The sequence below is a fragment of the Passer domesticus genome, chromosome 5, assembly GCF_036417665.1.
Source record: "Passer domesticus isolate bPasDom1 chromosome 5, bPasDom1.hap1, whole genome shotgun sequence".
Taxonomy (NCBI): Eukaryota; Metazoa; Chordata; class Aves; order Passeriformes; family Passeridae; genus Passer; species Passer domesticus.
The window spans coordinates 68,510,058-68,626,096 of record NC_087478.1 but is presented as its reverse complement, the minus strand read 5'-3'; the positions used below and the strand labels follow the sequence as shown (position 1 = coordinate 68,626,096).

At 44.3% G+C, this 116,039-nt stretch overlaps 4 protein-coding genes and 3 long non-coding RNA genes across 11 annotated transcripts; 3 read left to right on the top strand and 4 right to left on the bottom strand.

Annotated features, from left to right (window-relative positions):
* Window positions 1-2,423: 2,423 nt before the first annotated feature.
* On the bottom strand, window positions 2,424-30,831 carry LOC135300862 (uncharacterized). The gene is made up of 6 exons (XR_010362624.1): window positions 30,603-30,831; window positions 30,417-30,492; window positions 15,689-16,023; window positions 8,883-9,064; window positions 8,385-8,458; window positions 2,424-2,653 (listed from the first exon to the last, which is right to left on the bottom strand). It is a non-coding gene; the product is annotated as an uncharacterized LOC135300862 (long non-coding RNA).
* A 2,034-nt stretch (window positions 30,832-32,865) lies between these two features.
* CCND2 (cyclin D2) lies at window positions 32,866-60,510 on the top strand. Of its 4 annotated transcripts, XM_064420816.1 has the most exons (6): window positions 32,866-32,938; window positions 33,801-34,021; window positions 35,446-35,661; window positions 38,075-38,234; window positions 49,220-49,350; window positions 59,057-60,510. In XM_064420816.1, exons 2-6 carry the CDS (start codon window positions 33,827-33,829, stop codon window positions 59,210-59,212), a joined length of 858 nt encoding a protein of 285 aa, XP_064276886.1. In that variant the 5' UTR covers window positions 32,866-32,938; window positions 33,801-33,826; the 3' UTR covers window positions 59,213-60,510. The 4 variants fall into 4 exon arrangements, with proteins under 4 accessions (XP_064276886.1, XP_064276885.1, XP_064276887.1 ...); XM_064420815.1 differs by lacking the exon at window positions 32,866-32,938 and having other exon boundaries at window positions 33,760-34,021; XM_064420817.1 differs by lacking the exons at window positions 32,866-32,938; window positions 59,057-60,510 and adding an exon at window positions 54,063-54,483 and having other exon boundaries at window positions 33,760-34,021.
* Window positions 60,511-60,953: 443 nt separating this feature from the next.
* LOC135300861 (uncharacterized) lies at window positions 60,954-66,550 on the bottom strand. Its single transcript, XR_010362623.1, has 2 exons — window positions 62,963-66,550; window positions 60,954-62,099 (listed from the first exon to the last, which is right to left on the bottom strand). It is a non-coding gene; the product is annotated as an uncharacterized LOC135300861 (long non-coding RNA).
* A 3,446-nt stretch (window positions 66,551-69,996) lies between these two features.
* On the top strand, window positions 69,997-79,189 carry TIGAR (TP53 induced glycolysis regulatory phosphatase). 2 transcript variants are annotated; one of them, XM_064420814.1, is made up of 6 exons: window positions 69,997-70,193; window positions 71,507-71,544; window positions 73,396-73,517; window positions 76,170-76,247; window positions 77,202-77,312; window positions 77,741-79,189. In XM_064420814.1, exons 1-6 carry the CDS (start codon window positions 70,162-70,164, stop codon window positions 78,197-78,199), a joined length of 840 nt encoding a protein of 279 aa, XP_064276884.1. In that variant the 5' UTR covers window positions 69,997-70,161; the 3' UTR covers window positions 78,200-79,189. The 2 variants fall into 2 exon arrangements, with proteins under 2 accessions (XP_064276884.1, XP_064276883.1); XM_064420813.1 differs by lacking the exon at window positions 69,997-70,193 and adding an exon at window positions 70,839-71,207.
* A 6,504-nt stretch (window positions 79,190-85,693) lies between these two features.
* Window positions 85,694-89,343, bottom strand: FGF23 (fibroblast growth factor 23). Its single transcript, XM_064421581.1, has 3 exons — window positions 89,010-89,343; window positions 86,708-86,811; window positions 85,694-86,131 (listed from the first exon to the last, which is right to left on the bottom strand). The coding sequence occupies exons 1-3, from the start codon at window positions 89,236-89,238 to the stop codon at window positions 85,694-85,696; spliced, it is 771 nt and encodes a 256-aa protein (XP_064277651.1). The 5' UTR covers window positions 89,239-89,343.
* Window positions 89,344-92,689: 3,346 nt separating this feature from the next.
* On the top strand, window positions 92,690-112,308 carry LOC135300857 (uncharacterized). The gene is made up of 3 exons (XR_010362622.1): window positions 92,690-92,807; window positions 104,731-104,956; window positions 112,098-112,308. It is a non-coding gene; the product is annotated as an uncharacterized LOC135300857 (long non-coding RNA).
* On the bottom strand, window positions 101,861-105,916 carry FGF6 (fibroblast growth factor 6). The gene is made up of 3 exons (XM_064420812.1): window positions 105,175-105,916; window positions 104,166-104,269; window positions 101,861-102,214 (listed from the first exon to the last, which is right to left on the bottom strand). Exons 1-3 carry the CDS (start codon window positions 105,512-105,514, stop codon window positions 102,038-102,040), a joined length of 621 nt encoding a protein of 206 aa, XP_064276882.1. The 5' UTR covers window positions 105,515-105,916; the 3' UTR covers window positions 101,861-102,037.
* Window positions 112,309-116,039: the final 3,731 nt, after the last annotated feature.

Below are 116,039 nucleotides of genomic sequence, written 5' to 3'. Positions count from 1 at the left end.
TAAAAGGGACAGTTCCTGGGTCCTCGAGGTTTCCTGTGTCTGATAAAGTCATTCAGTGCTTCTGTGCTTCAGTTCTCAACAGTCAGGAGGGGGTGATCCACAGTGATTGATCTCACACTCAGCATCAGCTCAGGACTGTGCCAAGGGTGTATTTTGGAGGTTGGGTTTGAGATTTCAATTCTGCTTGGTCTCTATTCTTTGTAAACACCCATGTTCCTCATTCAACACCAAGGGGGGTCCTGGTGGGCACACAAGCCTCTGCCCTGTCACTGCCTCTCATACACTGTGCAGTTGTTCCTTTCCTGCACTTCCCTGGAGCACCAAATTCACCATTCATGTGCAGAACAAATTCATGGCAAAAGTACCATGGCTGTGCTTTCTGGTGCTGAGCCCCACATACCAAAGGAGATTCTCAATTCTGGAACAAGAGCACATGGGGGGAAAAAGTTCAAGAATTAGGGTACACATTGGGGTAAGGGGTGTTTCTTTAATCTTGTGTGTTTTTACATTAAATCATCACAGTAAAATACAGGAACAATTTAGGGAGGCGATGTGCCAAAAAAAACTTTGGATTTTGGTACCGTGTGATAGCCAAGCAGGCAGAAACTGAGGTCATACTAAGGAGACTTGACCTTTTAAATGTGATATTGACCTGGACCCTTCTTTGTAAAGTGCTTTCTATATAGGCTGCATATGATCGTTTTATAGCTCCTGCTTGCAACTCTTCCAGTGTTTCAGCTGAGCTTCCCAGCACACATTTCTGCTTCTGTCTCATTTAGGGCAGGGAGTAGGAATCATAGAAAGGCCTGGGTTGGAAGACACCTTACAAGGTCATTTCATTCCAACCCCCTGCCATGAGCAGGGACACCTGCCACTATCCTAGGTTGCTCCAAACACTGTCCAACCCAGCCTTGGACACTGCCAGGGATGGGGCAGCCACAGCTTCCCTCAGAAACCTGTGCCAGGGCCTCACCACTCTCACAGGGAATAATTTCTTCCCAATATCCAATCTAAACCTTCCTTCTGTCAGTTTAAATCCCTTCCCGCTTGTCCTGTCACTCCAGGCCCTTGTCAAGAGTCTCTCTCCATCTTTCCTTTGGGCTCTCTTCAGGCACTGGAAGGCCACAGTGAGGCCACCCTGGAGCCTTCTCTTCTTCAGGCTGAACACTCCCACTTCCCTCAGCCTTCCCTCCCAGCAGAGCTGCTCCATCCCTCTGATCCCTGCTCTGGCTTGGCCCCAGCAGCTCCCTGTCTTTCCTGTACTGATCTCCAGGAGAAGATGGATGCCATGGATCTGCAGAACAGTTACATCCGGGCACTGTGCCTGATGGGAGCAAACCCAACAGGAAGGATATGATCTTGCAGGATATGTTTGTCAAATTACTTAAAGTTCTTAAGATTACAAGGGGAAAGACGGCTGTTTCACTCAGACTCCAAGCCTGGGGACTTCCCACTGTCTCAGAAGAGCAGTGCAAGCACAAAAGGGTTTTGGAGCACTTAGAAAAGTGCCACTGATGAGAGATGCAATGAGTGAGCACAGAGCAAAGCTCTCTGAGTTCATTTAAATGTAAGGCTTAGAGCTTAAGAAAGGGGAGGTTTGAAGCAAACTTATGGAAAACTCCTGTGGAATTTAAGAGAAAAAAAATTTATTACAGATTGTGAAAGGTTATTGGGAATATATGTTCCCCTGAAAAGGTTCTGGGGTTTTTTCATTCATTTCCTTGAAATCTGTTCTCACATACTTCTGTGGATCCTCCTGGATTCATACCTATTACATTTCCCTAGACTTTTCCATGGAGACATGCAAACAGAAACCACAGAAAATATTTTCATGCACCCTCCATCCTCCAGAGCAAACCCACCACATTCTCCCTGATTCCAGCAAGGTGTGATGTGGCAGCGTCTTTAGAGGTGCCAGCCAGCTGCAGCAGGCAGAGAGGCAGCAGTGCCTGCATGGAGGGAAAGGAAGCCTGCTTTTTGGGGAAAATCCTATGTTCACTGCTTTTTCCATTCTTTCTTTTGCAACACAGCACAAAGTTGATAAATTCACAAACATGAGGAAGTCTATAAGCCACTCTTAGCAGGCACTGGTGACAATCCTAAATCTGAGGTGTCCACAAACTGGCAGATTCTGCTCTGGTGAAAGTAAATGCATCTCCTATTGGGACTAATTGGGAACTGCTCCCAGTTACATTAATGCTGAATATGGCCCCTTTGGTGACTTATTTTTAATTGTTGGATATTGTTTAAAAAAGAAAAAAAGAAACTGGAAAAATGTGCATTCTATCAAGTGTTGTGAAATTGTGTGGGTTGGAGAAGGCTCAGTTTTTAATAAAGGAAACATTCATTGCATCCCATTTCAAGGACTTCCATTAGATAGAAAGGAGACAGGAAGCTGAAGCTTTGCTCTTGGTAGCTCTCCCTTTGGACTACTTTAAATGAAAAAGTAAAGAAATAAAAGGAAACTCTGTAACACTAGAGGCCAGAGAGGTTTCCTTATATTTGCCGAGGTCAAAGCCGGGCATCACATAGAGTGTAAGTGTGTTGGGTGCTTCCTGGTGCTGTGGGGATCCTGACTGTGTCCCATTTACAAGAAAAGGTATCAGACTAACCTTTTCCAGCTGCTCTCAGGTTAATTTTTGAAAGGTTTCTCCTATGGAATGTAAAAAAAATAAGTATTTTAGAGGCAGATTTACACAAACCTGAAAACTCAGCATATGCTCAGGCATACCCATAGACTTCAGTCCTATTATAGTCCTATTATATTTCCAAAGGCATTTCCCACCAAGATAGTTAAGGCATCTTGAGTTTTAGGTGTCATTCATTCCTCCCAGCTTCCCTCCGCTCTGCTTCCTCCTTATTGTTTTCATCTGCCAGTCCATCCCGGCCTGACTTGTCATAATTTCATGTTGACATACTGGAGTAAGACAATTGCAGCTGCTCCCTCTGAAGAATGCAAACAGGGATCTGTCATCTCCTCTCCCCTCCTGACCTCCCCCTCCCAGAAGGGATGGATTTCACCAGGAATCAGGGACCATGGCCACCAAGAAGTGGCCATGGTGTGTCTGAGCAGAGGGCTGGCAGATGATCCCCTGTCCCTGAGATCTTCTGGATATACCAGTTTCTACTGAGGCTAAATGCTCCCCTATCCAAGTGTGTGTGTGTTTATGCAGCAAGCTCCGGGATGCAAACGGCATTCATCTTATCATACTGAGAGAGGATGTGAGCTCATTCATAAGGAATCCCAGCTCTGGGGTGCCCCACTCACTTAATCCAAGCATCCCTTGCATGCTCCTTCTTCTGAGAGGGTGGAAGAAAAGCAAAGCACAGTGCTATTGGCTTCTAATAAGTGGGATAATATATTTCAGAGAGGAGCTCAGACAGGAGAGGAAATGAACTTGGCTAGACAGTCACTTAAAATAAAAAAGGGGGGGGGGAATTTGCAAAACTCATTCCATTATTTCATGTAAATATACTTGGCTTGGTTAAGACAGGCTGATATAATCATAAGATGCTGAATAAGACAGATTAAGCAGTGCAGCACCATTTATTAGCCTGCTTGATAAAGAAACAAACAGATTCCAGGCCTGGCAGTTGCTGGCTGTCAAAATAAGGAAAAGTCTAAAATGTTGTGAGCCTCTGATGCTGGAAGAAGGCCCTGGGAGTGTTACAGCACACAGATGGGCTTCCTGGGGCTCCCCCTGAGTGGAGGACCTGCTGGTGTGGTGAGCTTTGCACATCTGGGCTCAACACATCAGCAGTGTCTGTCAGTGTCTGACAGGAGGATGTGTGGCTACTGCTTGGGCTCATTCCGAGGACATTAAAAAGATAGGAATGGTTCAGAAGGGAGCTGCCACCATCCTGAAAACCTGCTGTGAAACCAGAGGTGGCTGTCACCTTAGGCAAAGCAGGAAGATACCACCTGAGAGGGCTGACAGCTCAGGCTCAGACAAGAAGCCTGTGGAATGCAAAGCACACAAATCACCTCCTCAGTCTGGAATCAGAATCCAACCCATAACACACACATTTCAATTGGGATTTTTGTCAGAAAACCATGCCTGAAATCATAGAATCACAGAATATCCTGGGTTGGAAAGGACCTACAAGGATCATAAAATCCTCTAGGCCCTGCACAGGCACTCCAACAATCCCACCCTGTGCCTGGGAGATTTGTCCAAACACTTCTAGAGCTCTGGCAGCCTTGGAGCTGTGACCATTCCCTGGACAGCCTGTTCAGTATCCCAGCACCCTCTGGGGGAAGAACCTTTTCCTGATATCCACTGTAACCCTCCCCTGACACAGCTCCATGCCTTTCTCCATGTTCCCATCTTGCTCCTGCACAATGCTGCAATCACTATCAGCAGGAATGGAATCATCTCTGTACAGTACTGAGTTAAATTGTTAAAAACAGAGACAGGTACACATTGCAGTGAATTAACTTTGCCAATGCATGGGATTTATCGTGGCTCCATGATACTCTCCTGTTTAAATTTCTCTTGGAGAAATGTGGTGACGTAAGCAACTCACTCATGCTCTTTCAGTGAATCATCTATTCTTGCTGTTGATGAGAAAGCTTAGAAATGTAACAGGAGATGAATGAAAACTGAAAAATGTGAACAGAACTTGAACTACTTCCTAAATCACATTTTTCAGCCACTCCTGTAAATACTTGCAGCCTGAACTTTTGGTACTGGCAATGTTTCTTATGCATTAAAGTGCAGGGTGCAGACCACAGTTTGACAAAATGAATGGGAGATTACTATCACAAAAATGCAAAATTTAAGACTTGCAGTTTTGTAAGTGGTTTATAATGCAAAAAAAAAAAAAAATTAAAAATTATTTTTAAAACTCAAAAAAAATCTCACAATTCTATGGATCTCTTCCCATTTTTTACTAATGTTTATAGGCACATGACACCTGATGAAATTATTATTAAAGAATTTGAAGGGAAAACAAATTGAAAATTAGGTGGATTGCAGATATTTTTAATCTTTATTGATATTTCAATTCAGCTAGTAATTCTGCATACCATTTTCAAAACCTAATCTTGAATTAATTGGAAGGAGCCCCATTCAATTTCAGCTGTGAATATTCAGCACACAGTAAACCAAGTCCCTCTAAGGTATCACATTATGAACAGCTGGAAGAGAGGCACAGAAGTTGACCAGACACCTAAAAACTCTGGCCCATAATGAACTGTTGTTGTTATACTCTTTAAGTGTGGAGGGTTGAATATACTGATTCTATATTGCTTTTTCTACATACTTACATCCTTCCAATTCAAGCCAGGTTTAACTTTAAAAGGACACCACATATCTGGAGATACCTTTGTAACTTCAGCTCTGAGGCAGAAAATTCCTGTGGTGGTAGATGCCTTTTTCTGGAGGTATTTCCATCAATATTTGTGAAGTACTTAAGGGACAGGGATGGTGAATGTGACAGACAACCACAGGAAGGTGGCAATTGTCTCTTCTCACAGCAGGGTTCAGATGTGGATGGTGAGTTACAGGGCTGCACACTGATTCTGAGATTAAAACAAATCACAGGACCACTAGGGGTGGAAAAGACCTTCAAGATCAGCAGCTCCAACCTTGGCCTCTTTCACCACCTTGACACCTAGCCTGGAACAGAGTGCCACTTCCAGCCATTTCCTGAACACCTTCGGGGTGGGGACTCCACCACTGCATGAGAAAATCCTGCCTGTCTGCCTACCGAACCAGCATGCAGGGATGGAGATGGATTCTCCTGTCTGAGTTCTTGTTTCCAGTCACTTCCCAGCCCTCAGTGTGCCTGCACTCAGCCTCAATGGCATTGCTTTCCCCATAAAGCCTGTGGCTTATAGCTGGCTGGAAAGATCTACTTTGGCCTTTAAGAATAATACATAATGCTGACAAATTGAGCATTTCTCTTCTTCATTTAAAAAAGTAACCTTTAGTGTTCTCATTTTCATTAAAAAAATAAGGCTCACTCAAAGAAACACCCCCGTCACTTTGGAAGCAAAACCTCAAACTTTCTAGATACAAATGTTTCATGCAATCTTATACAGAATTAATAAGCCCTGTCAAATACATTTTAAAAAAATCCACTACTTCTTTGATAAGCACTTGTACACAAAATTGCATGTCTGTTTCTTTCCATTTCTATTCAGTTGACTTGTAAAGGGCTAAAAGGCTCACAGCCACTTCTGTGAATGAGGAGAAAGAGCAGTGCATCCATTTTAGAGATGTGCAGCAAGATTAATCAGATTTACTCAAGAACTCACGAGCAGTCTGTGCAACAGCTGGGAAGAAAACCCCAAGTCCTAGTCATATGTTCTAGCCACAGAATTATCCTTACTCTTGGAAAAGCAGAGGGGTGCTTTTATGGAAAACAATGAGTTGTAAAGCCTGAGGAAAATAAACTCTCCCAGGCTTTTTCTTAAGCAGAGCTGGAGAAAGATTTTGGCATGGAGGGGCTGCTTGTAGGGACCTTTAAATGCGAGTTTTGGTCCTATTTGCAGCCTGGTTTGCTTTAGTAAATAAATAGGTACATGTGTTTAGGTGGGTTTGGATAAACCTCCACCAGTGAAAGAGTCCTTCACAAAACCAGTGGAGCAGAGAAGAGCCCAGCTCCCCCCGCCCACTCGCATGCGACTCCTCGCCTGTGCCACCCCACGGATGTCAGAAATGCTAAATTCTTTCATCGTTGTTTGAAACAAGACCTCCATTATAAGCAATTTTGACTCCCTCTCTAGAGGAAAAATAATCAGACTGAACTTTCACAGGCATGATATTAACTCAGGGTAGAATGTCCTTTTAAGAAACTTGAGGCTGACTGAAGAAAATGTTCAAGAGACTTGAAGCAGGGAGTGGGGGGTGACAAGGAAATACACAAAATTGAGCTGTTTTTTAAATTTCCTAGTTTACTGTTTAGGATAAACAACCTTTTAGTCAGGAATACCCAGGGGGACTAGGCAAGTTTTCTTTTCCTCATGATATCATGAGATGGACACACTGACCAAGCAACCCCTGGAGCAGCAACACAGGGTGGAAAGTGGGTCTGGAGAAGCTGGAACAGCCTGAGTGGACTTTGAGACTTTTACACTGTTTTGACTGAACAATTCAGGTGGTGAAGCACCTCTGGGAGTCCATAGTCCAACCCCTTGCTCACAGCAGAGCTAATTTCAAAGCTAGATGAGATCCCACAAGGCTTTATTCAGTCAAGCTTCAACATTTTCCAAGCATGGGTATCCTTTATCTTCCCTAGGCTCCTGCTCTCCTGCTTCTGTGCTGTACCACTCAGCAGGTGGTGCAGCACAGGGAAGATTTTTTCCCAAAAAAAATCAGAATTTTTCTAGTTGCAACATGTGCAACTTGTCTCTGGTCCCTTCTCTATGCACCTCTGAGGAGAATCCAGTTCTGCCTTTTCTAAATTTCCCCTTTAGCCAGAAGTCTGCACCAACCCACCTGAGTCTTATCCAGGTAGAACAAACCCAGTGCCGTTAGCCTCCCTTCATACAGAAACACAGACTGGTTGAGGTTGGAAGAGACCACAGAGAGTCATTTGGTCCCACAATTCTTCTCAAGCAGGGCCATTCCAGAGCACATGGCACAGGATTGCTGGCCAGCAGCTCTGCTGAGAAGGACCTGGAGGTCCTGGTGGACAACAGGCTGTCCATGAGCCAGCAGTGCCCTGGGGGACAAGAAGGCAAATGGTGTCCTGGGGTGCACTGGGAAGAGCATTGCCAGCAGGTCAGGGAATGATCCTGCCCCTCTGCCCAGCCTTGCAAAGCACATCTGCAGTGCTGTGTCCAGTCCTGGGCTCCTAGCACAGGAGGGACAGGGAGCTCCTGGAGCAGGGCCAGTGGAGGATGCAGAGATGATTTAGGGCCTGGAGCATCTCTGGCAGGGAAAGGCTGAGGGAGCTGGGGCTGTCCAGCCTCCAGAGGAGCCCCAGCTGAGAGGGGCCCTCAGCCCTGGGTGTCCCTGTCTGCAGGGAGGGCTCTGAGCAGGGCCCAGGCTCTGCTCCAGGGGCCCAGTAATGGCACCAGAGGAACGGGCAGGGACTGATCCCAGCAGGTTCCACCTGGGCAGGAGGCACAACTTCTGTCCTGGGCAGTGACCGAGCACTGAACAGATTGTCCAGAGAGGGTGTGGAGTCTCCTCACTGAGAATATTCCAGAACCATCTGGACACAATCCTGTGCCCTGTGCTCTGGGACGGCCCTGATGGAGCAAGGAAGGTGGGACCAGATGACACTCTGTGGTCCTGTCTAACCTGACCCATCCTATGATCCCTGTTTCCTTTCCAGGCCTCTCCACAACCACCAGAGATTCCCAGCTCCAGAGGCAGGCACTGGAGTTTTGAGCATATGAGGTATCTGAAGTGCTCATTCCTTAATTTTACCAGGTAGTGGGCACAGTTTCCAGCTTGTACAATTCTGCCATGGTCCACTGAAGATCTCAGCTTTTCCTCAGCATCTGCAGAGAAAGTGCAGTGAACAGCCAGGAGAGCGCAGCTGAAGTGGGCATTTGCACAGCTCTGAGAACTGGCTGCTCCACACCAGAGGAGAGGACTGGGGGCTTGGGATGGTGAAGTTATGTCTGACAACAGCCCCGTGATACCACATTATCTACATGATCCAGCCTGGAGTGAGTTCTAGGGAATAAAGGTGGCCACGTTCATAGAATTATATAATCACAGAATATGTTGAGTTGGAAGGATTGTCAAACCCAACTCCTGGCCCTGCACAGACACCCCAACAATCCCACCCTGTGCCTGAGCGCACTGTCCAAACTCTCCTGGAGCCCTGGCCATCTTGGGGCCATGACCATTCCCTGGACAGCCTGTTCAGTACCCCAGCACCCTCTGGGGGAAGAACCTTTTCCTGATATCCAACCTTACCCTCCTCTGAACCAGCTTGTTCATGTTGTTCAGTTCCTCTTCACAGCAGCAGGGTGACAGGGAAGGGAGGCATGATCAAGATGTCCATGGATGACAGTCAAGCTTTCCTGACAGAATGACATTCTGAGGTCATTCATAGCTGGAATAATGACTGACTTCAGAGGAGCTGCCTGGTCCTGGATCTTAGAAGACAAAGAATTTAATGTCTTTTTTTGTGGTACTTTTTTCCCTCTATAATAGAGGCTCTAGGCTCTGACTGTAGGTGAGGACTCAGACTTTGATGTCTTCTATAATCCTCTCCTTTCTTAAATAATTCAAGCAAATGCTATTAACATGAGCTTTTGCAAGGAAATTGAAACCTAAGTATGTCTGGTATGTGGTAGAAATAATCAGAGAAATACTGGAAAAGCATATGACAAATTTTGTCTTCCATGCATCTTTGCCTGACTCTCCAGCATTCTGCTGTCTAATCTGTCCTCCACAGGACCTCTGCCAAATATCTGGGTGGCTTCATGGTGCCATCTTTGGAAAAAAACCCAAACCACAAACTTGTCAGGAGAATTTTTTTTTTTTTTTTAATAAGATACCTCCTCATCCTAAAAGGCACAACAGCCAAGTTCTAAGCCCAGTGACAAACTGAAGACCTGACATGCTGAGACAGATGATGAGAGAAGTCAGAGTTTGCTACTGTTGAAAACAGGAAATTTCCAGCCCACCAACAGAGCCTGTGTAATTTTCTGCCATCTCCAAAATATGCACTGACACCAGGCTTCTAAAAACATGATTTAATTCAGGTAGAAAATCTATTTTGCTTTTACTTTCTGACAGACAACACTGGTAGTATTTTTGTCATCCTGAGGTTTATCCAGTAATTATCCCTGGTAATTAAAGAAAATTGGCTTTCCAAGGAATAGGTCCTCTAAAATCTCTGCTCTTTCATAAGCTTTTTAAAAATTCATTTTGAGAACTTTCTTTAATAAACAGAAACCTTGCTGACATGACCTTAAAGACGCAGTAGCACTTGTACAGAGCAAATCCATACATCAGCTGCATGCCTTCAGCATCCATGAGTAATGAGGTATCTCCAGCCCCACAATAAGAGTTTGATGCCAGACACCACTGTCATGTATTTTCTCCCTCTCAAATATATGCATCTGTGTGTGAGAAAACCCCACCTTCAAATATGGTATGTCTTTTTAGAGACATTTTTACATGAGAGAAGGAGGCTGAGGTAATCTTATTATCACCAAAACATAGTAAAAAACAGCAGAGCATTGGAGAACTTTAATCCTTTTCTAAATTATGGACTGAGAACATTACAATCATGCTGGGCACAAAGGCAGAGCTGTAACTTGACAGGCTTGTATAATTTACAGCCTCCATAGTAAAAGAGGTGTTTTTATTAAATGACTGCCTGAATTTCTACAGCCACTTCAGACTGATGATAGTGGGGAGGCTTGCATTCTGTTGCCATCATTCAAATCCTTCCCTTTCACCACAAGAATATGGCTGAGATTCCAGTTCAAACCCCATATGCAGTTATTTATCTATTACTGCTCATCAATTCAGAGCTGAGGCTATTTTTGCTGGTACCTTGTTTCACACACCTTAAATAGCTCTTGTTTCTCATTTTAAAAAGCTTTCCTTTATCAAATAAGCATAAAACATTAACTAAACAATAGCCAAAATCCATTTATCACCAGGAAAATGCCCCTTGCATAGAAGGCCTATATTATATTGTCATGTATTCAAATTCCTGTTTAAATTAAACTCTGACAAAGAACAATTTTTTTTTCTGACTGCAGAAAAGTACCTAATATTATTTTCCCTCCTGTACTGTACAGAAAAGAAGGTCATTTGTACAGTGAAATACTTTTATCAGACTCCACTAAGGAATATTTTTGCACTGATAAAATAAGAGAAGGCAAATAGGGAAAGCTACTTCAATCTCAACATTACAGTGCAGACTTTAGAAGGATGTTTACACTGCTGGAATGAAAACAATTCATAACCAAGCTTTCAACTTAAAATAAGTAATATAAATATTTATCAGAGTAGTGTTTTAAGGCCTGTATTACTAAACTATTTCTGTATTATATTGGGAGTGACAGCTATTGTTAAAATCAAAATGCTTTCATAGCAGAAAATTAACTGAAATCCATTTAGCCAGCATGGAATTTTGCATTAGTATCCATTTACTGGGCTTAGAAAACTCAGGTCAGGATTTCAGACAGATAGACCTTATCCTGGGAATGTGTTTTGTCTTAGCTTGACCTCTTCTGTGAATCCCACTGATATTTAGTAGAGTGTCTACACCCTTCCCTCTTTTAAGGCAGGTCCTTGAGGATGAATTCTGGATATCATTCCACAGCACATAAGCAGCTGCTGAGCCTGGGAATGCCACCATGGATTCCAATGTAAGCAGATACACAATTAATTTGCCCTAAATGCTCTTTCCTGGGGGAGAGGCACAGCCCTCAAACCCTTGCAATGCCAAGGCTTCATGGTCACCCTTGGATAGCCATCCTCACTCTCAGTAAGCAGCACATGGCTTTTGTTAAGCACCTTTGAGTGATATCCCTCAACAGTTTTTAAAGTTGATTTTTCAATCTGTCTGCCAAGCACTCTGTTGAGGCAACCTGAGGTGGAGCAGAACAGCTCCAGCCCAAATCCACAAGTGAAAATACATCTTCAGGTCATCAATTCACATAGACACTCTCTCCTCCACTCCCACAGCTACCAACATGACACACCTCCCACACACTGCTGTGGGGACCTGAAAACCAGTGGTGCTCCATGACTTGCTTGGAAGCACCAATTAATTCCCTTCCCACCTTCCCAGCTCTCCCAAGACAGCCCCACATGCCTTGCCTAGAGCTACTGCTGCCATCTCCACATCCATAGCAGCTCCCACTGTGTCAGCTCCAAGGTGCAAAGAATCACAGAACCATTAAAGCTGGAAAAAATCAAAAAGGTCATCGAATCCAAATGTTAACCCAGAACCCACCATGTTCACTACTAAACCATACCTCCAAGTGCCACATCCACACATTTTTTAACACTTCCAGGGACAGTGATACCACCACTTCCCCAGGCAGCCTGTTCCAGTGCCTAACAACCCTTTCAGTAAAGAATTTTTTCTTAATATCCAATCTAAACCTCCCCTGGTTTATTTATTCTTCTGGGTTCATTTATTCTTGTCCTGTCACTGGTTGCCTGGGAGCAGAGCCTGACCCCTACCTGGCTGCACCCTCATGTCAGGTAGGCTTGGAAAGTGAGAAGATCCCCACTGAGCCTCCTTTTCTCTGGGCTGAGGCTCCCCACCCCCGACACCCGAGCTCCCTCTCATAAGATTTGTGCTCCAGGCCCTTCACCAGCTCTTTGACCAGCTGAGAAACATTCAAGCCACATTGGCCTTAATTCTGTCCCATTCTGCACAATAAATGTGCAACCTTTATTAGGTTGGTTTTCTTCCTCCAGCTCTGCTACATCTGCTACAGGAGTACATTGTACTCAGAAATGTTGTTTTGGAAACAGGTGATTGAGGAAGAGACATGTAAGAGAAAAAAAGGGAGGCTTGCCAGAAAAGGCACAGATCAGAATGAAGAACACACCTCCAAAGAGTTCCAGATCAATCCTTCTGTCTCCACAGGAAATCACTGCTGTGAAACCCAAGGTTCACCACTTAAAGATGGGTGCAGTTATGCCAGTCAGAAGATCTGTGTGCACTCAGCCCCATCAATAACAGGAGGGTTGTGTTGCTTAGTTATGCCATGGATAATGGCTGGAAGTGGAAGGAAATCCAATTTCTGTTTAAAATCAGCTGTTAAACCATAAAAACTCAGCATCCAGGATAATTACCTTTTTTAATTGATTATGTATTTCTACATAGATGTAGAGATGTAGTCCACCAAAAAAAAAACAAACCAAAAAAAAAAAAAACCACAAAAAAAAAAACCCCAAAAACCATACAGAGATGCATGCATGAATTTAAACCCAGGAGTTGAATTTCACATAGCATCTGATTTCAAAGATTTTCTGTAAGACCCTTAAGAGAAGAGAGAGAAAAACCTCAAAAAATCCAGACTGCAAAACAAATGTCAAAGGGCATTAAAACTAAGCTTATGTAAAATCTCACACCAATTGACCACCTAGAATAACCAAGGAATTTATGTTCCATTTTTATGACATCAGTATAGCTTCAGAGTAATTTCAAGGTGCTGCTTTCATGTACTTCACCAGAGCGAGCTGGATTTGCCACAGAAAGCCACATTCCTGATTGTTTTTCCAGGTGGCAACTCAGATATTGTGTCCAGCATTTAACTGTGTTCCAACTTCCAGCAGACTTTTAGGACTCTTTCTATATTTGAGAGCTCTGATGTTTAATAAAATGTGACAAGTTTGGTTCATTTACTGATATTGTCACACCTGAGCATTTCACGGTGGTTAGTGAAGTACAAAAAAAAAAAAAAAAAAGGAGAACTATAAAAATCAGGTTGGAAATTCTTTAAAACACATTTTCCAGACAAAGGACTAAGAGCCTTAGGGAAATCTGGACTCTGACAACCATTTAGAAGTCTAGTTAGGCATCTAGAGCTATTAATTAAAAAAAAATCCACTATGCATATGATTTTGGGAAGGGAAGAAATCAACTGATTTTGTTGCCTTGTGTCTCACCCATGAAAAAGAAGAATTAAAATCTTTGTAACTCAAATTTCATCTTTTTAGTCCTCTTAATATCTGTACTACTCAGAATGAGGATTTTTCTCTGTATCTCAACCAGCTATGAATCTAGTAGTAATTATTAATAATGAGGAGATTATTCTGTAATCACCATGCCCTCAGTAGGAAGAATGGGTGACAAATTAATCCAAACTTGAAACAAGACAGTTTTCAGTGCAAGGAAAGACAGTTATCAGTGCAAGGAAAGATGACAAAGCTGCAGTGAATGCTGTGGACCCATTTCCTGCTCTTTGATATCCCAACAGCTGGGGATTATGTGGAGATAAGTAATTTTTGAGTCAACCACAACAAACTCCACTGCATACCTTAGTTCTTTCTGGGTGAAATGTTTGGTTATTCAAAGTGGACTCAACAGCACAGAATATCCTGAGCTGGAAGGGGCCCATGAGGATCATCAAGTCCAACTCCTGACTTCACACAGGACAGCTTAAAAATTAACCTATGTATCAAAGAATGTTGTCCAAGTGCTCCTTGCACACTATCAGGCTTGGTGCCACTTCCCTGGGCAGCTTTCACTGCCAGATCCCCATCTCAGGGAAGAACATTTCCCTGACATCCAGCCTGAACCTCCCCTGATACAGCTTTAAGCCATTCCCTTGTGTCAGAGAGAAGAGATCAGCACATTGCTCTCCTCCCCTCCTCATGAAGAGGGGAAAGGATCAGGCTCATCTGAATTTGCAGCTGTTCAAAGACAGTTCAGATCTGTTATACAGAGAAAGATGTGTACTGCCAGTTTACATCTTAATACTGGATTTTACCAATTTTTCTGACTCAGACTTGTAGCTGCTGCCACACTGTTTTTTATCACATTTCTTGAGTTAGCCTATACAGAAACTGGGCAGGTTTGGGATTGCTGGTCGTGCAGGGAACCTGACAGTGGGAAAACCCATGTTTTAAAGAAAAAATTAAAGAAATGTTAGCTGGCCTACCCTGCCTTGTAAGATCTTTTACCATTCTTTCACTTCCTCCATCCCCACTATTTGGGTGGTAGAAGTAGAGGTTGGGATAAAGCATTCATAGGAAATATTTTCCAATCAGATTTGATATATCAGGCTGCCATGGACACATTTTATGACCAACATCTCTAACCAGACAAAGGAAATCCACATGTCCCTCCAAATCTTTCTGCTCCAGACAGGAGCAGAAGGAAAAGTTAAGTCCATCACACCAGGCCACTCTTGATGCCACTGCACCTCGGAGCTCCAGCCAAGGCAGGGTGTCAAATGTTGAGTTTTTAATGATACCTACTGCACACAAAGAGCCATGGAAACTGCCCTGGGCCATGCAGCACACACACAGACCGTGCTCAAGTGCCTGTTATCCCTGGGTGCTTGGAAAAGGCAGCAGGACACACCTCTGCTCACAGCTGTGGCGCAGTTTCAGTGCCACTCAGTCTGTCCCCATAGGCATTTTCCTGGGTGTAAAACATCAGCAGGGATGCATGGATTTATTTTTATTTTTAATGCAAGCAGTATGTTGCCTTCAGGAGCCAAAGTGCAATAGAAAATGAATCCAGGGTTAAGGAGCAAAGAGGAATGCAATGAACAAGAGGCTGTGAACAACAGCCCCAAAGGACACAAAAGGCAGGGGCAGTGCCGCCCCTGCCTGGGATGTGCAGGCCGCAATCTGCCCTTCCTCTCCTTTCAGCTCCAAGCTCAAGGCAAACACTCATCAGCCAAATGCTCTGGGGTTTTCCACAGATCACCATGGCTGTTCAAGGGTTAGCTGGGGTATTAAAGGCTGTAATTTCACAGCTGACATGCAGAGGTGCTTCATTAACCCTTCTCAGGAAGGCCCTCAGGACCAGCACAGCCTGGAGACAGGGAAAGGCCTTGGCCTACCCACCCGGGTCTGTGTGCCACAAGCTCTGGAGCTCAGCTGACCTCCCAGGGAACTAATCTGTGGGACAGAGGACACACATGACCTAAACTGCTGCCATAGTGCAGCTGCCACAGCTGAACAGCTTCCTGCCGGGTCAGGCCTTGGTGCTGGCTCCCTTCCTGACACAGGAATTTCACCACTGGCACCAGAGAAGACTGAAAGGGCATCTCATCAATACATACAAGTATCTCGAATAAGGGTTTTGAGATGGTGCCAGGCTCTTTTCAGTGGTCTCCAGGGACAGGATGAGGAGCAATGGACATAAACTAAACACAAGAAATTCACCTCAGTGTGAGGCAGCCTTTCTGTGCACTGAGGGTGGCAGAACCCTGGAACAGCTGCCCAGGGAGGGCCTGGAGTCTCCCTCTGTGGGGCCATTCCAATCCTACCTGGACATGCTCCTGTGTCACCTGCTGCAGATGTCTGTAGGCAGAGCATAATGTCAGGCAGAATCATAAAGTTTCAGATCAGTTGTTGTCTTGTTTTCTCTGAAATTCCTGCAGGTGCTGGTTGATCACTGAGAAGGAAAAAGAAAAGCAACAAAAGTTAAAATATCTTTGCCTAGTAATGGCAAAGAGCGGGGGAAAGTCATGCTGGAAATCCAGTGGTTTATCCTTGGAGACTCTGCTTTGCTAAAGCACCAAACTGCAGATGAAGAAGAAACCAGTTTTGACAACAGAGCATTGGATCTTCTGCAGCAAACAAAGCTCTTCCTTGGGCAGAGAACAAATGTTACCAATGGGTAAGGCTTTAAAAAGGGAAGGCTTTGTAACATGGCTCTGGCCTGTTACTTCGGCTAAGTAGAAGGGAACTATGAGTGGCTTGGTTGGAATAGAGGTAGAGAGACATGAGAGATGTGGGAGACGTGCTGCATGACTGCCACATGTCCACATCAGCTCCTCATCATAGTATATGGTGCTTGGTTGACTTGGGCTTATTGTGCCTTAGAACTATGTAAACTAATAACCAGTTAACTGCTTTAAAAGGCTGGGGTTTTGGCAATAAAGAGCACTCCTTTGCACCTGCCTGGGGTCCCTGTGTCACCCATTACAGCAACAAGCAAACACAAAGCCTAAGCCCAGTCTATTCCCATTCCCATTCCCTCCTGGAGAAACAACCAGGCAGCCTCAGGAAGACAAGCAAACCCAAGACTCTTCAAAAGAGTGAAATGGATTTAGCCAGGTGGAATTGGGTCACGGGGGGATTGTTTTAGTTCTGTATTTAATCCAATTGTGCTGCATAAACACCTCAATTTAGTTAAAAGTGTAGAGGAAGTGCAGTAAAAAAATCCACAAACGTATTTTCTACAGAAACCTGTGAGTGTCCATGAATTCCTAAGATTTTGAAGCATGTTTCCCCAAAATGAGATGGAGAAATATAGCTCTATTTATAGCCCTGCTGAAGTGACTTTTCCCAGAAAATATCTTGTATCTATTGGTTGAGCAGTGTAATCTCCCCATGAAAGACAAACTTAGGCTACAAGGTATTGATTGTGTATCAGCTTTCACCAAGCAGCCAACAGTGCATCTGTCCAGATGTGGGGTTTTAGGGGCTGGTAAGCAAAAAATACCAAGGCATGTTTCATTTTGAGCTGGTTCAGTACCCATCAGCCCTTTCAGTGGTGCCAGAATGCTGCTTCCTGGGAAGTGACAGTGGAGGAGTTCACAAGTTTCTTCATCACTACAGCCCACTTATCCCTGCTCTCCTGCCACCTTGCTTAAAGAGAAAACTCCATTGTATGGCTGGGATTCTGGGTCTGGGAGAAATTCCAGCCTCAGGACTGCAACCCTGCTTCCTAGGAGGCAATCATCCTCCACAGTTTCATGTGGAGTCTCTGCTGGTCAAAGCATCTGGACCCATCTCAAAATCATACTCACCTGAAACACAGCAGTGCTGGGAAGCCTGCTGAAAAGACTCAGAGAGTTTTGAAAATCTCAGCAATATTTCTCCACCCTCCCCCGAAATAAAAGAAATATTTTGTGGTCACTGAATTGCTCTCAAGTATGCAATGCAAGTAGCTCTGTTGGAGCACCCACACACATGGAGAAAACTCATGGTACAAAATGCCAGATGTATGATCATCCAGTTTTGGTTTTCATTGTTTTCTCTCCCAGATGGTTTTATATCACACCCCTGACCCTGATTTGAAAAGCAACAAAAACTTAGCTATTAAAAAAATTAATTTATTATTTTCAAACTCTCATTTTACCATTTGGTTTGTTCTTTGTTGTAGTAGCTCCTTGTTAAAATTCATTCTCTCCTTCCATATAATCTTTTTGTTCCTCAGCACTTGCAGCACTGTACATTCACCCTTTTGATTCAAACACAGGCATCTCCATTACAGGCTCACAAGGCTGTCCCTTCTCCCACTGCAGAGACACTTTTCCTAAAAAGCCCTTTTAAGTGAGGGATACCTCAGACCTGGTCACTCCAACATATCTACTTCCAAAGAATTATGGAATGACTTGGGTTGGAAGGGACCTTAAAGATCACCAAATTCTAAGCCCTGCCATGGGCAGGGACACCTTCCATTATCCCAGGTTGCTCAGGGCCCCATCCAGCCTGGCCTTGGACACTTCCAGGGATGGGGCAGGCACAGCTTCTCTGGGCAACCTGTGCTAGGGTCTCACCAGCCTCACAGGGAACAGTTTCTTCCCAATACCCAATCTAACCCTCCTCTCCATGAGTGTGAAAGTTCCTGTCACTGCTGTTCCTACTGAAGAGGTCCCTTCAGACACCAGAAGGTTTCTATGAGGTCTCCACACAACCATCTCATCTCCAGGCTGAACTTTCTCAGCCTGTTTCTATAGGGGAAAGTCCCTGATAAGTCAGCTTTGTGGCCTCCTCTGGCCTGGATCCAGCAGCTTCCTGTCCTTCCTTTGTTGGGCCCCAGAGCTGAACACAGCCCTGCATCAGGGTCTTATCAGAGTGGGGCAGAGTGGCAGAATGCCCTCCTCTCCTGCTGCACTGAAGCCTTGGATGAGATTTCCAGGGTTTTCCAAGGTATTTACAGGTGTAAGAGTTTAAACAGAACACTGTGAGCCTATCCAACACTGATGGCTGGTTCATTTCAGACCATTAGTGAGACACACAAATGTCCAAGAAATATGTGATTTTGTTTGCTCTCCTCTGACTGCTTAGGAGTTGGTGCCATTCTTTTCAAAGTGCCCTTTGGACCGTGGACTAAGGATGACACCATGTGAAAGCACTCCCAGTCATTGCTCATTTGGCAGGGAACTGTTTCATCTGGTTGTGCATCATGGAACACACCCTTCCCAGCAGCATTCCTTCTTCTGAGGACAGCCCAGCGTAACACAGGGTGCCCCCCCACGCCATGCCATAAGTCCAGTTTCTATCCAAAATACAGCATGGAAGCAATGATGGTGTGGCATGATAGGGTTGGTACATCTTTAGATATATCCAGGGTAAGTGCATCATGAGGAATAGGCAGCAAGAGGTTCAGAAAACTGGGCTTTACCAGATAAATTTGATTAATTTCTGGATGGATTACACAATTAGGGGGTAGAGGGAATATAAGAGGCTACAATGTGCTTGGATTTTAACAAAATATTTAATCCTGTGTCCTATGAAACCAACAGTGGAGAAATTTGTCCAAATTGGCTTGAGAAAAAAAACAAAGCAAAACAACTGGCATGTAGGCAGCAAACAGGCTGGAAGAAGAGAAACAAAGGGAAATGACAAAAACAAACAAACAAACAAACAAACAAACAAAAAACCCCACATATTGGAAAGGCTTTTTTAGTTCCATTCCTGAGGTGTGAAAATGATCAGTGTTAGTTCCTGTGTTATTAAATTGCATTCAAGAATGGATGAATGATTTGTGCATGAATGAAAGTTGCAGCTCATAATAAATTGGGAATAAATACAAATACAAATAGAATTTAAAAAAAATAAAAAGGCAGAGGTATTTGGGAGTTTCTGGCAGGACCTGGAAAATTTGGGAGAAGAATCAGGTGGGAATCTGGATTAGAGCAGAGAAACTGAAGAAGACAACGGTCTTGAAGTGGGGAGTTAAAAGCAGATCTCATCCCAGGGGTGCAATTCAGAAAAATCCCTGAGCAGGTGCTTAACTTCAGGCATGTAAATTGTTACTGAGTCACTGAGAATGAAACTAGCCCCTTACAAGCTGTGCTGAACTGAGACCAGATTGCTCAGCACCTTGACTGAGCCCATCTATTCCCCAAATCTGACCACAACTTTCCCCCACAATGCATCCTTGATCTACTTTGGACTCATGGATGCTCCAAGGGCTCTTAAGGAAACATCCAGGAGCTGTTTATGGATTCCACTCACACAAAAGTATAAAAGTATTTTGGAAGCCCAAATTCAGCTCAGCTTCAAGCAGAAAGGAGACAGAAAATTCTACACTTTTCCACAGAAAAAAAATTACATTAGCAAAGGTAAAGTTCTTCAGAACAGTCCTGAGCCTTTAGTTTCTGCTCAGATTTTCTTTGACAGATGGGTCACACAAACTGAATACAAACTCTCACTGAAAGAGTTTTTCAAAGACAAAAATGACACTATTTTATTTTTAAAATGATACTGGACCTTTTCCTGAGTTTTCCTATACAGGATTTCAGAGAAACTGAAACCAGCTTACAAAAGAACTCATCATTTTAAAGTAATGCTATTTTCCAATGAAAACTATCTGATCTGTCCTTCTCTCCTTGTATTCACCCTTTTATCTTTGTGATAACAAATACTGATATGATATTACTGATATGATTGTCTGCATGCCTGTTACAAGAAACTCTCATTTTTTATTCTTGCCAGCAATTCCTGTGCTACTCTGTGGGTCTTTGATGATCCTTGTGGGTCCTTTCTAGCTCAGAATATTCTGAGACTCAGTGAATACTATTCCTACTGCTGTCCAAGAAACTTGCAAACAGCCTTTCCCTTTACACCTCACTAGAAACTTCCCCTCCAGCTCTGCTTGGCAGTGAAAACTCTTTATTCACCACCTTTTTCTGAATATTTCTGCTGGGTCAATTGTTTGGGAGAAAAAATAAACCAACAAAACACCACAAAACAACAAACATAACAAAACAAAACAAACCAACAAACCAGAAAGTTGGGAAGTTGTTGATGAAGAACCACTTTTAAGGAATAACAATGAAGTAAAACCAACAGTTAGGTCAGCAGGATCTGACCATCTCAGCAAGGTCCTTGATCTATCCACTTGCCCATGACACAGTTCTCCTATGCCTTTTTGGGTAGGTTTTCATGAAGGGTTTTCTTATGGAGTGCTGAAAAATCAACTGAGCTCTGCTGGGTTGTTGGAAATAAATGGTGGATGAACCCCTTTGAGCTCACTACCTTTGCTCAGTAGTCTGTGATTTGCAAAGGACTTGCCTTGGGGATGAGGGTGATTCCTTCTAATCCCATGCTAGTTTTTAGAGCAAAATTTTGTTTCTATTGTGCACAAAATACATCCCCATTAATAAGTTTTTATAGATAGTAATAATTCCTCAGTGCAAAATATTAAGCCACTGTGTGAGCAATCCTTCCAAGAAACATTTATTTTCTTTAAGTCTTTAGCTAAAAGCCTTTATAGCAGTTGGATTGTCTCTGATACTGTGTTCCTTCACCTCAGCTCCTGGGTTTGCTCAGATTACTGCCAGATTTCTTAATTCCCCCTTGTGTCAGCAGAGATGGTGCAGTATCTCTGGGCCATTACCATGCTGCAGCCTGTCAAAATGTGATGGGAGATGGCCCTGAAGCCTCCCTGACTTAAACTGCAGCTGTCATTTTCCATCAGTCCCCACTGCTGGAGCTTAGCTCCTACTGGCACAGCACCCTAGGCACAGTTTAAGCTCTGCTTTTCCCTGCAGGTCTCCACTTTTCACACAACTGACACATTTTACTCTCTCCCCTTCTCCCCCTGCAAAATGCTTCCCCTTGTTCCTCTGACTTTTCTTCTCTGGCCCTGCTCCTTCTGTGCCTGAAGTCCCATATGCTTGCTTTCCCTCACTCACACCCCATCCATGCTTCCACCACGGTATTAAGACATAATTAGTAGGAATAGAAAACAAAAAGCTTCTAAGTAAGAAGTATTCTCCGTGTCAGATAAAGCATATTTGTAATAAGGGTAAGGTAAGCAACATGCCCCCAGCATGAGACCTCTCTCTTAGGATGACACTTCATCCGCACTGCCTGGAGAGCTCTGTCCCTGAGGGGCTGGAAAGCACAGCCCAGGCTCCCATTGTGTGCCTGGCCACACAGGTAGCAGGACAATGAGGGGCAGCAGGTGGGGCTGCAGTGGAGGGCAGGGAGCCCAGGGAAAAGATGAGCTGGGACATCCAGCATGCTGAGCAGCACTCACAGGACACCCGGGGCATCGCCGCTGCCAAGTCTCTGGAAGGCAGAGGGAGACAAGAGCAGCACGGAAAGGTTTGTGTGGCATGGTGAAGAGGCTCAGCACCTTCCTGTGCAAAGATCAGTACAGGGAAAAGTGCACATTTTTTGGGAAGTGCACAATTGTTGGAAGTGCCAAAAGTGGACCAGCTGTATCCCAAATACCACTTAACCCTTCACACTTTTTTTCCTCAACCCACTCAGTTACAGGTGCTGAACTCACTGATGAGATGAAGGCAGGAAATAACTTTTCCAGAGCAGAAGTTGGCACTCTGGCTTTGTTGCAGTTCATACGAGAGTTAACTCATCCAGACTACTGCATTTTTACCAGCTGACCACAGCATAAACCTTCCACAAGCCTGACTCTTCTCTACCAGGCCATAGTGCCCAGAGGCCTGCCCCAACAGAGCAGTGCATCTAGGCAGGCTGACATTTACCCAGGGCAGACTGTGCTGTCTAAAGCTGCTAAAAATCATGTCATGCTTTCACTCTGCCCTTCTACCACCTGTAGGAGGAGAATGCCATGGAAGCCTTCATATATTTCATCACAGGTGTGTAACACTGGGGCTGCCCTAAGAGAAGTGGAGATGAGCCTGGGTCTCCTTGCTGGCACATGGGCAGCGTTCCTCAGGTGTCTGACTATGCCCAAACACAAATCAATGGCCCAAACTTTAACCTTGCAATCTCCTTTAAGAGACAGATGAAGCAAAGTGGGAAAACAAATGGACACAGCTGAGCCAGTCCAGTCTAAGGATACACCTAACCCCGTATTTTGTCTCCAGCTATTCTCAAATTTCTTTATTGCTTTCTTTTCATATTCCAGTGTGAGGCCTGAGTTTGGTGCTTCCCCTCCCTCTCCCCATGTTCACCCCAGAGCCCACCCCTGGCACTGTCCCAAGCAGCTGTGATACAGGAAGGCTGAGCAGAGCTGGCCATAACCCTTCTATCCTCCCTTGTCCATCTGTCTGTATTTGCCTCCCCCATCCTGAGCCCACACTCCACACACAAATGTCCATGCTGGCAAAGCCCCTTGGCAGAGAGGGCAAAGGGTGGCCAGCTCTGTGCCAAAGCCATTATTTAACACCTCTGCCTCTCATTTCCCTCCTCAAAGCACCCTCCTGTACTTTGCTTGGGGTGAGCTGGCCAGAGAATTCCCTGTGGTGCCCCTTCCCATTGCACCAGGATCTATCTCTGTCCTTGTCCCATTGTGTGCAAAAGCAGACACGGGATGGTGGCAGCCAAATGGGTCAGTTGCTGCTGATTTGAAAACGTTTTTTTTTTTCATATAAGTGGAACAATTACTACAAGAATGGAAAAAGAAGCTAAGGACACAGGAAAAACAAACAAATAAAGCTGCTGTCCCCAGGGTTCTCAGGCAGATCCCAAAGGAAACATGAGAGAGCTGCAGGAATGGGGCAAATGTCCATCCAACTTCCCCACACACGCTCCTGTTCCCATCTCCTCGGGAGACAATGGCAGCCACTGTGCCTGGCTGCGCCCAGCAGCTGAACAGCTGGCAAAGTGCACAGAGTCCAGCCTCAGAGCTGGACTAAGCTGGACTGTCCATCTCAGGGCTGAGATGGACATCCATCCAGAGAAGTGTATCTGCTTCCCTTGGAGGCACAGGGAAGCTCTGGGACTTGCACATGCCCAGTCTGGAGCTCCCAGGAAAGGCCTGATCCTCCCTGAAGCTCTGAAAACAGGGGCTCCCCTCAGAGGGTCCAAGTCAAATGGAAATAGAAAGGCAAGCATTAGGCTGGGAGATAGCACTTCCCTTTCTGTCACATGAAAGATGAGTCCATTAGGAAACATCCTCTCTGGAGCCTGTAGGGAAAAGCTTGGAAGCTCCCAGATAAAACAGCTTGAGTTATGTCTTCCTTGGCTTTCAGTGAGGACAAGCACAAGGATTTCCATTGTCCACACCATTAGCAACATTGCATCATCCAAAAGACCTTGTTAATTTATCAGCTTCCTTTAAAATCTTTTGTTCACAAGCTTGCTTGTGTGTGAACACAGAAAAAAATCCAGCTCTATCTAGTATCAACCTGCAGCTGTTCACTGACAGAAGGACTCAAAAGCTACAGATATGAACATGGGAAAATCCACCCAAAGCAGAAGGAAGACACAGTAAGCAACAGCTGCATGACAAGAATATGCTGTTTCTGTAGGGGGGGGGGGGGGGGGGGGGAAGCTACAGTTACAGTAAGCATCAGAAAGTTGTCTGCAAACATTATAACTACTATTCAGCTCGGAAGATAAACCAAATTACCTCTACTTCTAACTTTCTCGGGGAATCTGATGCTTTTCTGGACATATGCTCTAATTTCCAGCAGTGCTTGGAAATTCCAAGCCAACTTTGAACCATCTTCTAAGTGCTGGAGTCAGCAGATTTCAATCTGTCCCTGACTTTCACAGGAAAAAAGAACAAAATTAAAAAAACCCACCCAAACCTCTGTCCCCAAAACCTGCTGAATCCTCTCAAACCCCTACATATAGCATTTTGATTATCCATAACAGGGTTGTGTGTGGGACATAACAGATGGTTTTTATGCTGCTTTAAACCAAACGGATCCCAGGAACAGGAGTTTTCTAAGTGTGTTCTCAGGACACAGCTCCTCCCTGAATCTTCCTTCCTGAGACCCCACAGCCAGAAACAGAGATTAGTACCGGCTTTCCCAGCTCTCCAGGAGTTCCAACTTATATTTCTGTTTGCATCCCACCCTTGCGGGCTCTCTACTTTATAACTTACCACCTCAGGGATAAATAACTATTAAAATACATAGCAAAGCGATTGTGTAATGTTTGTAAAAATAATCACGCTTTACTTGAGATGTGCAAGAAAATCCATAGAGCCAAAGAATGCAACAGCAGACCCTATCTGCACTTCCCTGCTTCTTGCTCTTTACTGTCCTTTGTCAGCCCTTTCCAAATCCTCTTAGGAGGACCCTTTTTTCACTCCTGGACAGGGTGTTGCAACATCAAATTTAAGCCTTTCTTCTGTATCTCCCCTTCACAGGTACTTGACTCATTAAAAAGGGTTCTCTTCTGCAGAGGTGTGTTTCCTTGATTTTATACCTTCCCAAGCTTTCTTTGCAAATGGCTTCTTAGCCCTTCTTCTAAGAGAATGTTTATCCCTCAGTTCCCAGAGAATCTGCATAACCTGACCTTCTCCAGGATGGAGCAATTCCTTTGTTATCTGAAGATAACAAGCCCATTCAGGTGCCAACAGTCTCTAATAGTCCATCTATTCATAGACAGAGAAACCAGTTCCCCTCCCTTCTTTCCAGTGCAACATTTGTGAGATAGGGGCACAAGAGAAGGTGGTGGTAGAACACCAATGTGGAAACGATCTGTAAAATGAACCTTCACCTTCCTCTCTGATGAGGGAGGTGTTTCTCTCCAGGAACCGCTGGGACCCTGGAAAGGCAGTGCCACTCCACGATGTGCCATGGAGCTCATATAAGAAGTTTCTCTACAGAACAGACCCTCAGATATTTGTGAAACAGAAACGGTACTTTCCTGACCTGTGGGAAGGTTCCCTTCTGAGGATCATGATTGGCACCAATGAGCCTTATTAACAAAAATTTGAAACCCAAAAAAGAAACAGTTCATGTCTGGGCATGAGAACCCACTCAGGCAAAAGGACTTCCAGCCCAGCCAGCAGACAGTACCTTGGGAAGAACTACAGGAAAGGATGAGGAGCTACCAACATCACTCCAGGAACCTGCTCCAAGAGGTTATTGTAATGTCAGGATGAGGTGAAAGGCCAGGGGAGAGTTTCAGCACACAGAGAAATGAGACAACAGCACAAGAGAGTTTTGCTTGGGTACAGATTTACACCACAAGGGAAGAAGAAGGACCAAGAACGGAGCCAAGGGAGGAGACAGTGCAGGAGATCTGGAGGTTTCAATGAAGGAGAGCAATGTGGGACAAGTGTTAGTGATTATTTTATTACCTCTTGCCTTTTACTAAGGCAGTTTAATTCCATTCAACAAAAGCCACATTACAGATCCTCTATGCTACACCATGAGCTATGTATATGCAATTATACCAGTGGCCAGCAAGCACCCACCACTGCTTCCTTCTGCTTCTCAGATAGTCAGGAGACTTCAAGAGGATGAACAAGAATTAGAGCCAGGCAAACTCTGATCAGGCACAAGGATTCTTAACAAAGAAACAGAAGTTAAATTCTTAAACTTTCTTAACAAAGTTTATTTACAAGGTTCTTCCACCTGATGCTGGTGTAGCAATGAGGCAGTACCCAGAGAGACTGGGATCTCCATCCTTGGTTGTTTTGGCTGCACAAGGCCCTGAGCAACCCAATCCAGCTTGAGAGGTGGCCCTGCTGTGAGCAGTGGACTGGACTAGATGAATTCCAACCTAGCTCTTTATAAGAGCAATGTTTCCCTCAGACCTGTGTCTATTTACAGGCAGTAAAACATCTGGAAGGCAGCATAAGGTCATGCACAGGAAGCTGTGTCTGCCTGTTAACTCCAGCTCCAGATTCAGGGAAAACAGCAGTGGAGCAAGAGGGTGTCTTAGCTGAGAGTAATAAGCCAAATGCTTCTGGGGTGAGGTAGAAGAACGGCAGAGAGGGGAGGACATTTCCTTGGACACCCCTGGGGAGATGCAGCCCTTGAGAAAGCGCTCATCATTGCCCGGTTGCTGCTGCTGAAGTGTTTTGCCCCTGTGGAGTGATGGAGGAGCTTTGGAAGCTCTCCAGGGCAGCAGCAGCAGTGGATTTCACAGACACCTGTGAGAATTTCTTTCCACTTCACCAGGAGGGCAGCTATCACTTCACCAGCCCTCCTGACTCTGCCCAAACAACCTTCTCATCCACATCAGGAGCTTTGCCCAGACCAAACAAGAACCTCCTCAGAGTTTGGATGGAACTTAGACAAAGCAGACATGACTTTGACCATTCTTAACAAGACACCTCAGTCAGCCAAAACCTGACTGTGTATAAATCCTGGGAGCTGAGATCTGAAATAGCTGAGGGCTGAGCTTGGAACAAAGATGTTTGTCACCCTCCTGCACACAGGGACAGTGCCTCAGCTCCCGTTTGTCCATCACTCACTGAAATGTCCAGCAAAGCCTCACCATGGGAAGCAGCACTGACCAGAAGATTTGGGGAAGCCAGGGACGCTGAGGAGCTCATAGGAGACAGGGTTTTCTCACTGCCTACACTGTCTGAATTCTCAATAAAGCCATTTACTCAAAAGCCATGTGGCACCTGGACAGTGACTGAGGTCTCTGGCTGTAACTGTAAATGCCACTTGAAAAGGAGCAACACCTTTCAAAATGCTTCAATGTGACCACTATAAAATGCATAGTTTTGGGGCATACTGGTGCTGGAACATTCCCTAAAGAGAAGCAGAGAAAAAAGACGCAAATGATAGCACTGTATTCAGGTGGTCATTAATATTATATGCAATGTAGCATTTTAGGCTATTAATATTTTAAAAGCAATTAATTTTCCCAGGTGTAGATGTAATCGACACAGAGTAGAGTAGTAAAATATCCTGACTGATGATTCATGGGAATAGCTTTTAATTCAGCAGTTTTGGAGGAGGAAATTACAAGTAAAATAGTTTACCTCAATAGAGAGAATTTATTTACAACATTTTATTTTGTGATACTAATGTTTTGAGGGTTTTATGTGTTTGTCTCTCTGTCAGGCAATAAAGTCTATTCTGTTTGTTTGTCTGATCCTGTTAAGAAGACAAAAATCAGCAGATCTATGGAGTATTTAATTGTCCCTGGAATGCAAAGGGGACATCCAATATACTGGCTGAGACCCTTATATTTCTTCATGGACAATTTTTGATACTTTCACAGAGACAACAAGACAAGCCGTTCTTCCTCTACAAAATACACCCTTTTTCAGAATTTGGATATGCACTACACATCTGCACACAATGAGAGGTCCACCTCATCCCCATCCCACACTCATTCACGTGGCTTCCAAACCAAAATCCCACCCTGATGAAGCTCTATATAAAATGTCTCATTCTTTGGCAGACAATATATGTCGCATATGTTTCAGCAAACTAGTCAATGTGGGAGTCTGTGTCAGGGTAATTTTGTCACTGCAGATTAACAGAATCATTGCACTTACCTTTCAAATACAGCTGCTCTCCTGGGAGCAAATACTGTGATTATTTAGCAGTCCACAGCACTGTTAAGACAACTAAAATATGCCCTTCCCTAATCCCCATAAAAGGAGCAATTTTCTCTTAACATCTTGCTTTCCTATTCCTTGTTTGTATAGAGCTGGGCATGCTACACATGTGTATGTAATGTACAATCTTTGCCTCAGTGTAGACAGAAAGCAAATAAAATGGAACTGAAGGAAGGAAAAAGGGAAGGAGGGAGGGAGGGAGGGAGGGAGGGAGGGAGGGAGGGAGGAAGGAAGGAAGGAAGGAAGGAAGGAAGGAAGGAAGGAAGGAAGGAAGGAAGGAAGGAAGGAAGGAAGGAAGGAAGGAAGGAAGGAAGGAAGGAAGGAAGGAAGGAAGGAAGGAAGGAAGGAAGGAAGGAAGGAAGGAAGGAAGGAAGGAAGGAAGGAAGGAAGGAAGGAAGGAAGGAAGGAAGGAAGGAAGGAAGGAAGGAAGGAAGGAAGGAAGGAAGGAAGGAAGGAAGGAAGGAAGGAAGGAAGGAAGGAAGGAAGGAAGGAAGGAAGGAAGGAAGGAAGGAAGGAAGGAAGGAAGGAAGGAAGGAAGGAAGGAAGGAAGGAAGGAAGGAAGGAAGGAAGGAAGGAAGGAAGGAAGGAAGGAAGGAAGGAAGGAAGGAAGGAAGGAAGGAAGGAAGGAAGGAAGGAAGGAAGGAAGGAAGGAAGGAAGGAAGGAAGGAAGGAAGGAAGGAAGGAAGGAAGGAAGGAAGGAAGGAAGGAAGGAAGGAAGGAAGGAAGGAAGGAAGGAAGGAATGTCACAGCAAGATGCTCTAAAAATCGGAGATCAGCTGCAGATTTGGGGACAGAAAGTCTTTTATTGATAAGTCTCAACAGTCTGAAAAAAATACTTGTGCATTTTATGTTGAAGCAATTCTTGAACTAAGGATTGATACAAACATGCCAGCAGTTAGGGAATGCAAGAGGTTAACGGCAAAGCCATTTTAAGAAGAAAAGTAAGCTGATTCATATGCAATGAGGAGAAGAGAAATAAAAAAAGGGGGGGGGGGATTGTCACCTTGAGATTCTGTCATATTATTAATGATGAAATAGATATCAGTGGTTCATACCTGTAATTTATCAGAACCGTGCTTGCTCTTTCAAGTATCTGCTTGAAAAGCAAAAAAAAAAAAAAAAGCAAAAAAAAAAAGCCCCAAAAAACCAAATAAAAAACCAAACCAAACCAACAAACAAAAAAACTCCAAAACCAAAACCCAAGAAAAGAATGACAGCGTTTCTGTACAGTTCTGCATGCCAGGGTAAAAAATGTCACTTTCCATTGACTGCCTGGCGCGTGGGAGGCACCTGTTCCCCGTTCCATGTCCGAGTAAACGAACGCAGCCTTATCACCCTGCCCCCCCAGGAGAGGAGCACGGCGGCTGCAAAGGACGCGGCACTCCTGCCAGATAAGGCTCTAATGTCAGCCTGGGAATTCTTTGGGCTAAATGTGATCAATTTATCGAGTCTTCCAGCATAAAACATCAATCCCAGGTACATGACCATCCTTGAAGCTTTTTTTGGACTCCTTTCCCATCTCACCTAATAAAGAAATCTGGCTGGAGTAATGCACTCTGCATAAAAACAGTTTCTAATTACTGCTCTGAAAAAGTTTGAACTGGGGAATGAGAAAGGTTGAAGAAGAAACTTTGCACAAAACAGAAAGGAGTAATTAATTAAAAATATATTAACCAATCACACAGAATCCATTAGTTAATGCTGTTAACTATTGAGCCTGCATAAAATCACCCTATAAAGTGAGAACAGTTTTATTACAGGGTATGTTTCACCTGCTCAATACTTACATTGTCTAATGTTAATCATAAAGTTGCCACCACACAGTTATTTAGAGTTGAAAACCACGCTGTATAATTTAAAAACTCCTTGAAAATACATGGATGATACCCAGAAGATCCTGTGCTATTCACATCCTTTCCCAGTCTTTCATCAAAAACTAGAGGAAATAAAATATAATTTTTATAATGTTTTTCCTATTGAATGTACAGCATGGAATTATGTGATTTACCTTTCAACAGCTGAAAATCAGATCATTTAACAAAAAAAAAAAAAAACAAAAAAAAAAAACAAAACAACCAAACAAACCCAAACTAGACTCCTTCCAGGGACTGACGCTGGAATAATTTTATTTCAAATCTATTGCGCATTTTATTATTCATGGTATTTATTTGTTTTCGGGGCTTTCCTCAATTTGGACAGTGGAAACACGTTCATCTGTTTCTTTTTTGGCTTCCAGTCGGTTTCACTTTCAGATTCTCATGTTTCACACTCCAGCCTTTAGGTTTCAAGCACTGCAAAGGAACACTTATTCCATTTAAACAAACAAAAACCCCGCGGCCGCCGGACGCACTTACACCTCGTCTATTGCTCTGCAAAGCTTGAGCCCATCCGGTCCCCTGCAGCATCTTCCTGATGGTTCTCTGAGATTTGCTGGGAAAATATAAATTAAATAAATAGGAATTATGACGAATTCAGGATTTATTAAAAAACCTCAAGAGCTCTGCAGCGCTCTCCAACAGAGGCCAATAAAATATCATTACATATTATCGATTACACGATAACTGCGCGTCAGGTTCGTGATGAGGAGCCGGACTTGGTGCCCCGCAGAAGTGTCCCAAGACGTAAATAATGCCGCCGGTGTTGCCACCCGGCGGCTGCGGTGGGGTTGGGAGCATCACAGCCCCCTTCTCTCGGGGCTGCAGGGATGGAAAGGAGGAGCGGCTGTCCCGGGAGCCCGGTTCCCCCGCGGCCGCGGCGGCAGCTCCGCGGGAGCGCCCGCCCGGGGCTGGGCGCACATCCCCGCGACGTTTGATTTAATAATTTATTATTTTAAATGGGTGAGGCAGATCAGTAACAGAAGGGGAGTGAGTGCGAAAAGGATGGCTTTTGCTGCTATAGTGTTGCATTATTTTTGGGGGGTATTTTTGCCCTTTTTTAGGGGGTGTTTTTTGGTGGTTTTGTTATTGTTTTGGGGTGGTTTTTTTTTTTTTTTTTTTTTTTTTTTTTTTTTGTTTTGTTTTGGTGTTTTTTGCGGAGGAAGGGTGGTATTTAACATATGGCACTCGGTAATCTCTACACGGAGGCTGTTAAAACATCTGCTGCCTCCAAACGCATGCGGCAGCGCCCGTGGGCACGGGGACAAGGCGAAGGGGCAGCTAGGGTACCCTGGCTTCCGAGGCCGCGGGTCCCTGGCTCCCTGCCTGCCGGCCGAGCTTCCCAGGGACGGTGTTTCCCCGCTGGAAACGGGCACCGAGCACATAAAAGCAGTCGCACCGGGAGAAAGTGTTTTGGTTGTTTTGGTAGGTGTGGGTTCTTTTTGGGTTTTTTGGGGTTTTTTTTGTCTTTTTTTGGTTTTTTTGGGGTTTTTTTTATTTTTTTTTTTGGTGGGGATATTTTTTTGGTTGGTTGGGTTTTTTTGGGTTGTTTTTTTTTTGTTGTTTTTTTGGGGTTTTTTTGCACGACTTTGTGCAGATCAGCCGCACCCCACCTCCGCTTGCAGAGCTGGCTCTCTTCCATTTATTATTGATTTAGGGAGGGAGGGTTTTTTTTTTTCCCTAACGGGACATCCCCACCAGCACCGTAGCCGGCTCGCGGTGCCCTCGGCTGCTCTCCCGGCTGCCGCCCTATCGCGGGGCACGGGGGACCCCGCATCCCTTCCCCGCCGTGCTCCAGACATCACCCCACTTCGGAAAGTCGCTGCTGGACAATCGGGACGCCCGTTGTCCTCCCCCCCGAAACCCACATAAATCACAATCGCTGCATTGTCGGGCTACAAAGCCAGACGGGAGCGCTTATGAATTTAAGTTTGGAGAAGGAAAACGTGCGCTGACACAACACGCTCCCTGTTCGCAGGAGCAGCCAGGAAGGGGAAATGAGGTGGAAGTTAAAGAGCCTTTCATTGCGGAGCGCGCCGCAGCGGGTCCCGCTCGCCGCCCTCGCCGTGCGCCGGGCTGTGCCCTCTCCTCGCCGCCCCTCAAACGCGAGCCTTGCCTGGCACAGCTCTGCCCGGGTCCCGGTAACCCGCGGCTCGGCCGCCGGGGCCACACACTGTGCCCGGCGGCTCCCCACGTCTCGGCTGCGCCCAGGGGCTGCGCGCTCCGCGGACGGGACGAGGGGTGCGCAGGGATGAGTTTGTGGGGAGATGCTGCTCTCGGCTGTCCCCCGCTACAGGGGGATGGGGGCGGGCGACACTCCCGCTGGCTTTTTGCTGCCCAAGGAACCCTTTGCTCCGACGGGCGGGTTTGCTGCGGGGGCCGTGTTCCAGGCAGCTTTTGCCAGTGCAGCCTTGCTGCTGGACTCCGGCGAGAGTCGGCACAGCTGTTCCCACCGCTCCCATCCGTTCTGATGCAAAGGGCGAGCGCTGGCGTGGGAGGGGGCGCCGGTGCCCACTCGCGGGCAACAACGGCCGCTCGCCCGCCTTGCCCCCGGTGCCGGCAGAGCCCGTGCGGCTGCCGGGTCCGGCGGTGCGCTCCGGTGAGAGGGCTCCCTCTCCCCCATCCCTCCCGGACTGCTCTCGATGCCCGGGCGTCATGCGCCCTTAAAATATAATCTGCCCGGTAACAATCAGCGCGCAGCGGCGAGAGCCCCAGAGCTATTGGCTATGCAAATAGCGGGAGGGGAAGCGGCGCCCCAAAGTCCCCGCTCGCACTTTTAAGGCGGTATTTCCGTGCCCGCCGCCCCCAGCCCACCCTCCGCGCTGGCCGCCGCCGGAGAGATGAGGGGCGGCCGCTGCGGGGACCCCGCTCCCCGCGGGGCTGCGGCCGCTGCGCGCCCGCCCCGGTAGCGCCTTCCCCTGCGGGAGCCTCTGCTCTGCCGCAGCCGGCAGACACTTGGGAAAGTTGTCGCGTTTTGCAGGCGGGGAGCGACTACCGGCGAAGTACGAGCCGAGTGGAAGTCACCCTGTGTGGGACATAACTCCTCTCACCACCCCCCTCCTCCCCAGCCAACCTTTCTCCCTCCTCCCTCCTTCGCTGCGTTTCCTAGAAAGTTGTATCAGTGTGGCCATGCAACGCTAAGACGGTTCGCCTTCTCGAACCACGAATGTGTACCGGAGGAAGTAGCGTGGTGGTTGTGAGATTTCACCCCGAGGACGCCGCGGAACGCCCACCCCTCAAGAGTTCTTGGGGGGTTTGCTGTTAGCGCGGAGCTCTGTCCCCGTCCGGCTGCACGTTTAAGGAGGTGCCGGAGCAGGGAGAGCGAGACATAGATCTGGAGCCCTGCTATGCCAGGGTATTTCATACGTCGCCCCCATCGTCTGGGTGGGTACCGAGGGGCGCCCAGTTCCTTGCAATAAGAGAAGGGAGAGGGAAATTGATCGGGACGTGCTCCTTCAGAAGGCAAGTGTGGAACGAGTTTAATTTGGTTGCTGGAAGGAAGCAAAAGAGAAGCTGTCATTTGTGTCTGTGTGTCCCTATACGAGGGCCTCCTGGTTCCTTGTTAGCTTATAGAGGGGAAAAAAAAAAAAAGCGTTTGATGTTACGTCTGACCAGCTGCTGTTCTCCATAATAACGAGAGAACTGCCTGCCCTGGCGAGTTGCGTCACTTCGCTTCAACTTTAGGCTAGAAATCAAGAGAGGGAGAGACAAGTTTCAAGGGAGGCAGGAGCGAGCTGGAAAGCCCTGCCGTCTTCCTCCCACCCACCTACCCCTCCTCCTTTACCCCTCTCCTATCCCCACCCCCTTCCCCCCCCCAAAAAAAAAAAAAAGCTAAAAAAAAGAGGAAAAAACCTTTCCCATCAGAGAAAGAGGGAGATCTCTTTGGAAACATGGAGCTGCTGTGCTGCGAGGTGGATCCCATGAGGAGAGCTCTGCCTGACCCGAACTTGCTCTACGATGACCGCGTTTTGCACAACTTACTAACCATAGAGGAAAGGTATCTGCCCCAATGCTCCTACTTCAAGTGCGTCCAGAAGGACATCCAGCCCTTCATGAGGAGGATGGTGGCCACTTGGATGCTGGAGGTTCGTACACCCCGGCCCCTCGGAGTGGGGGAGGGAGAGCGGCTGCGGGCAGCACCCCGGCCCCTCTCCCTCTGCAGCCCCATGCTCTTGTGATCACCGGGTGGCTTCTTATTGTCGATCCCCTCTCCTCCTTGTCCCCCTCCGGAGTTCAGCCGGTGCGGAAAGGGGCGCGGGGGACACCGACAGCCCGCGGGGGAAATCGCCCCTTCCGGGGGGCTCCGGGAGCGGGGTGCAGGAGGGGAGGAAGCGCGGCGTGGTGGTGGGGGGGGAGAGTTGGAAAAGTCATTTGCAATTAAAAGCAAAGAAAATCCGCCTCCGGGAGCGCTTGTGATTGAGGCATTCCTGGGAAAAAGAAGCAGCACGCGAGGCAGGGCGAGGGTCGGGGGGTGCCCCGTGTGCCCCGCGTTCTGCCCGGCGAGGGTTCCGTGCCCACGTATGCAGTGGGGAGGACGTGTCTTCTTCTCGCCATGTTGCGCTGTATGCGGACTCTGCTCGCAGGCGCCGAGCCCGGCTGCCCCCGCTGCTTTCCGGGGGGCTCGGGAGTGCCCCCCGCCCCCGCGGAACGGGACCCCCGGTATGTCGGGGCCGTGGCGCTGAACCCCCTGTTCGCCCCGAGCTTCAGGCGCAGCGGCAGCGGGCCCGGAGCCCCGCGGACTCGCCTGCCTTGCGCTGGCCCCACCAGCCATCCTTTGCCCCTTCGGATCTCCTTTGGGGGGGACCTTTCCCGAGCCAAACTCCGTGGGCTGGAAAGCCCAGACTCCCTGCTTGGTTTTCATGTGCGATTTGTGCTTTTTCTCCGCGGCTCTGATTTTTTGTAAATTTTTAAAAGAATTTTGCTGCTCACTGTCTGCTAAAGGGATCCAGGCGGCTCGGGATCTCTCCACCCTACCTCGCCCTCGCTATGTCTCCCGTCCTTCCCCCATAACGCGGGATTGGGGGCGCAGGGCTGGGGGACACCCGGCGGGGGAATTTTTACTATTGTCGGAAACGATAGGGGATCGTCCCATGATGCCATCAACCCCAAAATCGGGACCGCCGGGGAAGTTTTTATATTTTTTATCGATTTTTTGAAAATATGACGAAATAAAAAAGAAAAATTGGGTCGCAAAGGGAGAAAAAAAAGTCTGAGGCTGCTCGCTTGCTGCTGGATGGGGCTTTTCGGCTCTCCCACATAGTGTCTTGAATTCATTTCTTACTGAATGAACTAAAGGAATGTGAAAGCCGATTGACAGCCTTCCCAGATCTCCCCCTCCCCCAAAATTTAGCTCCCCGGGAAACAAAAATGGGAGCAAAAGCAAGGGAAGTAGTGGTCTGTTTGGTGGGTTCACTAATTTATTTATTTTTTCCTTGTCTTCTTCTCGCTTCCCACCCCTGTTTCCCCCCCGACCGCCCCATCGTTCCCTCCCCACGTTCCTCACTTGCAGGTCTGCGAAGAGCAGAAGTGCGAAGAAGAAGTTTTCCCTCTGGCCATGAATTACTTGGACAGATTCTTAGCTGTGGTGCCCACTCGGAAGTGCCATCTGCAGCTGCTGGGGGCGGTGTGCATGTTTTTGGCCTCCAAGCTGAAAGAGACAATCCCACTCACAGCCGAGAAGCTGTGCATATACACGGACAATTCCATCAAACCCCAAGAGCTGCTGGTAAGCAGCCCCGTTCCTCCCTCCTCTCCGGGACAGCACTTTTCTCTATCTGGCACAGCACTCAGCACTTTGCCACCCAGCTCCCGCCTTTTAGAAAAACCCACGCTTTTCCCGCCTTTCTGAATGGCCAGAAAGTGTCGGGGGCCAACGCTGAGGGTGGGGGACACCCGCGGGGACATCCCTGTCCTCCGAAGCCGCCTGGCAGTGCCATGCGGCGCTCGGGCCGCTGCCCTCCTCGGGCGCTGCCGGGGGCTCTGGGCTGGCGGGGCTGGGGAGGCTCCGTCCCCGCCGCGTCCCCGCGGGGGACCTCGCCGGGCGCACGTGCGCGGGCGGGCGGCGCGGCGGCGCCACCTGGCGGCAGACACGCGGCGGTGCGGGGCCGGGGCCGGGGCCGGGGCCGAGTGCTCGGCCGTGCCCAAGAGGCAGCGGCACCGACTGATGCCCAGGGAGTTCCACCTGAGCGCGAGGAACTTCTTCCTTGGGCAGTGACCGAATCCTGAACAGATTGTCCAGAGCGGGTGTGGAGTATCCCTCACTGGGGTATTCCAGAATGGACACAATCTTGTGCCTTGTGCCCTAGGATGGCCCTGCTGGAGTGGGAGGTGACACCAGGTCCCACTGTGGTGCCTTCCAGCCTGACCCGTCCTGTGTGATAAGACTGAGTTAAATTACCTCGTGTCTGCTGCTTCTCTCAGTTCAGATGCAGTGGAAGCAAAGCAAATTTATAATTACTGAAGGAAATAAATTATGTATACATCACAATGTGGAGCACTGGACGTGCACCAGGTCCCTTGGTGACATGGATGCTAGGTCAGAGAGAAGGCCATAGCCATCTGAGTTGTTGAAAAATTTTTCCTGTGAATCACTGGGAATTCCCCCTGGGGAGGGGCTGGGGTTGATAGCTCATGCTTCCACAGAGTTAAAGAGCCTTGCCCTCAAACCCTGCCCGGCTGTCAGGGCCACGCAGTGTCCCCTTGATGGCACAGATGGGCAGGGGAAGTGCCGTACAGGGTCCCCACGTGCAAATATGCAGAGCAGTGTCCCTACCTTCTTGTGCCATGTGGATTTAAGCATGTGTTTAAAGTGCTTCTTTGTATTTGGTCCTCTGGGTTGACTGTTGTCTCTCAAAACCTGTCACATCAGTAATGCTGGGAAGAGCAGGCCTTGAGTTCACATAATCGCCGTTATGTTCCAACATTTTACAGGATTTCTGGAGAAATTAAAAAATCCCATCTGGTTTCTGTGGCCTTTTGCATATATGTGAGATTTTTCAGACCATGGAGGGCTCTGTCATAATCCAGCAGGAATGTCTGTAGGAAAGTAACTTGCTGTTAAAGTGGGCATCTATTCAGGGAAACGACTGCAGAAATGGCATTGTGGGGTCCATGTTTATGGTTTCTCAGCAACGCTGGTTGATGTCTCCGCGGCTGCAAAATTAAAGGACTTTTTTTTTTTTTTCTGACTTGCCAGCTCTGTCAGCTCAACTGGGGCTCCCCATCATACTGAGCTCCATCAGGCATCATCAGGACTCTGGAATCAGTGCATGGAATTTATTTAATAGCTAATAATTGATGGATGATACAAATGTGAGCTGGAGGGTTGAGCTTTGCTCGCTCTGTGGGGCACTGTAAGGTGTTCAGAACTCGATTTAAATGTTGAAACATGCAGGTCATGCACCCCATGGCTGGATCTGGCCATTGGGCGCTGTTTGCGCATGGAATCCCATTTCAGGGAATGGCTGGTAGTTATGTACACGCCCAAGCTTTCCTTTGATTGCAGTGGGAGTTTTGGGCGTGCAAAGAATCTGGGAACGGCTCCTACATGATTTACTGGCAGATAATTTACACAGGTTACTTCTTGGCTGTGTTGTGTGTGTTTCCTTTCTGCAGAGCCTCTCTTGGAGTAGTTTAAGCACCATCAGATTTATTTGCAGGACCATTGGAGTACAGTTTTGGGAGGCAATGCCATCAAGCCAACTTCCCCAGTTTTGAAAAAATGGAATGTATATCTAAGTTATTTTTGTGCATGGCTGTCCATAGGGCTTTAAATGGCTATAAAGTAAGGACTATGGCCATTTAAAAGAAGTTACTAGGAAAGGACCACAGTGACCTTGGCAATATCTAATTGCAGTCTAAACTTTCTGGGTGGGCATTCAGCACTGGATTAAAAAAAAATAAAAATAGAACCTTGGCAGGAGCTGCCAGGTCTCATTATTTTCAGTAGAGCCTGATATTTCTGGTGTTCAAAAAAAAAATCAAGTCAACAACTTCAAGCAGTAGAGGCATATGGAAAAAAGGGTTTGAACAAAACAAATTTAGCAGTGATAAAGTTATAATAAGAAATAAACAGAGGTTTTGCATAGGCTTGCTTATGGCTTTTCTTCTCTTTTGCTCTCCCTGTCCACCCTCTGCAGGAATGGGAGCTGGTGGTGCTGGGGAAGTTGAAGTGGAACCTTGCAGCCATCACCCCACACGATTTCATTGAACACATCCTAAGGAAGGTGCCTCTCCCTAAAGACAAGTTGCTTTTGATCCGGAAGCATGCACAAACCTTCATCGCCCTTTGTGCCACAGGTAGGCTCAGCTGCTCTGACTGCTGCTGCTGCTCACAGTGTGGTTGGAAGGGCAGATTTGTTTCTGGTGGTGCTTCATCTCCTCCATCCTTACATAATGTGGGAAGGGGAGCTATATCCCATGGGTCTGTTTGCAAAGGGTGTTGTGAATCAGGCCAAAACTGTGCATTGGGCAGAATTCTTGTAGTAGTGATCCGTAGTGCAGCTGACATGTGTGGTGCTTTTGCAGTGAAGTCTTGTAAGACTGGATTAGAGAATCCTGGGTTTTATTTTTGCCCAGTCACTGTTTCTTTTAGAGGGCCACAGATAATTTGTAAGGACAGCTCCAAATACAGAAGCTGTTTTGGTACGTTAGCCCAAAATGTCTTGAGCTAATGCATTGCATAAATGTGTTCATAAACTTTTCATTAACTGGATTATTTTCATTATTTGGATCCAGATAAAAGGCAAAATTGTGTATTTTAGCATTTATGTGATACTACCACATCCCTGAAGCACTGGGAATGATAGTTTAAAAGGTAATTACTCTTTAAAAATAATTGGATTTTTTTCCTAGCTTTATCCCAAGAAAGCAGTGAAACTACCATGTTTCATAGGGAACCATTGCACTCCCTTTTTGTCACATGGCTGAATGCAGTTTCTGAAGATTTCTGTGAGAATAATTGCCTCTGTGGAAGAGAGGCTTTTTAATTTTGACCTGTCTGTAGAACTCTGGGTTTGGGTTTTTTTTGTGTGTTACTTTGTTCTTTGGATTTTTCTCCCTTCAGTTACTTGTACAAAATAGGTGTACTCTGAATTTTCATCCAAAGGGTTAATAGTAAGACTACTTTTTAGAAGCTAGACCTGGACTAAATAAACAGCTTGCAGTGTTTTCCAGTCATTATCAAGTAGTGAATGGCTCAGTGTTTGAATTCACTAGTTTGATGTACCTAGTCCTTTGTGATAGGAACTGTTCTGCCTGTGTGTTTGCAGAGGGGAAGGGAAGACATGGTGCAACTTCTGGGTTTGAAGGCCTGCTTCTTATATATAAGATGTAGTGACTGCTTTTACAGTGTTGGCCAATTTTTCCTACCTCAGTTGATCTGTTTTAGAGACTTGTATATGGGCTGTGTTAGGGTCATTCTCATTGTAATTCTCAATCAAAACTCATGACTTTTTGGTTGCCATGATGCTCAGACCTTCCCTTCTTTTCCCACTGCTGCGTGATCCTTTTCAGACCAAAGACCACAGGACTCAATAGAAATTTTGCTCAAATTCTGCAGATCACTCTTGGTGATTTCTTTGCCTTCTCCCCTTACTTAGGATGCATTCACTGTTCTGCCTTGTGTGATATGAAAAAAATGGTCTTTCCCATGGACATTTCCCTGCATCTTCACACCATCAGCCATCAAACTCAAATACAGCTTCGTGGTGCCTTCCAAACAAGACAATCTTCCCACTCTTTTGTTGTTTTCACTTCCTCCGATAGTGTTTTGGTTTCTTTTCTTTTTTATCCAGTACATCATTTTCTTGAGAGCCCTAGAATTTCATTATGATTTGGCGTCTCAAATTCTGGTCCATAATCCTTTGCCTTTGAAGTTTTCCATATAACCAAAACATTGCAAGATGGTGGTCCATGAGTTTCCAAAGTCCATGGTTTCTTTCCACTCCATGAATTCTTTGGTGGTTAGCTCCATGCTCTAGAAGTCCTTTTACTGAGATCCAGAGCAGTGCCCCCTTTGCAGCCTTCAGCCCAGTCATGCAGTTCCCTGGTGTGTGGCCTCCATGTGATCTGCTTCTCATGTTATATGTCTTCAATGCATGAAATGAGGTCCTTTGCGTAGAGTTTAAAGAGACAACAAATCAAGAATTTCTTCCCTTAAAATGAAAGCATAATTGCTGAGTACAGAGCTTTCCACAAATGGGGGCACTGTAGTGCTAGCTGGAGATTTCCTTCTCTTCTCATGCCATTGTCCACAGACCACTGTTTAGTTTTGAGGAGGACCCACAACACTTTTTCCTTTTAAAAGCAGAGATCTTACCCAGGCACTCAATACCACATTCCCACATTACCTGTGAACTGCTACCTCAATTTCCATTGTGGAAATGTTGTTCGTACTACAGAATTTCCCTTTCAGTGCTATTCTTTGAAGAAAAGCCCCTTCTCATCAGACTTCCTTCCAGATCCAGTTGTCGTTTCCTTTTCTTGTCCTGTTTGTTGCTGAGCTCTCATCAGCCGCTCTGTTTCTTCTTTCTCTTTTTCCTTCAGAGCTGCTGCTGTCTGCCAGCCCGGGCTAAGCCTGGTGTTTTATTTTCCTGTTTGCCTCCTTTCAGCAGCAGGCCTCCTCTGACATGTGGCTCCCTCTTCCCTTGCTCCCCATGTGTGCTTTTAGCCTGGGTTTGACTCTTTACTATTCCCAAAGCTGACCTGGCTGCCTGGCTAATAGCTCTGGTCTGGAGCACAGCAGTGAATCTCTTTCTATTTCCTGATTCATCTCAGCACAGCTTTCTCTGCTTTCAAGTACTTTTCTTCTTGAAAGTATCATCCAAAATCTGGCATATTTTGAACTTCTTTCCCCCAGCCTTAGATCTTCTTCAGCAACTGCTCCATTTAATTTCCCAGCAAAAATATTTTACCAGAAATTCCCAGGTGTTCCCTGCCTGTACAGAGCTGGCTTTTATCTCAGTCCTGCAGCACTTAGTGTCAGCAAATGAAGAGGGAAGCAGCCATGAACAATTACTGGGTGTTGTGCTGGATGTGTAGGATCATGGTGATACTCATCACTGTTCTCCTTTCCATCTGAACATTTCTCAAAAGGAGGTGATATTCCATTCTTCTACATATTCCTTTCAGTTGTGTTTGGTCACTTTGGCACGCTCTCTGTTTCTCTGCCTTTATTTTGAGCCCAGTTCCTGAACCAAGCTGCGTGGATATAAACCCACGGCCTCTCCCTAGTCCTTGCAGTGATTAATGATTCACATGAGCATGACTGGAACTTTAATGTTTCCCTCTTTGCCCTTGGTCCCATTGGAACATACAGCTGCGGAGCAGGACAGAAGCTTGTGTGTCTCCCTGAATAAAGTTTTCTCTTTCATTGCTCTGCACTCACAAAGGTTTCAGGAATCTCCAGTTCCATTAGGAGGGCATGGAAGAGGCATTTTCCTCCAGCTGCCTTGTTCACTGTACAGTAAGAGTGCATAAGTGGACACTATGGACTAGCATGGCCTGATCTGTCACCATGTCATTGTTTTCTCATTCCACTGGTGGCTCCCTGTGCAAGCCAAAATATCCTTCAGAGCACTTCTGGATTTTCAAGGCACCAAGAGGATGCATTTAAGGCCTGTAAGTGGTGCTTATGGCTTCTCTCTTATGAAGAGAGACTGAGGGAGCTGGAGTTGGTTAGTCTGGAGAAGAGAAGGCTGAGAGAGGGTGTCATTAATGCATAGAAATATCTTAAAGAGGGTGTCAGAGGATGGTGCCAGGCTCTTTTTAGTGATGGCCAGTGACAGGATGAGGAGCAGTGGCCATAAACTGAAGCACAAGTTCCACCTCAGCTTGAGGAAGAATTTCTGTATATTAAGAGTGGCAGCTGCCCAGGGAGGGCCTGGAGCCTCCTTCTCTGGAGAGATTCCAAACCCACCTGGACATGCTCCTGTGTCACCTGCTCCAGGGGACCCTGCCCTGGCAGGCGTGTGGACTGGGTGATCTCCAGAGGTCCCTTTCAGCCCTAATGATTCTGGGATTCTTCAGCATGGGACATTCCTGTTCAGCTGTGAGCCCAGTAGAGACCATCCTTGTTTTGCTCTTTGGGTTTGTGTTGCTTTTCCACCCTCCATCTCTTTACTGCTCTGCACCCTTTTTCCTCTGTCTCTTTGCACAGTGCTGCAGAGCTTGGAAATGTTCTGTCAGGGGTTGGCCATTTGCCTGTGCTGAACTCCAAGCCAGGGAATCACTGCTGGAAGGACTGGGAGAGGACAGTGGTTACAGAGGTGTGTGCAGAGCCTGCCACACTGCTGCTGGAAAGAAATCTGTGCATTATTTCCTTACACTTGGGTGTGCCCATCATTTTTTCTTGCAGCCTGTTCAGTGTCCCAGATGCACTTGTGTTACACTCTCCTCTCAGAGCCTGTATATGCCACAGTTTTGGTGCAGGATACCCCTTTTTATGTGAGAGCCTGTAAGGGAATGATTTTTGAGAGAGGGTGGCCTGTGCATGACAGGTTTTCAGAAAGAGGAGCTGTAATGGAGATACTCATCTCTGTGAGGAGCTTCACAGGATTTTAGTTGAGTGGCAACCAAAATTTGGAAGCAGAAGCTTTTGCAGACTTGCAGAGATAGAAGGCAGCTTGTGTGAAACCCTGGAAATCCTTTGCATGGTCTTTTCGATGCCTCAGCTGAGTCCGGTGGCAGGTAGGATGTGTCCATGCATCCATCCAGCATCTCAGGCCTCAGCGCCTGTGTCAGCGCAGAGGCCGAGAAAGAGCAGCAAAATGTCAGCTTTAAGTCAATCTCATACAGTGTGCCAAACCTCTGCCCACTGTTTCTGGGACATTAATCATCTACACTTGAAAGCTGAGAAGGCTTTTTTTAACTTCTGGGCCAAATCCTGCATCCTTCTTCGGACAGACGTTCTGTGGAAGTCAATGGGAGTGTTGTCTGAGTGAGGACTGCAAGATGAGGTCTGCAACCCTGGTAGAGGTCTACAGGGTGACCACACAGAATGAGGCCTGTTTGCTCCTCAGCATTCCTGCTGGGCAATTCTACTCTGCATCCTCTTTTCATCCAGTGTAGGTTACTGGAGCCTGGAAAGTGTGATACAAGTTTTATTTGGGACCTGTTCTTTGCAGAGGGGAAGTATGAAGCCTGTAAAGGCTTCTTTATGTAGATGTCTTAAGAAAGAAAATACATATAAAGTGGCAGTGTTTGCAGGAACTTTGCATAGCAGAAGAAAGAATCATTTGCACTAATTTATTGCTAGACAAAAGAAGAAGCTCTTGCTTATTCCAGCTCATATCAGTATATTGAGCTTTCCAGCCAATGGAGGAGCCACAAGAACCGAGTGCCATCAGCAAGTAGTCAGGGCCTCGGGAATGTTTCATGGCCAGTCAAGTCTGGCAAGAGGAGGTGGAAAGAAATAAAGAGAGCACGTGCTGATGCAAGCTGGCATCACTCCGGAGCTGCCAGAGGAACTGCCCTCCTTTCTACCAGCTGCAGGTCTGATGTTTTGGTGGTCCAGACACTAACATCATCCTAATCTTTGGTTAGGAAGGTGTAAAATAAGTGCAAATAAAAACCAGTGCAAACAGTTGTTCAGAAATAGTATTTACCATCAACTAATGAGCATGTTGTTGTGAGTGCTCCTACTTCACATAGGTTGTTTAGCGTGTTTCCCTGTCTTTACCTCTCTTGGATGGTTGTGATGAAGCATTAACATTTAGGAGAATTCAGACCCATTTATATAAAGGCCAAAAGCTCTTTGCTTTACAAGAGAAACAGAATTAGATGTCTGCCCTCCCACCTATTCAAAGGATGAAAGCACTTCTGCATCCTGGTTTACTTGAAAGTTTTGTGTCTTTGGAGGGCTGAAGAGTCATCTGGTTTTGCCTTTAAAAGTAAAAATAGTTAATGTGAGGAAAATTTGCAGTGTCTTGGAGAAATACAAGAGGAAGAGAAAAAAATGGCCACTGCAGATACAACCAAACATATTAGAAAAAAAAATAGTACCATACTGACTCTGGAATTGCATTTGAATCAAAGCAGACAAGAATTAGATTCACTACTTCCATTGTTTATCTTAGACTTTTCTTTTAAACTTAGATGGTTAAATATAGATCCATGCTTGTCTTCATAGTACGGGCATTGGCTGGGTGAAGTCTGAGGCTGGCTGTGACCATTATCTACATAATTTTAATGTATCATTACCTGCTTTTCTGATGGAGGTAACATACCTTTTTTTCCTCCCTTTTTCCCTCCTGCCATGGGAAGAATTACCTTCCTTATGACAGTAGTTTCCAACTCTGTAAATAAATATCTATCAAATTACAGAGATGAAAACTGGCTGCTGAAAAAAAGCCCAACCAGCAGCCAGATCAGTAAAATGGGTTGTTTTAAGTAAGTAGAGTTCCCCCCATCTGACTTTGACACACTGAGCATGTTCAGCCTGGGTATTTGTCAGTGCTCTTCTCCTTCCGACGGTTTTATTTGTTGGCTGCAAGTTAAGGCTTCCCCTTGCAGGACCTCTCTCGGTTCCTTCCTCCAGTTCCCTTCTGCTTTGGCCTGACTGTCAGCCTTGCATTTTCCTGGCTTGAAGGCAGTGAAGACCACTGGACTGGGAGAGAGCCAGAAAAACAGCTCAGCCGCGGTGCTCGCAGTCGTGGAACCTCGGCATGGATTACGTGTGTTCCACTGGCAGATAAACCTCCTCGTGCCCTGGCTGTATCAGTTCCGGGCTGAAAGTGGGGGACAGGTTCAGGGTACCCTGAATTTGCTTGATGACTCTGGCTGGCTGGTCCACAGGTGGCTGTGTTTCAAAGGGTGCTCTTTCTTGCATTGCCTTTTTTTATTTCCAGCACTGAAGTCAGTAGGGTTGTGCAGGGCTGGTCACTTGTTTTTGAGGTAATTTGGGAAATAGGTGATAATAAAATGGGGATGGGGTGGTTTCTTGTGTATATTGCCTGGGAATAGAAAGTAAAACAAGTTTTGCTTTTTAACAACCCAGTGTCTTCCCTTGAAGTGTTCATGTGCTCAGATTCTCATGGACACGCGCTGTGGCCCTGCTTCTCTTAACTTATAATGAGACTCCTTTGTACTTTTCCCATGGAATGGCATAATCACAGAATCAATTAGGTTGGAAAAGACCTCTGAGATCATCGAGCTCAACTATAAACCTATAAATCACAACAAAGTTAGAGTCAGAGCCATGCTTTAGATGCAGGCTCTGGGTGTGTGTTAGTCACGTTTGCACAGAGAAGGATTTAGCCCATAGCCTTGCTTCAGATGGGAAGTGCTATTTTTAAAATTCCAAGTGCCCAAGTGCACTTTATAGAAGTGCTTTCTATAAAATTTCCCCTGTAGTTCAGATTTCATCATCTCCTACAAGAATTTGCAGTAAATGCATATGTTTCAGCTCACATTTTTAGGTTCTCTCTCTGTGCCCCCAACCTTTTTTTTTTTCTTTTTTATCTCAGGGCAAATTTTTGACCTAATTTGGAGGGGGGACAGTTTTACCTGGGTGAAAACTGAGTGAGGATGGCAAGGCTTGTCTTGTTGTCAAGGTAGAAGCAGAGGTAGAGGTTTATAATTGAAAATAACATGTAAAAACTTGTTTTGAATTTCTCAGTGGAATCTAAGAGACTGGGGGGGCTGTTCTGCATCCCCTCAGATACGGTACTTAATATTTATGCTTTCATTGCACCTTGACAAACATTCCACGTAGTTATTGCTTTGCTTGAATATGGAAATATGTTAATTATGGCTTTTATTGCGCTGCCTGCTCTTTTCCTCAGCCTTTTCTATTCAACCCTCTAGGTGGCCCAGCACAATGTGGCTTCTTTTCTTTCAATGAGCTCTTTCCACACTAATAGGGTCCAGGGTGATCTGGAGAACCATGTGCACAAAATTGGTGCACCACCCCCCACTCCTTTGTGGGCATGTCAGGTTAAATTCATATCAGCAGGGGGGTCACTGCCATGATTTTCAATAGCTCGAGATGAGGTGATGACTTCAGACAATGGTGCCACACTCTCCAGTTGGAGACACTTGCCTCACCAGTTGCAGTAGTTAATTAATATGCTAAAAATAGAAGCCAGTGATACAAATCGCTGCCTGTTGTACAACAAAGACTGGGCATGTGTAGCTTTGATAGCCAAGTTTATGGTGCTTGTTATGGAGGGAAGTTAGTTTAGAGCTAGAGGCAATGTAAGACTTTCTGGATGCTGAGCTTTAGTCACTCTGGGCCTCTGGCCATTCGCTCGCTGTCTCATTTGCATTATGAATGACATTAAGGGAGCTAACAAGGTTATTGGGCATAGAAATGTTCGCATGTGACCCCACGTGGAAGCAGACCTACAGCAGTGCTAGCTGGCAGGGACACTGTGCCTCTTTATTCAGCTTCCTAGGAAGACAGTTTCTGGGAGTGGATCTAAAATCAGCCACGAGAACACCGGCGTTCGGGTAACGTGGAGATCGTGATGTGAGGCAAGGAATTTCAGAGAGCAGGTGGAGCTGTGTCTTTTGCTCAGCCGATTCTGCCTGGACATGGCACCTCCCTGCACCATCTTTTTACTACATCCTACCTGAAACTCAGGACAAGTAGGGAAAATGATGGAAAATCAATTGCTACCTGTAGTTCCCGTGCATAAGTAAGAGACGGTTTGGTACATCCAAGTCAAACATGGAAGTTGCTTCCCAGCTTAGCGTGTGGTTATCCCTTATGTGTGTTTATATAAATCCATGTGAGGTAAACATGAAAATGGTTTTGATCATCGAACTTCTAAGCTTGGAAAAGATCTTTAAGATAATGGGCTCCAACCCTAACCCAGCACTGCCGTGTTCACGACTAAACCATGACTCCCAAGTGCCACACCTGCATGTTTTTTGAACATTTCTGGGGATGGTGACTCCACCATTTCCTTGGGCAGCTGGTCCAGTGCCTGATCACCCTGAAGAAATCTTTCCTAATCTCCAATCTAAACCTCTTCTGGCACAACTTGAGGCTGCTTTATCTTGTCCTGTCCCTTGCTCCCTGGGAGCAGAGCCTGACCCACCTCTGGCTGCACCCTCCTGTCAGGGAGCAATAGTGAGCAATAAGGTCCCCCCGAGCCTCTTTTCCTCCGGGTTAAACACGCCCAGCTCCCTCAGCTGCTCCTCATGAGAATTTTGCTCCGGCCCCTTGCCCAGCTCCATTCCCTCCTCTAGACACACCCAGCCCCTCAATGTCCGTCTTGCAGTGCCAGGCCCAGAACTGGACACAGCACTTGGGGTGAGGCCTCCCCAGTGCCCACGACAGGGGGACAGTCACTGCCCTGCTCCTGCTGGCCTCACCATTGCTGACCTAGCCCAGCAGCCATTGGCCTTCTTGCCCACCTGGGCACGCACTGTGGAGCAGCAGGCCCAGGCCCTTTCCTGCTGGGCTCTTCCCAGCTGCTCTTCCCCAGCCTGGAGCTGCTGGGGGTTGTTGTGATCCAAGGGCAGGACCCAGCACTTGGCCTTGTTGAGCCTCATCTCTCTGGCCTGTCCAGCCTGTCCAGATCTCTCTGCAGAGCCTTCCTGTCCTCAAGCAAATCAACACTCCTACGCTCATCCAGGTCATTTACCACAGAGAACTGGCCCCAGCCCTGAGCCCTGGGGAACACCACTGCTGTCTGGCAGAAAGTGAAATCATGGAAGTGTAATTCCCATTCTCTTGCCATGTGCTGAGATCAGCATACTCAGGGCTGTGTCCTGCACTGAGAATTTGGTAGTCAAGGTTCTCCTGTTGTCTCACTCGTTAGTGGGGGGCCATGTAATTTAATTTCCAAAAGTCAACTTTCCTATCTACAGCGGGTTCTTACTATTACAATAGTGCATAAATTACTATTTTTATAATAATGACATTCCATATTCCTTACTTCAGCCAGTGAGAATTTGCCCTTCCAAAGTGTCTGTCTGAGTGTGATGTCTGAGAGGAAGCAGCATGTAGTGTTGGGCTGCAGGTGGGAACCTCCTGGTGGCTTTGTGAGACAGAGAAATCCATGTCAGGGTTTCAACTCCTTCTTGTGTCTCCCCACTTCTAACACCCCCATTCTGGTCCATCTGGGTGAATGTTGTGTCCCAAGTGCCTTCTTACTGACTGCTTCAGTCCCAGGGATATATTCCAGCCTGGAGAAGAACATGCTGTCTCCACAGCTATTGAAGTATGTGCCAGCTCTGAGTTTGGGAGGCTGAGAATCCATGTGTCTAAAACCTCAGTGGTTACACAAACATCAGCAAGGTTACAGAATTTGTGAACAGAGGGGATTTGGAATCTGCAGCAGGACAGTTTTCTGTAATCTGTTTCTATTGATGTAATGTATTGCTTGTAATTTGTTTTTTATTATGTATTACTTTGGTTTACTCTTCCTTCTGCTCCACTTCCCCCAGCTGAAAACTGGCAGAGAAAGGTTTGCTAATACTGAAAATTGGTAGAGAAAGGTTTGTCAATGAGTTATTGTTGAACCAAAGAACTTGCAAATCAAGTTTTGGGAACATATCAAGATGTGGAAGATCTGATATTTAGCAGGATAAACTAGTGCTGATAAACCAGTGTCTGTGGCAGTATCATAAACCATTAAATAGCATTATAAAGATGACAGGATTTTATTTTAATTTCTCTTCTGATCTGACAGATGTGTGAGAGGAAGTTCTGAAGTGTTTTTTCAGCTTGTTTATTAAGAAGTAGTAGTAATGACAAATGCAATCTTTGTTCTTCGATTTCGTAGCTATGGGCTGTAAGTGTTCTCACTTCCTAATTGCTAAGGTAGTAAAGATGAACCGTTTACTAAAATCTCTTTCCCAGACAGGTCTTTAAATGCCCGAATTAATTTACTCTTTAAAAATTGATGTGACTAAAAATCTCATTTTGGTCCTTTTTGATGCCTTATTCCAGTTTTCTAGTTATACAGAGAGGTCTAATGTGACCAAGACCAAAATTTCTGACTTAAATTACAGGAAGTCTCCTTCTTCTCTTTCCTTTTCTTTAAAACTAAGGAAAGACTATTAAAAATTGTCCAGGTTTACTTTATGCATAAGCGAGAATAAAAGACTGAACCACATTTCCATTTTAATTTGCAGGTCTCTTCCCCCTCCTTTGACTGCTTGTGATGAGCAGTGTGACTAATGAGCTCCATGGGACCAAAAAGAGTGGCACTTTTCCCTTTCTTCTACTTCCCCGGGTTTTATTCTTGGGTGTGGTTTTTTTATGTTGCTTGCCTCTGATTTGCAGCTTTTCTGGTCTGGGCTTGGACTAATTCCCAGATCTGTTCTTGCAGATTTTAACTTTGCCATGTACCCACCATCAATGATAGCAACTGGAAGTGTGGGAGCAGCCATCTGTGGCCTTCAGCTCGATGATGGGGACAGTCTCACAGACCTCCTGGCCAAGATCACAAACACAGATGTGGTAAGTGTTCCACATTCCTCTTCTCCTTTCACTTCCCAAGGTGTACTGGAGAACTGGGTCTGATCTTGAAGACTCAGTGGAGCAAAGGAAGGGTTTGCTTCTGCAGGGAGCGAGTTGCAGGTGTGGACCCACCACTTTGGTTTGAGTCTCCAAAGCTCATTGATTTCCTGAAATTCAGTTTTTATTTAGGCTTGGTGGGGAGAGCCTGCTTTGCCTGCCCAGGCTGATGGTCCAGCAGGCTGAGCCTCCTCAGGAGCTCTGGGTGATAGGGTGAGCAGGCAGCATTCCCTGGGGCATAAAGCAAATCAGGAGGTGTTGTGCTGCTGTTGGTCCTGTGCTTGCAACCTTGAAATGGCTCTTCTGGCTTCTCTCAGGAATCACCTAAAAATTCTTGGCTTGGAAGAAATGAATAATGAGCTAATTTCAAGACAGGATGTGAGACAAGCACAATTCCAGCTGTCCTTAACATGTACTAATTTATTGGTTTTGATTCATAGAGTAAATATATGGCATTATTACATCTGTGATAGCACTGTTAAATTAAGATTTGGGTTTGTGATTTGGTTAAAAAGGAGTAATTAGTCCAGGTTGCTTAAAAGGGGAGAATTTTGATATTTCTTTTTTTTTTTTTCTTACAATCAGATTGATCCTAATTTTCACATGCAGTTCTGGGGTTTCCCATTTATTTTAATTTGAATTGGATTTGCACAGAAAAAGGAATATTGCTAATTCAGAGTGCTTGAAGTCTAAACTGTAGAATGGCCTGGGTTGGAAGGGACATCTCATTCCAACCCTCCTGCCACAGGCAGGGACACCTGCCACTATCCCAGGTTGCTCAGAGCCCCATCCAGCCTGGCATTGGACACTTCCAGGGATGGGGCAGCCACAGCTTCCATGGGCAGCCTGTGCCAGGGCCTCAGCACCCTCACAGGAAACAATTTCTTCCTCATATCCAGTCTGAATCTCCTCTCTGTCAGTGGGAAGCCATTGACCCTTGTCCTGTCACTCCAGGCGCTTGTCAAGCATCTCTCTCCTTCTTTCCTGTGGGTTCCCTTCAGGCACTGGAAAGGCACAGTGAGGTCATCCCAAAGCCTCTCTTCTCCAGGCTGATCAGTCCCACTTCCCTCAGCCTTTCCTCCCAGCAGAGCTGCTCCATCCCTCTGATCCTCTGTATCCATCTGAGAGGAGGGAAACCTGTGCCTGAGAGAATTGTGTGTAAGCCCTATAAGGCCCTTTTGCTGCAATTTGGAAAGATTGCACTTTGGAAAGATTTTATCTACTGTGCTTTTCTATCCAGATTATTTAAGTTTGAAAGAAAATACTTACAAAAACGTCTTAGTAGTTCTTAAGTGGTTAGAAGATGGGGTTTTAATTTTGCAATGAAAATGCCTTCACACCTTTTCTTTTAAATTTAGTAGGATTTTTTTGTCAAAAGCGTGCTTTTTGCCACCCTGATAAAAATCTTCCCAGATCTGACTGAGTCTACATTTCTTCAGAAGAAAATATTAATACTCTTCCCAAATAACAAAGAACTAGCAGTTTACTCTTCCTATCTTCTCTCCAAGAGTCTGTCAGCATTGGGTAGAGACCAGCTTCCTTCTCTTTGCTCCTGGTCTCAGCCCACAGCAGCACAAACTATAGAGAAGGGTTTCACTCATCCCCCAAATCAAAGCAAACTCACGACAAGAGGAGCTTCAGGATAATTTAATTGCTAAAAAATATAAGCCTTTGCAGAAATTAGAGGTGCTTTTATTTTTTTCAAGGTGTTGTCCTTTGTGAGGAAGAAGTAGCCTTAACTCACTGCAAGCTTTGAACCCTTAGCCTAACCAAAGGTTGCCACAATTTTTGAGTTTGGGCAAAATAGTGTATTTTTCATTAGCCTGCTGTTTGTGTTTGGGAGAAATATTTTGCTAGGTGTTTTCTCTGTGAGTTTTGCATTGGAAAAATACAAAAGGGGCCAGGACTGGGAACTTTCATCCCACATGAAAAAGCTTGAAAGAGAGAAAAGCAACTGAAAATGGGGCTGAGAGAAATATGGGGCAGGCTTAGCAATAGGTAGTACCAGCCTCATATGTAAAATGTATTGTTGGAAAAAACCTACTGTCTGGATTGTGTAAGAGTTGGCCCAAGGCTGTGTTAATAAAGAGTAAAGACTGTTGTAATACATGTTACACTGGGACTTAATTGAAGTTGAATGAAGAGCTTCAGTTCTCTCACTTCCGAATTTCTGATGCCTGAGAGCTGTTCCTGCAGTGGCACAATTAATTCATTGTCACTGTGTGAATGATTTTGTTTTCCAGTGGGGGCTTTGGGAAGAAGGAAAAATGAGAGTTCCTGGTCTTTAGGACCATCATGCGGGAGAAAAGTGGGGAAGTCACAGAAATTAACAGTTCTGCAGAGGAAAACCTTCTGGCCTCCTGTGCCTTGTGGTAGCCCACAGGAACCATCAGGCAGCTGGAGAAGAGTCCTTCCCAGCCAGAGGGTGCCAGGGCTTCTGCTTCATTTTTGTTTTGGAGCATGTAATTGCTTAGCATGGAAACAGATGATAGGACTTTCCCATTGGCTTTTCTCAAAAAATGTTACTGTCTGAGGTGAAGCATGAAAAATCTCAGCTTCAAAGCTGCAAGCAGATGAAAAGGAAGAATGGTAATGAAACCCTGATGCAACTTAAATGCAATGAGCTTTTCTGAACTTTCACTGTTTTATAGTGGTAACTTAAGGGTGCAGTTTATTTGCTGGGAAATAGCAGCATTAACCAGGAGGCTGAAATCAATGGTGTTATTTTAGATTAACATTAGTGTAACTGAGACTGGAGTTTGGCATTTACAACTAAAATGAATGTTTTTAATGGATGTTTCCTAAAGAATTAGACCAAAAATACATTATTGATAAACAACATGCAATTTAGAAACCAGCTGTTGGGTAAGCAGACAATCAGCACGAGTGTTTCTTTCAAAAACATGTTGGTGTTGGATATCCTTGCATGAATCCAGAGCAGTGCCCTAGACTTGAGATGGGGCTGTCCAAGGCATCCTGGACTGTTAATTTAGGGATAACAGTTAGTTCTGGTAAACAGCTGCCCTGGGCTGTTTGGTGAGGGTTGAATCACAGGCTGGAGAAAGTGTGACAACAGAGCCAGGCAAAGCCTGGTTTCATTACTCCTTCCACCAACCAAAATAAACAGCAGGGAGCTGCTCTTGGAGAAGCTCAGCAGCCTGAAGGGTAGTGAAAGTAGCTCTGTGTGCTGCATCTGAGCTGCCTTCTCTGATTGCTGCTGTCCCTAAGAGCCACTAAGAGCTAATCCCACACAACTGAGGGTGACGTTTCTCCCCCTCTACTCTGTTCTTGTGAGGCTCCACCTGAAATATTGCATGCAGTCCTGGTGCCACCAGCATAAGGAACTGTTGGAGCAAGTTCAGAGCAGGCCACAGAACTGATAAGGGGAACTGGAGCAGCTTCCCTGTGGGGGCAGGACAGGAGAGTTGAGGCTGTTCAGCTTGGAAAAGAGAAAGTTGTGTGGAGACCTCAGAGCATCCATTCCAGTATGAATGGACTACAGAAAAGCTGGAGAGGGACTTCTCATCAGGAACTGTAGTAACAGGACAAGGGGGAATGGCTTCAAATGGAAAGGGAGTAGGTTTAAATAGGATATTAGGAAGGAATTAGAATTAGAATTAGAATTAGAATTAGAATTAGAATTAGAATTAGAATTAGAATTAGAATTAGAATTAGAGAGGGTGTTGATGCCCTGGCACAGGTTTCCCAGAGAAGCTGTGTCCTCTGCATCCTTGGAAGTGTTCAAAGCCAGGCTGGATGAGACTCTGAGCAGCCTGGTCTAGAGCATGGTGTCCCTCCCCATGGCAGGGGGCTGGAACAAGATTACCTTTAAGGTGTGTTTGAGCCCAAACCATTCTGTGCCTCTGATTCTAACTTCACACAGCTCTGAAGGATGGGGATTGCATGTTCCAGTTTGTTCCGTTGTCAGTGGCTGGGAACATTTCCTTTGTGGTTGCTTGCAGAGAGGCTGGTGAACAAAGAGTTAACAGATCTACTGGCAGGAAGCCTCAGAGTTCCCTGTGCATCTCTTGGTGGGTCATTGCAAAGGAAAAACAAACAACTCAGGAAGTCAGGAATTCCCATAGCATCCCAGACCAGCACTCCAGTTCGAGCAGTATCCTGTCCCTGGTGGAGCCAGGTGCTTTGGAGGAAGATACGAGCATCCCCGCTGTGCACAATTATGGGATGTGAGGAAGGATAGCTGAACGGGTAGGGCATGTTTTAGGACCTTGCAATCAATATTGTGCTTTGCTTGAGACCTTTCTTGGGTAAATCTATTCCCTCACCTCCTGGAAGAGCAGCCATCCAGGTTGCATCTGGATGACACATGGAGTTGGTCTCTCCAGCATCAGCAGCCAGGGAGAGTTTTTCAGGCAGAGCCAATGCCTGTATGTGGGCAGAAGTCATCTCTAAAAGTCTGCTCCCAGATGGTAACTGGTGTATATTGAATGGTTTGGAAAATCTAAAGCATACTTAAGGGCCTGAAGTAAAAAAAAAGCAAGGAACCAAGAATTTTTTAAAGGCTTGTCGAAGCAGCTGGCCTTGAGCCCTTAAAAATGTGGAGTGGGGCTGGTTTTGTAAATGGCATTTAAAATATCTCCACGTACACGTGCCATATATGTCAGTGCTGGAATTTTTTTTTTTTTATTCCCAAGATCAGAGACATCCCTTCATAAAGATCTGCAGATTTCTGCACAGAAATGGAAGTGAAGAACCACCATGCTCAAGAATTCAGAGCTGTAGTAAAAAAATTATGGAAATCTATCTTGAATGGATTGCATTTGAACATTGTCCCTAGAGCACATACACCATTTATCCTCTCTTTTGTAGTGTCTAGGGCCTGTGGTTTTGGAAGCAAGAAACAGGACTCGCTGTATCTTACCCTGCCTTATTTGTTGCAGACCGCATTTTGTATGCAAGGAAACAACAGGCGAAATAGCCTCCCAGAGAAAGGAAGAATGAGATAGTTTCCTAAGTTGTCTTTGCCTGAGTTGGCAGCTGCTCCATTTCATTCAGCTTTTTGTTCCCCAGTGAGTGCTGTGCGTGTGTAGCAACAATGGGGTGATGCAGTGACACTGCGGGCTCATGGCGGAGTTCCGTCAGGTCCATTGGCAGGCGCAGACACGGCCGGCACGCCAAGGGGAGCCAGGCCCCCGAGGAACGGCTCTGCAGCCCCCAGAGCGGCTCCCGTGGATCAGCCACTCAGGCAGGGAATCCTTGCTTGGCTCCTGCAGCTCTGTGTAGTGCAGGCAGGTCCTCCCAGCTTTTTGAAAATCCCCTTTTTCACTAAACACTCAGAGCGTTTGTTACCGACAGCATAAATCCCACACCTTTTCACGTTTTCAGCTTTCCACCTTTTCACATTTTCACGTCTTCAAAGTATTACTTGGTAGAGATTGCCAGAAATCCCAAGTCACACTGAGCAAGGAGTATCATGGTTCTGCCCCTGCATCGCCCTGCTGGTGTGTTGGCTTTACTCTCTTTTCCCAGTTCTGAAAACATTGTTCTCTCCTGTTTGCAATGAGAAATACCAACAGCAGCAACAGGAAACCAGCAAACTGAGTGGTGAAGCAAACAGTGGAACTGAATCGAGAATGGATGCTGTTGAAACTGCTGAAATGACCAAAAAGTTGCAGAGAAAAATGGCCTATATTTCAGATTCTTAGTCACCTTATTTATTGCATTATTGCAATAATGTGGCAACAGTAAGTGGAGAAGGTCTGGCATGAATTAGTTTCTTGCAGGTTTTTTTTGTTTGTCTTGTTTTTGAATGAGATGTCCTTGTTAGTCCACATGAGGTGTCCTTTGGAACAGCAAATTATTATTTTCTCTACTTCCAGTTGGAAAAAGAGACATAGACACATGTGATTGATGCTCTTTGTTACAGTAGCAAAAACATACATTCAGGAGGGAAAATAGTTCAGTTTTTTAACTGCATCCATGAAATGTGAGATCACTGGAAATACAGTAAATGGATAAGATATTCTCACAGCAGCTTTCCAGGCTCTTGCTTTGGAGAAGGTCAATGAGGTAAAGGCCAGTGCTCAGCACACAAAGGCCCCACTTTGGGAAGGAATCCCTGTTTATGTCAACAATGAAGCATGTGCTTTGGAGAGGTCTGAATTGGGCTTAAATGTGAACCAGTGGAGAAATCCAGCTAGCTTTTGTGTGTAGGAGTACAGATGACATGTTCCACACTGGAATTTATGTAAATCCCAGCTCTTTAATGCATGTCTGATTGCTGCTTTCTTAGATTATCCAAGCAATGAACAGTACTGTAATTTTGGGTATTTCCAGCATCCTTTCCATTTATCAAACCAGATCCTGCACCTAAAAAAAGTCCTTTTCTGATTTTCCTTTTGCAATTAGTTTTAAGGAAGAAGAAGAGATTTGGGGCCTTAACACTTACTTGTGAAGTAATTAATATATATGTGGAAAATTGGCCATTCTTCAACACAAAAATACCAGAAGGCTTTTTCAGTATTCCCAGCTTTGGGATTTTGGGCAGTGCAAACCAAGAGCCTGGTGGTTGACTTGAGTTGGGTTGAGTGGCAGGCCTTCCCTCAGAGCTTGCCACTGAACCATAAATGCCAGTTTAACACTGGAAGCTGGAAGCCAGTATAGGACATACATATACCACAGAAATGTTGAAAAGTTCAATAAAGTGAAGTATATGTAATATTCTGCAGAATCTTCCCTAGGGCTTGTGCTTTCTTTCAAGATTGTCATGAATGGAAATTGAAATCTTTGATGATTATTGACTTGAATAAGTAGCTCATGCCATAGAGCTGCTGATTCCTCCTTCCAGTTATTTTCACTGCCCGCATTTCTATCATAGACATGAGGCTGCCCCTCATCAGACACAGGAAAGTTTTCTTTTCCTTCAAATGCTTTTCAAATGTGCTAGTAAAACCACCTAGGGATGCAAGAGTTTCAGAATAAAAAAAAAAAAAGAAACAAAGTTAATTGCCTTTTTAGTTCTGTACATGCTGAGGTATAAATAAAACTATGAAATGGAAAGTACCAGAACTATTTTAATCATTAAAACTACTAGACCATATAGAAGAATGGGGAAGTTAATCCATGTGACACACACTTTAAAAAGTTTTTTATAAAAAAAACAAAGGCAAACCCTGCAGTATTCTGAGGGAATGGCTAGTCCTTGTATTGCAAAATCTGGGGTCATACTGCAGTGCATTATAGTGTTCTTTCAAGGAAGATCTGTTGAAAATAATGCAATTCATGGGTTTTTTTTCTTTAATACGTTCTTAAAACTTAATTCTCTGTCGTCAGAGCCATCTAGAACTTGCAAAATGAAAGTCCACCAATAAAATATGTACACATGCAGCAAATCCCCATGAAACTTGGAGGGGTTAAAAATATTGTGTCATGGGAAGGCTGGGCTGTTTGTCCTGATGGGTTTTTAGTAATTTTTTTGTATCTTGTCCCTTAACTTTGTATTGACAAAAAGTTCCAATGATGCCATCATCTTTACTTACCTATCACACTGTGACAGTTGGGCTGATAAGATACTCTAAATTAGGTTTTTTTCCCTTTCACCTGTGAGATTTGACATCCAAGGAGCTTTAATATGCAAGTAGCAACACTTTTTTGGCAAACTGTTTCATGCTGAATGCAGTGGTCTGGTCATTTGTAGGTTTCTTTGTTTTAAAGAATTCAGTGTTTTTAAGCTCAAAAAGTGTAGACCAGAGAAATATTACACAGTAGCCTGTGGATTCCCATATGAAATAAAATCCATGTGTCAATTCCAGTCGAGGCCACATTATAGATTTTATGTACAAAATGAAGACACCAGAAATGACCCATTTCTCTATAGGGTTACCTGGAGATCTCAGCCTCTTCATACCTGAAATGAATCATCACACTACCCATCAGAAGTTTGCACAGTGATGGTGTAAATGACCATACATGAGGGTGTTTAGGAACAGACAAAGCTGACTCCAAATGCTTGAACCACATGTTCCGCATGTCACCACCCTTCCTTCCCCAAGCCTGCCTGCAAGGAAATTGCCTCATTAAGCTTTTCAGACTGAAGCTGCTTAAAAAAAAAAATCTGGCTTATTTTCAGAAGGACACAGTACTTTGAAACTGTGCTTTAAAACAGAAGGTTCTTACACCCAAAAAAGCACATTACAAGTGTTGTCTGTTACAAGAGTCTCCAAACTGGTGCCCCCACACCTGAAAATGCCTTGACCCACACAGTGATTTGTTGTCATTGCCCTCTTACACACAGGTGAATGCTTACAATGGACCTAAAGCCCTCCCTAGCTGATAATGGGGGATTTTTTTTTATCTGAGGACAGGATTTTGTAGCCAGCAGCTGCTGGCTAGTAGCCAAGAAAAGTGGGTGTTCATTACCTACCAGAGCCAATTGTGCCCATCACAAACGTCAGCGTCACCAGCGGAACAGATCCTCTTCACCGGATGTGTTTTTCCCAGACCAGCTGGGATGACAAATCAGTCTTCCACATATGAATATTTCAAACTCTCCCCAATAACCAGGTACTGTGTAGAAAAAGGAGGTGTGTTGGTCAGGGCCCAGCTCCTCAGTGTTACAGTCACATCCTTTAATGGGTTGACAAATGCCTGTGGAACCCTGTGGAGGTCAGTGCCCCATTCTGGTCTTCAGCTCCCCTGCCTGACAGTAGGGATGGTGATGCTCAGTCTCACCACCCCAGCCAGATGGGGGCTCTGGTTAAAACACTGTGCTGTGAAAATCCTCCTGCCAAATCCTGTGTTGCTCTATTCCCTGAAGACTTCTGGAGACACCAAGCTCTTAGGCAGGCTGAGGCCACAGGAAGTTTAGTTTTAGTGCCTTTTCCAGGACTCCTCAGGGCTGCCTTTAGAAAATGCCATCTCTTGTAGCACCGCGTGTCCCCATGCACAGTGTTGGTTTGATACTCCCAATGCCAGCGCACTGAACGTGGTTGGCACTGTGTTCATACAGTCTCAGCTTGGATTTTATTTCTAAGTTTCTCCTATAACTCAGGGTTTGTCAAGGTTTTCTCACCATTTTTTTTTCTGGTTAAATAACCACATTATTTGGTCTTCCAGTGTATTATCAAGAGTGTGGAACATCCTGTAAGTATTTTAATAGTCTTCTTCATTGCTGTGTCTGGTTTAAATGGTGGTGAATCCTTCATATTTATTTCTGTATTTATACTTCATGTTTACTGTGGGACTCCTGCTGGACAGGCTCCCATATTTATGTTGCTGTACTGTACCCTGCTGTTTCCCTGAATGTTGTTAGTTTGTAATGCGGTGGTCTCTGCAAACCGGTTTTGTGTTCAGAAAATTATGGGACATGGCACTCATTGCTCTGGTTGTCAAGGTGGTATTTGCTCAAAGGTTGGGCTCGATGATCTCAGAGGTCTTTTACAGCCTAAATGATTCTACAAAGATCAGTAAAATATTAAGATTTAGAGCCTTATAAATACAGCATGAACAACGTTTGACCCAGGGAGTTTGTACACAGTGATTATCTCTCAGAATTCAAGGTTGATTTGTGTCAGAGCAGGCACTTCTTAGAAACACCTGACTGATGCCCTTCCGACTTCTGCTAGCTCAGTAAGGAAAAAATAACCACCTTTTTCTTTACTAACAGATAAATTTGCTTTCTTTTCTGTAGGACTGCCTTAAAGCTTGTCAGGAACAGATCGAGGCGGTGCTTGTGAATAGCCTGCAGCAAGTCCGGCAGCAGCAGCAGCAGAGCAGCCCCTCCAAGACAGTGGATGAACTGGACCAGGCCAGCACTCCCACAGATGTGAGAGACATCAACCTGTGAGGACATCGGCACACAAAGTCATGCTTGCTCCCCCAGACCCTTTATTTTTGTTATTATTTTTAGAGTGAAATTTTTTTTAAACTGCTCCCACATAGAACATATTTAAAGCTCTTTTAGGTATAAAGAAAAACAAAAAAAAGTACAAAAACTGAATAATGAAAAAAAAAAGCGTTTGGTACCTGTGATGTTCTACAGAAGGGAATCCCACGATATATTTGGTAATTGCTATTTGATTATGTATCAGTGATATTAAATGCTTATAAAAGCATATAAAGTAGCTAGATCAATGTAAGCCTGCATTTGTGGGAACAAAGTAGAGTATACCTGTCTGTGTATTACGAACTAGTGCATACACCCCTTTTTTAGATAAAAGAAAGGAATCGTGTGTGCGATTTTATGGCTTGACTAGATTGCAAAGCAATAGAATAAGGGGTTTAGGGCAAAGTGGGAAAAGATCCCTGAAGCAATTGAACCATTTTGAATGCAGAAGAGATTTGCTGATCTGTCACCTCTGTTATTAGTCAGAAGTGTTTGTTGGATCTCTGTATGTTAGTTTTGTTTACTCTTGCTGTCTGTGGTAGCTGCTACCTAAGAAAGAAGATGCTTTATTTTACCAGCCAGAAGAGCAGGTGTCTTTTGGGCTTTTTTTTTAGTTGATTTATTTTTCTTTTTTTCCCCCCCAACTTCCTCCTCTGCCCCTCTTGACTTTCTATCTACTTTTCCTTCCGAAATGGTTAATTCTAAACACAGCAGCATCTTTGGCATGAGGGCAATTCCTTTTATCCAGCCGTGGGCCAAGCCAAAGTTCCCAAGTGTTCACGGTCAGCGGGGGGAATGCACACATTAATGCCGACCTGTTGGCTGGGCAGACCACCTCCAACCTTTGGATTGCAAGGTGTGGTGGATCAGCTAGGAAAAGCATTATATTCCTTTACAGTGCTAATGCTTCACCTCCATGTTAATGTCTGGCAGTTTCTTTGCTTGGCCACAAAGACATTTAAATGATGCTCTGTCCATCTTCCCTTATAATAGCCCCTCACTGTATTAAAGAAGATGGGGTTTGGTTTGCTCCCTCGTCTCTCTTTCCCCCCACTCCCCCTGCACACTTTTTCAGCATTTCATTAACTTTATTGATCCACAGTGAGCGTTTTTGTAAACCATTTCATTCGAAAAGCACTTTGAAAATTGTTCCTAAGGGATTAAATGAGATGGTTTATGACAATTTTGCCGAGGAAAGAAAAACAAAAAAACAAACCAAAAAAAAAAAGAAAAAAAGATTAAAAAAAAAAAAAAGAAAAGTCACAAAAGCAAGGCTTTGTATAACTTTTTATAGTCAATATTTTCCAGTATTTGTGTACTCGGTTAGCTGTGGTGTTGCTGGAAATACCAACACCTGTTTCAGATGACATTCCTGTCATGACATTCCGGATAAAAGCCTGACCATCTGTATTGTTCAGTGTCACAGAAGGATCTTAATACCACCTGTGTGTTTATCTATGGACAAGGAAAGAAAACTGCTGGTGCAACAGCCATGGTGTTAAACATCGAGGTGTGTGACTTGGAGTTTTATCACAAAGGTGTATTCAGTGTACTTGAATTTATTTTCCTGCTCCACCTGTAACGAAGAGGCATTTAGATGGCAAAGGAGTTGGAGCAACTTTGGGTTTTTTGGTTCTGTTTTTCTGGGGGTTTGTGTTGTTTGTTTTTTTGTTTTTTTGTTTTTTTTTTTTTTTTTGCACAATTGTATTAACAGTTTGCAGACATCCAGTATGAAGCTGTTGGTTGAAATGTTAATGTTCGTATTTTTAACACAAAAATCCAGAAAGAACATGCTACTTCGAAGAACATTATATATATGGACTCAGCCTATTTGGCTAGATGAGGGTAGAAAATGGAGTAAGATTCTAAGGTTTTGTTGTTTTTTTGGTTTTGGGGGGGTTTTTTTGGTTGTTTTTTTTTTTTGCGCTGCTAAGAAGCTATGATTTGTTTCATTCTTATTCACATTAACAGTACTTAGCTGTATTGTTTCACTGAGTGTGCTGCTATTTTATAAACATTTTTATAATATATTATTTTACTGCTTAAATTTCAAATCCTGAAGTAGATGGTTAAGTGGAGATATGATGAGTTCTTTGATTTACTGGAAATGCCCTGTACAGGTTTTTTTCCCCTAATAGTGTGTTCATGATTTTTTTTTAATTTTATTTTTTCCTTCTTTCTTCTTTCTTTTTTTTGTTCTAATCTCCTTCCTTCCTGATCACATCCTGCAAAGATGGTATACTTACCTCAGGTTTGCTGGACAAGAAATGGTTCCCATTTTCACAATACCTCACACAGTGACAGTTTGGTTGCCCCGGGGCCCACCCGGGAGAGGTTGCAAGCAGCCGAGGCGGGGCACTGGCTCCTTTTTGGTCTCTGGTATCCTTTTCATAGTGGAAAAAATGCATTGACTCTCCATTGGCGAGCAGGTCTCTTCTTTTCAAAGCTGCTGCTGGGCACAGCCATGGCCTCACCTCCTGCCTCAATGTCCTGCATTGGGAGCACCCAGAATTCTGCAGCAGTGTCTCTGTCCTAGAGGAAAAAAAATAGCTGGTATTGTTGAAGCAAGACTGCAGAGCCACATGCACATCTCCTTGGCAGCCCTGCCCCATGGCTTCATGGGGAGCTCTACCAGAAGGTCCGGAAGGTGGGGTGACCTCTCTGACCACTGGCACCATGTCCACCATGCTGGCATGACTTGCTCTGTGCCATAGGCCAGGCATAGGCAGGACCTGTGTTTAGGGTGCCCGCCCCTGCTCTTCATCCAGCCTCCTTCACACCCCAGTCCTGTTGTCATAATATCACAAAAGTTCCATATTGTTGTCTCTTTATCACAGAAGTTTCATACCTTCTTGGTGTGGTTTCATGGGCAGCTCTTCAGAGTAGCCAACTGACTCCAGTTCCTCCCGAAGTAGCCAACCCACTCTTTTATAACACTCTTCTTATTGGTTACAGCCGTGGCCTGTTAAAGTCAGGCCTGCTCCTAAATCTTTGATAATTGACCCTGCAACTCCTTAGGGGTGATATTACTTTCTGCATTATCTTTTATTTTCTTATATTCTATCCCCCGACAATTCCCCCTTTTTTCTTTTAATTACAGAGTTGCAACATTTCTAGAAAGATGTTCAAGTAAATTAACATTATGACAAATTCATATATTTCATTTAGAACTAATAGTTATACAAATGTTCAAACAACATATTACAGTACGAATATATATATATTTCTACATGTTGGTTTGGTTTTGCAGCTTTTCTCAGTTTGCAAAGTACTTCAAAATCTTTTATACTCATACTTAACAAACATTAATAGCTGCAATTGATATATTTCACTAATCAATAAACACACTGTACTGAATAATAGAACTATTCTTTTTCCAGTTCTTAGTTACTTTAGTAAATTCTCCCATCCTTCTTCCAGTTTTGTTGCTTTTCCTCATGCCATTCTTTCTCATTTCCCTTTTGTGATGGTTTTCAGCTTCTTTTACTTGATATAGGAGTCCCATTTTTTTCCTCAAGCCACTTTTTCCTATCAGTTTGACACTTTGCCTCATTTTTCCTCCAGTTAGTATTTGAGTCCTTTTTCCCAAATCCATGGGGTCATATAGTTTAGTATTTAAGTCCTTTTTCCCAAATCACATCAGGGTCACCAATTGTTGTCGTAATATTGCAAAAGTTCCGTATGGTTGTCTCTATCACAAATGTTTCATACCTTCTTGGTGTGGTTTCATGGGCAGCTCTTCAGAGCACTGACTCTCTTCTTCACAGTAGCCAGCCAACTCCCAATTCCTCACAAAGTAGCCAACCCACTCTTTTATAACACTCTTCTTCTTATTGGTTACAGCTGTGGCCTGTTAAAGTCAGGCCTGCTTCTAGTCTTTAATAATTGGCCCAGCTGAAACTCCTTAGGGGTGATATTACTTTCTGCACTATCTTTTATTTTCTTATATTCTCTCCCCCCACACAGTCCTACAGCAGCCATGGGATCACAGGGATGATCTCTGCTGTGGAACACCAGGGTGATTCCTGCTGTGGAACACAGGGCTGATCCCAGTGTCACCCCTCTGCAGAACTGAAGGGACAGGGGCTGAGGGCCACCTCCATGGTTGGTTGCTCTGCAGCAGGGTGGAGGCGAGCTGTGCTGGAAGGGGCAGCACTATTCAGCATTCCCAGTCTCCGCAGGGTCCTGGTGGGTCTGTGTGTGTCCCCACCAGGGTGAGGAGTGTCCTCGGCTGCAGTGACATGCTCAACAAGTGCCAACCCTCTGGTTACAGCATACTGTATGTTTGAAGGCTGCCAACCCTAAAATTTGAGCGCTTTCACAGTAGCTTTCTGAATAAAATGACTGCCTTGTACTCTCTTTTAACAGATGTTAAAGGAAGTGTGTTACTGCAAATGAGGTGTGAGATTTTCTCTCCCTGAATTGCAGAAATTGTAAGTCTCCCAGATGATTGATGAAAAAAGAATAGAAAATGTGTTGCTGATTCTGCCTTCCCAAGTGCCAAAGGATTGGTACAGTTGCTAAAAGCAGCTTCTTATTGATGGTACTTCGATGGTCTTCTCCTCCTTCCTGTTACTGTAGTGTAGGAGCACCTCAGAATGTATTTATTTGTATTTCCAACGTGCTTGTGAAAGAGAAAAATACCAATTAATCCCATGTCCAATTAATTCAATGTCTATGATTTATGCTTGAGTAATCGGACAGCTCTTAATTACTCAGCAAACTACCTGGCCACTGGATTTTTTCCACTATGTTTATTACCATGTTCTCATGTACCTCAGAAATCACTCTTAGTTGCACAGTTTCTGTTCTCAAACTTTTTTGGGTTTTTTTTGTTTTGGTTTGGGGTTTTTTTGGTTTTTTTTTGTTTTGTTTTGTTTTGTTTTGTTCTAGTGGTTTTTTTTTTTTTTTCCTTTATTGAGTGTGATGCCATATCAAGTCAATGTTACTCTCTCACAAATGTGCTCTTTAAGAGGTGTGGATGTTTATGTGGTCAGGGGATGCTAGAAAGTGTGGTAGTAGACATCAGTGTAAACAAAAGTATTTAGAAAGTACATGAGATTGTTTCTGATGGATAAGACTCTGATACGGTGTAGGTATGATTGCCTTTTAAAAGGTCTTTGTTCAGTATTGTCATTTTTATTAATAACATATTGTTTTGACTAGTTTAAAGATGGTTCTAAGAAAAGTGTTTTGGCGGGATTAGGTATGCTGTATGGACAATAAACTCACCTTGACCTAAATTTACTTGCCTTGCTTTTATTCCTTTAGTGAATTCGGTTGTGTCACTTCACTCCATGGTGGTGTTTCCTTAGTGGGATGTGATTCTAAAACCTCTGATCTGGATAGATGGTGCTAGCAGGCATATAAAATGAAGTCTGCTGTCACAGAATGAGCCTGCCTCTAAAATGTATCTGCCTTCCCACTGTATAGGCAAATTCTGGCACGTAATCCCCTGAGATTCAAGGAGAACAAAGTCCTAAAAAATTGGTAAATTGCAGGATCAAAAATTTTTGTGGGAATCGAACTGGTGAAAAGCCAAATGGAGTGCACATTTTTGCAATTAATTGAAATATGATTTAAATCTTCACTCAATTGCTTGTTGCACTGGAATGCTACTGAGAAAATCAGATTGTTTTTCTTTCTATAAACCTGGGGAAACTGTGAGTAGAAGGAGTGGGATTTGTGATGAGGCCATTGTCCCAGGTCTGTTTCCTCAGTCTGTGGCCAGGAGGGCAGGATGCTCAGACTCTCCCCTTGTGGATACCTGCTGTGAAGTGACCAAGCTCCTGTGGGATGTGTTTGGCCTGACCTCCCCTCCACTGCCATCCAGTAGCAGTTTTCTCCTGACTTTCCAGCCCTTTTTCATCCTGGGGAGAGCAAAGAGACCCTGAAGAATGAAGAAGAGGCATTTTGGCAGCCATACTGGAAAAACATCATCATAAAGTGAATAATACTGCCAAACCCAAAGGTAAAGGAAAAGACCCCAAATGACAAACTTCAAGATAAAATGAACAGGGAGAAGGAAAAAAAACTCAAAAGGGAAAAACAAGTGTTGCAAAAATGAAGAAACACACAAGCAAAAATAGAAACAAATAGAAAAATAATGGATGGAAATAATGAATTAATTATGAATTATGGAATGAATATAAATTAATTAAAAATTATAGGAAATAGGGATTAAATCTGAAGGCTGGGGGTCAGGAGATCGAGATCTTTCTAGCCATAATCAGACAATCTTGGGACCTGTGGTTTTAGGGAAAGTCTGAAGACTTCCCTGCCAAATGTCTTGTGCGCCTCACATCTCCCAGCTTATCTGCCCCAAGAGGTAGAGATTCTAAAACAAGTCCAGAGTTTTCTCTGACCACCACTGAACAACACGACCAGCAATTTCTGGTATTTACTAGGCTCATCTTGGAGCCTGTGAAGGACTGGAGTTGTGCAGTGACCGGGCCCTGAACAGATTTGTCCAGAGAGGGTGTGGAGTCTTCCCTCTCTGGGGATATTCCAGAGCTGTCTGGAGACAATCCTGCACTCTGGGATAACCCTGCTGGAGCAGGGAGACTGTACCAGATACCCTACTGTGGTCCTTTCCAACCTGACCCATCCTGTGTTTCTGTGATTGTGGTTCTATTTAAAAGGGTTCTCAAAGGTGATTTGCATTCCAGCTGGATTGCTGATATCCCTGCTGATGCAGCCAGAGACAACACTGAAACTTCTGGGACTCTCAGTGAGGACACTTGCCAGGGAGAACATCAAGTCAGTGCTCTGCTGGGCTCCAGGGGCACTGTGAGGAAGGTACTTCAGCAGCACCTCAGCAGCAGTGGCATTCAATCAAGACCTGTTAGGATTACAAATTAAGATGAGTAAAGCTGAGGTATTTACACTGAGGTAAGAAAAAACACTGAGTTTTGCTGCACCCTGCTAGAACAGAGAGAGAGAAAGGAGCTGATGCAAAGAAGAAAACAAGTAAAAGGGAAAATATCTGTGTCCTTAAATGCCTGTCATTCTGTGGAAATTATGTGGTGCTAGCTTGGTCTTGACATTGAGTTTTCTCTAAAAATAAACTGGGTAGTTATTTGAGCTCTTCCAAAATGCAAAGTGCAGAAACTGCAAGAATTAGGCCCTAGCAGTAAAGGAGAGAGGGAAAGGTCAGCAGACTGGCTGTGTTTGGCTCCTCAGATTACTCAGGAACCCTTCCTAGAGCAAAAGCTCTGGTTCATCTGACAGGACTTGTAAGCATCCATGAAGAGCAGTAGATTGACCTTTCTGATGAGGGTTTTCAGAACTTGAGCAAAGCTGTGAGTGGGACATAACTAGCTGGAGGATGAGGGATGAAATCAGCATTGTCATCCAGCACACTCAAACAAAAATTTACCTCAATTTTTCCAGTTTCCTCATGTTGTCTCTCAGGGGAGAACTCATCACACTGCAGCCTCCTCATGAGGGGAAGAGGAGGGGCAGGCCCTGATCTCTGCTCTGTGTGACCAGGGACAGGATCCGGGGAATGGGGACACAGCTGGAGCTGGGTCAGGGGAGGGTTAGGGTGGATATCAGGAAAAGGTTCTTCCCCCAGAGGGTGCTGGGGCACTGAACAGGCTACCCAGGGAATGGTCATGTCCCCAAGGCTGCCAGAGCTCCAGGGGTGTTTGGACATCCCTGAGCGCTCTCAGGGATGCACAGGGTGGGATTGCTGGGATATCTGTGCACAGCCAGGGGCTGGACTGGATGATCCTTGTGAGTTTCTTCCAAAGCAGGATATTCTGTGATTCCATGGTTGCAAATTCAACTTGTTTGTTTCTCAGAGAAACGTTTTATTCTGGTTACTTTGGATCTGCTTCTTAGACACAACCAAGTATTGATCCTTCTGGTATGTGCTGATGGTGATGTTTAACCTCCCAGGTTTAGGTATTAGGGCTTGGCCTAAGGCTACAGAGCTTTTCAGCAGGAGCGCCCAAACCGCAGGTGTGAGTCTCCTCGGCGTGCAGCGGCGCCCGGGCGAAGGATGGGATCTGTAATCCCGGGATCGGCGAGAGCTGTGGAACAGGAAGGGCCGCGGCGGGCGCTGCAGGGCGCGGAGGGAGCCGCCAGGGGGAGCCCGCGCACCGCGCACGGCCCTCAGGGCCCCGGGCAATGCCGGGCGCCCCGCGCTCGGAAAGGAACGGCCCCGGCGCCCCCGGGGCTCGCCTGAGCCCGCCTCCGCCGTGCGGCCCGCAGCCACAGCTCCGGCAGCAGGCCTGCCCCTGCTCCCTGCTCGCAGCCCGTATACCGCACTGAGACGAGCTTAAAAACAATTAAAAACATTCCCGAAGTCACTCTGCCACGAATGAAATTCTAAGAACTCTGTTCTCCAGCAGACCCAATTTGAGGCCTGTCCACAGCACAATCTCTGTGTAGGATTTGCCAGGGTTATGCCTCTCTTCAGGCCAGCACATCCTTCAGAGGAGCATTAACGCAGGCAGAGAAGTGCAATGGCACAGAATGGAAGAAATTCAGCAAAGGTTTCTGCTGGGTGTATTTGTAAGCACAACGAGCAACATCAGATCCCAAATGACAATTGAAAAAGGAAACCTAATCTAGCAGCTAAGCCATGAGGCTCTAAGTCAGAAGGTACAGGCTTTCCAAGCTGTTTTCTTGCAAAGCCAAAGTGGCTTGTGTGTCACCCAAAGTGGGTGACTTCAGACGAAGTCTGTCTCGAACTTTGCCTGAAGGGCTGTCACTTTTGCAAAAGGACCTGTATGAAAGCATGCACTTAGAAGAGACGTTAACAGTGTAGGCTCATGTTTGAGACTTGATCCTCTAAACCACACATGAGACACAGCTGGGGTTTTATCACCGCAGCAAAACACAGTTGTTTTTAATGGTGATGCAAGAGAAATAGAGCTGATTCAGTTGGCACTTGCTCATTCACAGGCGAGACTGTCACTGGTGTCACCCCTTGAAATTGTCAGTTCTGAAATCTGTGGAGAGGCACTGCAGAAATTTGAGGCTAACACCACACTGAGGAAGGAAGATAAAAAGGAAATTAAAAAGACACAACTCTTGCATTAAATATTTAATTTTTGCATCTGCTTTAAACAGCTACTGAAACAAATTATGTTTCAGTCTTCATTTAGAATGTATTTGTTGTTAAAGCACAAACCACTTTCAAACTGAGATCAGACCTCCGGGCAACCCAGAAGAATTTCTTGGATTTTTAGATAGCATTTATTCAATCTGGTTGAGAAATCCTGAAGGAAATACACTCATCTGACCAACTAATATTTTGGTTAATCACACTGTCTGTAAGCCGTAAAACTTCAGCTTTCTGAGAGGAAAAGGATGAGTTCCAATGACTTCTTGTGTTACTTTGTCCATTTTACCACCAGGAATTTCTAGGCTGACCAGAGAAGCTGTGGCTGCCCCTGGATCTCTGGAAGTGTCCAAGGCCAAGTTAGATGGGGCTTGGAGCAACCTGGGACAGTGGAAGATGTCCCTGCTCATGGCAGGGGGTTGTAACAGGATCATATTTAAGGTCCCTTCCAAGCCAGGCCATTCTGTGATTCTATGGGTTCTTCAGGACAAGACCAGTGTGGTCCCAGCTGGATGTGGGTGCTGACATCTCACACTGCTCTGCCTTGGAAACTGCTGCTTTAAACTATTCCTTGGAACCAGCTCCCCTTTGCTGCTGGTTACTCCAGGGTGTGACTTGGCTGCCCTGGCTTCTAAGTGACTTGTGAGTAATGTCTTTTACGCATCTATATACAAATGTATTGATATTATTCTGAGCAAAGTGCTGCTGCCAGTCAGTGTTAACCAAGCTGATGTAACCAGAGTGAACATCACCAAGCATTCTGTGTTCTGCAAAGGGGTGAACTTGCTCTGTCCCCTGTTCCCGGTGTGGGAGGAACACAGTGCAGGGACCTGGGGTGCAGCTGCAGTGGAGCTGCAGGCTGACTCTGGAGCAGCCCAGCTGAGACAAGACAATTACCAGCCCTTCACCCAGCACAGCGCCCTGTGGCACCAGGCAGGGGACGGACACTCAGAGACACGGCAGGAGATGAAAACCCAGACTTTCCTACCCTTAATCTGTGAGGGTGTAAAAGCGCAGGGGTTCCATTGTGCTGCGTCCTTCCTGGAAGGCCACTAGCTCGGGCTGCTGTTTTGTCATTTAGTAATTGCACCGCGACTGAAGTATGTTACAGAACTGGACATCCGAGACTCTGGTAAGGGAAACCTGGAATTGAGGCAGTCAGGAAACACGGTCCGACTGTGGGTGCGGGGGACGCAGCTGGGAAGGGACTTCAGTCCCAGCTTAGGCGCGGCGAGTGTCACTCAAAGCGGCTTCAGGCTGCTTAGACCAGGACGCTTCCTTAACACCAGCGTCATGAGGCGCTGCGAAACCCGAAGTTTTATGGTGAAAGCCTCCTGACTGCAACTGCAGAGCGAGAATGCGGAACCATTCAGAGCGCAGCAGTCCAGGTGTAAACCCCACACTGCCACGGCCACCTCTGAATCCCGTCCGCAGGCGCTGAAATGCCACCAGGGCGGTGACCCCACCGCTGCCCTGCAGCCTGTCTGAATGCTGATTAACCCCTTGGGAGAAGAACTTCTTCCCGATGCCCAACGCCAGCCTCCCGTGAGGACGTTCCCTCTCGCCGTGTCGCTTGTGGCGTGGGAGCAGGGCCGGCCGCCTCGGACCATCCCAGGGCCACAAGCCCTTCCCGGATCCTCCTTTTCAGCCGGGGGCCGCCTCCGGTGACGTCAGGGCGGGACGCGGGGCGGGGGCATGACGTCACGGCGCGGCGCCGCAGTGCGGGCGGTGGGAGGTGCGCTCACCTGCGCTCGCCCCGCGCGCGTCTGTGCTCACCTGCGCGCACATTTGGGCACACGTCTGCGCCCACCTGCGCTCACCTGGGCTGCCGTGCGCCATGGTTCGGTTCGGGCTGACGGTCGTGCGGCAGTGAGTACCGCCCGCGCATCCCCGGCGGTGGCCGTGCCCCGGCGGCCGCGTGCCCTCCACGGTCCCGGGCAGCGGAAGGGGGAAGCTGAGCAAAAGCGCTCAGGCGGGGCAAGGGTAGCGTGAACCTTTTTCCCGTGAAACGTTAAGGTGGTTGTGACTCGGGTGGATTTCCTAAGGTGACTTTTTTTCTCCCACTCTGTTGACAGAGGTTTGTAGCTGCCTGAACCAAGTAGCTCCAGCTTTCCACAGCTGTCAGGAGAAAACTCTTTAATTTGTAGGAAGGCTGAGCTTTTTTTCTCCTTTACTATAAAGCCCGAGGGCAGCAGTGGGCGGGGAGGATTCTGCCCCTCTGCCCCACTCTGCTGAGACCCCCCTGCAGGGCTGCATCCAGCCCTGGGGCCAGCACAGGAAGGACTGGGAGCTGCTGGAGCCAGGCCAGAGCAGGGACACCGAGAGGATCAGAGGGATGGAGCAGCTCTGCTGGGAGGAAAGGCTGAGGGAATTGGGAGTGTTCAGCCTGGAGAAGAGAAGGCTTTGGGGTCATCTCAGAGATGGAGAGAGACACATAACAAGGGGCCTGGAGTGACAGAACAAGGGGGAATGACTTCACACTGACAGAGGGTAGGCTTAGATTGGCTATCAGGTACAAGAAGTTCTCTGTGAGGGTGGTGAGGCCCTGGCACAGGTTGCCCAGAGAAGCTGTGCCTACCCCATCCCTGGAAGGCCAGGCTGGATGGGGCTCTGAGCAGGCTGGGATAGTGGCAGATATCCATGCCCATGGCAGGGGGGTGGAACTGGGTGATCTTTAAGTCTTTTCCAACCCATTCCATGAGTCTATGATTTCTTCTGCTCTGACTTCCTAGGCTCTATTTCTTCCAGGTGTGCAGCTCTGCTGCTACCCTTGATAATCTTTGGAGCTGCTTCCCTGTGAAGTTCAGAGAACCAGCTGCAACACATGCTTGTCACAAGAAGGCTCCAGAGTCTTCCTGCAGCTTTGTTCTCTCTAGCATGGAGGTGTAGCTGTTACAGATAAATTGTGCTACATTTATGATATATTTAAGAAATCACTTATCTTACTTTTACTCCAGATGGCTTTGTCTCATTAAAAGCTGGCAGCATGATTGGAATTGATTTGAAAATGTTTTTTTTATTGTTATAAAATCTTTGTGTGCATTGTTTTGAAAAGGGTTTGTGCTGCATTGTTTCTCATTTTTTTTACATTCAGGTGCTGCTGCCTCTTGTTGGTTTTTAATACAAAAATGTTTTTGTATGATGACATTTAAGTTTTTGTTGTTGTTTACAATCTCTTTCAGTGGAGAAACAAGATACAACAAAGACAAGATACTGCAAGGTTAGTAAGAGTTATTCTGTTAGCTGCTTAGAGATGGAAAATAATGGTGAAATCCTGTCACCAAGTGCTCAGATGTCATTAAGCAATAATACTGTATACCTTTAGAGACCTTATGTGTAAACCAGGACATGGCTTTCATAATGTTACAGAAGATTTTAAGTCTCCCTCCACAGAATATCAGCACATGCTGATGCACATTGTGTTTTAACAGGAGTATTAGAAGAGTTCCTTTTTCTACACAGGTAAAAAATACGTTGCATGTAATCAAATAAAATGGTAGCAGCACCTTTTACTAAGGACTCCATCGCACTGTGTTAAATCCCAGTAACAGGAAGTTTGGCAAAAGGGCTTCTGGGAAAAGGAGCTGCAGAAGGATGGGTAAAGATCCTGATGTGAAGGGGGCTGTTGCCTCAAGAAGGGAATCGGTTACTTGCAGTAAAACCTGCAGGAGGGCAAGGGAGAATGAAAAGTAAATGTTGTTTAAATGCTTGAATTGTTCAATCCCAGCTCTTTCTAGGAAGGTTGTCTTGATTAGACGCCTTTAAAACTAGATTTCACCCTTGTGGCTGCCAGCTTGTACACCTAGAACTGAGCACACTGAGCTGCCTGGATGTCTGCTGTAGGAAAATCATGGCTGGGGTTGTACTCTGAGTAAATGAGATTCCTACAGTACTTCATGTTGTGAAGGAGAATTGTGCTTCCAGATTTTCCTCTCTCTGGCATTGCCATTTACAGTTCTTGCAACATGGATTTGTGCTCATAATAAAATAAGAAATGAATATTCCCCTGCTTTACTTGCTTAAAAATGCTGATTATGTCTTTTGACTTCCTAGCTCCTTGGGTCAAATGATGTGTAGAGGACTCCTCTCCAGTGTAGAGAGAACATAGCTTCTGTTTTTGAGCAAGTCTTTTCTGAATTGAGAAGTGTAAGCCTTTATCAGCACAGTGGGGTCAGACATCTCACATGTCTGAATTACAGATGAGGTGCTCGGAACTCAGGTTCTGGACTTCCGGTGTCCCGTCTTTTGCTGGTGGATTGTGCATTTTCTATGTGAAAGTAGTTTATTTTCTTTGTTCTGAATCTGATGGGAATTTCACTCTCTCTGCTCTGGCTCCTTGCAGGACTAGAGAGGGTGAAAGGTGTGGATGTAGCAATCTGTTACATGCTTGTCCCCCCACCACAGTTCTGGGTTCTCCTGCAGACTCTCAACTGTGACAGGAGCACACCTCTTCAGCTCAGGCTGGATTTCCAAAGTGCTGCTTCTCTCAACACTGTCCAAGAACTCTGTGACCAGTTACTCTCACAGACTTCCTGGCTGGAAACAATTTTTGGGAGGTTTGCTGCTTTGCAGCTGGGTTTGCTCCAGCTTGCGTGAGCATTACTGTCAGTGAGTGAGGTGGAGAGGAAGAGACCACAACAGATTGTGTTTGCATCTCATTCTCTCAGCAGTATTGTCGTCTTTCTTATTTACATTTAACAAATCTGTTTATGAAATTTCAGCTGTGAGATACCTCTTGCAGGGACTAGTGACCCTTCTAAAAATGGTCACATTTATTAAATGTAGGTCTCTGTTTTGTGTTTGAATTTGTCAAAGGCATAGATTAATGTAATTATCATTGAGAACTATCCTTCTGTCTTCCTAGGCTTTACTCATTTTTAACATTAAATATGTATGACTGAGTTTAGGGAAGACCAGAAAAGCAGTGACTTTTCCTAAGGATTGGCTTTGCTAAAGAAGAAAGATTTTCTTATGACTGGGCAGTTTCTTTCTTGCTGACATGCCTGGTTGGTCAGCTGCTAAATGGTCTAAAATTTGCATGTTTTAATGTTTTGGGGTTTTTATTTTGTAGGTCAAGGAGTGGATGAGCCACTCTCTGCAACTGGTTTCAGGCAAGCAGATGCTGCTGGTTTATTTCTCAGTAATGTGAAGTTTACCCATGTCTTTTCAAGTGACCTCCTTCGAGCAAAGCAGGTAAGTGCTTCTTGAGGCAACAGCTGGCTCCCAAATCTGGCAGTTTTTGCTGTTGGTGATGCAAAAATAATGCAGAGATAGAGCCAAAAGCTGCCCCTGGATCCCTGGAAGTCTCCAGGGCTAGATTGGATGGGGCTCTGAGCAACCTGGGATAGTAGAAGGTGTTCCTGCCTGTGGCAAGGGGTTGGAACTGTGTGATCTCTAAGATCCCCTCCAACCCAAACCAGTCCATGGTTCCATGATTTGCTGTTATTTAAATGGGCATTGTTCTTGCTGAAGGAGTAATGGGGACTTTGAGGTCCCCATCATCACAGACAGAAATGAGTTTTTCTCTGAAGAAGCAAACCAGATTGACTGTGACACTGTTGTGCTGTCCCAGGCACTGTGGCTGCATGCTGTGTTCTTTTGAGGAATGCAGACCAATGCAGGCAAGATCGAGTTTTGCTGTGAAATCAGTACAAGGGTATTAAATGGGCAGAGATGTTGGATTTTGTCAGGCATCTCACACCTCTTGCTTTGATGCAGCAAATATACACTTCAGATTAAATAAAGAGGAAAAGTTACTACATAGGATTATATGTGACCTTGTGTGCAGAATGGTGAAATACTCAAAATTAGGCAACCAAAATTTTTAAAGTTAGAGGTCGGCTGTTCTAGGAAGATCATGTCTCCTGTGGAGGCTCTATCTTTAATTCTCTCTTCTGTTACTGATTCTGTATTTTCAAGAGACATGTAGGGGGTTGAAACTCCTAAGCAATTCTTGTTCGCTTGCTTTTTGCTGTGTTGTCCTGCTATGAGGCTGTGTTGTAAACCAGATCAACCAAATGTAGTATAAATCTCCTTTTTTTTCCCCTCAAAACATACTCCATCAACATTGCTCATCAGCTTTGCAGCACAGGTCCAGAAACTGCTCTAGCAGCACAACTTAAGCAGAAAACAAAAGAGACAAGGAGGGAAGAGTGCAATAGCTGGATATTTTAAATATGCGGAATAGCTGCCTGAGTCACTTCCTTTATATGTGTGAATGGCAGTGGTGATGTTTTAAAACATTAAGAGTGCTTTCTAACTTTCATAAAGCTGTCTGTGCTGTGTGCCTGCTTTATGGGAATTGATTTGGGATATTTTTTCTTACGTTACAGACAGCCTTTTCCATGAAGAGCACTTTCAGAATTGCACTCTCCTAATGGGAAAGATCAGAATTTTTCCTTTGCATATAGGAAAGGAAAAATGCAGGTCTTTCTTTGTTTTGCCATTTGTTTGACAAGCTGTCCAGTTGTTGGGAAAGCTTTCCCAAAGATGTGTAAAGCTGAAGTTTCCATGTGGTCCATGTGTAGTTTTCTTGGCAGCTGCAGTCCTATGAAGGGCCTGTTACTACACTGTCACTTCACAGCTCAAGTGACAGTGCAGTAACATGAGAGGAATGTACAAGTTCAGTTGCAAAAGAGGAAATTCCTGCATATAATCATACAAATAACTGTGCTATGCATATACACAAGGAAGTGGATTCAACCCTGTCTTTATTTCTGCCTTGTTCTTTGACAGAAGGTTTAAGTTCCAAGAACAAATTTGTCCTAAGCACTATGTTAAATATGCCAGTCTTACAACGAGGCTGCTTATTTTTGCCAGAATCCAAGGAGTGTTTTCAAAATGAGTTCTTTAAATGTCAGATTGATTTGGTGTGGATGTTTGCACAGCCCAAACTGTCTGTGAAGCCAGTGCAGCCTTCACACTTGGGTGCATGTAAGAACCAGGAGCTGCTGTCCTCTGGTTCCCAAGAAGGACAAGGAGAGGACCCAGTGGAGGCCATAGAGGTGATGATGGGTTTGGAGCGTCTCTCTTATGAGGGGAGCCTGAGGGAGCTGGGCCTGGTTAGGGAGATCTCATGAGAGGGGATATCATGAGAGGGGATCTCATTAATGCATAGAAATATCTCCAAGGGGTGTCAGAGGATGGTGCCAGGATCTTTCCATTGGTGCCCAGTGACAGGATGAGGGACAATGGACACAAACCAAAACACAAAAAGTTCCATCTTCCAACATGAGGAAGAATTTCTGTACATTGAAGGTGGCAGAGCCCTGAAACAACCTGCCCAGGGAGGGCTTGGAGTTTCCCTCTCTGGAGATATTCCAAATCCACCTGGATATGCTCCTGTGTCACCTGCTCCAGGTGATCCTGCCTGGACAGGATGATCTCCAGAGGTCCCTTCCAGCCCTAAGGATTGGCTGTGGCAGCCAGACAGTGTTAGATGTTTTTTCAGTTCGATTAACTGAGCTGTTCCGGGGAGCACAGCTGTGAGTCTGGCCCATGTACTACATGTAAAGAATGTGTGGACATGATTGCTCTGTGTTCAGTTCAAGAGAAGATGTGGCTCTTATCCCAGTAAACCCTGCTGGCCACCTCTCATGGGTGCTGTTTCTTCAGCTGTTCTGGACTTTGAATTGGGAAGGAACTGCCAGAAGATTGCAGGTTTTCTATTTTTATGGCCTGGCCTGGGCCATCTATCCAATTCTGCCAGACTGGTAGCTGAAAAACTTTCTGTTTTGTTGATTTGGGTTGTTAAATGCTGCTGCTGGGATTCACCTTGGCTCTGGTGGTGTAAGGTGGTGTGTCTATGTTCTGTCCAGTTCATGTGACTGTATATTCACTTTTTAGACTGCTGCTGCCATTCTAGGGAAAAACAGGTTTTGCAAAGATTTGGAAATCAAGTACGATGCAAGACTGCGAGAGAGAGTAAGTGCCAAAATAATTTGTTATCAAATATTGAACAATTTGAAAATGTAGCTTCCTGCTGATGGGTATCTTGGCTTATTGCATGGTAGATTTAACAGTGGAGAGCACTATTTGATGTGGTTTTAATCACTGGAAACTGAATAATTCAAATCAGGACAATAAATTGTTTGCAGAAGGGTGAAGCAGAGCCAAAATAAATGAATGAATGTTGTAACTATGATGCTTTAATGATTTAAATAAGGTAAGGTTTAGTGTTTAAGGAGCAGCACATGATTGTAGCATTTCCTGTTTGAATCTTTTTTCTCTCAGAAATTCCAGTTCTTCACTTGAAATCAGCATTATTTACTTTTAATTGCAATGGTACTTGTGTGTGGTTTTGTTTCCTTTATTTTTGTCTTTTTCAAAAATTCTGAATTGAAGATGTATCCATCTTCTGTTGTGAAAACTTCACAGGTCATTAGAGAAAATGAATGGTTTCTTACATGTGAAAAATACCCTGTAGCGTTTTGCAAGCAACAGGAAAATGGAATTTATCCTCATGTGAAGGACTTCATACAGAAGCATTTGTGACCTCAGTCACAAAGACACTTGAATTTTGTAAGCTGGGGATGAGTGTCAGTGGGAGAAAAAACTCTCCATACAAAGATCAGGCTGAGGGTCATGTTTTGAATGTAGATGCTTTACATGAGATACACTAAGAGCAGTATTTGTCTACTGAACATATATATATATGTATATATGTATGTATGTATATATGTATATATCTGCTGTTTAAAAGGGTACCTATAAAGATATTTCCACACTCAACACTGGGATAAAATGTAAAAGGTAGCTATGCCTTGGGAATACAAGAAAACAAAGCTGAAGCTTCACAAAGTGAAGAGCTGTTTGCAGCCTCTGGAAAGGGTACAGGAGACCTGACACATCCTGCCAAACTCCATTTTTCCTTTACAGAAATATGGTGTTGCAGAAGGAAGGCCTTTGGCTGACCTCAAGGCTATGGCAAAGGATGCTGGAGAGCAATGTCCTTCATTCACACCTTCTGGAGGAGAAACATTGGATGAAGTATGGTATTTATTTATTTATTTATGCTCTGCTTTCTAGGCTTTTTTAGCAGTGCAGTTGCAGCTATTGGGGGCTTCCCACTGAGAGCTCAGCTGAACCAGAGATATTCTCTAAGCTGAAAAATACTGCTTGGTCTGATAACAGTGGCTGCCAAGTGGGGAATCTCTTTATAACTAAAATATTGATTTTGAGACTGACTCCTCGTGAAGCTCTGGCTCACAGGAGGATGATAACAATTGTTCTCTGGAGGGCAGAGGAGTTTGCACAGCAGTCAGTAACTTACAGTGGCTTCTGAGCCTTGTCTGTGAGAAATCTTTGGCTTTTACCTGAAGTAGTTTTGTGTCAGATTTCTGAAAGGCCAAATCTGTGCTTGCTTCACAACGATCTCTTCATTCTTCACAACGTTCCCTTCTGGCCTGTCCCCGCAGGTGAGAGAGCGTGTGAGGGATTTTTTTGAATTCCTCTGCCAGCTGGCTGTTGAGTTGGAGCAGAAGGAGCATGGCAAGCCCGGTGCCCCAGGCAGGAGCTCCGGAACGTCTGGAGAACAGTTTGTTTTCCCTTGGACAGACCACTGCAGTGAGGCGGAGCTGAGCTCTGCAGGCAGCGGATCTTCCACGGTATTAGATGCCAATATTTTGGTGGTGAGTCATGGAGCCTACATGAGGAACTGGATTGGCTATATGGTTTCAGATCTCAACTGTACCTTACCAGCAAATTTAACCAAGACCCAGCTGTCTTCTGTCAGTCCCAATACTGGAGTCAGTCATTTTATTATAAAACTTGAAAACGGGAGTTTGTTGAAGCCCAATATCATGTGTGTCTGTCTTAACCAAGACTCTCACTTAGTGGATGTGGGAGCTGAATGTGTAGCTTCAAAAGTGTTTTAAGACTCTCTGTGGGGGGAAGGTGGAATTAGATCACAATTTTGCTAAACTTAGGAAAAGTATCTGTAGTAATTACTGGGATTGACTGGAATTGCTGACACTAAACTGCAAAAAGGGAGACATGCAACTGCTTGCCATCTTAAAAACCACAATTTGCGTGGTCCTAGAGCCCACTATAAGTTGGCAGTAGTAAAATAAAACAAATATTCTCTGTTCTCAGAAACGTAGTACTTGCAGTCACTTGCATATCTGCTCCTACAGCACATATTTCAAACAACTCCTTTGCATTACTCCATAATTATTTTGGTTACCTCCAAGTGAAAGGGTTGGGGAGAGGAGAGGAGTGGTACCTCAGAGCTGAGCTATGCTGTATTCTTGTTTTATTACAAAATGCTATATTGTAATATGAAACATACATGTTGTCTTAAAATAATTTTTTGAATGCAATAGTAGAACCTAGGAAGGAGCATTGCCCAGTGGGACAGGTTTGGTGCAGAGCCAAGGGATGTGATTCTGACACTGAATATCTGTGAGACTCTGGGCAAGTCTCCTTTCAATTTGTAATGTGGGAATAAACCTACCTCACCAGAAGTATTTCCTAAGAAATTGTTCAGGTTGTCAAGATCTCTGTTGAAGAGTATTGTATACAAACACAGAGTATTTATTTTTAGCTGTGAACAGGATGAGGAACCTTGTGTGCACATAGTAATGGTCTCTTTTCTGGAAAAGGGACCTTCTCTCTGGGGTGAGTTGTACCTGACTGGAATCTTTCTGTCAACTGCAGTCATGCACTTGATTATATAAATATTTTTGCCTAGAATGAGGCAAGTTTGATTGTTTGGTGACTGTTGGTGTTAGTACTGCATTCTTTCCCCGATGGGGTATTTGTGGTGTTACAGTGTGAGCTTATCTATGTTATTTATAAGATTCACGTATTTTTCCTTCATTTGCATATTTTAGGCCTGTTAAAAAAATAAAGGCTCCTGAATAGAACTCCCATTTCATCTGTATTTCTTTTGAGGTAAAAATCTTTCTTAATATTGCCCTGTGAAGCTTTGCTCAGATCACGTAACTTTTTTTTCCTTCCTGGCCTTACACTGTGAAAAAGACTCTTAGGGCTGATGCTGTTTAAAAGTTTCCATAGCTCTTTTTCAGTAAAAAAATAATTCCTTCTCAATATACTGAAGGAAATAAGTCTTCACAGGAAGCTAAAATGGGAATATGACTTCTGCATGGACTCTTCAAGCTCTTTGTGAAATGCATCTTCCTGGAAGGCTCCTCAATACTAAATTGATGGTCAGAGCCAATGAAGATAGAAAAGCTTTAATTATGACTTCTAACAGAGTTAATGGTAGGAGAATGGGGTAGGAGTTCATTCTGAATTTGCCTGTCCCTAGTAGTGCCAGTTTATTTCAGGCACGCCACTTACATAGCAGGGAATTCTCCTGCCAGTGCTTTAAACTGCTGAAACTCCCCTGGAACTGCCACGTCCTGAATTTTGCCAATTGTTCCATCAATTCTTCTTGGAACCAATCATCAAGTCTTAATGGAGTTGAAAATGTGAGAGGATGAGTGGAGATGTTACACAGTTTTCTCCCTAAGTCTGTCATTTCATCAAATATTTCAAAACACACTAGTGATTGGGGTGCTTCTCACTTTAAAAGGTTTCTTGCCTGCTCTCAAGCAGGTGATTAATATTTTGTTCTTGTTACTGATGCCATAACTTAAGGGAACATCTACTTTAAGTGCTTTGCCACTGTTTGGTTCACACTATTCCTAGAGGGATTTTTGACTCTTGTTCTATAATATGCTTTCCCTTCCTTTTTTTTTATTTATAGGTCATTAAAATTTAAATCCAGCCTAAGAAACCTGTGTGATTGTTTTCTTTCACTTACTGTTACCAAATTCTTTCCTCTTTTAAGTCTCACACAGGGCAAGTAGATGGTACCATGGTGCCTAACAAGGAAAAATATGAAAGGGTGAAACCACTCAGGTTTTGTGAACAGCTCCTATCTTAATGAAGTCACATTTTTCAGTGGAAATGCATCAGAATCTCCCAATTCAGACTTTGTAAAACACAATAAAATGCTGCAAACACATCTGCCAGTGGCCAAGGGAGTACAAGCAGTCAAGAGTGTCCTACAGTTGCCCAGATGTGCTTTTTCACTCAGTATCTGCTGTTGAGATTGCTGGAGACAGGACACCAGCCTAGGTGGGTTTATAGCCTGGCCTAAAATAGTTGCATTTGTTACTTCTCCTTTGTTATGTCACATGTCAGGTTCTCTCTGCATTAAAAAGTCACTAATTTTGGAAGTTTCTGAAGCTAATTCTAAAAGCTGTTTTCTTTCAGTCTGTGTGTAATACTCCTCTTTTTAAGTTTCTACATCAACCCTGAGACTAAATCTTTTTTTGGTCAAGTGACTCTTGTGCATGTGTACAGTAAATCTGTACAGTTTATTGTGATCATGGAAAAGGAGAGCTGCAGCAATAGATGGGTCTGTTAGGAATAGTAACAGAACATAAATATTTGAGGGACTACTCAGTAGTGGCAATAGATGCTGGCTCCATCTCACAGGTCTGCCTCTCCTCAAGCAGCTATTAGGCAGAGGGCTCTGGTAGTATCAGTTTCCTTCCTCTAAAGCAAAGATATTTTCTCTATTCCCACAGTTCTCTGTTGAAGAGTGTTGTGTAGACATAGCCATGCCTTGGCAAAAGGAGGAGGTTTTTCCCTTTAAAGAAAAAAATTTAGAACAAAATTTAAATAGATTCTATATCCAAGCTTTTGGCTACCTCAGATCCACAATCCACATGCCTGGACTTAAAATATGTCAGATTTCCTCCAGATGTGTCCTGCTTTTGAGGGCTTTGGCCATGAGCTGGAGGTTTTTAGATCTTGGTAGTCCCAGGCAAATGCCAGCTACATGGCACAAATGAACTGCACAGTGATTTGTGAGCTGCTTCTCGGTGTCCATGGATATGGCAGAGCCACTGTGGGGCATCTGTGTGTGTGTGGTGACTCCAGTGCCATTCAGGAGGGTCTCATGTGGCAGACAGCTCTGCTGTCACCTGCAAACAGCTTTGGGGTTCCCGGGTTGCAGGGACCCCATGTGGCAGTGCATTACTTACCTGAGTGCCAGAGCCTGGCAGCAGTGCTCTGAGGGCACAGAGCATAAGGCATAGGAGAATACTGGGATAAAACCCAGGAATCTTGAGCAGGCTGGTACTGGTCACCAAAGGAATGCTCCAGGCAGAACTCTTTCCTTCTGATGCCCAGTTGGGTCATCCAGCCATAGCTGAATGGGAGCAGGGTGGTGCAGCACACTTGACTGTAGTAAATCCTGAATGTGTTTTGGAACAGCTGGCCATTGAAAAGTGAATTTACTGAATTTAAAAGCTGAGGTGAAAAAAGAATTTTGATTTCAGAGGGCAGGAATCACAAACTTAGTTTTAGAATAGTGAAATATCCTGAGTTGGAAGGTACTCACAAGAATCACTGAATCTAGCTCCTGGCCCTACATGGGACAGTCCCGAGAATCACACAACTTAATTCTACTTCTCCAAAGAAATTTAAATAACAGTTAATGCAACAAATTCTGAAGGAGAGAGTAATTACAGACAGGAGAGGTAAGTGAAACTTAGAATCTAATTATATGAGTTTTTACCGTAAGTGGTTCACACTCGACTAAATGGGTAGTTCTTTGATGAAGTAACTAATGTATAGGCAAGGGAAAAATTAAATATGATCTAGGTGAATCTTAATTGAATGCTTAATGCCACAATAGAAACCATCAGCTCAGCTGGTAAAGATAAATGTTGCTCAGGAGAAAAAACATGGTGAAGAAGGTATGCAAGGAATTAGTGGGCATAGATGTAGTAATGTTCAAGGTCAACCACTGAGCTGGAGTAAAGCTGTTATTTAAGGCCCTTAGGGGGCAATTTTTTTTGTAATGACTTCAAATAAAAATTCAGGAATGTGAAGTATTAGTGAGAAGGCATCATCAATAACTATGTGCGGCAGAATACCATGCAGAGGAGGAAATTATGAACTTCCAATCTTACAACTGCTTGAGTCTTCACAGAATGGGTCTGGCTGGACCCTGACAGTGGCTCATGTGGTGCCTCCCTGCTCCTGCAGAGCCATCCTAGAGCACGGGGCACAGGACTGTGTCCAGGTGGGTTTGGAATATCCCCAGTAAGGAGACTCCACACCCTCTCTGGGCAACCTGTTCAGGGCTCAGTCACTGCACAGTTCTGCCTCATGTCCAGATGGAGCTTCCTGGGATCAGTCCCTGCCCCTTCCTCTGGTGCCATTGCTGGGCCCCCTGGAGCAGAGCCTGGGCCCTGCTCAGAGCCCTCCCTGCAGAAGCTTTTAATTTACCAAGTATCTTTTATCCCAAGATCTTTGAGCCAGGATCACAAACAATTTCCAGCAGGACTGAGCTGACAGACCAGTGATTTGCAATTGCTTGTATAAGACATTCCCCAACAGAGGTTCAAATCCCTTCATAGTCAGTCTAGACCTACTAAGACGCTGTTTTTCTCATAATCTTTCACGTAACTGTTATATTTGGGGTGCATGAGACACTTAGGAATCTGAAACCTGTGAGGCTGGAAGTCACAGGGGACAGCAGGGCACAAAAATTTTCTGACACTGCTGTTACCTACCATTTATTTGTTCACTCAAGTACTTCTGGAAGGGGGAGCTTGAATAGACACTGCAGAATCCACCATTTGGAGATAATGGAAAAGTTTATTGGTACTTTTTAAAAAAGGAGATAGTCTCTGTAATACATTATTGTAAATACTTATAAATATTCTGCAGGATTTAAGACCTGCTCAAATAAATAAATAAATACCATGACATAAATAAGTAATGCTTTCTTATTAGCTGGTGATTGCCAGCATCTCCATTGAAGAATAAATTCTTTTAAGTTTTGATACAGTTGCCTATAGTTACAAATATGTTTTTTTTAATGGAAATCCACTGTATATTCAGTCTTAGCTTACTTATCCACCACATATTCAGTCTTAGCTTACTTATCCCCTGGCTACTGATAGAGTGAGCAAACTTTCTTTCTCTGTTCTAGTGTAGGAATTTAGAGATGGTCTATAGATTTAACCCCACCAATATTTCCCATCAAAATTTAATGTGGACAGAACTTTTAATGGTTCCAGTTGTTGTAGGGCAGTTGCCTCAGTCCTAGAGAGGAGCTTCCAACAATTGATGCAAAATGCAAACTTTGCTGGTATACTTGAAGTCCAGAACTCTCAAAGAGCAAAAGCCAAGAATAATGGTATAGCAATCAAGTAAAAAGATCAAAATAGAACATAAATAAAATCACACCTCTCCATTGTATAGACAGCAAGTTAAAAAGTCTTGCTGTATTTTGAATAAGCATGAAAAAGCACAACTGTCTGCCTGCCTGCAATTCCCTTAATTCCTTAGAATCACTCTTTTCATTCAGAAATTAATTAAAAAACAGAATAACTTTAGAAAAACAAATTCCAGGAGATGGAACTCTTGCACTAATCCTGATCATTTGGCTTGTCCTGTGCTCCTAAGTATTTATACTAATTAGGAATCTCTCCATCTAGGAAAACTATTCTAAGAGCAGAATCAGGAACCTCTGACTTTTCCAACATAATGAGCTGGGTGTGGTAGATAAAGAGATATTGTGTATATATATAAATATGGGGAAAAAAAGAGATTATTTTAAAAGCTGGCAGCAGTCCTGCTGCTATGATAAATCCAGAAAAAAATTAAATTAAAGCAAGAAGCACAGGGGGTTCTTATTTTGATTTTGTTGCACTGATGTAACTCCAGTGGCTTCAGTGAACTACTTCATGAGAAAGAGAAAAAGAACAGTATCCAACCTAAATTTTTTTTGTATGTTGCTATGAGCACACCGAGGAGCAGTGTATCACTTCAAATTGTTGTCAGGCTGATAAATACTCTAAATAAACACAGCAGAACAATCTGTGTTTTGACATGCAAACAAATCCTGCAAAATAAAAACAAATCTCTGCCACACTGGATTTTGTGCTGCTCATCAGTGACTTGCACCTGATTTCTGCAGAGTTCATCAAGAAGAGCTTTTTCAAAGTGAACTTACCCAAAGCATAAACCATATGGGAAAAGGGTTTTGTCACCATTAGAGATCTCCTGATTAACAGTAATTTCACTCCTACAAGTATAAATCATCTGATACCTGCTCAGAGCTGAATACAAACATAGATGCTAACTGGACATTCCTTTTCTAAATACAAACCTAATTTTGACTCATTAGATGAGAGTCTTCATTATAGTCTAAATATTAATGCTTTGATCCTTATAAAATGTAAAAATTTTTTCCTCCTGTAGAGTTCAGTATTATGCAAAACAAATTGTCCTGTTTAACACACTACTGATTATTATTAATCCTGGTACTTCTCTCTGAGTTGGAAATATGCAAAATTAATGATCTTTATTTCCATATTGGGATTCTAGAATTTAGTAAATGTTGAACTGTGATAGAGAACCACTTGAGAGAGAGTGAGACTCTCCTCTTTTTTTCAAAACCTCAGCTTAGATTCAGTGTCAGAATTGCTCTTTTTCCACAGGACCCTTTAATTCTGTCCTTTGTCCTGTCAGTTCCTCCAGTTTTCCATGTCTGGTGCTCCTATAACAGCAGAGTGCCGTTTTTTGATTCATATGGGTGAAGAGAGAATGAAACTTCAACTTAAAAGCTAAAAACAAAGAATCACAGGTTGGAAGGGACCTTAAGGCTCATCCATTCCACCCCCGTGCCATGGGCAAGGACACCTGCCACTATCCCAGGTTGCTCAGAGCCCCATCCAACCTGGCCTTGGACACTTCCATGGGGCACCCACAGTTTCTCTGGGCAACCTGTGCCAAGGCCTCACCACTCTCACAGGAAACAATTTTTTCATGATATCCAATCTAAACCTACTCCTGTCAGAGTGCAGCCATTCCCCCTTATTCTGTCTCTGCAGTTTCTGATGAAGGGTCCCTCTCCAGCTTGTTACCACTTCAGATTTTAGATATATGACATGATAATCTTTATATAATAAAATAACACACCACCTGGCAGTTTGTCTGCTGAGCTTGGGCAGGATGGTGCTAATAAGAGATTCCCTGTCTCTGCTGGCATCTTGGATGCTCCAGGTCTCTACATCCGTAACATTATATCAGTTTCCCATTTCATACAAGGGATTCCTTTCTTTTGTTTGTTTTCATCATTAATGCAAACTTAAAGACCCCAAAAGGTTTGGTTTGTGTTATTGTTTTCAAAAATGGATCTTCTTTTGTGTAGAGCCTGAGCTGGAAAAATCTGACTTGTACTTACAGACAGCACTTTACTGACAAAACAAGGTTTGAAGCTAAGGAACTTTTCCCAGTGTCTCCCAGGTTTCTAAGAGCCACTTTGGCATTCAAGCTGAGTGTGACAGACAGTTCCTTTTGCCCCTGTCTTCACCTGGTGAGCACAGGGGCCGTGGTTATCTCGTGATATAGAAGCGGGGGCTTGGGTACCTCCTGGCCTCCATCATAGCATGGGGATCATCAGGGTTCACCACATCATTCTGGTTGATCCTCATTGGCTCCCTGGGCATGTGGGGAAAGTCTGCTGGCTGCTGATGCAGGGAGCCAAACACCGGCGTCTTCCTTTGTGGGACCAGGATCTGGTGAGGATCTACGGGATCAACATCTGCGCTCCTGGTGTGTCTGTGGGGCTCGGGGGTGTTGAATCGGAACAGAGGGATCTCATTCTTCCTGGACAAAAACTGGGAGTATGGTGGTGGATTCATACCAGGGGAGAAGACTTGTTTAACTCTGCCTAAGCTCACCAAGAAGTGGTGTTTGGGGGATTGGTACACATCGTACCCATTTTCCAGCGTCCTGTGGTTGAACACACAGTCCTCTTGGCTGAAGTAATGCTGAAGGGAAAAAATAGGACACTTGTGAGTAGAGGAGTCTGGTGAATTGCAAACACTGGTTAAAGAGGGAAAGAAGGGTGAGATCTTGCAGCAGGTGTTTTTCTAATCTCTCAGGTCTGTGTCTGACCCAAATGCAGATCAGAGTTGCATTTCCATGCTTTCAGCAAGGGAATTTTAATGATAAACCCTGTTTTCTTCCAGAGGGTCCCCACCCATGGCTCTGTGCTACAGATTGGTTCCTTTCTGCAATATGGAAAAGCAGGGGTTTTGGTGGTGGTGGTTTTTTTTGTTCGTTGGTTTTGTGGGGTTTTTTTGTTTGTTTGTTTTTTGGTTTGGTTGTTTTGTTGGTTTTTTTTTTTTTTTTTGTCCTCATTTACCCAGACAGGATCTCAGATGATTTTTGTCAGTTCTACAACTTAATACAATCAAAGGAGGAGCAAAGTTTGACCTAAGTGTCAGATCTTCTCTAACACTTCCCCCTCCACCTGCAGCTACCCAGGCTTGCCCTGGCTGGGGAAATGGGCACCACAGCAGCAGAATGCACTGGCCATTCAAGGCTTAGGAGAGGTCACTCACCGAGCCAAATATGTTTCCTTTCATGTCCATACACAGGTAGCGTCCACTCTTCACACCTGTGATTATTACTAAGCCAGCATCCTCAGACTTGATCATGAGGGCACCTGTTCAGAACAACAAAAACATCAAATCCATGTCAACAATGCCTTTACAGACCCACGGATGCTCTGGCTGGAAGTGACTTCTGGGAGTTCAAATCAGCCTCCCACATGACCTGGGACTGTTGCCCACCCTAAATCAGGTTTGCTGGGGCTTTGGAAAACTCCCAGGATGGAGGGCACCTCTTCGGGTGCCCTGTTCCAATGTGGCACTAACCTCCCAAAGACAACTTTTTTTTCCCTCTGGAGTCCCAAACTGTGGTCTGAGGACATTGCCCTCAGTTTTGCCATTACCCACATCCAGAAGGAGTTTGTCCCACTCATCTTTGTGACCTGTGGTATTTTTTTAGTGGTGCCCTGCAGTGGCACCAATGGGCAGGAACTGATACTTAGGTGGAAGTTCCACCTGGACAGGAGGCAGAACTTCTGTTCCATGCAGTGACTGAGCCCTGAACAGATTGTCCAGAGAGGGTGTGCAGTCTCCTCACTGGGGATATTCTAGAACTATGTGGACACAATCCTGTGCCCTGTGCTCCAGGATGGCCTTGCTGGAGCAGGGAGGTGGGACCAGGTGACCCCCTGTGGTGCCTTCCAACCTCAGTCAGTCTGTGATTCTGTCATTACATTGCCCTTAACATCCTTTTTGTTGTACTAAAACCGCAACAGATCATGATCAAGGCCCCCTGAAAACCCTGTGCCAGACCAACTCTACCTTCTACTCATCCAACATGACCCGGGGTTGCTGTAGTGCTCCAAGACCATTGTCACTGGTACCAGGTAAGGTGGGAATAACTACTTTCCTTGATCTCATCCTTGCATCTGACTGTTGCCTTGTCCCACCCAGGAGATCTGTGTACACCCAGGCCATGCTACCCTGGTGCAGAACTAGGCACTTTGCATTGTCTGGTGGCAGCAAATCAGTCACCTTCCCTCTCAATATCCCTTTTGTTGTCTGATTTCCATCTTTCCTGCTCCACCATTCCAAATCCTGCTATGCTTGTTTCATGGCATATATGGGAAAGTTTGATATTTTGCTGTCTGTTGTTCTCTAAAATCCCGCAATGGTTCTTGACCAACATACCTAAAATGAGTTTCATAAAGTCTTTTAATACGTAGGAAGAATAACAAGAGAGTGCCAGCATTTCTGTGAGTGTTGCATTATCAATTCCTTTAAAAAATAGTAGAATGTGATACTTTTTCCTCATTAATTAAATTATAACTTTAAAAACCGTCTTTATTTACTTATGTAAAACCTTCATTACCTAGGCTTAGATTTTTAACTGAGTGTATAAAATAGATGTAGTAATAGTAGTAATAATAATAATAAAAACCTGATTTTGTGATGCATAGCGTGATTTGAAAGCTGCTAAGAGAGAAGTATTTTCTTTTATAAAGAGAAAATATTTCTATTTGTAGAAGAAATGCCGTAAAAGAACCCTAAGTCTTAAACCCCTCCCACATTTGTCTACTAACTAAAGAGTTTGGGCCAAGTATTTAGCAAAGGGAAAAGAATAAACTATTCTGTGTTGAAATAGAATAATAAAATATATAATTAAATAGACTCTAAAGACATAATTTGAGAACCTTTTAGTGATACTAGTGTATAGTTTCTTCTCATGAACCCTGAAGGCTCAACACTTCTTTTATGCTAGTCTGGACTTCAGTAGTTTCCCCCTTTTTCACTGATCTTTGCATGCCCATGTTTTGTGCATATTGAAACTTAACTTTTAGTAGTTCTCAGCCCTCCACCCCAAAATACAGATTTTATGGATGCCATCAGTTTTCCAGCACTGCTCTGGCGAGTTCCCTCAGTGCAGTTCCTTTGGTATCACCATCAGTGGGAAGCAGCTAGTTGGAGGATTATTAACCTCTAATAGGACCTTCCTCCAGAAACTGGAGGTAAAGCCATGAAGTGAAGGATAATTCAGGTGGCTTTTCCTTGCAGAGTATTACAGGAACCATAGGACTTTAGTTATCCTAGGCAAGGAATGAAATTCCCTATCCACTAGATTTCTTTGGAAACAAAGATTTTTTATTTCCTAAACAAAAGAAGAATTATAATGATGTGTATTTTCCATCCCATGGCTATGCTCCTCTGCCTGCCTGCCTAATGAGAAGAGGGGATTTTCTATAGGTGGTGAGGAAGTAAAAAAATCTCGTTGTCCCTCCCCTGCTCCCATGGAGGTCTGTAGGAAGCCACTTACTGTAGATGGTTTGGTGAGGAGCGCCGTCGATGTAGCCATCAGTGTTGATTTGGAGGTGGAAGCTGCTCCTCTCAGTGTCGGTGTAGAGGTGCATCAGGCGGTCTCCATTGCCCCAGCTGGGGCTCAGCAGTGGAGAGGAGTTGGGAAAGGCAAGGGAAGCCTTCAGGCTGCAGAGTAGCAGGAGCAGGGAGCTGCAGGGAATGCCCTGGGGAATGGCTTGCCGCTCCATGGTGGGTTAGCCTCTGCTCCTCACCTTCCCTTGTGCCTGGAGTGTGAATCCTCAGACAGGGTCCCTTCTTCTCTGCAGAGGCTTATAAAGGGCAGCAACATGACATCACACAGGAAAACCTTCTCCACATCCTTGATTTTTGGCAAAGCAACATTTTAAGTGTCCCGAAACCTCAAGGGAAGGATCTCTGGCTAAGGTGTGTGGGGGAAAAATGTAAGGTTTCTAAAGACAGCTCACGAAAGCTAATCATATGTTCAAATGTTATCTACAACCCTGTGACATCTGAAAGCTTCCCACGCCTCTACTGTTGGATCCAGGAAGGGCAATCCACTGCACTTGAACTGAAGGGAATGACCCTTCGGACCTGAATTATCTTTCTTTTTTGCCAGATGTGTTTATTCAGATTCCCACCTCCGCTCACTGTTTCCAAGCTGCATTCTGATTTAGTGGAAACATCAAATGCAGCTAAAATTTTGTTGCAAAGGTACCAAAAGTTAGTATTAAGTTGTCCTGAGCCTGATTCCCCCTTCATTATGGTCTAAGTTCCACACTAAGTGTGTTGGGCTGATACTTGTGTCACTCCATTCAAGTGAAGGGAACTTGATATGAGCAGAGCCTACTTAAATAATCTGTCCCTTTTATTTCTCCTGTTTCCTTCTGAGTCACACAAATAATCTAAAGTTGGCCAAAACCAGTTGAAAATAATGTGTAAAACACTTAAAAGCTGGGTGTTTGCTCCTGTATTGCACATCTGGCTGGCAGTTTGTAAAAAATATTCCAAGATACAAGACCTGCTTCTCAGGTGTCCTGCCAATGTTGTGGGTCTTTACAAAAAAATTTTCTGATTTAAAAGAGATTGTTCAATTTATTACATGAAAATGCTGTACTAATGGGACACTGTATATGGGTGAATCAGTGACAAAAGTGACAGGTTCCCAAACTGGACTGTGTTAAGATTCCTTTCAAAATTTAATATAAACTTGACAAAAGTACCAAACAATAAATGAATATTTCCTTAATGAAACCTGAGGATTTTAACTGTAGCAGTGTTAGGTTCAGTTTCAGTCTCTAGCAGGACACAGCATGAAAAATTCTTAGTTTCATTGACAAGCTGTGGAGCTGTACCATCAGCATATAATGGATTGATAACATGGATTGATACAGCTGTAACCCACTGTAAAAGTGGATCTGATTTTGGTTTTTTTACTGTTTAAAATGAGTAAAACCCTGCCAAATTCTGCTGCCACACCTGTGTAAATCTAGAGACTTACGTCAGAGTAAGTGTAAATGACACTGTGACAGCACTTTTTAGCCAAAGTGTATAAGGGTCAGATCTTAAACTGAGCAGGCTGACAAAGCTGGCTGTACTGAAAGACAATCCAGACATCAGATGTTTTACTGGTTATAACATCTGAAATGCTTTAAATGAAAAGGTAGCTTAGAAGGAAAGGAGAGTTAATTTTTCTTCTCTCTCTCTCTTTTTTTTTTTTTTAAGAAATTTCTCTATTTACTGTTGAAATTATTCACCCATATTTTTCACTCTAATCTTAGAACAAATGTTTGGGTTTGTTGGTTGGTTGGTTAGTTGGTTGTTCTGGTTTTTTCTTTGCCCCCTTGATTACACTCCTATAGAAATGTGGATATTGATACCTCAGTTGCAGAAGTGTCTCAGAGAGGCATTGTACCATCTTGGATTATTCTGTCATTCTTTTGTGACATTTTGTGACATTCTATTGGTTTGATGTTTCATATTCACCATGACATTTTGTTGTGCTTGCCAGCATGCACTGAACTGATCTTTCTCCAGTGCCTTGGTGGCACAGAAAACATTGTCAGATGTGTGAAAAAAATATTCAACCTTATTTAAGCACATGCCAGTTGTAAGCATCTGTTTATCTTTTTATAACAGTCAGACAAGCAAAGATTACTTTTACAAGGTTAAATTGTTTAGCATTTTCTAAAGTTTCCCACAGCAACAAGAAAATTCCAGACTTTACTAAATTCTGTTTAATCTGCTGGGCTAAAGTGAATTTATTAAGTCCCTGCTTGTGAGAATGATAATGCAAATTCTGCTTTTTAATAGATTTTTTGCTTTAAACTTATAAATGCCCACTACACGGGGTTTGTTGTGGGTTTTTGGGGTTTTTTTACAGTCCATGTCTTTTTTTATTTCTGGCTGATCCATTTATTCCTTCTGTGGCTATTTCTCTTATCCTCTAGCCATTCAGCTGTTGGGGTAGCCGGGTGTATGAAAGCTGCTTTACTTCTTCAGCCAAGTCTGTTATAATAGAAGTGATGACAACCTTTCTTGTCTTGCATGTTTTTTTGCTGATGCATCAGCAATAACAATATTTCTGCAACTTTTACCACAGGAGCTGGTATTGATTTTTCAGATTGCTATATTGCTGTGTGGTGTTTGATGAACTGAGATGGCTTTTCTCAGTTCTCAGCTAAGAAATTGCTGATAATTAACAGAAATTGCTTGTTGTAGGGAGAAATAAAAGGGAAGAAATGGAACTGAATTTAAAGATCACAACCATTTCACATCGCCACATTTTCCACTTCCCACTGCAGGGGTGCTACACTGCCAGTGACAGGTGCCACAGCGGTGTCACTGCCAGTGAGAGGGTGCTCATTAGACATATCTTGGAAAGGGAGATGGGAGACAGCCTGGAGGAGCTACCACCTATTGTCAATGTCAGGAACCAAGGTAAAGTGAGGAAATCCTCACTCCATAGCAAAAGATGAAAGGAAAATATGGATAAGACAGACCCCAGCTTTCAGAATGAAATTTATTCAAGATAATCATTGAGCAACCTGGTCTAGGGGGGGAAGTGTCCCTGCCCATAGCAGGGGGTTGAAACAAGATGATATTTGTGGTCCCTTTCAACCCAAATCATTCTGTGATTGATGCTCCAGCCCTTAGTGAGTCTCACTCCCCACCCTCCCTGCCATGCCTTTGTCCCAGGCCTGCTCCTGCTGCCTCTTGCTCCTTGCTGCAGAGGCAGCTCAGGTCAGGTTTACCCAGGTATTGTGGGCACTCACCTGGGCCAGGTGCCTCAGCTGGAACACAGATGACACTCAGACCTCCTTGGTGTCATCATTTAACTGCAAAAGGGTACACAGAAGGAACTGAGGGTCACAGGAGCTCCGGATTTCCCCCATTTTGACTGCTTTGAGTTTCAGCTTTAGGTCAGTTTGCAGTCCAAACTTACCACCTAAACTCTGTAAAACCCTCAGCAGCTAAATGTCATTCCTTGTGCTGCTTTCTTTTACTGCTTATCCCCTCAGTTCTAGAGAGGACTCACAAGGCAAAGGCAAAGTTTTTTAAACAACAGATTGAAGTTACTGGAATTGACTTGCAGTTATCTTTTAGAAGGGCTTTGTGGACCATCAGAAATTTGTGGGTTAAAAAAAAAAAGTTTTATACTCAATCTAATGTATTTGCCTTCCAGGATTCTCCTGCGAGTAAAACTACACGTCCCTTCAAGTGCTGGACTTCCTTTCATCACGTAGGAGCACCTGTAGCACTCTTGCCTAATAAAGCATATTGACTTATATGTAAACAGGTGGGTGGCTTGCCCTTTTGCAGCATTCTGTGCCATCTGAGTGCCTGTGCTGGCCTCAGGAAGCCTTTTGCTCTCTGCTGCTGAGCTCACGCAGGAGTTTGGGTTGATAGATTTGAAACTATCTCTGCTCTTAATAATTTCCTTTGCACTGCATCTCTTCAAAAGAGGTCACAGAAATCAAGGGCCTGTCCCTCTGCCTCTGCTTCCTTAAAATCACTGTTACAAGTGGCTCTGGGACGATCACACCCCCAGTGCTGGAAGCACAAGGGTGGAGTGCCTCTCCAGCAGTTATTCTAGGAATACTGACGCACTGAGCAGAGGGAATGTACAGTGGATGCTCTGTGTGTGTGTGTGTGTGCGTGTGTGTGTGTGTGTGCAGTTGCCTTTGCCACAGACTTCACCCAGTGTTGTTAAACACATCCTGAGTGACCTTATTTGGAGGCCCCATTCTTGTCACACTGCCCACGACTAAAGAAAACATCCTGGCTCAGCTCACCTACGTGAACAAGATGAGGTAAGCACAGCCCACTGGGTTTGGGACCGCAGCGTGTACCAGCAGTTTCTGCAGTGTGCCTGCTCTAATGAACTGAAATGAAGGGCCTCATTCCTCCTCCAGCTGAAATCCTTGGCACAGCTCCCAAGCAAAGCAGAACCAGTCCCTAAAAGGTTTTGTTTTCTGAACAGGGAATGTTTCTGTCATTTAAAGGGGTCTGAGTTTTCTTGTGGGAGAGAGGATGGGTGCAATTTGTGGTGAGAGCTGCTGATATCCTCAATATAAAAAAAAAAATAAAATCATAGAATCACAGAATGGCCTCTTTGGAAGGGATCTTAAAGATAATTTCATTCCAACCTTCTGCCATGGGCAGGGTCACTTGCCACTATCCCAGCTTACGCAGAGCCCCATCCAGCCTGGCCTTGGACACTGCCAGGACTGGGGCAGGCACAGCTTCTCTGGAAAACCCATGCCAGGGCCTCAGCACCATCACAGCAAACAATTTCTTCCTAATTTTCCATATAACCCTCCACTTCTGTTAGTGTGAAAAAGCCATTCCCCCTTGTCCTGTCACTCAAGGACCTAGTCAAGAGTGTCTCTCCATCTTTCCTGTAGGCTCCCCTCAGGTCTGGAAGGCTGAAAAATGTTCTGGTTTGGTGTTGAGGCTTGGAAGGCCTGAAGTTGGTCTGGATTCTGAAATCTGCCCTGTGCACTCCCAGTCTGCTTACCTGCCTGCCCAGGCAGTGTGTCTTGTCTGAGAAAGTGTCTCCTTTCTCCTGGTGTGCTTGCTTCCAGGTGCAAAGGAATCCTGGGGATACAGATAAACAGCCTCAACAAGAAAGTCACTTCAGTCATCTATCTCCTATTGTAATGCTGCAAGGTACCTAAATGCAGGTTGATGGTTCTATTTTGGGAAAACTCTTTGGTTTATGTAAAGTTTCATATTTCCCAACACTAGGAAATAGCCTTGGACTGGCAACATCTAGGAGCCCCTTCTGATCTAAGTATTTCTAGGATTCAACAACATCTGCCACTACATTCATTGACAGTTTCCAACAAACTAAATGGACATTTTCCCCTTGTTAGGCAGAAGACAAGGATCGATAATAAACTTTGTTGTAACCTAATTTTAAACTTACTCCAATCTCTTGGTTTCACATGTTTCACTCAGATCTGTCTCCTTTAAGAAAAGATAAAAAAAGGCTTAGGTTAAAAAAATTAGGAATGGAAAATGAAAAGAGGGAGAGGGGAATGCGGTGAAACAAGAAGACAAAATATGCAGACGTCATCATCAGCCAGTGGGACAGTAATAACACAGCACGGGACTGATATGGTAAGAGCTGCCTCAGTGCAATTGCAGGTGTTGCTCTTTAGCTCTGGGACTTCATTTTGTGGGATCTCTTTGTCATGAAAACTTCACTGGAGAAATCTTTGCTCTCTATAAGTTTTAAGAGTAATTTTTTTTAACACAAAAGCCTAAATAATAAGTGAAGATAGTAATGACTGAACATTGTCCTTGTACTCGGGGTTTCTAATACAAGGAAAATAGAAAGATTCCCTAAGCCACTGCAAGCCCAGTCTATGATTCTGGAGTCCTTTAAAGAAACATGGAGATCAAAGTTTGTAAGGGGCAGGGCAAGACAAGTAACAGTGGCTTCATTTTTTTCAGCTAAACTCTGTTAGCTCATCTTTGCTTAGAAGCTGGGTTCTGTTTTTTGAGGTATTTTTGTGACAGGGAGGATGTTGAGGAGAATTTATGAGACTGAATAGAAATCTGGCAAAAATATGTCTTGAACTCTGCCCCTGATTCAGGTTTTCCTTCACAAAATGTCTTTTCAGGTAGATGGGCAGCTACAATTTTTTTTTTTCCAGCGTAGACAGAATAGCTCTTCATGTTGCTTTCTCAGCCTGCCACATTGCTGGTGAAGAGGAACTTGAGAGTCATATTGTGCAAAGGTTCATCAGCTGCTGGGACACTGATCCTGCACCTGGGCCCTGCTGATCTTTGGCCATTTTCACAGCTGTCACAAGCTGGTGCCATGCCAGGCTGGTTGGGAAATGCATTCTCTTTCAAATAAGTCAGGCTGGTTTTGTCATCTTTATTGAAGTTCTGGACTCCCATCAACCTGTTCAGTTCTCCAAAAGCAGAGAGATTTCTTCGCTGACAATTCTTTCAAAACTTAGAAATGCAACTTAATACTTTTTTTTTAATCTTTATTATCCTTTCCATTATGCCAAATGAACTTTCTTGCATGCCAGAGGCTGGTTAGCCCATCTGCCTACCCTGAACATGACTATGTCTCCTTGACACTGATGTCACTTCTTGACCCTTTGCTCCATTGCTCTCGCAGTCTCCACTTTTGGTGGAAGAATAGAAATTAATTCAAGGCACCACCTTAATGAGCAGCTGATGACCATCTCAGCATGAATTGAGGCTGTGCAGAATGCAAACATACGTAAAATGTCATACACAAGAAATTCCAATCACCATGTTGTCTGTAGACCTGCATGTTGATTGTTATAGGGGTGTAAGAAAAAATTCAATGAGATTAGCTTTTTATTTTGAAATCTGTACATTTCTTTTTAAAAAGTGCAAACACATCTGCAGATTTGGTCAAGATTTACAGAAAGTAACACGCAAACATACTCCATACATATCCACTTTCGCACAGTTTCTATTTCTATAGTTACTGCCTTTGCAAAATCATCGTCATCATAGAATCATAGAGTGGTTTGGGTTGGAAGGGAACTCACAGCCCATCTCATTCCACCCCCCCCTGCCATGGGCAGGGATATCTGCCACTATCCCAGCTTGCTCCTAGCCTCATCCAGCTTGGCCTTGGACACTTCCAGGGATGGGGCAGCCACAGCTGCTCTGGGCAGCTTGTGCCAAGGCCTCACCACTCTCACCGTGAATAATTTCTTCCCAATATCCAATCTAAACCTACTCTCTGTGACTTTGAAGCCATTCCACCTGTGTTTTGACCCTGGATTAAATGTAAATTGGTTTGTCTCTCACTGGATCACTGAGCTAGTTAAAGTTCTCCTGATCTCGCTGAGTGACACCTATGCTAATTAGCATAATTCCCTTCTTTGGGTTTTTGCATAATTTTGTTTTGTTGCCTCTTCAATAGGCTAGAAATATTTATGTTGGACCAATGAGTCCTGGGCTCAGGTCATAGGCAAAGTAACTCCAGGAAGAAAGCAAGGCTCCAGCCACCTGGAATGAGTCAAGATGGATCATTTTTCTTAAAAAAATAAAAAAAAAGGAAAGGAAGCTCTTCTCCAGAGTGCCCTGAAACAAATATAATTATAAACTGTGTTGTTTTAGATATCATCCCTAATGATTTCTTGTTTGACGTAACTTGATGTCGTTTCATTGTCCTTGGAGAAGCTATTCCAGAGCTGTCAGCTATGGTTCATGAAAGCATACAATAAAATTGTGAGTTGTAAACAATTAATTGTGATGGAAAAAAAAATAGTCCTAATCAAGGCATTTTGGTCCACACCTTGCAAAAAAAAATAACCAACAATCAATAGCCAACAATTCTATGTGCTTATGAGATCCAGGATTGAATAATATGTTCAAATCTCATGATCCAAGGGCACAGCTCGTTCAGCTCCTCTGGACTTATTGGCCCCTTGGATTTTGTCCAAACACTTTTCAGCAGTGTATGGCTTCCAAAACAAACATGCTTTTGGACTGAGCAGGATGCAGAGCTTGGCTGGAGAGAAAAAAGAAATCTCTGCTTGTGGATGCATACTTGGTTGTTTGTTTTTATAATTTTTTTTCTCCAATGACAGCTATTTCCTTAGGCAGGATTGCTCACTGAAGTTCACTGCAATTCCAGTTTGCATTACATGTATTAAACCTAGAGATTCCCAGTGTTTTATCTTACTCTGAGTCTCCTCCTCAGCTGTCCAGCAGCTGGAAGAGATTATTACTTCCTCCTTTAATCTTGGGTTCTGAGAAGGAAACCAAATGTCCTCTTGGCTTCTGCAAGTCATTGTCTTTCCAAACATGGTGCACAAGAGTTTGCAGTTGGACTGTTTTTTGAAGGAACAGTCACCTGTATTTAAATAGCTGGGACCTAATTGTCTCCTGCATTGCTCAAATTGATGCAGAGCAGGGTGGCTTCAGCAAAGCGGGGCAGAGGGGCAGAATCCCCCCTCCCCTGCTGCCCAGACTGGGGGCTCAGCCCAGCACGTGGGGGGATTCTGGATCCCAGCACTGGCACTGGTGCTGGCCCTTGCTCTGAACACAGTCTCAGGTGGTGCTGAAGCACACAGTTCATGGACCTGAGCTTTGTTTACCTGCAGCTGAACTTATCCTGTACATGTGAATTATCAGAAAGCCTTCTTTTTTTCCTTTTTTTTTTTCCTTTCCCTTCATGGTACTGAAACCTTCATATGATTTCTGCAGCCATTTGTGTTGGTAAGAGTTAGCTCCAGCAGGAGGGATGCTTTCTGTCAATGCACAGGACTAATGTGTCTTGTGTCAAGACCCTAAAGAAGATGCCAACCCCTCTTAGACTCAGCAAAGCATGGGCTGCTCTGGTGACCCTTTTGAGACATTGGTCTGTTTGATCCCCTTTTTGTTGCTATCCAGAGTTGCAAACAGACCTTAATGAATCATGAAGCTGTTGCAGGGGCTGTTGCAGGAGATGGGTAGATGGGATTCTTCCTGATACATCTTCCCCTAGCTTTGAAGTTGGTCCTGCACTCATCTAAGAGGTTGGATTCAAGCCTCCCAACAGTCCTTTCCCTTCTAAATGTCTCCATAGAAACAGAGATATTATTAAGTTTCAAATTACCTGTGAGGAAGCAGAAAATGTGGTAAACTCAACAAAAAGTTTCCTATTCTTCACAGGGGCGTGATGCTTATCCAGCATCTCTTGTCCCCAAAATTCCTGGGAGATTTTTCATCCCGCAAGCTGAGACCACAGAGTGGGAAGGGAGCATGGGAAGTGCCCATGCCTCCCAGGACACCTGGACACTTCCCAGGCAAGAAATCTGAATTACACATAGGTCTACAAAAATTTGAAGTGTACCAATACATACTCTGGTTCTAGAGATGAACAAAAACTAGGTTTGGAGGAGGAGTTAACACAGTGTTTCTGAATCAAGGAAAAAAACAAATGTTAAGAGGGATATAGAGTCAAAACACTACCAAAAATGTATAAAATTTTATTTTATGAATACATTAAACTATTGTGCGCAGCACATACATATAAAAATAGAATCAATTTCACAAACAAATGATTGGACAGTTTTATGTTTCTTGCAAATTTACAGTCTCAATTGTGAGTCCATATTGAGTCAGAATATGAGGTATATTTTAGTGAAAAAAAAGTAATCTGAGAACTTTGGCATAATTTTACTGTGCAAAATAAAATATTGGAATTGAAATAGTGAGGTATACAAATATTATTCTGCTTTTTCCACTGTGTGTGTGTCTGTGTCTCTGCATGTCTGGGAAAAAATTCATTTATTTAAGAACCTGATTCAGTTCCAACCAAATCTGCTTTCTAACGGGGTGAATTAAGTCTTAGAATGTTATGGGGTTTGCCTGAGGAAGAAGAAGCTGTAAAAATAGGCATTTACTCCACAGAAGAATCCCATGTGCAAAATGTGGGCATGACAGACTGGTGTGGAGCATTCACAGCAATGCTTTCAAAGCTCAGCCCATGGCATGACCCCTGTTAATCCACACTTGAGATATGTTCTGAAGTTCCTAATTTGGCCCTGATTTGGGAAATTCCTTTAGTTTCATGAGTTTCTTTATATAATCACATACCCTTCTTTGATTTCAGCTGTGATTTCCATGTTGATCTGGCTGGCATTGAGGTGTAATGAGGAAAAAAACAGTGATGTAAAGAGTAACTCAGCAGAGTGACTGATGGGGCTCTCCAAATGTCCACCAAAACTGCATCCAAAAGGGTCTCTAGTTCCTAAGAGCAGTCTCAGCCTAGCAGGCTGTGACTAAACAGATTTATAGAATCACAGAATGACTGAAGTTGGAAAACACCTCCATGATCATCAAGTCCAATCTTTGACAAATCCCCACCTTGTCAACCAGACCAGAGCCATACCCAGTCATTTCTTGAATACTTCCAGGGATGGTGACTCCAGCACCTTTCTGGGCAGCCTGTTCCAATGCCTGACCACCCTTTCAGTGAAGAAATTCTTCCTGATGTCCAACCTGAATCTCCCCTGGCACAGCTTGAGGCTGTTTCCCTCTTGTCCTGATTTCTTGTGACCTGGTCTACAGGTTGTCCTCGCTTGACCAGTGTGTGCAAAAGGGAGCCAGTGAGTCTGATTCCCACCTTTTGTTCTAGCTGTCCCAAGGCTTATCAGTCTTGGCAACAATCACTTTCTCTAAAATGCTCTGGGGTTTAAGAGGGAACAGACTTTATCCTGTCATAAGGATGCTGGATTAAGCTGTGATCAGAAACAAATTTGTGTGCCAGCATTTGAACTCTGTTTCCTTCCACGTCCCTGGACTCTTCCATACTTCTTCAAACTTCATTTCAAAGACAATCAGGAATATAACATCAGGATACAGGTTGCCAGCTAATCTCTCTGTACCTCTAGGGACTCTAGGCCAATCTACTGCCTGATACCCTCCAAACTTTTCTTTGACCCATTCTCTCCCCACTCAAAACATCCTGATTTTTCACTTCAAATGCATATTTTTCCAAAGCAAACTGCGGCACACGTTGTGGGTGAACAAAGTGTGTCATCTTGCCTTCTTTCTGAAATACTGCAAGACCAGAAAATGAAGAGCAATTCCTTTCAACTCCTTTCCTTCCAAAGCATTCTCCAAAGTATCCCATTCCTGTACTGTAAGCAGCCTTCCACTCTTTTTTTTTCTCTTCATTTACACTGTGATCATCACTTACATTTGAACCAGATAAATCCAAGTGTAAGTCACACTAGAGATGCTGAAAAACTGTATCTTGTTCACAAAACAATTGCCTTGACAGTTTCTTGGGAATGGGGGTGGTGGATACATCCTTGTGGGTATGTCCTTTGGGCCAAATCATCTGCTGCTATAAACTGATAGTTTTCCTGGGCTGATTTACTTCAGCTGAGGATCTGGCCCTGACAGTGTCTCTCATGCATGTCAGAAGGCTCAAATTCATCATGAATAGACAGCCCCTGCAAATAGAATGGCATGTCAAGGCTGGAGCTAGCCCCATTTTGGCTGGACATGGGAGATAATCTTGCACTCAGATATTCACTTCTGCAGCAGCATGGTCCATCTATGCTGAAAATGCTCATGCTCTGACATTACATTGAATCTAGTTTCAAATTTAGGAGCATGCCACCAATGCAGGAATCCCAAGGCTTCTGGTAAGTGACATTTATAGTGACTATTGACTTAGGGCCTCTTAAAATACTCTTTCAAACGCACAGAGAATGCAGCTTCATTGGTGATCTGGAAAAAGGTTGTCAAAATACCAAGGCAAAGTTATGTGCCATTTGTACAGCTTCTAGGAGAGCTTTGAAGAGTGTTTCATACAGCTTGCTGTGTTGTCTTTGAAACCGATGCTTTGCAATTGACAGAAATGGGAATTACAGCATGAATTCCTCTCTCCCAACATGGGAGAGTATGCTTGTGTAGGCTTGTTTCTCTGTCCTTCATACCTCAGGGAGGTATGATAGAGAAGAACCAAATATACTTAAGATAGTGAAAATTCAACAGTTTTCTAAAATAACCCTTTGCTGGAAGCTTCCATGAATTTCTTATCTTTTATGAAATGCATCCCACACACCAGTTCTAGTTCTTAGAGATCAACAACATTCAGGTTAAATGAGATGGAGTGCCTTTAAATATTTCTTTTCTTTTGTATAAAGGCACCTGGGCATCAGGAGACTGGCATAATTGATTCATTAAAAGTATGTAGTTACATAGATGCACACTCATCATCCCATGTCTACATATATAGAAATATTAATATTAAAGATGTACACATCTATACTGGAGGTAAGTCTAAACTAAGCTCACAAAATGCCATTCAGAATCCTCAGCTCCAAATCAGTTTTGCATTTGGGACCCATCTATGATATATCCTGTGGCCTTTCCCATGGGAAATAGATTGTATGTCTTCATTTTGCCAACCAGTCCATGTGAAGAGACCCTGGAGAATCCCTTCAGAGACAGAGGGGCTCCAGGAACAGACAGTTTGCTTGTGTAGAAACAGTTGTGGAATTGGCACCTTAGTGATCAAAGCAGGTTGACGACTTCACAGGACAGGACACAGTCTGTAGAGGGGGGTGCAGGCAGATGTTCAGATGGAGTGAACTGCCTGAAGCTCTGGTGAAGCAAAATCATCTGGTGATTTGGCCCATGATATGTAAACAGTTCACTACAAGAGGTTATTATCTGAGGTAAATAATGTTTAGTAAATCACCTATGATTGATTAGGTGGTTACCCACAGCCATTCTTCATCTTCCAAAAACTTCCTTTGCACTCCAGCTTGCATTTTTCTCTGTACAGCACCAAAGGAGGCACACAGCCATGTAAAATTTGTACTGAGCAGAAGAGAAGCAGCATTGTATTACCTATGCTATGTGATGAATCTAGTACAAATATTTTTATCCAAATATACATACATAGAGAGATATATTTTTTTTTCAATGACCAGTATAAATACTTTACCTGGGAGGTTATTCCCCATGTGCAAAATGAAACAGTTTGTCCTGGGATTTAATCTTCTGTTTTGCTGGTGCTCATATTCTTGGTAAAAAGTGGGTCACTGTCATGGCAGGAGAAACCTTGTTCCCTCTCTTCACCCTGCCGTGTTTGCTCAGGGCTATGTAAGCGCCGTGGTAAAGGTTGGATTCATATGCGTTGTAGTTATTGGGCAGCAAGGTTTCCTTGAACTTGCACTCATCATGGAAAACAGCCTAAGGAACAGCAAGGGGAGGGGGTAGGGATACAAATCAGGTACAATCAATTTTCCACCAAGTCCCTGGTCATTTCTCTTCCTCACATTTTTACACCAGGGCTCGTTGCAGTGTGCGACAGGTGGTGCCACAGCCACTGTGGCCAACAATAAATCTCTCTCCTTGGTGCTAATTTGGTGTCAGATGAACTCAGATGCCACCTGTCCAGATAATGGACTGTGTATTTCCTGTGGCAGATCGAGTTAATTCATTATAAATCATGGATTTCTTCATTTTATTTGCAAGTAATAATTTTTGTCAGCATTGCACCCTTTTGCGTAAACAACAGCTTTATTTAACACCTCCCCTCTGCCAGAAGTTCCATCATTTATAAAAAAAATTATTTTCTGTCTGTTGAAACTTTCAGAGCTTTTCCAAACAGCGGTGTCCAGGGACAACTGCTTGCTTTAATAAGAGATTTGATTAGCAATAGATAATTTATTTTTTAAACCATTAGTAATATTTAACTATGCTGCCGGTTCTAATCTGGGAAAATAGTTTTAATATCCTCCATGTCAAAACATGAAAATCTAAGGAGGGGGAGTTATCTGGGAGAGGAGGTGCAAGGACAAGCAGGAGACAAATGCAGAGCAAATTAAAAGAGAAAGCAGAATAATTCTCTGACTTCAAATGTCTGGCACATGAGATGCCACCAATGCAATTCTATTTGGGCATCTGTGTGATAACACAGCCGTCCAAAGCCTGTAAGAGTTTGACTTAGGGCATTGTGCTGTGCAGGGAAAATGCACACCTCTTACAGCTTTTGAAAGTGTCTTTGAAAAAAAAACCCAAAACTGTATTGAAAATGGGGCAAAAAAATCAAAGGGATTTCTGAAGCCAGAGCATGTACTTCTTTACAAAGACCCAGCTAAGTAATGCAGTTGGACTTGTGGCACTTTTTAGGTGCTTGTGATCACTTGTGATTGAAAGAACATTCCTGAAGTGGGACCTTAAAGTGTCCTACTGTCATTATGAGTGTGAGAAGGAAAGAGGTTAGTAATGGCCACATGTCCCTCACAACATTAGGCATTATTTTAAACCACTGCAATGCTTTGTTGAAATGACAGCTGTGACAAAAGAGATTGATACAACCAGTGCTATTCATTACTTTGAAATGGGCTGGTTTTCCCTATTGCCCAGGGCCAGCCTCTTTCAAATGTGCCTCCTAACAAGCACTTTTTCTGCTGGATATTGACACTGGAGATGTGTTGCTCACATCTCAGAGGTTAAACAGTATTTAGATAGCAAATCATCTAGATGAGGATGATGGTGTTTCAGTATGATTTGCATGCCGTTGTTAATAGTTATTATTATTTTCTCACCCTTTGCAACTTGTCTCACAAAACTGATCATTAAAATAACCGCAGCCACACATGTTGACCTTGTAGGGTAGACTTCCTATTTATTCTTGATGGTGTGGCTGTTTTTGGTAGGAAGGAGCATGTGGTCATTACTTTACTAAGGGTAGCTGTTGAAAATAGCTATAATTGTGCCTCTCCTACCACAATGCAATGCAGGATGGAATCAGTGGGGCTCAGCTTTGCTACAATGTGTTTGCAGCCCTGTGACCTTAGAAGAAGCCATCTAATTAATCTGTACTATTTGCAGAATATGTTCATTTTCCTTAGGTGTCCCCTGTACAGTCTTACAGGAAAGCTTTAAAATCCCAGCCCCGTAACAGCCATGCTACTTGTTGCATTAAATAGCATTGATGACAGCAGGCTGGGCAGGCTCCCTGTAACAGGAGGGCTATTTTCTCTGCTTGTAATCAGAGATTTCCAAAAGGAAAAGACTGAAACAAACAAAGCCAAAACAAACTAAGCCCAAACAAACAAAGCAAAACACTAAACCAAACAAAACCACTACAAAACCTTTGTTTAAACTGTGAAAAACTACTTGGACTTATACTTACCGTCCCATACAACCTGCCTTTGCTGTTCATTGCAATGAAGAGAGCACTTTTCACACCAAGCAGACTTACAACTCCTCTTTCTACAGTGGATATTTCAAAGAGACCTGAAAAACATGAAGTTTAATAGGAGTGTTATCACAGAATCTGCAGTTAATGGAAAGCAATTCAGATATCTTTTTTTTAAATAAACCCTAACAAACTTGTAATATATTCTTTATAAGAATTAACTCCCTAATGCAGCAAAATAAATATACACAGAGAAGATCTTAAGTTTTTTTAAATGTCAAAGGATGTGAAAATAATTATTCTAGAATTGTAGTCACATTCTTTATAAGCCTTTTGCTCTATCAAACTCTTTTCATCTGTCAAACTCTGGACCTTTTCAATAAAAAGATAATTTTTATGTAATATGCTATATTTTCAAGAGGTTTTTTTACTGATCCTTAAAGAAGTGTGACTTGCATTTTGAAGTCCCACATGACATTGCTGCAAAAGATTTTAGCAACTGCCCTCTACAGGAAATTCAAATCCACATGACTAATGCTTTCCTTAATTCTTATGGTAGCAGAGCAGCACCTACAAGAAAGAACAAACCAGGACCAGCAAACCCCTTCCATGGGACACACGGAGTGTCCCAAAAATACTGGTCAGCTGGGATTCAAGAATCATGCTTTGGCACTCTGGACTCAGCAAAAACCTCCTGGATTCAAAAGGCAAATGAGGTGAGAAGAAAATGCAGCAGAGTCACTTCTCGACCTGGTTTGTCCTTTCTCATCTGTGCAGCAAAGCAGGTAAAAATAAATTCTATTTAAATTCATTTAAGCATTTTGTGCCACTATTCAGCCCGAAGAGTTCTCATGTTTATTGATCCCAGAGACTTTAAAAGGCAACAGATGTAGCACAGGTTAATAATATCAAGTCACAACATTTGCACTCTGTGAAGGGTAATTACTAGAGTTCACAGCAATTAAATGACATCTATTCTATTTCATTTCTGGATGCAACTCACTGTATTGGTTTTCATTGTGAACTCCGCTTATCCTTCCGTCTGGGAGGATTTGAAGGTGAAACCCGATGCCCACGTTGCAGTAAAGCCTCCGCTGCCTCTTGATTCCTAGCAAATAGTCACTCTCCCAGTTCACATCTGCCTTCTCCCCTGACATCCCAGCCATGGACCTGGACAGCAGAGATTGCCATCCTCTCTCCAGCAATGTGCCATTAGTTCTGCTTACAACTGGGTGTGTGGCAGCAATCCCGGCTAGCAAACCCAGGAGAAGGAACGCAGGCAACGTCCGGTGAGCGCTGGCGTCGCAGGACATAGTGATGAAATGTCTTTGTGCCGTGGCCATCCGGTTCACCTCCTGGGCACGTGGTCAGAATTAATGGCCCTAAAAATACCGCCCTTCTTGGTTTTCTCCCTTCAGCATGGTGGCAGAGGCTTATTTTTGGAAAGCAAATAGAGCTTGCTGACCTGAAACTAAAGCCTGATAGCAGTTGGGTTGGGAGCAGAGACAGGCCAGCAGGACTCCAACTGGTGGGGACCATGGTTTGTAGATCCTGCTTCCCGCTGGGCAGCCTCCGTTATATTTGATTGAGCCATCTTTATAGTGCAGGGGCTGTCCCTGCCCACATCATCACTCTGACATCAACAGCCTGCCCAAGGTGAGGCTGCCAGGGCTGTAACACAAACCTGCGTCCTCCCTGCCTGCTGAGGTTGGACTGCTGTCAGCCAAGACTGGAGGCAGGAGTGGGATTTCATTGGCTGTGCAAAGCAAAGGAGTCAAATTGGTCAGGGAATCAGAGGCCTCACAGGCAGCTTCCTTATTTAGACAAGAAGGTGTAAAAACAGTTCTGGACCTCATCAGTGAGCAATGAGAGGTTTGCAGCCACTTCCTTGGTGGCACGATCGGCGGGTGCTTGTCAGGGCACCTCGATACTCGGGGACAATCGGCTTGAGGTGGCCACAGCCCTTTTCGTGCACACCCTGCAAAGCCAAGGCACCTCTTACTGAGCGACCCATCTGTTAACCTCTGTCTGTACCTCTGCAGGGAGTACTCCTGGCTGGCTAAAGGAGGGGTAAGCCATGCAGCAGGGACAGAAGCCCCAGCTCCTGCAGGTTTTATACCAGTGGGAATTCTGCTGAGCAGAGCACACAGGCTGGAGCATTGATCTTGCAGTGACATGTAGATGGGAACATTAGGTCTTCCTGTTTTTCTCTGAGGTGACTTCCAGGTGATCCCATTTACCTGGGGAGGATGTGTGCCTCCTGCAGGGGGGCAATAGTATTTGTTGGAGCAAGACAAGGACTTAGGTGATGTGTTAAAGATGAGGAAAAAATGACATGGCCACAGCTTCCCAGTGTTTCGCTGTCTCTTTTCCTCAAGCCCAAATACTCACTATTTTTATAACTTATGACCACCTTAATTTGCCTTCCCTTCCATTTGCTCAGACTGTCTTAATTGTTTCCCCTAATTTTCCACTGAAGCTGTTTCAGCTCCTTTGGAGTTGGACAGATTAGACTTTTATCTCAGTTAGTTTCACAGAACTTATCAAGACATAAGACAGAGGAAAATGGCTCAGATTTATACAAATCCTTTTGTCAATATGTCTGTCAGCTTCTCATAGCACAGGCCTTGCATCTTCTGTATCATTTGATAAGCCTGCTAATGAGGGGAGTACCTGGAAGCATAATTAAACTGAGCACACCCAGTGTGACAGAGTTTCACACTAAGAAGCAGACATGCAATACAAGGCCTGGGACACTGCAGACTCCCCAGCATGAGCCCCGTGAGGTGAAAGGGAGCCCCTGGTAGCCTTGAGGCAGGTGATCAGTCAGAATCAGTGATGTATGTGAATATTGATTGCTCTAAGGAGACAGGCTCAGCTATAAAATAATTGGGAACCACAGGGCTAGGCCCTGGCTTGTACCAGGTGGCATTTCAAGGTCTCCGTGCCTTTGTTGAAGCTGAACTTGACTATCACAGAATCACAGAATAATCTGAGCTAGAATGAACCCACTAGGATCATGCAAGTCCAATGCCTGGCTCTGCATAGGACACCCCAGTAATCCCACCCTGTGTCTGAGAGCCTTGTCCAAACACTCCCTGAACTCTGGCAGGCTTGGTGTGGTGGCCCAAGTATATCTTTTGCTGACAAAGATAATCTTCAGATCCTTTTTACTCTGCTTTCTACTTTATCTGATTATTTTTTTCATCTATATAAAGCACATATATAATTTTTAGGAAGGAATGATACTAGTATTTTGCACCCTCTTATCATAGCTGCAGTCTTCATGAGAGGCCAGCATCACTGGGAAACAACGCCCAGGGTCCCTCTTACAAGCATGGAGCACTGATTTCCCAGTTTTTCTTATGCTGTAGTCTGAAACGTGCCCATTCCCAATGCATGTGACTCCTGGCAACACTGCCTGGTCTCAGAGCCATCACTGTAAAATCATGCATTGTAATATTTTCTTTCCTGTTTATTTTTCCCCCTAGAGAACTTTTCAAGTGTAATGGGTGCAGAACTGGATTTTCATCCTCAGCTTTAATCACCTTTGCATCTTTATGTCTAATTCATTAGTTTTGACAGAGCAAAGACAAACCATGGGCTAACTGAGCTAACTTTTGCTGGCACATCTGCCACTGTGGATTCCCCACAAGGTGTCCTGATGGACCAAGTTAAAGGAACACTTTGTAGGATGCACTATGTCTCATCCCAGTACCCTTGATCCTAGAAGTAAAACCAAATGGTCAGACACAAAACAAACAAACAAAGATAATTTCTGGCAAGTCTGTGGGATGCATTGATTTGTCTTTTAGTCAGTCCAGCTGGAAAATTACTGCTGAGAGCTGAGTGGTGACCCAGGAGACAGTTTTGCTCCAGCAGTTTCCTGCTGAGAAAGACCATCTGACAGCATTCTGTATGGAAAGGGTGCACAGATTACTTGCTTGCAAAAATTCTGGACTTTTCTTGCCTTATCTGTAAACCAAACCAAATAGCTAAAATTTGTGATTTCAGTGGGACAGCTGGTCCTCTTAAGACCAGGAGTCCCAGTGTTTGGCCCCAGACCAAGTGTGTGCAGCTGGGAGATGAAGTGCATTCTACATTCTTGTGTACTGCTCAGCAATTCTGCATCAGAGTTGAAATGAGTCTTGAACCATTCTCCAGTTGGATCTGTGGCCAGGAGTTTGCTGAGTTTCTGTGTATTACCATTTGAACTGCCATGTAAATTCTTGAGCTTCTGATTCAATTAGGCAAGCCTTGTTTGCCCTAAAAGATGTCTCATTCTGCTTAAACTTGTCCTCTTGGTCCATGAAGTGACTGTTTCCAGAAAACACACTGTAACCTTCTGATTTTCAGGTACCATGTTGTCCTGGCTTCATGTGCCCAGTGAAATTTGGAAGGGACACACCAATGACATTTGCAGTAAAATAAACCCTGTGAACTCCATAATAGAAAAAATTTACTTCAGCAATCAAACTCTGCTTACTCAAGCTCTTAACACCTGGGGTGACAGTGCTCACTGCCTAACTAAAGCAACAAGTTTTCATTGTCAGTATTTCAGCACAATATTAAAATAACCCCTCTTTGGAGTACAGCAGTTCAGACCCACTTTCAGATAGTCTAAGAAAAGTTCTGCAGCTGAGCAGCAACATGATATGGATGCAGAGCATGCCTTTCAAAAATGTGTGCTGACTTAGTGTCCTAAGCTCCATTTTCAAATCTGTTAAAATTCGCTCCCTATTTTAAGGTCTGGAAAGAGCAATCCCTCATTTAAACACAGAAGGATGGACTAAAATTGTTCACCTTGACTGTGAAGACCCAAGCTGATGATGGACAGTGGAGAAGGGAGATTTCCAGGTGATAAATCTGCCCATTGTGGCAGGGCAGGTGTTGCAGACTCTGGACAAGTTGCATAAAAATCTGTAAGCCCAAGTATGACCATGGAGCCCCATCTGATCATCTTTAGGTTAATGGGGTTTGCTGGCCAGCATGGAGAGATTTGTAACACAGATACCAGGACTGTTATGAATTAAATATTAATCACAATCTGAAAGCAGCATAAAAAAATAACAGAGCAAGAGTTGTAGAGCTGTATTGACACCCAAGGACTACTCCAAACTGTAGAACTGGTAAGACTGAAAAGGGTGTTGTTCCCTTGATGCCAACAACATCAGGGAACATTAATGTTGTTGGCATCAAGGCTAATTTGGATAGGACCACAGAATAGATCATTAATCAGCAGAAGACCTGAGCTCTAGCAGTAGGAGCATGACAGAAAGTGTTGTAGTACACTGTATTTGTTATTTCTCTTCCCACTACCCAACAGAGAGGCAGATTTGTTGTCACACTGATCCCCAAAGTGAATAAACAAGACAACAGACAGCAACCTTGCCTAAGAGCCTTGGCAGCTGATGAGCTCTTGGAGGCCAAAGCAAGCAAACTTTTGACCCAAAACTATACCTTCATTGCAGCTGCTGACTCCTAAAGCATGTACAAGACCTTCTCAAATATGGTTTGTCATCACCAGTCATGAGGAAGCCAAGATATTAACAAGAAACTTAAATTTTCTCACACACACAGAGGTCCTGGTTAGGCCACTCAGACACACCTGGGCAGGAGAGTATGTAAATTTAGCAGCTTATCTTCCCATTTCTCTACAGGGAAATCTCTCATTGAGATTTCACATGTCAATTTCTTACAGACAAGCCCAAATCACAAAACAGCTTCCTGCTATTTTCTTTTTGGAGGGAAGTGGAAAAAATATCTACTCCCACAAGGAACTCTGGAGGATTTAGGACTAGGTGGGTGCTAGCTTGCTTGGAAAAACATGTTGGTTTACTGCTTAATCATGCTGAACTCATTCTCTGCAGAGGTTATGTCAAGCACTGAGACAGTCAAATATGCCCATCTTTGTTGTCCTGAGCTGGCCAGGTCTCCCTCTCCATGTCCCACAGAAATAGGAATGACTGTCAGAAAAGAGAGCAGTAACTCCACAGTGGACCTGTGGATTCCCACCTGGTACTGTGCCCACCAGCCCACACTGCTTCTCTCATCACTTCCTCAGCTGTTCCCACTCCACAAGGACAGGCAGTATAAGGGTAAAAGGTCGAGCTGAAGAAAACAGAAGTGACAGCCACCACCCCCACAGGGATCTGCCTGGAGTTATTTATTAGGAGAGATGAATGACAAGGGACATGTTTAATTTTGTTTGTTTGTTTCATGTACAGTTTAGGAACAGGGACACTGCAGGAACAAGGATGCCACATTTAAGTAACATTTTGAGTAGGAAAGCAAAAAAACCTCTTGGTTTTTATTGTTGTTGGTGATGAGATTGTATCCAGTGGCCCAGCTGACCTCTGTGTGATTCTTGACCGTAGAACTATTCAGATTAAATTATGTAATGAACATAGGTTAAAGGCAATTTCTGTCATTTGCTAATTTATTGTGTCTTCCTTGTGTTGTGCACCATTAGCTCAGTTGAGGACTTTCTCTTGCATGACAATTCTTCCATTGGTCTGGATCCTCTCTAATATTTCAAAGGAGAATTCTGAAACCTTTTGTGTAGTCATCTGAAGTTTTTCTTGCATTTTTCAAGTGTTTGGGGTTTTTTTCCCCTGTATGACAGGCAACACCTGAAGGGTTATAGCTTGTAATTCATCATTCAAGCAGTTGTGATTCATTGTTTAATTTCCATAGAAAGGATCCTGTTTTTGATATCTTCTCCTTTCCTCTTCTGCAGGAACAGACCTGCACAGTTCCTGCAGAGAGCTGTTAGGGTTGCACCCTGTTGGCATCTTCTGTGCTTGAAGAAGGGATGCATTTATGGCACAATGTTCTGAATTCTCCACAGAAGCATGACAGAATTACATCCCTGATGATAGCCAGAACCTTATTCATAAGGCATCTTTCCAAGGCAAACACAAGTTTTTCCCCCTAGCAGTCTCTTGATCCTTCAGAAGCTGCTGAGAACACCTTCAGCCTCTCCTTTGAACACCTTCAACATGCTCCCTGTGCATCCTTGGGGCTGTCTACTGGACTTCCTCCAATCTGTTGACTTCTCTTCTGTGCTAGGATGCCCTAAATTGACAATAGCACACCAGATGTGCCAGTGATGGGAAATAATCCCTTCCCTCACCCCTTGACCTCCTAGCCACCTTTGGGCTAACGCAGCCCAGTCTGTGGCTGTTCTGCTTCACCACAACTATGAATTTGGGTTCAGCTCTCTGCACCATGATCCCCAGCCTCTTCTCAAAGCAAAGCTGCTCCCCAGTCAGTCAGTGCCCAGCCTGGACTATTGCCAGGAATAATGTGTTCCCAGGGTCAAGACTCTGCATTTCTTAATGCCAGGCTGCACAAAAATCCTGTCAATCCATTATTCCAGCTTTTCAGGGGCCAGCTGGATGCCAGCCCTACCCTCATTATATAATATTTTCCTACAATGTATTGTTGCCAACTGCAGACTTGCAGGTTAGGGAAAATAAACTAATCTGGGAGTAGTGATGGATTCTTCCTCAAATGCCTACCACATTCAAGCAGGATGTTGTTTCCACTCTCTAAATTACTGTTCATTGTGATTTGGTTCTATGTGGTCATCACACATAATAAAATACAATACTAAAATTGTATAATAAAATACAATACACACATAATAAAATACAATACTAAATTTGGTTTCTGCCAGCAAAGACCTTGTTCTTTAGTCTGATCTTTTTATATTCATGTTTTTCTGTGTGTGATTTTAGATGTTCTCCTCATAATCCATGACTATACAATCCCCAAGGCACAGCCTAGAGACAATGTGAGATGAGTAAATGCAGTTCTAATCTGGTTGATTACAATGGTCATTCGATATTATTTTTAAAGACTGCAAGTCCTGTTTTCAGAAGGGAGCTCATCTCTCTGCATCAAAATATCCTCTGCTTTCAGTGCATCAAGGAGACCTCAATATTGGTGCCATTTTTCCCACTGGAGTCCTGGATCTGTTGAAGAGCTGGCTATGAGTAATTAGGACATCAGTACCCTCTCTACAAAAATCATGCAGGTTTGTGAGTTTCTCTGGTCCAAGGCTTTCTCCTTCTTTGCCTTGAAATGATAATTTCCAGTAGTCACTCTAAACAGTAGCAAATCTCAGTCCAAAGGAAACTTTTTGTGTTTAAGGCTGCAGCCACCTTGTCATTTCTTCATCAGGAACCACAGTGTAAGGTATTTGTTGTGATGGTTTTTAACATATGGAAGATCAAGATCAGATTCCTAAAATATTCTGAAAACCAGTTATAGCTTTAACAGTGACCGTGGTTAAATATAAAGCCTAAGTTATTTGTTCTATTAAAAAGCCCAAGTCTTATTTTTATCAAGTGATGTTATGAGGGCATGTTCTAAATCAGCCAAAAGCTTTTGTAGCTACAAGAGCTTCACTTCTGCAAATTTTAACAGCCTAGTTAAGTCGGTGCAGCTCCTTGTGCATGTTGTTAGTACAGAATTCCTCCTTTGACACTGACCAGATCAGGCAGACTTCAGAAGATGAAACATTTGAAGAAGACAGGCAAAGAAAATGAAAGAGCTGAATGACAATGTTGAGTTTATTTTTCCCCTGCAAAGATGAGTCTCATTTGGACAGGGTCAGGTTGTGATGGGTGCACAGGACCAGGAAATAAACACATACATTTCATGCATTCATGTAACACTTCTCCTGACATCCCCCTCCATGCTGTCCTGCACTTCTTCCTCTGCATGGGCCCAGTTTAGGATTACGCTGTTGCTGCTGTGCAACTATTCCAAGCATCCTTCCAGCAGAATGCATATTCCATGCAGGATTAGAGAATGGTTTGTCTGATGCTCACTGGACAGGCGGTGTGGAGCCGGGTCAAGGCAAGCATGCAGCAGAGCTCTGAAATTTCCTTTTTGATCAAGAAAGGAGTGAGCATATGTTGGCAGATGGAATGTGTGCTCAGCTTACTTTAGTGGAGTTTCAGCACTGACCTTTTGCAGCATTCCTCCAGCAGCAGTAAAATGGTTCTGGTTAAGTAAACTGACATAGACCACATGCAAAGCCAGCTGTCTTCTCCAGCCCACCATTTCTCCTACTGTTACAAGAAGCCTGGATGCATGGGAATGTTGTAATTTAATGTGTAATAACCTCTCATGGAAATAATGTTGTGAAAATTAATGGCGCTCATGACACAATAATCTCCACCTTGAGGAGCCAGTTTAAGGACTGGCCACAGAAGTGCACTGGTCCTGGGTTACTGTACTTTATATTAAAGTCTTCCCGACACAAACAGGAAATTAAAGGCTCTTACACCACTCCAGCTTGGCCCATCCTTACCTCTCATTGACTGCTTTATGTTTGCCTTCCTTTGTTTCTCTAAGTGTCTGGCAGGTCTGGCTCTGTATGACTCCACAATAAAAATGAAGATGGATTAGGCAGAAGTAGGTGATCCAGCAGGCCAGTTATTAGTGGGCACAATGTTTCTCTAAAGAGCTACTTGTGACAGCATCATGAGTAAAAAGAAGAAAATACAAAAAAGACATGTTTGCACCATGTATTGTACAGAGCCCGCCCTTCCAAATTCTTGATGTCTTTTTCATGGAATCATAAAATCATTTGGGCTAGAAGTGACCTTTAAAGGCCACATAGTCCAACTCCCCTGCAATGAGCAGGGAGAACTTCAACAGATCAGGTTGCTCAGAGCCCTGCTCAGCCTGACCTTGACTTGTTTCCAGAGACGGGGTATCCTCCACCTCTCTGGGTAACCTGTGCCTTTCTGGGCAACCTCTGATCTCCTTGGTGTCCCTCCTCTGCACTGCCTCCAGCAGCTCCATGGGCCATGTCCTTCCTGTGCTGGGCCCGAGAGCTGGGCCACTACTTGAGCTTGTCCAGGTCCCTCTGGATGGTACCTTGTCCTTCAGGTGTGTCACTGCACCCTCAGCTTGGTGTTGTCTGCAAACTTGCTGAGTGTGCAATCAATCCCAATGTCCATGTCATAAATGAAGACATCAAAAATGACTTCATCCCATTACAGGCCCCTGGAGGACACCGCTTCTCAGCCATCAGGAGGCTGGGTCTCACACCCAGGCAAAGGGGCTGACTGTCCTCATCCGTAAATACATACATGCTGTAAAATAATCATGGGGAGAAGAAAAACTAGAAAATGTTGTTGTCCTCTTGTAGCAAAAGATTTCCCACTGTAAGAAACAGTAAGATATAAAGATGGTGAGTGCCATTTTGCATGTAGCAACATCAGTTTGCATGACTTGCTCATAATTGATGGACTGCTTGAAAGAAAGAACCACTTCCAATGGGCAGGGAGAAGTGCCCAAAATGGCTAAAAACACATCCAAGATAACAACTGGTGGTCAGGCAGCGGTTTCCAAACAACTACTCAACAGAAGCACTCACATCCTCTTGTGTAGCTGGTCAAGCTTGGAGCCAAGCTCCTGACCCACTGCAATTTCCATCTTTGATTGGTGAGTGAGGAGAGAGATTCATTTCTCAAAAAGGGAGGCTTGGCTGGCCGGTGCTGGTACAATTTCCGCTGTGGGAATAGGCCCAGAGCACTCTGATAACTTGGGTGCTGCACACACTAGGAGGGGCGGAAGGAAGCAGCCCCTGTTTGTGGGGTCAGGCTATTTCTGCTGGGATTTAAAACTGCTCTTTGGAACAGAGTTGAAACAGTCACTATAAATTGCTTGCATGAAAGAATACAGAGCATTTTGGAGGATTATAATTTATGCCAGGCAGGAGCTGTTATGGTTCAGTTTAAGGAGCTTAAAATAAGACTTCTGGGAGACAACCAAACCGGCTTCAACTCTGGTAAGTCCTCAGTTCAAGATACTCCTAAATTGATATGTACAGGGTCTGTTCCTGCCTGGGGGCCAAGGGCCTTGAACTCCTGTTGAAACCACTGGATCTCAAAGATGCTTTGATGATATTTGGCACTGTTAAGAGTGAACCAATGCCCATTAGGAAAGAGCTGATAGTGCCTTGGAGCATACAATTCTCTTTACCCTTCATCTAAACCTGAATTAATTTAACTTAAGGATTTCTCCCTGCAAGGCTTTGTCTTTCATGGAAGGTACCTCATGTAGGAATGTAGTTTTTCTTCATGGGATCCTCCTTTCTGCAGATTTAAAATCAATCACCTTATTAAGCCAACTGGAGATGAAGCACATCTGTCTGGACCTTGATCGTCATCCACATGCTTTCTAAAGATGGAACAGAGGGAGGGAGAAATCAATCAATTTCTGCAGACCAAACAGAAAGCAGACATGAAATCCTGTCTTGCCACCTCCCAGGAAACTTAAGAGTACTTTATACCACAAAGGCATAGCTTTTTTCCTCCTGTTTTCTTGGAAATGACACAGTGGCTATCACTCCATTCTCAGAGAAATATATGTACATTATGAGACTGATTTCTAAGTTTCCAGGCATATTGCTTCTCTAAATCTTCCCTATTTCCCTTTATTAGTTTTATTCCTGTTAGTTACGTTGAAATTCTTACTGGAACATGCAGTCCAAACCCCCCCTCCTCTTTAGTTTTTGCATCCTTTAAATATTTACAGATGGTTTTCATAGTCCCCTTCAGTTGCCATTTAGCCAGTGTTGCTCTGTACGTATCTCTTCAAACTTAGCACCCTTAGAAGGGCACAGAAGGCTAAATTCTGCTCTCAGTTACATCTCTGCAATTTTGGAGTAACTCAGCAAACTTGATAGACATTGAATTGACATGAGCAACACAAAGCAGAAGGTGAATGCTAAAATATAAAACAGGATGTCAATCAAAACTAACATCACATCCTGTGGGCCACAGACTGCACAAGGTTGGTGCCTTTTCTACCATGGTATTTTTTTGCTGCATTCTCAGTGAC

What these genes read in the sequence shown, in the direction of transcription:
- FGF6 (XM_064420812.1), bottom strand. Translation starts at nt 105,514, where the DNA reads ATGGCCACGGCACAAAGACATTTCATCACTATGTCCTGCGACGCCAGC. An exon ending in TCACAATGAAAACCAATACA is followed by an intron (nt 104,270 to 105,174) that starts GTGAGTTGCATC and finishes CATGTTTTTCAG; the next exon opens with GTCTCTTTGAAATATCCACT. An exon ending in AAGGCAGGTTGTATGGGACG is followed by an intron (nt 102,215 to 104,165) that starts GTAAGTATAAGT and finishes GCTGTTCCTTAG; the next exon opens with GCTGTTTTCCATGATGAGTG.
- FGF23 (XM_064421581.1), bottom strand. Translation starts at nt 89,238, where the DNA reads ATGGAGCGGCAAGCCATTCCCCAGGGCATTCCCTGCAGCTCCCTGCTC. An exon ending in TCCTCACCAAACCATCTACA is followed by an intron (nt 86,812 to 89,009) that starts GTAAGTGGCTTC and finishes TGTTCTGAACAG; the next exon opens with GTGCCCTCATGATCAAGTCT. An exon ending in AAGGAAACATATTTGGCTCG is followed by an intron (nt 86,132 to 86,707) that starts GTGAGTGACCTC and finishes TTTTCCCTTCAG; the next exon opens with CATTACTTCAGCCAAGAGGA.
- CCND2 (XM_064420816.1), top strand. Translation starts at nt 33,827, where the DNA reads ATGGAGCTGCTGTGCTGCGAGGTGGATCCCATGAGGAGAGCTCTGCCT. An exon ending in TGGCCACTTGGATGCTGGAG is followed by an intron (nt 34,022 to 35,445) that starts GTTCGTACACCC and finishes CCTCACTTGCAG; the next exon opens with GTCTGCGAAGAGCAGAAGTG. An exon ending in CATCGCCCTTTGTGCCACAG is followed by an intron (nt 38,235 to 49,219) that starts GTAGGCTCAGCT and finishes CTGTTCTTGCAG; the next exon opens with ATTTTAACTTTGCCATGTAC.
- TIGAR (XM_064420813.1), top strand. Translation starts at nt 71,149, where the DNA reads ATGCTTGTCACAAGAAGGCTCCAGAGTCTTCCTGCAGCTTTGTTCTCT. An exon ending in TTGTTCTCTCTAGCATGGAG is followed by an intron (nt 71,208 to 71,506) that starts GTGTAGCTGTTA and finishes AATCTCTTTCAG; the next exon opens with TGGAGAAACAAGATACAACA. An exon ending in ATGCAAGACTGCGAGAGAGA is followed by an intron (nt 76,248 to 77,201) that starts GTAAGTGCCAAA and finishes TTTCCTTTACAG; the next exon opens with AAATATGGTGTTGCAGAAGG.